Raw genomic sequence first — 144,179 nt, forward strand, 5'->3', positions numbered from 1 at the left:
CTCCAAGAAAGCCCTGCTATTGTGTGCTTTCCATCACTTTATTGCTTTGAAATGGTGTGTATCGTGGAGGAAGAAAAAAATGAAAAAATATGGAGGAAGAGAAGAGACGTTGACGCTAAAAGTGTGAGCATGCTTTGTGCTGTGACAGTCTATGTATTAAAAAGACAGCGTAAGGAAAATTCATTTCTATTAAGAGTGGAAGAATTGAATGTGGAGAGACCTGAATGAGATGCATAAAATTACAAGAGATGGAGGAAATAGTGAATGTCAAAAAAATGAATCAGGCTGCAAAACAATGCATTGTAAAGGATACTAAAACTTTGAAGAAAAATTGATGTAACAACGGCTGCAGTTAAATATTGAGGGAAAAAAAGTTCTTTCTACACAGCACCGCAACTCTTGACTTTAAATCAGTTTTAAATGAGAGGAATACATCAAGATGTGTAGGGGAAAAAAAGACACTGGATTTGTGTAAGGATAATTAAGAGAATCTTTTTTTTTTTTTTTGTCAGTTTTGATCACTGAAAACTTTGTTATAGGAGAAAATTTGGAATTATTTTTGCAATTTTGCGCTTACAGTCTGTGGGACCCAGAATTCCTCAAGGAAGATATAACAAGGCAATCTCATACACTGATATCTTGCCAGTTGCATCAAACAGCTCCCTCAGCATCCCACCTCCGTAGCTACCAAAAGTAAAAGGAGACTAATGCTATCAGAAAGAAAAAAGAAAATTCCTGCATCAAAAAGACATCTTGTCAGCAAAGACAGAAATGGGTAAAAGGCTGCAAAGTCCATTTAGAATTTAGCTATTAGTGACAATTTTTTTAAATTGATGGTCCAGTGCTGTCCAATACTGTGTGGAACTAAGGAATGCTAAAATAGTGAAGTGGACCTAGTCAGGCTTTAAAGAAGGGTCAGTTTTTTATGAGGTTAACAGAAATACCCACTGTTAATATATCAAACACTGCAAACATCCTTTTTTTTTTTCTTTTTTTTTCTTTTTTTTCTCCTTTTTTTTTTCTTTTGCTTTGCTTGTCAGGGTCCCAATTCATTTTTCCTAACTGAGAAATCCAGAAACTCTTCCATGAGAGTTAATTTCTGTCGGTGAACAAGACACTGAAGGGACTGTATTCTGGATGAGACAGACATCTCTCCAGGGCTGCTCATGACCAGCAGAAACAAAAACTGCTGGAAATGCCCATTTCTCTCAATTGACAATATCTGACATTGATGCCTGAGGTAAGGGTATTGGAGGAAATGAGATAAATGCCAACATCAGCCTTCATAATTAATGGTAGCCATCACAGTACAGATTTCAGGCTATAGTTTATGCTCCTTTCTGAGGACTTCATGCAAGCAAGGTTCATTTTTACAAGGACAATAGCTAGGTTTGAGTAACTTAGTGAACTTTGCCATTCATCCCTACAGCTTTTCTGATACCTTTCTGTTTCCTTTTTACGTGCTTGGATGCTACAGTACTGCTGTGCTGGTGGTGGGGGACCTCCTTCCAAAGATGCATTTGATTTGTGGGAGAGATATGCCTTGCAGGAAATGGACATGCTAGCCACCCTGCAGCCAAGCTAGCCAAAGACGGATCCTGGTTTAGAAAAGGTTGAAAAGGTGGAAGTAGCCAGGCAAATAGACTAAACGCAAACACATGAATCTAGGCACACACTGACAAGTGTGTCTTCAGTGTCCAGAAGCAAGCATACAAAAGAATGAGAGATTACAGCATGGTCCTAATGAAAACAAAAGCCTGATTCTTTCATAAAGCTTTTTGCCAAAAAAGAAGGTTCAGTATTGTCAGCAGGAAAACCCACTTTTGGATTGTATTCCAGGTTATAAGCTTCCAATTATGTTTCAGGGAAAAAAAAAAAGTGAATAAGCAGATTTACATCAGGGAAATATCTGACTGTCATCCAACAAAACTTCAAAGATTGTCTAAGCAGTTGGATCAAAAAGAAGTTTTAATTTGTTTGGTTTTGACTTCAAAATTTCCATACTTGCTTTTTGATGTTTTTGCTAGTTCTTTTCTAAATTTCAGTCTTCAATATTACTGTCTTTTGTTTCTCAGTGTTGTTGAACTTGTAAATCATGTGATAACTCCTAGTGTAACAACAACATTTATTTCGTGCACCAATCACTGTGTTACTTGAAAAACAGTTTATGCTTTTTTGCATTATCTAAACAAAGCTGTTTCCAGGTGCATTCACCTACAGCATCAAGAATTTATTCCTTACACCTCTTTTGCTAATTAATCAGTGTATGTGTGCATATTTGAAATATTTGCTGCTCCATTCAGGAAAATTTGTCTCTAGTAATTTTGTGCATCTCAAAGTTGTGTCCTCAGTATAACCTGTCTATCTTACAGTGATGGAGTGGAGCCATATCAGAATTTTTATATTTGATAGCATTTGGTCAGAATCCATGCAGATTCAGGAGCTTTACCTATTTGCGGAACAATAACATGCAGCGTTACCCTGTTAATTCATTTTTCAGGCAGTAGGATATACAAATATCATATGATTTTTCATGGATATCCTATTGATTATTCTTCTCTCTGTGGAGCAGTGATAGGACAAGAGGTAATGGCTTTAAACTAAAAGAGGGTAGGTTTAGATTAGAAATTAGAAAGAAATTCTTCACTCAGAGGGCGGTGAGGCCCTGGCCCAGTCTGCCCAGAGGAGCTGTGGCTGCCCCATCCCTGGCAGTGCCCAAGGCCAGGCTGGATGGGGCTGGGGGCAGCCTGGGCTGGTGGGAGGGGTCCCAGCTCATGGCAGGGGAGGTGGAACTAGGTCCTTAAGATCCCTTCCAACTCAAACAATTCTTTGATTCTATGTTTTGTTAGAGCACTTTTGTAGTACCAGAATTTGAATTCCTCCATGATTGCTTTTGGATTTTTTTTGGCATCGCTAGTGTCACAACACTGTAGCCAAACTAATCTAAATTAATTTAGGTCTACTGATTTTATGGGCAATTTGCAGTAACTGGTGATCTGTCCTTTATGGTTAATGTTTTTTACATGTGCTTATTTTTACCTGCTGCATTAGCCTGGCACCCAAATTGAAATTTGTCAAACTTTGCCTCATATACTCTGGGCATTTGACGAAATAATAGATTTCAACTCATCATCTTCTCATTTGCCTTGTTAATGCATAAATACAGTCTATTTTAGTATTTTCTAGACTGACTACACCTAAATAATTTTCTCTCCTTTTCAAGTGTTGTTACTACTTCTAAGAAAGTGGTGTTATCCCCAAAATCTACATAGAAATTACCAAAGCCCTCTGCTTATCTTTACCATGTTGAAACCTGCCATGTATTCTTAGTGTTTTATTTTTAATCAGCTTCTAACCCATGACATTTCTTTCTCAGCCTATGAGCCTGGAGATCCTAACACAAATCCACTGAAGCTGGTGTGAGTCTCTTTTGATTGTCTTCAAAGGGCTTTAGATTAAAATCGTTTTCCCCATAGTGTCTTCTGAGGGATTTTCCAATAAAATAAGATTGCTGTAATATCATTGTCAATCTTACCGATTCTGTTACCAGAGCACTGTATGACTACAGAGGTCTCACTTCATCCCTCCAAAAGGTCTGATGAATTGAGGGTGTCTATGCTAGGCAACTGAACACGGCCAGGCCAGAGCCTGACAACTGCATGTGGTTGTCCGTGCTGTTAGGTTGTTAACACAGTTGTTGGCACAATTTTCATCTGTCACTGTCCCCAGAAGTGTTCAGGCACAGCTCCAGCTGTAGCAGAGGCTAAAGACCTTCCCAGTGGGCTGTCAGCATATGCTCCCTGTTTCAGAGAAGCGAGGGACTTCAGCTGGATGGATGCAACCATGCTACTTGGCCTCAGGAGGGGAGATCATCCAGTGGGTTATTTTGTCTCTTTGCATAGATATAGCCATTCAAACTAGTAATAAACCAAATTTTCCTAAGCTGTATATTTGCCATAGCTTTGTGCACCACTGCGTTTTGATGCAGAAGACAAGGTTGCACTTGATGTGTGAACTGGAAGCCAGGGCATTGAGTGCCCAAGGAGAGGTTGACAGGATTGGGACTAGCTATTGGTCTCTAAGAGGCCCAGAAGGGGATGGGAATGAGTTTTGATGTCCTGTCCTTCAGTCTTTTCTTCCAGACCACTTTCCTAGTTATAGTTTGGTAGGTGCAGAATGTCCTGGTCTGAGATTGTGACGTCATTGTCCTCCGAATGATCCATGCAGGATGTTCAATGGTGCTTTTAAAACTGACGTGTTTTTTTTTCGTTAGTTGGATATTTTGTGTAAGCAGTTGGCTGAGAGAAAGATGATATCCTTCACATGCATAGTTTAAGGGAAGAACCTGCTATTTTGCACTTTAACTGGAAACAATGAAGTTCGCTGTCAAGTGATCTACATCCAAAATAATCTGTGTAAAAACATTAGAGAACACAATGTTGCAGGGATTTTTCAATTACATGATTTCATCTTTCAAAGACAAAATGACATACCAGAGTGACTCTTGGACAAAAGACCATCCTTGCCCCAGATTAACCTTGTGTTTATCGAGTGCAATTGTCTTCTGCTCTTAAATGCCACGAAGCCATGTCTATTGAAATAATTTTATTTTTTTTTTGTATTCCCTTGAAACACACAAGGTACTTTTTCAAGTCCCTCTGAAAGGGACTTGACTTAAACAAAACAAAACAAAAGACAATACCAACACAATCTGAAATGAGACAGGCTGTGCCCTTAGGGAAGGACTGTGCTGGGCATTTTTGAGCAAGTGAAAGAACAGAGTTTTTCTTTCCAGCATGTGTCAGCAGACCTGCCTGACATTTAAAATGCTTTGGGTTGGAAAGCAGACTAGGAAATGAGACATTTCAGTTCATCAGGCTTATATTTTTTAAAGTAGTATTTCAATTGACCAAAGTATGCTTCTGTTCCTTAAAATAGAAAATGTATAATAAAATCTATTAACAGGTGGGATAAGAAGTTCATGGAATAGATGTAGTACTCTTCTACGTACCTCTCTACAAAGCATCAATGCTCATCAAGGCAGATACCAGTGCAGCCAGTGGTATGACTGGGCACCAACGGAAGAAGATCCCACCAAAGTGAGAAGCAGGAGGAGATCTGCCTCCTCAGCTAGCTGCAAGTGATGAGCAGCCAGAAATTAGTAATCAAGAACACCTCCTGTCCTCCAGAGTGCCACTTATCTCCATCTCCTTCACTCAGAAATTTATGAACCACCTTCCTTCACAAGTTTCCATAAATCTCATCCACTCATATCTCAGTGTATAAAAAGTATGAAATAAGAAGGAAATGTAGAGATTAAGAGTGGAAAATGTCATGGTTTTCATCCCTCGGTAAAGGCCATGTGCTTTCACAGGGGTGGTGCTCTTGTCTGTGCTTATCTTTGTCTTTCACCTCCATTTCATTTACTCTAAGCATCTGAGCACCACACCACTCTCTGCCAATGTTGTGTGTGTCTTAAAATGTAACTCCCCCATACAAAGACTTTTTCTTGGTGTTTGGAATGTAATATGCATTTCAGTGTCAATGTTTAATGGAATCACTCAGAAGAAAAATCATTCTGGGTTTAAAAATCATCATGATAAACCATTCAATAAGACATTGAATCAACACTTCAAATTACGTAGAAACATGAATCCGTACAGGACATTTGGGTTTGAGGCCATCCCTCTGCCATGGCCAGTCTCTGTCAGATAAATCCTTTCATAAACTAATTAACTGATCCCTCATAGAATAAATTAGGTCATTTGCTACCATTACTCCCACTGGAAAATTGTTTAAGAGCCTCACTTCTCTATTGCTTTGAAACGTTCTTCTAATTTTCAGCCTCAATTTATTAATGGCCAGTTTATCTCCATTTGTTCTTGTGCCAGTGTTGTCCTTTAGAGCTTAAATAGCTCTCCTTCCTCTCTTGTTTGATTCCTTGATGTATTTATAGGCAACAGTCATATTCCCTCTGAGCTTTTGTTTTACTAGGCTTAAAAAGCCAAGCTTGTCTCTTCCCATAACACAGGCTCCATGTTAGTGTGATTTTCTTCATCCTTCTGCTCAGCACCTGGTTTTGTCTGAACTTTTTTCACGTATAAGTGTATGGTAACCCTACAAATATCTGAAAATAATAGCAGCCACCTATGTTCAAGGTTCAATAAAGGAGAAATAATGGGAAATGATACTTGAAGTAGATGAGCTGGCAATTTTTCATATGTTTGGTAGTATTTAGAAAAAGCTGAGCTTATTTCAAGCACAAAAGCAAACCCACTCCATGCTGTAAAATGTTTACACTTTGCTTTCCCCCACTATCTGCATCTAGCAGCATGTTACTTTTGCTGTTTGGAGATGGTGTTTTGTTCTCCCAGGATCTTTTTCAGGCCATTGTTTTTGTTTTAGTGTGTCTGGGATAGATGGAAAGGGGAGAGTGGGGGAGGCTGTGCATTCGTGAGACCACACATCTCTTTAGCAGGTTATTTCCCTTTTTTACCCCATCTTCATGTGCAATTGTGCCTTGCAGGAGCTGCTGTGTAGGTTTGCAGCACACTGTCTCATTTTTGCTAACACCACAAGTTTCCTCTAGCTCTAGTTCACACATGGTGGCCTGAGCACTGCCCTTTGCTTGACAGGGTTGAGAAGCTGGGACATGTGATGTGCCAGCAACGGGTCAAGCAGCTCATTGGGGTCACTTTCATACCTTGAGCAAATCCAAGCCTGGAAACTGGTCTCGTTCTCTTTCATGCTTTCCCAGGCTCCCCAAAACATGTAGCAAAAGCTTCATTATTTATTATTGTAGTCATCACATTGTGTTTGTTTTAGGGCAAGAACCAAAGATGTTGGCAGCAGCTTTTGAGTGGTATATGAAACCAGTTTCAAGGAGTTTGTATTCTTACGCTTCAGTACTGCATAGATTTAGGCATCTATTTAACTTTTAAACAAAAATGTCTTTTAAAAATACATGTAACTTTTAGAAATGTATGTTCATCTGCTTCAGGTTAAGCAACTGTGAAAGCCTTTGAAGAGTCAGAGCCTATAAAGATGCACTCAGCTAAGACGAGATGCTTTGGGAAATGCAGAAGAGGTGTTAACACACTTATTAATTCAGTTTCTCTCTTGTATACACAAATTCTCATGTGCTCTTCTCTTTAGAATAAGAAATGTGACATTTATGGGCCTCAATGGTGGAGTAAGTCTGTAGAAGAGAGGTAAAACCTGGTGCTTCAGGTGTGTGCTTCATTTTATGTGTCAAAGTCAGTTTAGAAGGCATATACAATATTTATTTTCCCCCACAAAAATTCCTGAAATCATCAGTTATTCCTTTCTCTCTTCATATTCCTGACACATGCTATCATCAAATGGCCACTTCACATACTTAGCTTCTATTCACATCTCTGTTTCTCATCTAAAATACTTCCCTTCGGTTTCAACCAGTTTCTAGGCTTTAGGAGGGCTCTTAATTAGAGATGATCAAAAACATTTTAAATTTAACAACTATCAGGAAATGCAGCTTAATCAAAGTAGACACATTTTGAAGGGACAAATTGGTTTCAGTTTTGATACAGTTTTAAATAGAGAATAAATATAAATGAATTATGTCAGCTGTTTCATTTAAATGTATGAAATATTTCATTTTTACTTTCCTGGTTTGATTAGTTTTGTTTTACCTGTCATAGTATCAGTCAAAACATTGTTCACATTGCCATTCATTGTGTATATTTTTTGTATTTAATATTTAATTAAAATGCTTTGGCATTATTGAAACTTTTCTATATTGTGATGGGATTTTTTTTTCCTTCAGAGTTTTGCGTTAGTGAGAAATTTGGATTGTCAGTTTTGCTTTCTGATTCAGGATTTCCTAATTCCAACAATAAACTTGTGGTGAGCCTCTCCTCTGTAATTTTTTAAAAAATTAATTAATTAATTAATTAATTTTTATGCTTCATGGGGAGTAGTGCTTCCCCAGACTTTCATTTTATTACAAAATCCAGATAAGTCCTGCTCAGACAACCTTTGGCATCAGAGGGTTCATCCAGATGTCCCTGAGTACCAAAAGCTGGCTTGGCAGATGCAGCTCTACGTTTCTCCAGAAGATGCAGAGAATGTCAGAGGTTTCAGGAAAGGTGGCTTGAAGTCTGCCTCTAAGAGGCACACTGAAGGAATGTGTGCTGGAAGAGTTTATATGAGTCACAGACTTACAGTGCCTTTAACAAACAAACAAATAAACAAACAAATAAATAAATTATTGTGACACACAAGTTTTGTAGCTGAGACCACAGCATGGAAGGCTGGGAAGGCACTATTCAGGTCTGGGTATTTATAATGTGGATTTAGCTTTCTTTGCCAACCAGTGCCCCGTGGGCAGTTTATTGTCTGTAAAGTTTGAGAGCCCTGTATTTCATTGATAGTTATGCATCAAGTGTTTCCTTGGTTCCCAGGCTGTGCTCAGGCATCTTTCCAAATTATGGTAAATATTGATTTAGTGCCCTGCTTAAACATGCATCTCTGGCACAAACTCTTCAGTGAGTGTGACTGAGTCAAGCAAGAATTAAATTCACAGCCAGAGTTCACTATAATAGCTGTCTTATTCTTGCCTTCTTGCAAAGCATCATGCTGTCATGTGTGGCTCTGAGGTACATAGATGAAACAAATGTATTAAAATGCTAAGATCCTTGACAGAGAAATATCCCCAGTCCCTTAATTCTGCAAAAGCCACCTCTGAAGAGTGACTGTAAAAATGGTGTGTTAGGGCTGTGCCTTGGGCTCCTAAGAGAGGCTCCCATCAACCCTTCCTCCATCCTCAAGCTGAACCTTCCTTGGTTGCTACTGTAGCACTTTGAGCTTGAGCAGTTGGCGTTGTGATGACCATTTCATTTCACACAACATCAGAAGTAAAACAAACATCCCTAGGACAAACAGTATTCTTGGGTTTGTGAGTGAAATCGTAGCATCTAGAGGGGATATGGTGGAACATTTGGATGTTCTTTGGTGCGTGGTGCATGATGTGGAGTTGTCTTCCCCATTGATGGGCCAGTTTAGCATCTGTGGGTAGGTAAGCTTTTCTGACAAGATTTATGTGATTGGTGATCTTCACAGAGAGCTTTCACACTCCCTGAGGAGTTCTCTGATATTACTAAATTGGGGTCTTCGCTAACTGGGGCTAATGAGTTCCTCACTCCTCAGGATTAGCTCCTTTGACCAGAGTTTTTACAAGAACACCAATTACATATATATTTAAAATAATGCAGCAAAATAGAAAATGGTTGAAATGGTTGTCTCGAATGGTTTGAGGGATGGGGAGGGTTAGGTAAGCTCAATTGAAAGGAAAAAAAAAAAAAAAAGCTAACTTCTGTTCCGTAAGAAACTATTTTAAACTCTGCAAGTTCCATCTAAGATTTTTTTTTTTTTAGTGCTTATATGAAACCAAAAATATTATTCTCTTTGATGTTGTATAAAGTCTAGCCACTAGCACTATTTAATAGCTTGTGTCTCTAAGAATCCACATTTCTAGCAGAATCTAGTTTTCTTCAAGAGAAACATACTGTTGGCTGTACTGGATAAGACTGTATTGGATAAGAGGATTTTTACTTCTTACCAGTGTTGCCTCTACTCTTAACTGAAAAGTTTCAGCCCTATCCTGCAGGAATGACACAGCCCTCAGCAGACCTGGGAGGATGTTTGCCTAACAGGGTCCACTGCTTGCACAAGACCTTTTCTTGGTCCTTTCCTTTTCTGATGCCACCTGGGACCTGCATTCACTGGTGGCTTAGTACCCAATGCTGCATTTCTCCTACAGCCATATCTTTTGCAATCTGCCTACAAGCAGTGAAACATGAGTGAAGCATTATTTCTTTTTATTTCTACATCTAAAACCTGTAACCTGAAACACAAGTTTTTGAGAGCTCTCTTACACAGAAAACTTACCCATGGTAAAGGGAGGCACTTGGAAGAGGGAGGCAAGGCATCAGAGGCCATAACTGAGTTTTATTATTATTATTAACGTTACTATTATTATTATTAATATTAATTATATTTTATTGTTTTTTATTATTATTGAGGAAAAGCAGATTTCAGCCTTAACTTGTATATCAACAGAGGTTTCAAGAGGTGATAAAAAAGGGAAAAATAGACCCAGGTTACCACAATATGTGTGACACATTTCTTTGTGTCTTTTTTTCCCTTGTGGCCTCTTTTCTTTCTTTAATGCCCATACTAGCCGTTGTCAGAAGGAAGTGTGTGTTTTGTGGTAGACATGAGGCAGGGCGCTGTGTGCAGGCAGCTGATAATGACTCTGTGGAAGGAACAGGACATAACTCTTAGTGGTGTCAGTTTAAGGTGCTGATGGATTGAATGGCAGATTCAGAGAGACAGGTTGGTGTCCCTGACAAGATCAATGATGTGAGAGGTTAATTAATGGCGCATGGCTCATTTAGTGTTAGGAGGGGCACCAGCTGGACAGACCATGAGATAGATTTGCTGAAAGAGCGTTACAGCTGCAACTAGATGTGTTGGATTTGTTCTCACAGAAATGGGCTCTTTGGGTGTACTTTCCTACACTAGCTTCATTAATGGTGCTCTAGGGGGATTTGCCCAAATATAAACAGTGTATTTGCCCAAATACAACCACTGTGTTTGTGCATGTTTGTATATATGCTATACATATGTGTGTTCATCCCATCTTTGGCTCCCTAAAGGTCTTAAATAAACTAAGGGTCTTGAGAGAGAGCATTGATGGTTCCTAAAGAGTCATCGTAAAGTTGGGTTCTACTGAGCACACTGACTCCAGTCCAGGTATTTATTTAATAATGTGCTCAACTTCTAGCACGGGAATAGTCCCAGTAGGTCAAAGCATACACATAAATACTTTGGGCTGAGTCATGTTGCTCAGCTTTTTGCAAGGTGGAGACTGTAATGATCAAGGCTATTCAGGGTAATTGTCATATTTCCCAGTATTCAGACACGATGGTGCTTTTCATTTAATCACTTAAAAAAGGCCATGGTTTTGCCTAATTTTAGCAATGGAAAAGGCCTTTTGCACAGGCCAATGGCAGATTTGTAAGCAAAATTCAAATCTCTTGAGCCATGGCCCTGCTTCTGGAGTAAGTTCAGCTAAGCCTCCCTGAGGATCCACTGTCACACAAGTACGGTGCCTGCTGCAGTGCAGCTCTGGTTCTTTTGGCTCTACCATCATAGAAATTCACTGTGTAAGGACTAGTTGTCACTTGGCTTCCATATCTAGTTCAGGTAAGTGTATTGGGTGATGGGCAGAGTGAGCAGGACCCCTTCTTCCTCCAGTCACTGAGGGTGACAATTAGCATCGGTCAGCGGGTGGTGAGCAATTGCATTGTGCATCACTTGTTTCGTACACATTATTATTATTATTATTATTATTATTATTATTTATTTTCCTGTCTTAATAAACTGTCTTTATCTCAACTCACAGGCTTCACTTTCCCGTTTCTCTCCCCCATCCCAGAGAGGGAGGGGGGAGGGTGAGTGAATGGCTGTGTGGTGTTTAGCTGCCAGCCGGGTTAAACCACAACAGCTCCACAGAGCCCTCAGTTCTGTGAGAGGAGCAGGACACATAAGCGAAACATTATTTTAAAAGCAAAAAATGGCCTATTCAATTCATCTGGCCAGGATCATGTAAGTCATTGCTGGAAAAGTTGTGCACGCTCTGCATGGCCGTTAACAGCAATATGATTTTGTAGAGGCTTTTTTATACTAGATAAAAACATTTTTATACTATTTTATACTAGATTTTATACTAGAAGCGAGAGGGTCTTTCAGAAAACATTCTCAAAAAAACCTTTGCATTCCTTAATACATCCCAGAACCCAATGTTTCAAGCAGATGCTTCATTTCTAGACAGCGGCTGAAAAAACACTCCTTGAAGCAGGTGTACTGATGTGTATTTAGTAAGAGTAGGAAGGCATGTTTTTCATTTCTTTGTTATAGAAGCAGCTGATCTCCAGAAAATAGGTGGGTAATTGCTGATTAATCAAGTATTGGAATTAATGGTATAAAACAGTGCAGTAATGGAAAATATTCAAAAATGTATATTGTCCTTCATTGGTTTGTTGATTTTGTAATAAATACTGATTCAGCTGAAGACACACTGAATGATAGGTACAATTGATGCTATTTCATCTTATAAATTCTGGTGCTTTTGGTTGCTACGCGTCTGTATAGATTATCAAAAGAAAGATAAACATGTCTGAACACCTGCCGCTGACTGTCTTAGGAGCATTTTGAGAAAATACAGACTAAGTTTGCCCTCTACTGGATTGCAAAATTACATCACTGACTTTATGACCAGCTAGAGATAATATATGCTTGTTATTCCCATGGATGTTTTCCATTATGTGATATAACACATACACATTTCTACCTCAAGAGTGTATAATTTTCTATGTCATCTTTCCAGGCAGTCACCTTTGTGTGAACAGTTCCCTGAATTATTTTGTTAAGAGTAGTTCCTCTTCAAAATGACATCATACAGTGCTACCTTTGAATACTGTTTCTTTTTCTGGGGAATAATTCTATGGGAATAATTCTGAACATCAGGAATAAACTAACAACTGATTGACAGAAGCCATCTGCTTGAACAGGTTCTTCACTTTTCCCTCTAACATCTTGTTTCCAGCTAGGGCTGGGGTCTCCAGCAAGCTGTACTTGCAGCCAGGGAATGGCACCAGAGGGACTGCAGCTCCTGCTCTTTCTCTGCCAGTCCGGCTGCCTGCCATGTATTTACCACACGCTTTTAGTGTGGATGGAGCCACTTTGCAGTCAAGGCATGAAACTGCACTGCATTCTATTTCTAATTGCGTAGTGGGACTTTGGGTCCCATTTGGCTTTTAGCTTTTAAAAATAGTGGCACACATATATCTGTGATGGACTGTATTTTGACATCAGCTCCACAAGGATGGCCCCAGAGTTATGAGGTCATACCCATGAAAGCTGATTCTGCCTATAACAAATCACAAGGTATATGAGGCCAGATGCTCATCTAATGTAAATCAGCATAAGTTCTCTGACCTGAACGTAGTTGTGCTGGCTTGTGCTGACTAAGGATTTGTTTCATTTTTAGTGACATTTCTCATTTGTTGTTTTCTTATTTTGTATGAGCTTGTAATGAAGGTTTTTGGCCTCATCGTGCCATTTCAAATTTCTGTCCTTGTTCACCATTTTTTGGTCTGCTGGGTTCTGTTTTACTACCAAAAATGTTATGTCAAACATATATTAGTACCAAAAAGAAAATCAATAACTGACTGGACAGTGCTCAGTAGATCTTTGTTCTGACCCTTTGTCCAGATTTGTTCTGAACTGCCGGTAATGTGTTACAAGCAGTTCGTGACAATTTGTAGGGCTCTTTTCACAGCCCTCCTGTGGTCCGTGGAGCACCCAGGAGTGTGAACCAGAAAGCCATGCTGAGAACTATTGTGCTGGCAAAGCTCTAGTATTTTAGTATAAATTGTGTGTCCACACCCTGGTGAAAAGTTATGGTGAAAAGTCCTGAAACCAAGATCAAGCCAGAGCACCCAGTGGTTTCCTTGATTTCCCCACAGCCCCCAGAAAGTCAGGAATTGTCTTTTCTGTGAGGTAGAAAGACTACAACCTGACAAGATGATGAGGCACAGAATTTGCTTTTCTGAGAGCTCTCCTTAATACTTACTGATGAATTGATGAGCAACAGCCTCCTGGGCTCCTGAGTGCAGCTGTGCAAAGCTCAAGAGAGCCATACAAATCCACGGCAAATAACCCCAAAGTAACTGCTTCTGCTTCACCACTATGCCACACTAAAAGTAGAGTATCTCAGGCTCCCCACAAGTAGGGAAATTTAACTTTTCCAGACATATAAAGCTCTTTCCAGTAGCATGATAGTTTTCCAGAGCCACCAGGTTGCTCCCCCCCCCCCCCCCCCCCCTTATAGTGTTATGTATGACTAACCTGAAAGAGGCATGGAGATTGAATATTATCTATGCTGCCCACCAGTCAAGACTAAATTCGGAGGGCAGGAGAGAACCAACATATCTTACAGCATCAGGTAATAGAAGGGGAGATATTTCTGGCTGGCTGATTTATTGGTCTATTTATTTCACCATCAATTTTGGAGCTAAAGTCCCTAGGAAAATGGGGTAAGCAACAAATGATCAGTGGTGAAAGGTGCATGATAAATTAACATGCCCGTGGCTCTACGGTTTGTCTCAGAGGCAAGCACCTATGCGGCAGGCAGAAGAGAGTGCAGCTGCTTATGTTTGGGAAGAAATCTCTTAATATTTGAATGCTGGATAGGTGGAAAAGGAGGCCCACTGCGCTAGTGGAGAGCCCACTGATTGCTCTGACGAGGGAAGCTTCTCTCAAAGTACGTAGGTGGGCAACTTCATCTGCCTTTGGTTTCTGAATTACCTTAGATGTCAAAGCTTGGTATTTGTCCCAGAAGTTCATGTCTCACAGGTCCCAGACACTCTCTCAGTCCCTGTGGTAACAACTAGGTGCTGTGGTTTCTTACGCTGGACAAATTTTGTTTGCACTCGGGAATGTGTTTGATGGCAGAAACCAGCCCAAAATCCTCAAATCAGGAGGTGTCACTTGATAGAGAATAGCTCTGCTGAGTAAGGAGTTTCTGTGGTTTAGGGGTGGTTGTGCATTTTGTTTTGTTTTGTTTTGTCTTGTTTTGTTTTTAATAGTTCCCAACTAGCCCTTCTGTGCTAAAGTAGCACTGCAAGGAGATCCCATGCTAAATGTCCTGAATCCCATGTTTTCTGAAATGTGACATTCTTTGGGATCTCAGAGATTTGGGGACTGTCTGGGTCAGAGCAAGGAAGGTGATACAGCTCTGTGTTGTGAACAGGGCTGGAGATGGAAGCAGCACACAGGGTATTCATCCTCCTGCATACACCCTGCCCAGTGCCAGAAGGAGCTGGAAGCAGTCTGCTGGCTGCAAGTTTCCTATCATTCCTGTAAGTTCTCTCATTCAATGTGATTTATTTTCTCTCTCTCAGTGAGCATTCAAGAACAGAGTATGTCAGTAACAGCTGAACAGTTGCATTTTTGTGGTGCAAATTCATTTCTTGACAATAGGGTAATGACTTTACTTTTGTCCTGTAACTGATATTATTGGAATAAATCCCGAACACTAGTATGTTTGATTGTGCATGGCCTGAAAGGTAGTGGCATCAATGTGGCTTCATTGCTGGGACAGGGAAAGAAGTCCTCTGAACTTGCAGTGTGGCTACTGCATGGGTTTCTGCCCTCAGGCTGGCAGACCGTGGGCTAGGAGTAGTGCTGATGCTGTGTAGCAGAGAGGAGAGCAGGTCACAGGGGGAGCTTTCAAGCTTTTATGTTAACACCTCTGATTTATATCTTTCCACCTGTGAGCCCAAGCTGTTCTAGCACCATCAGACCAGCTGTCTTTCTAAGGTAGTCAGAAGGTCTGGTATCATGGTGTCATATAAATTTTTATGATATTTTTCTAAGGATAATCCTGGAATAGAACTAATAGTGCCCTATTTTTCCATGGAGTGACATTCAGAGAAGCTAAGATCTGGGTCCTCAAAGTTTTTTGGCCTTATTAGGCTATATTAGGGTTGTCAGTATGCTAATGAGCCTTGGCTGCCCTGAACAGCCTCCTCTTGGAACTCTGCCCACACCTTCTGCCCATGGCCCAGGAGCTCCATTTAAGGTTGAGCTCAGAAATCCAGGGCTCACCTGAGCTATGCTGTAGCTCAGCCCTGAGCCCAGTCCTGTCTCCTGCTGTCCTGGCACTGACTGCACTCCCTGGATGCACCCTTGCATCTACAGTGTCAGTAGCATATCTCCAGACCAGTCTTCTGCTGGAGCTCTTGGAATGGCCCTGGCCCTGACCCACCATTTCACCTTGTGGGTGTCGCCTGTCACCACCCTGGCCCTGCTCAGGCACCCCGTCACTCTCAGCTCCTGGCTTATTCTCCCTTGTAGAGCAGCCCTGTTTTTCCTGCTCCCTGGCACTCAGCCCTGTTGAAGTCATTGGGCCATTTATAGATGTTTCAAAAACTAGCTTGTGTCTTGCCTGAGGCTGTGGAGTGATAGCATAGACAAGAGAAGTCTTCATTGAACCATCGGTTTTTATGCTGCATTAATCCCCAGTAATTAATAAGATTTACAAACTTACATCCATTACTTAATTGCTTCCGTATTCATAAAAATGTCACAGCATTTTAGTTCCTTTTGCTTGAGAGGCTGGAACTATGCAATCTGTGGGGCAACATGCAGATGTTGCCTTTGTTATAACTTCCCTTTGTTATAATATTTACTTGGTAGATAAATACATGTAGGTCTCTATTGTTAGCTCTGGCCTGACAGCTGCCCAATAAACAAATTTTTAATAGAGAAAACAGAGAAAAGTGATGGAAAAGAATTTGGGAAAATGAAAGAAAATCTAAAGGGTAGCTTGATAATTTTTGAAGATAAGCCATTTTAAACATCTTGGGAGTAGATGGGCAGAGAAGAGAGAAAGGGACCTGGATTGAGAAGACATTGCATGGAAATGGTCAGGGGGTTGTGTAGAGCAACTCATTTAGGATATAGAAACACTCCTTTTTCTGTAACACACATGAAAGGAGAATAAACACCTGTGTCCATTTTCCTTGCATGGGAGCCTGGCTCAGAATTCAGTTCTCTAGGTATTACAGAGCTAGTGTGTTACCTCATTTGGTAGTCTTCCATTTTTATCTTCACAAACAATAGCCATGGCATTAGAATGCAGCTGTGGGATTTATAAAGGAAAGGAAATAATTTAAATAATTTCTCTTGTGTTCCATCATATCAGCTCACATCTAATTTATTCACTTCATAGATGCATAAATCCACGCAGAAGTCAGATTCAGCTGAAAACAGAGTAGATGGAGTATTTATTGTAGAGGCAAGAGCAACCCATGGGATGCCAGGAAAAAAAAAAAAAGAACACCAAAGTACATATTCTGATCCCATACTTAAAAGAACCTCTATCTCATAAACAACTCCGATTTCACATTCTTTACAGAAAGGAAAATAGTATCAGAGCAACTTCTTAAACAGGCTTGATATTACAGCTGACTGGGGAGTAGTTTTATCTCTTCTACCAAAATGTGCTTTCTTTTTATTTAATTATGAAAATGGCAATGATTTTAATAAGTAGTATGGCATAACAGCTGTAATTGCCAGTCTCATCCAGCATTGGAGTTACATCAAATCATTCTCCTTTGACTTTGGCCCAGATTTGTAAGACCTGTTTTCATTTCAGAACTTTTCTCTGCATTTTGTAAAAACAGTGAACACTTGAATTTCAAAGAGGTAGCAAGCATTTGTGTGGAAGTGAATGGGAGACAGAAGAGAGAGTGGCTGCCTAAGGTTAGGATTTCAAACCACTTCTAACTGCAACAACAGATGTAGGAGGATGTATTTTGTGCCTTAGTAAAGTGATGAGAAAATAAGGTAATTTTCTTCCTATAAACTGTTTCCAAGCTCTTCTTCTCCTTGCCTCTTCAGGATATCTGCATGTGTCTGGTAACTCTTGACGCCAGAAGACTTTGGGGCCCTGCTTTTCTGGGTTGGAAGGGCTAAGGAGAGGACACCTTGCTCCAAAGCTGAAGGGTGGTTGCTGGATGTTGGTTAGTAGGGAACCCAAACACACAGGCAAGCTTTGGAACACCATGGCTATGCATGTATGAGAATGAGCATGTATGAATATTCATGTGTGTATATGAGCCCAGGGCAACCTGGCATATCACAAAACCCAATGCTGATGGAGCTGAAGAGATGTCACGGTAAGGTGAGGGCTGAGCAGCAATTTTCATGGTTTTGGCTTTAGATTCAAACATGAAGAGAGCCATGGACATATTGGAAAGAGTCCAATGTGAGTTCATAAATGGAGGACAGGAGCCACCTCTTCTATGAGGTGAGGCTGAGAGATCTTGCACTGTTCGGCCTGGAGAAGAGGAGGCTCAGGGGGACCTTAACAATGTCTATGAATACCTGAAGGGGGAGGGTATAATGAGGATGGAGCCAGGCTCTTCTGGTGGTGCCCAGTGCCAGGACAGGAGGCAGTGGGCATAGCCTGGAGCCCAGGAGGTTCCCCTGACCCCCAGGCAGCTCAGCGGTGCTGGGCGGGTGGTGGAGCCCTGGCCCAGGCTACCCAGAGGCTGTGGGGTCTCCTCCTTGGAGAGCTCCAAAAGCCGCCTGGCCATGGGCATGGGCACCCTGCTCTGGGTGGCCCTGCTGGGGCAGGGGCTGGGTCCGAGGGACCCTGAGGTGCTGCCAACCCAATCCAGTCTGTGATTCCGTGATTCTATGTCTATTCCACTCATGTCCTGCTTTAGGCTTCCAAGTCTTCCTCTGGCCTTAATACCTTTTGTCCCTTGTGTTTCCACTGAAGAAGTACTGTGGTAATGCTTCCTCTGTCCATTCTGCCATGTGTTTGATCTTTGTGTCCTTTCATAGTGTGGATTTATTAATATGTGCTATTTACATTTTGAATTTGCCATTAATTCATCCTTGGAACAAGCAATTGCACTTCTATAATACATTTTGTTTGACTTTAAAAAAGATAATTGAGATAGGTTCACTTTGTATAACATCTTGCAGGTAGCTATCACGGGAGTTAAAAGCCCTTCTTACATAAAATATGCAAGTGCTCTTCAGAGAAGTCTTTCTTTTAAAATATATTTTTAGCTTATTTTGTGAGAAATGGTAGCCTCATTTTTTCAGCAACCTATACCATTGCACTTGAAGCAACAGTGATTGGGGGCTTACAGGTCTTGGATTCACTGGAAATTAGGGACTTAATAAATAGGTAATCAAATATTTTTAAATGGAACAATTTTGAGATGCAATTTGTGGGATTTGGTAAGTAAGTGTTTTCATGGCCAGAATTTCCATTCCACATAACCTTTCATGTTTTCTTTTGAGGATTTGTTTTGTTCTCTTGCTTGTGTATTTGCTTGTATTTGGAGGGGGATGAAGGGAAAAGTTTTTGCCACCTTGTAACTATGCTTCAGCTTTTCATGTCCTTATTTTTTCTGGTTAAGATTTTTTTCACTAGTCATGTTGTCCATGTTCAGGATGTGTATAATGCACCTGATGGAGAATATGGTAGTTGAAAGCAAATGCCATTTAACCGAGGAGCCAGGTCCATAGGAAAGATTTAATGGGATATGAGTTCCCCTGATACAAAATGGCTGCATTTCAAAACCAGAATTTTTGCTTACTGAAAATTTTATCATAAAAAATATTCTTGTCTGTAAGGGAAGGTATTAATCAGGTCTACTTCAAAAATTTTTCCATAGCAAGACTTCATAGTGTCACTTATACTGTATGCTGATATTTAATAAATTGCTTTTGTTTTTCAGCCATGACAAGGCAAGATGAATTTTGTGGAAAAGGACTGCCTAATGGAGATGTGCTGTATAATTTGGATGATGAATTACTGGAAAGCCAGAGTAGTCTGTGTTGTGGTCTTTTTATTGTTCAGTGCACTAATGGAGTTAAGTTATATTTACATTTTCTAATTATATTGTGTTACACAAAAAAATTGTACGTAAATATCCTCTTGCCAAACCAACCACTGAGCTCTACTCCTCTCTTAGAGAGGGGGAAAAAAAAAAAAAGAGAACAACTAAGCCTGAAATAGAAAACAAAATAGATAATGAAAGCCCACTGCAATCACAAAGAGCCTCCACATGGCATGCCAGGAAAGCCTCCTGCTTTTCGTCACAGCCATGCCATGGCGTTTGCTTGTCTGTCGAGCCCACAGCTTGAAGTCTTCTACTGCCAACAGCCTTGGCCAAGATCCCTTGCTCAACGATGCTTTGGGAAACTGTCTTTACAGCCCTCTTGATTTTGGGTTCAGCCAGGGAATGTGCTAGCTAGAAGATGTAGTGCACAAAAGGGTGCTTGAAATTATGCTCTCCTGTGCAAGATGCAAAAGAGCTATAAGGGCAAGGGTGAGTGATTAGATCCCAGCACATGCCACTTTTTCCCACCAGAGCCCAGGCATAGTCTTTTACTCTGAAGGGATGGTTCAAACTTTGGTGCTCCTCTGTGAGAGTGGCCTGAAAGGCAGGTGAGCTGCCTGAATCATTAGTCCCCTGGGGTAATTACAGAAAGAGAGGGACAAACCATTCAATGAGGCACATTTTTTCTCATATCTTTTTCTAGAATACCAAAGCAAGTTACAGACTGCATCACTGTATTGGATCAAAACATTATCATTTTAAAGTTGGTTATTTCTTTAAACATGCTCTATCTGCCTCAGTCAACTGAGAGAGCCTACAGAACTCCCACTTACCTCCTCTAAATGAGTTGCTAATAGCTGAATTTCCTGAGACTTGTTAGAGTCAGTGGATTTGGTTTATTGCTTCATATCTATGTATCTTTGTAAGAGAAGAATGGTATAATTCTTATTCTTTTTGATGAGACTTCCAGGGCTTGTTCTTCGCTGCTTTTCAGGCATTTATTTCAATTATCTCCATTTTCTTACTTAGCTGTTTCCCCACATTTAAATGACTGTGTCTAGATTATACACTACAGGATGCATTAGAACACAAATTGAGAAAATGTATTCATTTATGATGCCCAATAAAGTAGAGCTTACAACCATATCTTTTAATGAAAAAGATGTCCAAGGCAGGTTTAAACTTTGATGCTACTTCCCCAAAGCTAGGAATCTAATCTGATGTCTAGAAAAAAACAAAGCAATCAGATCCTTTGCTGTCTTCCTAAACAGTTTGGGTATTCAGAGACAAACTGACATTATTCTATATTAATATTATGTTCTATATATTAATATAATATATATTCTTTATTATTATTATATTCTATAATAATATTTTATGTTATTGGAAAGAAGTCAGGGCCCTGTTTGCTCTAGCATTTTAGAAACATTATAAAAAGTAGGCCCTGCCCTAAAAAAGTCACACCTTTATAAACTCAAATAATGCAAGTTAAGTGATTGGCCCAACAGACTAAGTAAATCCTTGATTTTGGTCACTTCCATAACACCAGCCCGGCAACTGGTGCACACCAATACACAATACAGATTACTCGTAGGAATGATATCCACTGTTCAAAAGGATTTATATACCTCATCTCAAAGAAATGAGAATTTGAGCCTTGCTCACCACTTGCACCTAGGAAGAATAAATAGTATATTACAATGCCTATGTTGCAAGATTTGGTCATCCACTGTACTGAAAATCATTGGAAGTCCATTGAAAAGTGAAGTAAAATTTATCTGCAGGTGTTGTAGGAACACCATCTGACAGTAAGAAGCATTAACATCACCTTCAAAGTGAGAATTCAAAGTGAATTGACAGGCTTATATCAACCTCTCATCATATAAAAGGAGTAATGCAATTAAATGTAGTCTTATTTTGTTGAAATATTTTTGTCAGGCACAGGGTGTTCTGAGGTGATAGAGATAATTAGCAAAGAAATTTAATCATCCGTATCACAATGAAAGAAAAAAAATTGGCTCTTTAATCAAAACATAGACCCACATGATCTGAAATTAGAATGTTTCAGTATGTCTTCCAGGCTAGAAAGTCTAGCTCAAAATTAATGGGAGTTGGCAAGCATTAAATTATCTGCCTAAAAGAACCCATACAGTTTCATGAAAGAAACAGAAATATACTGATACTCGCAAAATAAAAGTTATCTACAGGACTACAATATTGAAGTAGTGTCTTTCCTAACATATAGCAGAGGCAGAATGCCTTCTGAGCAATATACTGTCACTGGGGCATTTATTAAAAAGAATGTTCATTCTTGGGTAGAGTGGGAACTGTACTATTTTTTACCAATAGTGACCTTGACTTACAGTGTTGTTGCACATTGAAGGAAACTTTATGGATAGACCCTAGCCATAGTTGTGGGATTCAACAGCAGGCCTTCAGTTTGTTTGAACGGGATAAGCTGGCTTGGGTCTTAATGCTTTGCATTTTCTTGGCAATATATGTGAGATTCTACATGGTTCCAACCAGACTTGTGGTTTTGATATCTTTCCAGTTTGGCTGGAATCACTGTCAGGAGTGAACATCTGAGTGAAGGGGGCTTTGATGCTTTTTGCCTCCTCAAAGTACCTGTCATTAAAAAAGTAACTGTCAGAATGGTATTGAATTAAAAATATTTTAGAGGGTGAAAGCCATTTCATAACAAAATTTCAATGTTTAACACAAGTCTGTCAATATTTTCAATTTGGTGTTAATGAAAAAACTTAATGCATATGTTGCTTTTAGCATACCATATTTTAGTTATACTTTTATGAAACTTAGTATGTGCTTGGATTCTAAAACTCTGAAGCACCCACTTCAGCTAGAAGAACCAAGTAGCACAAGATACTCTTAATTTAGCAAAGACACTGTGATCTGTTGTTTATGCACTGGATTTGGTGAAGTCCAGATGGAAATCCAAAGTACATTAAATAGTGGGAATACCTGCTTAAACATATTAACTTTGTCATTGTCATAACAAATGTCATGTATGTCATTTCTACTACAGAACGTGTAATTTTTAAATTTAAAAAATACTAGCTCCGTTTAACCAAAAGTGGTACCTCACTGAAAAGCAAGGTCTCAGAATGCTTGATATGTTTTCCTGTTGTCACGAGTGTGCCTAATGGTTTTGCCCAGATTTTCACAGAATCACAGAATCATCTAGGTTGGAAGAGACCTCCAAGATCATCTAGTCCAACCTCTGACATAACACTAGCAAATCCTCCACTAAACCATATCACTAAGGGCTACATCTAAACATCTTTTAAAGACCTTCAGGGATGGTGACTCAACCACTTTCCTGGGCAGCCTACTCCAATGCCTAACAACCCTTTCAGTAACGAAGTTCTTCGTAACATCCAACCTAAACCTCCCCTGGCGCAACTTTAGCCCATTCCCCCTCGTCCTGTCACCAGGCACGTGGGAGAATAGACCAACCCCACCTCGCTACAGCCTCCTTTAAGGTACCTGTAGAGTGCGATAAGGTCACCCCTGAGCCTTCTCTTTTCCAGGCTGAACAATCCCAGCTCCCTTAGCCGCTCCTCATCAGACTTGTTCTCCAGTCCTACCATTCCCATATATTTAAATTTCATAGGCTATTCTGTTTTGCAGAAATTATATTCTGAATGCATTTCCTCTGACTCTGAATCCCTTGGCAACTTCAACAATCAATTTCATTCATGAAAAAATAATTATTTGAATTCTGCATATTTTTAGCTTTTATTCATGGGGTTTAGAAGCTGGAAGTGTGAAGAAACAGAAGATTCAAAGGGGAATCTGTAGTTTTTTTGAGCAGTCCTCTGGATCCTACTGTCCTAGCCTGCAGTTGTCTATGTTGCCTCACACCCAGGCTGTGTAATGGAGTATATACACCACCTGTCTTAGCAAGTAACCTCACATGTTCCATATGGGCACGTATGTCCATAAGGGCTCATCTGAGCCTCACTTCCTATATGCTGTATGAATGCTGTAAGTGTACTTCAAGTGTCTGAGGCATTTAGAGGTTAGACAGCACCAGAGCATAGCATTTGGTTCAAAATTTGAAAAATAGACACAAGTGCTTCTATCTAATAGAGTAGAAATGCAGGACATGTGGGCCGGGAGCTCTATACACCCATTAGTGCTGTGGATCTCAGTACGAGATCTCTCATCAGGTATGTTTTTATGAAGCATACTGTGAGTTTCTGTCTAGGCTAGTTGAGATGGCAGCATAACGTGAAGGCAGTGCCCTTCGTGAGCCTGTAAGTTCTGTGGTTTGTCATGGACTACATGAAAACAAGCTGTACCAATGTTATGGTCTATTTGCAGCTGAATAATTCACTTGCAGATAATGGGGAGTTGACTGCATTCCAGGTAGCTGTCTAGAGGTGATGTGTCTCAAGACAAGTCCCTGGTGAATCTAATAAATTACCATGTTTTCTAAGAGATGGATATTCAAGCACATACATGGTCATTTAGTGTCTGAATAGTGTCAGAAGAAATCAGCTGTGTTGAATCCCCCACAGTTTCGTCCAGGATGGAGTAGGTACATGACAAATAAACTGTCCAGTTGCACCTTAGGGAAAACACATTCCTATTGCTGTAACAGAAACATGCTGGTAAGTCTTTTCTCAAAGGTAACAGTTTTCAGCTATGGGGTTGCGAATTCCCTGGGCATGTAACGTGGCTTAGTCCTGCGTCTCGCTGAGTGAAGTTGTGCCTTTGCAGGGGGGTGAGAAATAAATGGCCAGGCTAGCAGAGAAATAAGGTGGAGAACATGAAGAGATGGGGAGAATGTCCTTAAATGGTGACAATGTTGGCAGTACCCCTGCCAAAATGTAGGTGTGGGTTTTAAAAATAAATAAATAAATAAACAAATCATTAATGGCCCAAAGACAAATCATTCTGAAATTCAGTGGTTCCTATCATACTTCTTATCCTCAGCATATCTGAGATAACATTACTTCCCTCCTTTCAGCCTCTTCTCTCCTATTTGGGTTAACAAAGATGTTTTAAGTACCCTCATGCAGTAAGAGCTAGCAAATGTTAACTTTTTAACAGCAGCTGCTCTGTCATTACTCTAATTTCTTGAAGAATTGGGGATTCTCAGAAGTCAATTTTTAATTTATTTAACAGTTCATTTACTTTATCTGTCTCTCCAATGTCTTCTCTTTACTAGAATGAATTATCACTACAGTTGTCTCCATGTTTTTGTTTAAATACATGGGCAAGGTTCCAGCATAGTTTGAGTAAGGGTTTTTCAGAATAGACATGTAGCATGGCTTGACTAACAAAATTCTCAAAATTGGTCCTCTTAGGAAGAAAAAAATTGCTTGTTTGTAACTCTTTTTTTTTTCTTCTCTTTTTTGTGTTGTACTACTAAATACCATTATGGAATTTATTTACTACTACTAAAGTTCTTTTCTTGGCCTCCATTAAGTTTGCACAATGTAACACTCAACCATTCTATTTGGGATGTCACCAATCCTATCCCTCTTACATGCTATAACTTAATAGCAAAGCAAGTACTACAGGTGATCTTTCCCTCGGTGATTATCTACTTTTCTTGGCACTTGTTAGACCACATATTAGAACAGGTTGCCGTATGAGGCTGTGCGGTCACCATTCCTGGAGGATTTCAAGACATGACTTCATAAAGCCCAGAGTAACCTGGGCTAATGTCAGAGATGACCCTACTTGGGAAGGAAGTTGATGTAGGGATCTCATGAGGTCCTTCCAGCCTGAATGATCTTCTGATCCTGAGTTTTTGAGTGGGGTTCCTCCTCAGGGTTTCTACAACAAAACACTAACACATAGGTAGTAAATATCAATAGGAGAGGAAATGTTGGTTTTTTTTTGTTTTTTTTTTTTTGTTTTTTTTTTTTTTTGAAACTTTAGGTTTATTTTAGATTTAAGGCTGAGTAAGTATTTTCAAGTTCTGCAAAAATATGTTCCCATGGCAAACTGGTGTGTGACAGAAAGTGCAAACCAGCCCCCCCTCAGTGCTCAGTTCAACCCACTTGCCCCACGAAAGGTAGAAGATGTGGGTCTCACCACAACACACTGTGCTGTGAACATGGGTCTGCCAGGAAGTAAGGGAGAGGGAGTACTGGTGGGGAGGTGTATTATCATGGAATCATAGAATATCCCGAGTTGGAAGGGACCTATAAGGATCATCAATATTATGACTTGGTCTTAGAGAGCACAGTCTTGAAATTAGGGTGGAGAGAAGCCTGGTTGCAGGACTGAGGGATGAGGCTGACAGGAGAGAGATGGGATTCTCACAGAAAGGTTTGACTTAGAAGAAAATGCTGTTTGAAATATTTAGAAATTACACAAATTCTTTTACTGGGGAGAATAAAAAATGACCTTAAATTAAGGAGAGGAAGTAAAATGCTGATACTCTCAGAACTGACTTTTAGTTCAACAGTTGTTGTATTTGTCTGTAGTCTTACATACTTAAAACATTTTTCTTTAAAAATACTGAATAAATGAAAGTCAGTGCTATGCAGCCAGCTAATACTGCATGAGATTAATTCTTTCTTTCTATTCAGGACTATTCCCAGGCTTGTTTTGGCTAGTGAGAAGGAGAGCCAGCATCAAATGCAGTGAATGGGTTTTATTTGATAAAATAAATTCTCCCACTCTCTTATCATCATAGCTTTAAATAAAGTATTGTGAATAGGATGTAAGCATTGTAGCCTGTGTTCCCTTTCAGATAAAGAAAGTCTGCATCAGAGTACTGAAACCCACAAAGAATAAAATTTCTATAAGGCAGTTTTTTTCTCCTTTTTTCCCATGTATTGCATACTGTGATAGAAGTGAGAAAAACACATTTCTTCAAAATGGCCTATAAAAATATTGGCAGATAAAGATGCCATATTGTTTTTGTCATAATACCTGAGATATAGAGAAAATCTCCGGATCAGGTATAAAAAGAAGCCCAAGTTCCCAGGGTTTTTCTCCTGGTATGTACCTTAGATACAAATGGATGGATATGTATATATAATTATATTATGCATATATGTATATATAAAGAGGTTTCACTTAAAACCTTGCTGTTGAGAGTCAGCTGAGTCTAGGCTGAACTTTCCCATGTTTATAGTCCAGTGACTCTGCTGACAAAGGATGTACATTTGGACTAAAATGGCAAATGCAAGAAGTCATGAATTCTATCAATTTTTCCCTAATAAAAAGCCTGACATGGTTAAGAAATATTTTCATTTTTTATTGAAGTTTTCTGGACTTTCTTTAGTCTTAAGTTCAGAATAGCCACCAGCAAGCTTTTTAACATCTTAAGTCTTGTTACTGTCTTGGGTCGTAGGGTGATTGGTTATCTTTCCACATCATTCAAAGTCAAAAATGTTCCCTACAGAAATGTGGAAGAAATTTCAGGTCATTTCTGCATTCACCATTTCACTTACTAGGTGTGAAAAGTTGATCCTTGTTCAGTGAGAATAAGTATTTGTTGCAACTCTAGTGTATTTCCATTAAAATTACCTGGGGAAAATCCATGAAGAAAAGCTCAATAGTAGATTGAATGCCAGATGAAAAGAAGTCCAATGGGGTTAACATACTTGAGAGATTAATGTGGTAATATCATCTGTAGCTGCCTAAAATTTACCAAACTGCTCCATTGACCATTTATAGTGGAATCACCTGGCCACAGCTCAAGGTACAAGTCTGGAGCATGACTTAGTCTCACACATCAACATCCCAGAGCAAGTCCTAGCTGTTTCATCAGCGAAACAGAAGTGATTCAGATATGGAAAACTGCAGCCAAAGTCATGATAGGCAGAAGCCAAAGTCCTTGTGACCATGAGGGTTGCAGTTTTGGAATCATCTTAGAAAGTGACGCAAGTCCTTTCCTTAAGAGACATTCTGTTTTCTTATATAGATCAAGTATCCTGCTGGCTGGATGGCAACCGAGTACAGCCAGTAACAAAAAAGGTCATTCAGTTTGGAGTTTTCTGATCTTATGGGTCACAGGATAATTTAGGCTTGTCTCTAACCCAACCTCCAGCTCAGAGCCAGGCTGCTCAGGGCTTTATCCAGTAGGATCTTGGAAACCTCCAAGGGTGGACACTGGCCATAAAGCTTTCAGAGATAAAGTGATTACTGCTTCTTTTCTCAAAGTGTTAAATAGTTCAAAAACCTGAGAACTAAAAGTGGTAAATCAAGAATTTGTCACATAATAGATTTTGGTTTTGCTCCAACATCAGCAGTGTTATCATCTTGCACTGTGTTGCAGTCACTGACTGTTGGTTCCTATTTCTTTTGAAATCTCTGTATTATGAAGAAGTGAGCATAGTTTGTGGTAGGTGTAGAAGCACACTAATGTACAAATGCTGGCCAAATGAGCCCTGGTTGGTGTCAAAGAATAAAAAAAATCGCAAGAACTGGATAATGTCAAAGGTGAAACTAAGCATTTTGCCTGTAGTTCAACTTTAAACAAAGCTGTTTTAATCAAGGCAATTGCTATGGTTATTCCAATTGCATGTAAATTAAAAATTAAATGAAAATAGACAGGCAAACCCAGTAGCTGCATTATGCCAAAGCTGAGGGAAAAATATCCAAAAACCACTATTTCCAGAGTGCAATATACAGTAACTAATTCTATTGGTATATAAAGTAAAGCAAGAGGCAAATGGGACTACTAACTGTGAAGTAGATAACAAATATTCTGCATTCATACATAATTAAAACACCTGAGGGTAAAATACTGAGATGCAACAGGAACTGTTTGATAAAACATAAAAATTGAAGTAAAGAAAACAAGAGACAAAAATTCGAGAAACATTATGAAGAACTTCCTGCTCAAGAGGCACCATGTATCAGGTGTATGCGGTTACCAAACAAAGACAAGGGATAAGATAACCAAGACCTGGAAGCGAAGTTTCAAATGCAAGTGAGTGGCATTTTTGCAGTATGACAGCTCACACAGGCAGACCTCAGGTGCACCAGCATCACCTGCCATCGGCATTTCCCGTGAGTGGCTTTGGATCTCAGCCTGGGCAGAAATGAGGCTACAATTAACCATAGCTAAAGCACTTTGTGTGTGTTCACTTCCTCATTACCATTGCTTTCAAGACATGCTTAACATCATAAGTGAGAGATTTTATATTTGAGTATCTTCCAAGAGTTGGATCATGGCTGAAAGAAAAACGGTGTGAGCACCACTATGGGATTGCACACTTTGTCTCCTGTTCCTAATGAATGGCCATTGCCTATGAGAAGAAGATGCTACAAGCTGTGAAGGACTGGAGTTTGAGGTGCTACAGATGAGCACAGCAAAAGGACTCGTGGAAGGGTCTGCAATTCCCCCAGTGAAAAACCAGGGAGCTTCTACTTTAGCCATCGCCTTGGTTAAACCTTGGGTGACAAGAAGAGAGTTTCTGCCTACACCTTTTTCTTCTTGGTTTTCCTGCTCAGCTATTAAGCAAATCACTTCCTCACTTCTCAGAGTATCTTTTTTTCTTTGGAGTGGGCAAGACCGTCCCAAATGAAATCGATGGGCACCTAATCCTGGAGATGGCTGTGATTACTCCTGGTGCATCACTGGACAAGTGACACACATGCAATCTGGGAAGAGAGAAAAAGATGCAGCTCTTCTGGAAGGAGTTTTTCACGTGGGCAGGCTGAGGTGTAAGCCTTTGGGATGTGTGGCAGGGCTGTTTCTGGAAATCCACCTATCTGCAAGGGCAGCTGGAGAGAAGCATCTCCCAAAGGCCACTGGAGGAGCGGCTTGGCTGGGGGTAGAGAGGTTCCTTGGGGCTCACAGCGGTGAAAAACCCCAGGAAAAGTGGGGATGCTGCTGGAAGGGAGCAAAAGGGTTGCCCGGGCGCTGGCTGCAGGCACAAGCGTTCATTTCCCCACTGTGGGGCTGAGCTCCGGCTGCACCGGATGGGGACACCCCGTACCCCTTACCCCACACTGGGGGCGCCCCCCCGGGACTAAGCTGGGTTTTTCCTGGGGGCTCCTGGCGGGCAGGGGGCGGCGAGGATGGGGGACAGCCATGGAAACGGCGGCGCGCATCCCCCGCTAACCCCCGCCGGTGGGATTCCTCATCCCCATCCTCCTTGCAGCAGCCGTGGCCTGGCAGGGGCCGCGCAGGCTCTAGCCGGTGAACAGTTAACGCCGGGAGAGGCGGCTCCTCTCCCCCCCCCTCCTTTTCCTCTGTTCCTGTTTGGAAAAAAAAAAAAAAAAAAAACCAACACATGTGCATCCCCCCCCCCGGGAGAGCAGCGAGTCGGGCACGGCCAGGGGAGGGGGCCATCGCCCCGCCACCCCTCTCCATCTCTCTTTTATTTATTATCCACCCCCCCAATTTGCAAACGGTCTCCCGGGGTGGCTTCGGCTCGCCGAGACCTCCCGGGCCCGGGGCGGTGGCCGGGGATGGCCGGGGCGGGGGCGGGCGGGCGGCTCCCTCCCGCTCCCCCCGGCGGCTCCCCAGGGCAAAAGCTGCAGCTGGGAGGGGACTGAGCCCAGCTGCACCCCCCTTCTGCAAGCTCCTGCCTCCCCTCCGGCAGGGCTTGCTTTATTTTGCTTGCTTTATTTTATTTATTTATTTTTTTTGGCAAAAGGGAAAATATATGTCGAAAGGGTGGGGAAGAAAAAAAAAAGAAAATCAGGCAGGCAGCCTCCCCCTCTGCTGCTCGTAGTCCCCTCCACTCCACACCAAAAAGCCATCGCAAGTGCACGCCAGTTCTTCACTAAAGTGCTCCAGCCGCTGGATTAAGTAACTCCCGGAGAGCAGCACACGCACGCACGCACAGAGCAAAAAAATGAAGGAAAAGGCAATGTTTCAAACCGCTAAAATGCAAGGAAACATGATGGTAAGTGGCTGCGGCTGGCGCCTCCAGTGCTTGTAAGTAAGTGTCGGGGCTCCCTGCTCGGGCTCGGCACTGCTCGGAGCCCTGACACCCCCCCACGGGCCACCCTCGGGTGCGGGGGTACCCAGGGAGGATGCTCCTGGAGGAGCAGAGGCTGCGGCGCTGCCCCCCGTTAGGAGGGGACCGGGGGGGCAGCGAGGGGTGGGGGGCGCCCGGCTGGGGGGTCGGCAGAGCCGGGCTCTCTCTGGGCATCGCTCTCCGGTGCGGGCAACTTCGCCAAGTTGATGTTGGGGTGCTGGTGGGGGGGATATCTGGCGTGCCGTTGAGTATTACTAGTGCAAGCATTTGTCTCGATGCCTTTAAAAAAAAAAAAATCCTACTCGGGATGCCTTTTCAGTCAGCTCCCCCCTCCATTAAGGAAAAAGGAAAAAAAAAATAAAGAAAAAGCCAGCTGCTCTCCCGGAAGAAGCGCTGGTTGCCATCTTGTGCTGATGGAAATATATTGGTGTGTTTTGCCCGCTGGCTTGACCCGCTGGGGATGCACGGTGCCCCGGGGGCTGCTGATGGGATGGAGAGGTGGTGATGGGGCAATGGGATGTCTGCAGGGCGCTTCGCTGGGAGAATAACTTCCTGCACCTGACCTGGAGATCGCAAAAGGTACCTGTTGGTCTCCTGTCCCCTCCCTGCTCCCCAGCAAAGCGCTCGCAGCTGGCTTTTGTCCACGCTTGGAGGGGAGATGTCGGGGCGTAATACAAATGGTACCATGTGTCTCTCTCGTGCCTTATGTCAGCGTGTTCAAGAGGCAGGCAAAGTGTTCTTCATCCTTTAATTAAGTTCTGTAGTAAAAGGCTTTGCTGGCTTTTGAAGGGAATGCCTCCTTCTCCAAGTCCGATAATGTTGATTTTTTCCAGCAGTAGTTTTTAAGAGGAAGGTGCAATGCTATGTGACCTGTGAATTCAACTAAGGGAACTGAACAGGAACTTCTGCAAACAATTCCCCAGCAGAATTGCACAGCCAGTGTGACTGCATCGTACTCCTTTCGTTCTGCCTTTTAAATGCCTGGGAAATATCTGGTGTTGGAACTTTTTAATATTGGGAAATGTAGATTATTATTTGCTCAAGCTCCTGATCCTAGAGGTCGTTATAATCTATGATGAGGATGTGCTCTACCACTAAGAAAAAATGATTAAGCACCTGAGATGACATTGTTCGATTAAAGTGCAGGATTAACCTAATTTACATAGGCAATGTCACAAAATTAATAAAAAGCCTCACACACGTTTTCCTCGCTGGTGTATGAAGTCAGGAACCGAGGAGCGGGCAGGGATTCCCTGACTGCCGCTCAGCTGAGGGCTGGGGCTTCTGCTGGGATTTTTGGCTGGCACTTCTGAGCGTGGCAAAATGGATCCGCATCCGCACACCTCTGCGAGATGAGCAAAGCCTGGAGTGATCGATCTGCACAGAGAGCTTTGTAGCCAGGGCTGTCCACAATTCAAACCCTGCCAGAGACAATAGTGCTTGCCTTTGATTCAGACGGGAGGGGAGCAGGATCTGGCCCCCAGGCTGCTAAGTCACAGTTATTGCTTTCTTACTGTCACTCAGGGCGGTCCCCCCTGACTCGATGCCAGGTTTCCCTTTGACAGCATCTCAGAAAAGAGTTCTTCAATGAAATTCAGGGACAAGGAAACTGTTCCACTGACACAGCTGATTTCTTTAATTAATGCTTGTGTTTTTATGGGCCACCTAAAACACACAGCTGGTTTCTGTGCTAAGCTGGTCTGTGGTTGCAACTGGATCTGCAGTTTATTTAAGCAAGAATTAAATTTAGGTAAATATTCGAGCTTTAAGATCTTTGGAGGGATTTCACATTTTTTCAAGATAATAACTAGTGGACCTAATCCTGAAATCTCAGCTACACTTTCAGTAGAAGGTCTAGCAAGTTTAGACTGGTACTTCCATTACCCCTTTTTCTTAAGCTGGTTTTTTTTTTTTTTAAGTATTTTTTCTTTTTATCTATTTACTGCTTTTGTTACAACTAGTATCAGAGTCCTGAACTAGTCATGTCAAACCCTCCTGCTCTGAGTGTCCTCTCTCACACACCTGGCAGTCACTGAGATGAGGGGAGGGCTGTGTGTGGAGTCACAGGGGAGTACATTAAACCCTGCACTGCTTTAATTGCCTTAAAGAATTTGAAAAGTCATTGAAAATTCAAAGTCTGCAGTGTTTTCTTGTTTGTTTGTTTTCTAGCACTTTTGCTGTTGCTTAGAATCTGGACAAGCTTCTAACTATATATTGATTTTCTTTTTTAAAAAATCTTTCTTAAACTGAGCTATTTCATTCTTAAAATGATGTGGCAGCAAGTGATAATACTGGCATGCTGGCCATGCAGTGGGCCTTTTTTAAGTATGGTGATAGCTCACAGAGTTACTACACCTGTGATTTCTTTATTACCTAATTAGACCAGCAAAAACGAAGCCATTCTTGTGACACCAAGATAAATGTTTTTATCCTTGTGATAGTATTTCACCAGAGCTTTCTTTTGGCTTTTTTAAACAACAACATTTACCTGGAAAGGTGCCTATTTTTATTTTACTGCACTATTTCCCATTAATCATTTGAGCCAGGGGAATGTAACTTTGAGAAATAGTTCATGCTCTTACAATGGGATTTCTCTTAATTCTACATAAATACCATAGGGAGTGATTAACACACAGTGGTTTCCTCTAGTAACAACTGACATATCCCACAAGTTTTTCACAGTCTCTTTCAAGATAATATGCAACAATAGGGCTTGGAGATAAATGTACATCACTTCTGGAGATTAATTTAATGCACCTACATTTGATCCTAACTGTAGGTGCAGCTATATGGTTTATTTCATTGAAGGATTTATTTATTTATTTATTTATTTATTCCCCTACATATTCAGTTGTCAGGTCAAGGACGATAATACCAACTGCAATTGCAGTTGTTTTATTCTGCCCATGCCTTCATTTCCCCCAGGACTGATCTATCAAGCACATACAGGCTTGCTTTTTTCATCTTCCTTTTTTTCTTTTTTCTTTCAAACATGATTGCAAGCAAATACAAAAAAAAAAAAAGTTGTTTTAAAGAGGACCTTTAGTGCAGTGTCAGGTTCTCATTTTACGTACACCCATGTACATTTTGAGAACCAAAATGGGTAGGGGTGCAACTGCAATGAAGATAAAGAGGAGCTGCTACTTTTGGAAGTAGACACTTAGGCAAGTGGAGAAAATGGGCTTAATGAAAGCATATAGGGGTCTGTGAGGCAAAATTCAATCTGCTGTACAAGAGCATGCCTTATTTAGGCGTGTTCAGTTGTCAGTGACAGCAGTGAGCACTCTGCTGTAGCCAGCACTCCCTGTTAGAAGGATGTGTTCTGAGTTAGAACTCTTGTTCTGAGTTCCAGCCTAGCCAGAATCTGCCCTAATGTTTGGAAACTACCAAGAGAAACTCTGATGAATGTGCTGCTTTTCTGCTTTACTCTCTTGAAAAAGAATTATGACTGGGGCAGAAGAGGCTGTCCTGGTTCGCTGGGAGGACTTATAGAAGAGTCTGGAGATTTAGATGTTTTCTTTGACTGTTTGAATCCTGACTCTGGTAGCTGCAGCTTGGATGCATATATAAAAACAAATAAAAATAAGCCCAGTGGCAAGTGTTATCCTCAGAAACTCTGCTGGCATCTCTGAGGCCTTGTAGACCTCAAGGATACAAGTGACGTGAGGATGAAGCTACCCTGTCAGTCTTGGTGAGCTCTTTCTGTGTCTTCCTAGAGAGGCACTGGTGCAGCCAAACAGAAAGCCCAGCTTTGCTCCTGCCCATTTTGTTTTTCTAGTGCCTCTCAGGAGCAGTAAATTCATATTAAAACCCATAAATAACAGGCATTGAAGTTCCATTGTAATTTCCCTTATTTGCTGTATTTTATCTACAGGTTTATTGCTTGCAGTGATCAATCACAGCACACTGAACGTGGTGTAATGTTCCTCAGCCAAGAATGCAGCTGGCCTACCATGGGGTAAAGAAGCTGCATAGAGATTAATCTTTCTTAAAACTTCCACACTGGAGTAGGTGGTGGTGTTTCTGTTCCAGCTCAGTCTCCTTGCTACTTTGTCCTTCCTTCTGCCTCAGCTCCCACTTAATTTAGAAGCTTAACACAGTCCATATTTTGTGTACTACCCATCAGCTGTCTGATACCTCAGCGGAAACACAGGGGCTCCAGAGCTGCAAGCAGGGGAGCTATGGCAGCAGTTACCAGGTGAGCTATCATGGCTCCAACTGAAGTTTTAAGTCAGGCAGAAATGAAATTGCCAAACAGCAAGAACTGCAGCAGCAGATCTTTGGCTCTACTGCTGCTTATTGAGAGGTGGGTTGTGTTTGGAGGACTGTAGCAGTCTGGTATCCTTTCTGGGTCAAGCGTAACAGAGAGCAAGTTTTTCCTTTTGTCGGGATAATACATGCAGCAGAGGGTACAATCCATAGGAGGTACTGGGATTGCTGTGTTGTGCCCAGTGGAAGAGCTGTGAGATGTGCTGGGCCTGTTCTGATGTTGTGTCAGTAGTTGATGGGAAATTAAGGGTGTTTGCATGTTTAAGGTGGGATGGTTGAGAGCTCCATGAGGAAATATCCAGTTGGATCACAATGTTGCCTACTTTGTCTAAAGGGACAGCTTTATCCTTATTTATGGCATAGAGGGGCTGAGTCTACACACGGTGTGTTGGGAAGTGGTAAGGGATCTGCTGGAGCTGCAAATCCCGTGAGAAATATGTGGGGCCAGACTGTGTCTCAGAACAGCTTTGGGATTCATGTAGTAGTCTGTTCTGCTGGTCAGTATTTAGCAATGAGAAAGAAAAACAGGGAACTTGTGGTGAAACTAATTTTCATAATTGGGAAGGTTCAACATCTTGAATCTTGATGCAGGAATCACTCCTGCATCACTCTGTCTTGGGTATTAAGCAGCAGCTCCTCTGCTTCCTCCTGCTTGCAAGGAGAAAGGAACATTTTCATGTTCTTTTTTCTGTCCCTCCTCTGGGTCTTGACTGTTCACAGGATAGTCTATGCCCACTCTTTCTGAACCTTTTCGCTGCTTTCCTGAATGGTAAGAGAGGAGAAATTGAGGGGCCTGTTGTGGTTTTACTGCTACTCACTCAGCTGTCGTTCACTAGCACCCTGAACAGTAACTGAGGCTGCAGAGCTGGCTGTGCAGTCAGGACAGCAGCATTGTACTCATCCATACCCGAGGGGTTACTTTCGTTCAGTAATAAAGTCTGGATTTTCATTGTCTTTCCAAAGATCACAACCTAAAATGAAAATTTTGGAGAGGTTGATGGCCTGAGATGATGAGGAAAGTCCCCCCCTACATTGTACAATGTGTCTTTTAATTGCTAGAAAATAATTCATAGGATGCTCCCTTGCACCACGTGTCACTCCTGTGCATCCCACAGGTTGCATTTCTTGGCAGAACCTTGTGCTCGCTTAGTATTCGTCTAACTGTCTATATAAAGGGGAAGTCAGTAACAAGTCATGCACAAGTATACGTCTGGTTGATACGGAACTTCTAATAGGAACAGGATCTTTAATGTAGCTGACAAAGGCGGAGCAAGATTCAAAAGCTAGAAGTTGAAGTTGGAACATTTTGGACTAGAAAAATAAGATGCTCAGTTTTTACAGAGAAATTGTTTATCTACTGGAATAGTCCCTGAGGGAAGTGCTATAGATTCTCTGGCTCTTATAGTTCTTCATTAGAACAAGGTAGGAATAGGATTCCTCTGACCAAACATTGGCTTCTTCAATGGAGACATCTATATCTAATACCGTCAGCCTTGGCTTTCTTTACAATCATTTTAGTTGATGGAGTCTGGGGCATGATTCATCCCAACTTCATGTAGGTGTACAAAATGGACTAGAGGAACTGCACTCTTAAGTGCCAATTTCCTTTCATTGACTTAAAGAAATAGGGAGTACTGGCTGAGCCATTAACATCTACACTGCAGATATCTGTGGTTTGAGTCCGTTGCTTAAACATAGCCATAGATATTCCAGAGCATCTCAGATGACACTAAACACCCCACTAGGTCTTTGCCATTATCAGGACAAGTACTGCTCTGCACATCTTTCCAGGTCTTGCCAACCATCTGCAGTGGGATGTGGGGATACACGAGCTGCATGGTTAGGATTTTACTCTGGCCAGGTCCCAACACACACATGCAGAAGCAGGTTGAGTTTCCCACTGCTACAGTCTACCTGTAGCAAGAGAGGAGCTGCATCTCAGCCAGATGCCAACTTGCTGCAGAAATCGCTTGGTCCATGGTTTGCACGTATACGGAGCTGCCCTAGAACATTATAAAGCACCTCTAGCTATAAAAGGACTTAATCTAAGTGGTTTTATGTCATCACAAACTCAGTGCGTGCATTTATTCTTCTAGGTCTGTGTGTTTGCATGTGTGTTGTCTGTACAGTGTTGTACTAAACAGCGACTCACGTGAGATTAACAAGCAAAACCTATTTATTAGATTGTTTTATGTCCTGTAAATCCTGTGTAATCCACTAATGCATAATGCTGTCCCTTAGGAAGCCGGGCATTCCTTCCCAATGGAGCATCACATTTAGCAGATTCCCTTGGTGTTCATTTTAGAAAGGCTTCAGTTAGGAATAAAATTTTAAAAATAAAACTAATCTACAGAATAAATATAAACAATTAGGGCCCAAATGTTGACAATACATTAGAATTGGGTCCCAGATGTAGCCTGCATACACATGTAGATGTTGTGGATTTGCTACCATCTTAAGGAAATATTATTATTGTAGAAAGGAAAGCTTGCATTTGCCATGTCCTCATTGCCCTTGAAGTGGATTATCAAGGTTATGTTAAATTCTGCTTTTGCAGTAACTGTTTTGTGGTGGTATCAATAAAATCCTGGGAATTTGTGGAGCACCTGTGTTGTAATGCTTATGCTGTGCATTGGGAAGAAAAGTGTGTCTTGCAGGTGGTTTCCAAGCACAAAATGCTGTGATATCGGTATGTCGGATGACATCCTCTCCATCACTATCAAATTAAAGGCTGAGAACAACAACAATGGAATCACCTGTGGTATTTTGACCAGGGGAGAGAATTACTATTTGTGTAGCTGAGTCTGAGTTCAGCTCTGAATCATACAAAGAAAGGTGTGTACAATTTGTACGTACCAGTCTGAACGCTTACAAAGCACAAGGTAGGAGAATTGAAAACTCACGGAATGGCCAGCAACCAGGCTAGGATTTTGTTTGTGATGAGGTCTCTTTGATGGTGTGACTCAATATTTATTGTCTTTATTAAAAAATATGAACTATTTCCACCATCTCATCCCAAATGACTCTAGAGATTACCCTGAGATGCACCCAAAAGCCCAGCCAAAGCACACATGAGACAACTGACCACTCAAGACAGTGGGATTAGCTGCACTGGTGACTGTTGCGTGCCCAAGTGAAGCACTAGTCAGTAAGCAGACTGCTGAACCCTGTGAAAAATCACTCTCAAGTTACTGAGAACACTGGCCAGAAGATTTCATCAACTCAGGTGTGTGTGGAGACGGTTAGACTTGGCAGGAATTCCAGTCACACATTAGATGGCCTCATTCTGTAGTCATTATTCAGCACTTACTCAAGCAAAACTTTTGCTGAACTTAATGGGTTTACTACCTCTGCTGAGCTGAATAAGGAATTTGTCTGAGACTCAGGTGCCTTCAGACCTGAATCTCAACACAAAACCCCACCACGTGCTGTGTCACTAAGGATTTTCAATTATTATCTTTTTAAGATTGCAAACAGAAATATAATGGAGATAAAATAAATAAATAAAAAACAACAAAGGTAAGGGACATGATAAAGAAGTAAAGTAAGTAGAAAGGGAGAGTAAGGTGGTTATCCCAGAGGATGCTGCAGGTTGAGGAAAGCACTCTGAAGTTTTTACTTTATCCCATTTTGTGTGTTGTCCCCCATAAAGAACCTCAAAAGCTCCATCAGATGCTCCATAGAGTATGCTGTATGCCTGCACTTTTGTTTGGATTTTCACTGATAATGATGAACTGGGAAACATGCTGGAAATGAAACATTTTTATTAGTTTATGATTTTGGACTGATGTTATTAAAACCATGGAGAAAAATTGGAATGATAGCTTGGCATGTTTTCTGTAAATACTGAGTATTTCTTCTGTAGTGTATGACATAACCAAAACAACCTAGAAATAAGCTTGTATTGCTCTTTTCTTGTGTCTAATTATGAGGATGTGAAAAATATGTTCATATGAATGCCTTCTCATGCTGCTGTGAGGGGGCTGAAAGTACCTTTTATGAAGATCTCGTTTGTAAAGCAAATGATTGTAATGCAGGAATATTATTATTCATGAGCTCTGAGTTTATTGACTCCATTAAAAAACAGATCTATGGTCCGCACGAAGGATATGTGAATTGCTGTGGGAAGAGCAGAAATTAATTGTACTTCATATCAGTATGACAGTACCTTTCCTGATCTTGCTATTTGAGAATTTGTTGTTACTGGTTTTATTTTTCAGGAAAGGAAAGCTTATGCTATGGTCCCTGATGTTTTTATATTATTCTCCATGCATTTTATTTTATTAACATTAATCATGAACATTTAGATTTATAATTTGTCAAAAACTTTGTTAAGGAAGGTACTATTAATTTGGATTTGGACATTCCTGGAGGAATCAAAATCTACCAAAGATTACAGAAAATTTAAAAATAAAAGTTAGTTACTTCTTCTTTTGGTTCCTTGGCTTCTATGGATAGGCTTTCATAATACGAAGAGAGCGTCTCCACAACTTACTTATTCATTTTCTAACAGAGCTGGGGTCCTACTGGAGAAAGGAGGCTGTTGGTAATATCTAAGGGCAACCAAATAAATTAAAACTGTATGTATGCAATTGCAATTAAAGCAAAACTCACATACTCCAGAGGCATGCTCCTTGTTATGTTCCCTGTTCAGCAGTGTGCTTAAGCACCTGTTTAACATTAATGGTAAGCATGCATATGCTTAAATGTTTCTGCTGACTGGGGAGTTATGAGAAGTCTGCTTTGCACACACAATAGTTAAACAGCCCATTTTCCATCTGTGTGCAAGACTAGAGCACGGTGCTAGCTGAGCATTTTCCAGGTTAATTAGATTGGCATAACAAGATCCCCAGTGGACTCGGTGCAGTCATCAGCTCTTCTGCACTCTCCAGTTATCAGGAGGTCTGCTGGAAGTAGTGTATCTTTTGCTAGTAACTGAAACAGAATATTGCACTGTATTTCACCAGCGTGTTCAAATGGAAACAGAATCGAATGGATTGTGAGTACACCATAAATATCAATTTGGCTCCATATTGCTAGCATGAATATGGTGCATCCTTCAAATGCACAGTGCCTACCAAGGACTATTTATTCTATGGAGCTACCAGTAATGGCTGTGCTTTCATGAATTATGCATGTATTTGTCCCTAAACTTCACCTAACCGTGATTTGGAGTGTTTAAATTTGATGCTGGCTGTAAGTACAAATTGCAGATATATTTCATAAAATATAATATCTTTTCAGATTTCTCTGCAGTACTAGTAAGAGTCTGTCATGCCTGCATCAGCAACAACAACAAAAAAAAAAGAATCAAAACATTTCTAATTCAGTATAGGCAAAAAAAAAAAAATCTTGATGTTCCAAAGCCTTGGAAGAAAAGACAAAATTATGTGAAGTCAAGGGTACTCTGTTCATCTTTTCACTAAAGCTAGTGAAATAGGATGTAATCCCATTGTAGATATAAGGCAGTTATTATTTATCAAATGAAGAAAATGATCCCACCGTATGCCTAGAAGCAGCTTGCCACGGTGTAACAGTGTAGCAGTGAGAATCATATTAGCCCTTGAGGCCTCTTGATGGGTTAAAATGAGGGAGAAAAAGCACATGCTTTTAGGGAGAGATTAAATACATGAGAAGGAATGTGACCATTTTAGCTGAATTCAGTGGCACAAAATTTGGCTTTCCAGTATTTTCAGGGAGTAGCTGCTTTGGTTGCCTCTGAAGAGTCCCCGTTTTCTGTGTTTATACAGTTCTATCTGTACATTTGAATATCTGTTTCCTGGAGATTTCTCTAGAATTGCGTTGTTGTTGTTTCTTAACCTATCCCCTTAAATTTTTAAGGAGTTATATTCTTGTGAAGCATTGCATATTAACAGTGACATGATGGAAAACATTGAGACAAAGCGGGCTAATCCGCAGAACGATGACAAATGGCTGTAGTGCTGTCCTGAGCTCTGCGTTTCCTGCTATATTGAAGAAGACCCATCATGAATAGCTGCAACTAAAGAAAGGCAGAACAATGAAAAGACCGGAAGACTTTGGGCAATTTGCATTTGGATATGGGGAAGATTTCAATCTTCAGTCACAGTTTGAATCTATCCTGAATTGATAGTTATTGATGCTTGCTAACGTCCACTGCCTGCTTGCTAATCTTGGTGTGCTGTAAGAGGAAGAGAGCCAAAGCTGCATGAGGAATTGCTGTGAACCAGCTCGTGACCACACCGCTCAGGTGCTCTCTGGAGGTGACTGATGGAGCCCACGTTGCACATCGCGTAGCAGGAACCCCCTGGTGCCCAAGTGGCCTTGTTACTGGAATTAAAATAGTTTGTGTGTGGTTTATTTATTTTATATATATATTTATATATATATTTTTTTTTTCAGCTCAAAAATACCAGTGGGCAGAATTCACTCTTTCTGAATGATGTTTTAGTTGTTTGACATAGATGTGTGTGTGTGTGTTGCATGCAGGAGTTGAAAGTGCAAGGCCAGCTGAGATAGGGCTGGGGGAAGAGATGGGGCCTAAGAGCTCGTCGTTTCTATGGGGCAGGCTCTGGAATGGACTCTTTGTACACTGTGCCTGTTGCAGGGAGCTAGCAGCATTGCTTGGAAAGCAGCTTGAAGGTAAATTGCCATATATGAAACACAGACGCTCAAGTCGCTGTTCCTGGAGTGAAATAAAGAGCGAGCTAAATTTGTAGTCAGGACACATGCAGTCTCCACTTATGGGCAGAGTCCATATGTCAAAGAATGCTGCAGTTGGTGAATTCATGCACAGGCACATCAAGAACTTGCAACACATAGGAAATGTTGGATTGGAGGATACTGAGCCTAGTTCCCAGCTATCTGAAGCAGTCACAGCGTAGCAGTTTTGTCATCGGCGTATGCAGGAGAATTTTTTGCTTGAGGCAAGTAGAGTCCATCGGATCACAGAAACTGAGCCCAATAAACGCTTTTATTGTCTGAAAAGTGAATGCAATTATTTCTCTTGTGCCTTGTAAATGTGTCAGACTGGTACATCCACTGTGCTAGTTTCTATCTTCTGTTTTCTCCTTTTGGAGATTCTCATAGGAAGACACTTTCATCTCATGTAACTAAACATACAGAGATTCATAACAGAAATATTAAGATTGGTATTAATGAAATACAAATTGTCTTGGCCAGGCCGCTTCAACACACAGGTCTTGGTGCACAGGGCAGTGTGATGAATGAGCTCTGTGAGAGAACGAGTGGGATGAGGTATTTATTAACAAAATCTGAGCATGCTGGCTTTACAATTTTCTTCCATAACGTCTTGCCTTGGGGCTTGTGACACTAATTTCCTGTATAATTAGGAGTTCATAGAACCATAGAGTGGCTCGTGTTGGAAGGGACCTTAAAGATCACCCAGTTCCAACCTCCGTGCCATGGGCAGAGATGCCATCCACTAGGTCAGGCTGCCCAGGGCCTCGTTCCACCTGGCCTTGAGCACCTCCGGGGATGGGACATTCACAGCTTATCTGGGCAACCTGTGCCACTGCTTCATCACCCTCTGAGTGAAGAATTTCCTCCTAACTTCTCGTCTAAATTTCCCCTCTTTTTAGTTTAAAACCATTTCCACTTGTCCTGTCATTGTCTGCTTGAGCAAAAAGTTGCTCTCCATCTTTTTTGTAAGTCCCCTTTAAGCACTGAAAGGCTGCAATGAGGTCTCCCCAGAGCCTTCTCTTCTTCAGGCTGAACATCCCCATCTCTTTCAGCCTTTCTTCATAGGAAAACATCTTCATAGGAGTTGATATCTTTCATTCTCTGCATGTTACAAGCAAGGATCTGTATTTTGGGGTAGGCTGTGCTTGATTTGAGGATGGGGGAAGATCAAGTGTCCTGACCTCCCCAGCTATGTGATGGCAACTAAGCCTGTGAAAGACGTGGCTGAAAAAGATGGTAGCAGGGGCATTGGAGACTGTCAGAGTCCAGTCATGGAGTGTCTTAAAATAACAAAGATTCATACATTTGCGGATGTCTAAGTCTATTACACCCACAGCATTACCTTTATCAATCAAATCTAATCTCATCAAGAAATGAAATCAGGTTTATTTGACAAGACCTATTTTCCAGAAACCCATATAATCTAACCTTAATTATACTCCTATCCTTTAGTTCTTAATTAATTGACTCCCATGTCAGCTTTACTACTTTTCCATTCTTAGAAGGAGTCCTTCTGAAGGGACACCAGTAAACTATCAGTTCCATGGGTAGATAGGGCATTAGTTTTGGAGAGTCTGGCTGTAAATTCTGTAAGTCATGAGAGTAAAGTCAGCAAGGGTGACGAGGAAATGCAGGGAGCTGCTTTGTGATACGAGGTAAGACAAAGCACTGTCAGCAAGAATGTCCATTCAGGATCCTATGGCGTCAGTGAAATGATGGAGTGTGTGTGTCCATGAGAGGAAAGGACAGCATGAGGCAGAGCAAATTGATGTTAGTGAAAGTCCTAAGGTGGTGGTATTGTTTGTTATAAATTTTGTTTGCAAGCAGTAGGAATGTATGCTGAAGGTATGAGGAGAGGCAAAAATGATATTGATGATTCAGTAGAGAAACAACTTTATGATGAGAAGAAAGGCACTAACAATTCTCAGCTATAATGAGGACAGACTGGGGTGAGAAGCAAAAGAATACTGATGCAGGTCTGTGTGTGCTGTGCTGGAGTGGAAGGATGTGTCGCACAATCTAACTGAAAAGCCTACGCCACATTGCTATGATGTGGAGCAACTTAAGAAGTTGTTAATGCAAATGTGTCCTGCCATGGGGAGAAAAGCAAGTCTAGAGATTTGACTATAAACGAGAGGAAGGACTAACCTATGGTAATGAAATGCAAAGTGTCTGATCAAAATTCAGCATGTTAATCTGAATAGTAAATCTTTTATATGAATGCGTCACTTGAGCCCCATAGTCTACAAGGTTTTCTTCTTTCAGTATATGTTGCCCTTGATGTCCATTTTGATCGCAGAGTGTGGTAACGTTTCACTGTTGTCACTTCGTTTGGCTGCCAGGGCTGCTTGAAATCAAACAGCTTTAAAGATTTCCAGCTACTGGAGGCTACAGTGCGTGTAAGACAACTGTGATGTGTTGAAATGGAAAGTGTAGGGCCTTTGCCTGTGATTGAGAGAGTGTGATATTTAACCAGCAGGCACTCCATCTGATCTAGTCATATACAAATGAAAATTAAAAGAAAAAACTGTATTTAAGTACCAATGAGGGTAATGCTCCCAGGAAACCATGCTGAGCAGTGGCTGTTGTGGTGTCCTCAGCTTCACGGAGGCTTTGACGTGTCGTGCTTTCTGAGAAGAAACACTGTCCAGCAGTGAAGACACCTGGCTTGGCATGCAGCAAATTTGAATTTGTGGGGAATACAACCTTGATTTCTTGTGTGACCTTGGGTAAATCTCTCAGTGTGGCTTTGTCATCAGGGGGCAGCTGTTCACCTCCTGCTGAGGTTGCTGCAGCCTGCGTGGAGCTTCCCATTGGTCTTTTCCTCCATTCCGCAGGTGTGAAATAGAGACAATAATTTCCTCCTTTGCCTTTGTATGTTTTGACTAGTATTTTAAGTTCCCATAATATTCATGTATATTGTTACAGTACATAAACTGAGGTTTTACTCTTCTAAGTTGGAGTATTGTCTATACTTAAGATTGTATTAAATGTCATGGATCTACTGAAGGTGTGTTATGCAGTAGGAGATTATAGGGACATGTAAATCTCTGCAGTTGAGCTACACTTGTAGAGCAGGTTTATTCTAAATTACAAAGAAAACAAGATAGTTTCTTCCATTCTTGTCTGTGTTTTTGTCTGAATCAAGGTTTTATTATGAATCTAAGCAGTATTTGTTACTATAAGTGCACTGTAATTTTTTTTCAGTAGTATTCTATGTATTAATAAATAGATGAATAAATAATAAAAAATATGATGAGAATAAATTGATGAGAAAATTCTGACTGACAGTGGAATCTAGTAAAAAGTTTGAGATCAGGTATTTCTCTATTTTTAAGCTTTCTGAATTTGTGCCATTAATCTCATACAAGAATTGCATGATTTTGATAATACTTTGTCTAGAAAAAGAGGAATTAAACCACCCTGCCAAAGTCAGACATATGGAAAAAGAAAACAAACAAACAAAAAAACAACTTTAGCATATAATCTTTGATTGTTGTTTGCTTTTATGCAATATAAATATGTAGAAAATTAATTTCAGTTTTAATAAGATGAGGCAATTTGATTGATGGGAACTGAAATTTTGTTTACTGGGAAGTTTCAACGGTCCTTGTTTTCATCCTGCTTGGGAAGAAAAACAAATACTGAAATATTTTTTTATGCTAAATTGAGATTTAATTTCCTTTCCTCATCTTAGTTTTACTTTTTAACACACAACTTTCTCAACAATCTAAAACCTACCAGTGCCATTAGAACTATGCTGTAAATTGGACTGAAAAAAGTAAGTATATTCAGACACAAGCTATTAGTGCTTCATTCATCCTTTGCTGTTGTAGCCATCATGTTATGCAAAACCACACTCTCCATACACAACTCCTTTAATATCCAGTGTGGTATTTCAAGCATGAATTGACTTCTGTTTGCATAAATGAAGGGTGGAATTGGAACTGTCTACAGGATAGAAACATTTTATGTTGAGGAGTATTTTTTTTCTCTGTCTTCAGAAAGAAAGACAACTGCTGTCTGAGTATGCAATGGGTATGCATAAATTGTTTTGTCTCGATGCCCTGTTGGATATGAGATAATTCCAGAGGAGTATTTACAGCTTTCCCAGTTATGAAGCAATAGTTCCTTTGCAGCTGTGAATATCCACGTAAAAATGTGCTTTCAAAGTCATTCATTATTTAGAGTGCAGTTACAAGTACTGAGGGCTTCCTTAAAGTCCTTGGCATACACTATGGGATGGTTTCAAGCAGACAGTTGTAGAACTTCCATATGGACAAAATTTTAAAACATGCCTAGCTGAATGCGGCATCCAAATCCCACACTGGACATTGAAATTCACTCCAGTTTTGGTGCCACCCATTTAGATCTTGATTCTCCATGCACCTCATGCAGTTGTGTCATTCAAGAGGAACACAAAGAAGAAAATGATGCCCAGGGAGAAACTGCAGCACATATAGACACTATTCATCCTATTTTCCTGTAGGCAGCCACTGACAGTGAATCTGGGTCAGGCAGCTGCTCTGAGTGCCACATTCCCATGACTAGTCTAATATCATCCCAAACCTGCTTGTGTGAAAATATCAGAGCTGCTGTCATATTCGACTGCATTTAAACTTGCCCTTGATCACAGTCCCACCTCTGTTCCTTTGTTCTAAGTACAGGGTATTCTGCTCTTGTTAGCTTTGCCAAATTTGCTGAGATTTGTGTGTTGACTTTAGACAAACAGCTCCCAGGGAAATATTATCACTTAAGGTAATCCTTATTACATAGCAGGTTTACATGGCTAGCGGAGCGTGGGGTGTGTTCTCAATAGGGTGACTTTGTAGTGTGAGGTCCCAGTATCCCACGGTAGCTGGCAGCTATCTACAAGAATGGTCCCAACTGACTCTGAAAAGAGCTATGCTCAGAAGCTGGCCCAGAGGTTTGCTGTTTTTTTTCCCCAAAATAGACACCTCAAAGTTTACACTGTATGTCCTATGAGCTTTTTTAGAGCGTAACAAAAGAAAAAGCAAGCTAAAGCACAGCATTCAATGAGTTGTTTGGAGCTAATTTGCAGAAGACTATTCATTTAAATAGTTGCTCAGTGTTGTTACTCCTTGTATGGACTGCATGCTTCTGTATTGTTGTCTAAAATAACTGTGCGAAAGCATCAATAGCAAAGTTAGCTGTGGTCCTAACCTGGTTGATTTTCTTCCTGCGTGGAAGATGTAGCTTCCAGCTTCTCCTTCCTTTAGGTCTTTCCTGTGATTGCAAGTGTACTATGGGATGAAAATCATCTGCTCCTTGTGGTTTGTCTCCCTCTACCTTTGCAGTGTTATGGCATATATCTAGGTCATAATGTTACTCTGCTGTGATGAACAGGAGAGGCAGACAGTCTTTTAGCTTCCCCAGTAGAGAATTCAGATGTTACATTGAAGCGTTCCTACTTCCTACTGTTTTTTTTCACTCAGCAATGTTGCAAGGAGTGTTTCATTATATATCGTTGTAAAACATAATTGATAAATAATGAATCCAAGGCACTGGATTTAGCAGCTAGTGAGATAGTTGCATATTTCTGTAGACAAAAGCTGTCACGGAGTTTGGGTGCCAAGTTTAATTCCAAATGATGTGCTAAGGCTTTTTTAAAGCAAAAGCAATATTTCATCTCAAAGCTGCAGTGCATAAGGGCCATGTCATGCTAGCTGTGCTAACTGCAGTCTTTTGTGTTGTAGTGGCAAAAATTCAGGGCTATTAGCAAACTGATCCAGACAGAGAGAGGGATGTTTTTGATGCAAAGGAACTGTTTCCTTTCCACCTCAGCTGCTCCACCGCTGCACAGCAGAGACTTGTGGAGCTGCAAGTAGGATGGAGTGATCCTATAAATGACCCTGATTATCACTCTCATAAATGACTCTGCGTTTTCTAACCAAATGACCAATGAAGCAAGAGACATTGAACAAGATTTTTAATTATAACAAATGGAATCTGTGCTCTCTAATCAGATTGCTATATAGGTGGCTATTATTCATTGCTAAAAGTTAAAGCAATTAAGCTTCAAGCAGTCATTGGGCAGCTTATACCAAAGAATTACTTCATTTGAGGCTTTGGGTGTTGGTTGTGTCTTTTTTGTTGTTGTTGTTGTTGTTTGGTACTAATGCTGCTGCCAAAATAGCAGCTGCAGGTGTTAGGTGTTACTGTTACAGACTTGCAAATGTGAACAAACTTAATATTTGGATTCCATTTTCTGAGACAGTACAGGGAGTAGAACATAACTTGGAGTTTTCTGTTTCTTTTTTTCTTCTTAGCGTGTCTTTATCTGCGTTTTCTATCTATCTCTGAGCAGATTCAACAATGTTCTTTCTCCTTTACTTTTCACCTGCATCACAGCTGTCTGCTTGCCTGTCAGCCAAGCATGAAGGGGTATCTGTTTCAGCTGTTTTAGGGCAACACCAAGAGTAGACGTGATGTCTTAGTTCAGAACGCAGTTTGTTGCTGATACAGCATGATGATGGTTTGAAGAATAAGGCGCACTTCTCCTTTGTAACATATTTGTGCCAGGGATTTGCACTGATATAGCTACTCTGGTGAAAAAAAAAAAAATATATATATATATATATATATATATATAAAGATCTGTTTCAGAAAGCTCTAATTCACCTCATTGTATCTGTGTTCACCCGTTTGTTAAGTGGGCAACTTAACATCTGTCTGTCATGTTGGGGTGCTGTAAGGCTTGCTTGAGAGCTGATTTTAAAACATTTGGAGGTCCTTAGATGACAGACACTATAGAAAACCACTGATTCTGTGCCCTGCTTTATTGCTCCCTTTTACCATATTAAGTCCAGCTCAGCAGTTACACAAAAATATCAGCACACTGCTGTTACACAAAAACAAGTTTGCTCATTGTTTTTATTGATAAGTGATGTTTGTATTCCCCATGCATGCACACACAAAACCTTTAGAAATTAGAGCAAAGACACCTAATTCCAAGTAGATTTAATTCACAGCAGGTCACACCAGGAAGGTCCAGGACAAATATTGCCAGAACTCCTCAGACAGCATAAATAGCAGAAACAAGAAATCAAACAAAGTCTGTAGTTGGATTGCTCTTCTCCTACTGTATGGTCACCTGGAAGCAGAAGCAACTGGTTACTTAAGGGAGCTTTGAACAATAATCTGAGCGTTCCTCTAAAAGGATAAAAATTGCTGCTTATTCAGATGTTTTCCAAAGCTTTCATGGGATTTGAATGCCTGGTTCTTGGGAAATAGAATAATCCTCCGAGTGGCCTGGAGGAGCCCAGCCTGAATGTTCAGCCATCAGAAAGGCATGTGTGTCGGTACCCTACTGTTTGGATGTCGATGTGAAGGCATCTTTTTGGACCTCTTCGTGCCACTCAGCACGCAGGGATTCATTTGGAACTATGTAGTGATTGTAACAGAAACCTGTGTGCAAAGTACTGCACGGAGGCTTGCTCCAGAGGTACCGGAAGAATGGTGTCTTCTTAAAATGTGGCCAGGATTAGCCATTCAGGAGCCAGACTGAAAATACATTATTAATACTTGCTGCCTTCCCCCTTACTCGTGTGTTACAGAGTGGGGCAGAATTTATACCCACAGCCCCCCACTTATTTCTGTTTGGACATTGTCAGAGCTCATCTGTCTGGGGGTGCTCAACAAGACCTATTTGAATTAATTAAATAAGTGTCAGTTGGCTATTTACACCACACTGAACTCTCATTCAGAATTAAAGTATCCTTCATTTCCTTTTATTTATTTTACTTGTGAAGTGGATTAAGCTAAATTAAATTAGAGTTATTTTAATTCCATGTGGGACTATCCTCCCAGGAATTTAATGTGGCATAACTCATCCATCTGCAAAGTAAATTTATATATATCTTCCCTGAGAATCTCAATATAAATAGATCCTTAGGCCATATCAAGGAAACTGCTGTTAGGCAATGCACTTGGGAAGTGTGGAAAGTTATCCTGCAAAGGGCACCAAAGGCACACCTGGGCAATTGGTGTGGAACAGTAATGGAGTATATATTCACATCCTGGATTAATTTCTAGTACTCTAACCCCTTTTTAGGCAAAACAGGTTCTGCTGAGGTCTGTAAGAATTTTCCTGGGAACTTATGACCCTAAATTCTGTTTAGAAACATGATAATCACAGATTCATAAAATGAAGTTGGGATCTGAGACCTGATTCAGGAGGGAACACCATGAAAATTCTTAGCTTTAAATACAGAGATAGTTTGATTGACTGGTTAAGAATTGTTCTGAATCAGAGCCAAAGTGCTGTGGCTTTTTGTGACATTTATATGGCCCCAGGATATGGATGTTCAGAGAAAACTTCAATGACAGTCTTCCTTAATAATTCAGAAGTCCTGATTTTTCTTCAGAATTAATATCAGTCGGGATGATACAATCATTCTGTTCACTTGAGGCCAGACTATATGAGGACCTGTTTGCAGAAAGTAGCTTACTGATTACAGCTTTCTAACAGGCAGCGGGAGCACTGGCCTGTAACCCCTTCTTTTAATTAAAGTTGTTTGTCACTTATTAAGGCTATTTTTAAACTTTTTTTTTTTTTTTTTAGTTTCCTGGGGAAAACAGTGTGTCATGCTTTGCAGCAACTTTAATTTTGCTAGATTTTTATATGTGCGGCTCTTGCTACAGGAGGTCTCTCTTCATCATTAAGAGGTGAAAAACATTAATAGCAACACTATTGTGAAGTAACACCGAGCTGTTGATGTACTTTACTGCAGTTAAAGATTAATATTTCCTGAGGAAGTAATGATAGGAAAGGGATCAGTAGGGAAACCTATGGGAAATCATGCGGCACCTTACAATTGCTATGAAATTTACACATTTCTACCATTGTAAGTTAACCCTCCATTGCATATGATGAATGGGATTGGAGATGGGCCACAAAAGCTTTTTAAAAATAAAAGCACAGTAAACAAAAAATTAAAAAAAGAACATTTTTAAATTAAAAAGATCATCTGTAAAGATGAAATATAGCTAAATTAATAACTGTAAGAATTTAATTTACCTAGGCACTTGAAAATTTCTTTCATGAATGACCTTTTTTTTTTTTTTTCTACAGTCATCTTCAGTATCATTGGAACAGCACAGAAAACACCTGTTTTGTATCACTAGCTTTCTCACAAAATACTGCAAAGCTGTGTGAGCAATATTTGTGTAAAGTTCGGTTACCTGAGATATGAATGATCTGTCAGTGGTGCTTTAGGAAACGTGAAGAATATTTCGAGAAGGAACAGTTTTGTTTATTGCATATCTATTATTCACTGCTGAGTATATGCATTCTTTTTTTTTTTCCAAGTGTATAGACTGATATTACAGATACATTTGAATATGCCAAGAAATCTTAAAAACCTAAAAGTTAATAACCTAAAATAAACTTATTTTAGTATCTCAGTAAGCAGGGGGAAGAAAAATCACAGAACCAAATGTATTCTCCCAAGAGCTTGAAAGGAATAAAATCTCTTTCATTTAAAAAGTCATCACTTGATTGTAATTGCAAACTTGCAATGAATTTCTTCACAAATGTATAAAGAACATTTTAGAAAGGAGTAATGCATTGAAAAAAAATAATCTATTCTGTAAGAAACTATTAAATATGAAATTCAGTTGGGCCCTGCCCAGACAATTTTCCTCATCTAAGGCCTACGCCAAAGCCAAGGCTTTGGATCTGTAAATGCTCAATTGCCTGGGCATCCTGCTTCTGGAACCCACGGGAAGACCTAACATGCATGGGTGAGCATCTGCAGGGCACCAGAGTGGGTCTTACCCAACCCTGATGCAGTTCATGTGAGGAGCTGCACTGGCCAACCCTCCCCTTTTCACACCTTCAGGGATTGTGGCTCTGCCACAAGTGCTTGTTGATAACTCTCATTGATAAGAGTAGATAACTCTTATCCCAAAGCTTGTATCGAATAATTGCCAATTGCTTGCAGTCTGGTGAAATAGGAGCTAATGTCTTCACATATGTGAAAGTGGAGCACAGGCAAATTTGGGAATCACGTAGATCTGTGTCTCTAAATCTTATTCAAGACCCTGTATTGTGTAAGGTCAACCCTACCCTACAAATTGGTCCCATATTTCATTGTTAAGCAAATTAATGCCACAGTCATGTCCTTCCTGTAAAGAAAATTCTATCATGGGAACTATTAAAGCTTTCCCCTTAAACTACTTTATTTTGTGTTTTAGTACAGGACCATTTTAAATTAATTATCCTCTAATTTGTAGTTGAGGCACTCAGTGGCTGTAAGTGATAACATCTCCACAGTGCAGTTAATGTTATGCTTCTTTGTGTATATAAATACTTCACAAAAGCATTTTTCTCTGATGTAAATTGGATTCTAATACGTTAGACAGGATCATTTCTGTATAGTGCTTAGCAATGCATTCCAGGTGCTTGAAAGCAATTTTAGAGAGGGTGAAAAATTCTCTACAAATTGTTCAGATCTTAGAATTTCTGTCTGTATTCTACTAGAATACAGTAAGCCTAATATTCAGTTAATAAGAAACATTTTTTTTTTTGTATGAATTTAGCTACTTGACTGCAAAGACAGTGAAGTAATTTGGATTTTCAGGATTTTGGATTTTTTTTTTTTTAATGTAGGTTCAGTTGTGAATTTCTGATGAAAAATATATTAAAAGGTAAAAAAAAATGAGAGAGTTCCTTTTATGTTCTGATATGCATTTTTGTTTGTTTGTTTGTTTTACAATAGTGAGGTTGAGAGCAGGCATTCCAGAAGTGATTTTTGTAGGAGGCTTTGTTTTTTCCAGTGTTCAAGGTGACATTTTAAAGACTCTTGGCAAAGGATCTCTCCACTTTTGGGACATAAGGCCCAGTTAGGGATTAGTTGATGTGGAGGAAAAAAAGAAAAAAAAAAAAAAAAAGCTGTCTTCAAATTTTTGGTCTATGGATTTAAAATCTTTGATGAAAAAAAAAGCAAAAGATCTAGCATTCAATTGGGTTTCAAAAAGCTGAGTGACAAATGAATACTAGAGAGTAAACTTTTTATTTGTGCTGTTAATATATTGTTGATCGTATTAACTCATCCACAAGGGGGAAAAATAGACATGGTTACTGGATGGATTTTTGCTCTTTTAGATAAAGCCCTAAACTTTGAAAGCACTGAGACATTTTTATGCATGTCTTGATTGTTATCCCTCCGTCATTTATGCTGTAATGCATTACTGGAAGATCTTGAGTAAATTTAATTTCCTTACCAGCTGCAGCCTTTTCCTTTTGGCAAAGAGTGATTATGTTTGGCTGTGTTTAGAATGAGAATAGAAAAAGCTTTTCACAGGGCTTCTCAGATCTGTGGTGCTGTGTGAAGTACTGAAGTAGGAACTGGTAATGGCAGAGACACTGTGAGATGGGAGATGAGACATTCTGCTACAGCAGCAGAGTCCCTGCTCTCCAGTGGCATTGCAGGAACTCTGAAGGCAATAACTTCGTTCTGCCAATGGTTAGAACACAAAGCATACTAGTACTGCAGACAACATCACAGACTCTCTTAATGGTGCGAGAACAATCTGGGATACTTTTTTTTTTTTTTTCATCAAGTCCCATCCAGTGTGATGTAGTTAAGACACCAAAGAGCTTAATCAGCAGCTCAGCATTACAGATGTAATTTCCAAAGTGCTCTAGCGGTGCTCTCATTGAAGTCAGTGGGCATTTTCTCAGTGACATTATGGGTATGGGGAGCTTGCGTGTTTTAAAAAAGCAGTTTGTAAATGCATGTCTCATGGGTGCATTTCAAACAGTCTCAATACAAGAGCTTTATCATTTTGCCTTGATCACAATTTCATTTGATTGTACCACATTAACACTAGCTGTTCAGATATGTGGGGTAGATACACTCTAGCATTGCTACTAAATTCGTTTTGTTACTAGTAGGTGTTTTTCTATGCGCCCAATAAGACTGCATTTTCAGGTGTGGCTTTGCACCAGAATGTTTGTTTCCCTGACCTTTATGTACTGTAAAAGAGCAAACAAATAAAAACCTTAGAAGACAGAGCAAAAGAGAAGCACAGCATGATAACAGCAACAACTCAGCAAGCTTCAGTCTTACCTCAATGCAAATCAGCACAAACTTACACTAATTAAGTTCTGCAGTTAATGACAGACTATACAAGCCTGATTTAGCAGATCCTCTAATGAGACCCTTGGGACTTGGAAAGCAGAAGCACAGTGCCCTCTGAGGTTATTAAGGCATTGCATCCTCACTAAAGATTACAGAGCTGCTACTGTGAATGGGAGGCCAGGGCACTCAAGATAGTCAATCCAGGTTTCCTAGAGCAAATAAGAGCCAAAGAAAGAGCAGGAAGGAAACACATCACCCTGACATTGCTCTCCTAGTTATTGTTTGTGTACTCAGTCTGAGAGAAAGAAGATTCTCCAGGGAAGAAAAAGAAGGGAGTTTGGGTCTCTTCCAATATGTTATGCAGCAAAAGATCTGTTTATTTGTTTCATTGTTTATTTATTGTTTTGTTTGTAATCACAGGATTAATAACAAATATGATTTTATTTGTGTTTTCAGGCTTGCTTTGGATGTTACTCGTGTGCTGCAGAGAGAAAAATGCGTTTCATTTGTTTTATTTCACCATCACAGTATTTGCTGTGATTTACCAGAGATCTGCAACTAGTGCCATTTGTTGGCACTGTACTTCAAAGCGTGTCACCAAAGAATGCCAAGGAAGTTAAATGTGGGGAAAGAACTTTTTTTATTTATTTTATTTTTACTTTTATTTTGTGTGTGTGTGTGTGTGTTAGAAATAGTTCAACACACATGAGCAAAGGCCTTGAACGTTCACTCTGAAGTCAGAGTACTGACACTAAATATCTGCAGGCTGTGAAATAGATATGACATCAAAAAGCATTCTAAGGATTAATATGCAAATAAGGGCACAAGTCTGGTGGTTTGTTTTCAAATTCCCACATTCAGTACTGCTCCAATAGCCTTTTCAAAGTGGAGTAGAGTTTGCCCACAGGTTAGGTTTATAGGATCACAGTGGAAGCCTGTTCACTGCTGGTAGGTCTCACCACTCTGATGTGTAGATTTGGCTTCCATGCTAGGATCCAAATTCTTGTTCAGCACAACTCCAATTTCACAGCAAAGATATGTCAGAGGTCTGTGGAATGCGGTGCGGTCTGGGCAAAATAAGTTGCAGTTTTTCTCAAGGCAACCTGTGTGCACTTAGAAAAACAGCAACAACAACAACAACAAAATCCTCAAAGTTAACGATTGGTAGATTTGTTTCTCAGCAAAAAAAAAAAAAAAAATCTGAACACACAGGTACGCCTTATGGTGGACTACCACGTTATATGATCCTTTCATGAATCTGCACTGGTAGCCTAAAATAAGCATTTGCTGTGACATTCCATTGCTTGATTTGTGCTAAGTGGCCCCGAAGGCTCAAAGGGAGTACTTGCTCCTACAGACAGTAGTTTGTAGAGCATCTAGCACAGTAGGGCCCAGACCCAAGTGAGGTCCTTGTCTCAGCGTGGCTGTGGCTGCCATAACCTTCTTCCTGCTGCCACGTCTTCTGAGAGACGCCTGGAAACACGCATTCACAGTGGTTCAAAAATACACTTCATTTTCAAAGAGCTGCAAGCAAAGGAAAAAAACATTGAGGGTGGAAGACAAAGCAGATGTTTCAGTGTTACTCAACATTATACATTTTCACGGAACTATTTAAGTTGAAAACTAGCTTTGCAGGAAAGGAAATGAAATTGGTGTAAATTTATATAGTGGCAGCTTCTCTTCAGTTGCAGATTTTACCAGAAGAAAGGAGTAGAAATAAGGAGAGGCACTCAAAGATGTTTAAGGATAAATATCAGGAAAGAGCTCCTTGTTGATGAAGAATTAACCTGTCCTTGTCTGACTTTTCTCAAGAACTACATACTATTTCTGTTAAAACAGCAGGAAACATGTCTCTGGTTGTTGTCTGGGAAAAGGCATGTGACTGGATGGTACAAATGCATTTCTCCTTGTTCTCAAGCCCACTTTCTTGTAAATCTTAATTCCCTTGATGGCTGCCCACTGGAATTCCTTGGGCTGTTTCCTCCTCTCTCTCCTCTGTCCCCAGTGCTATGGATAAAGGTCTTGAGGCCAGATACTTTCCCCACTTGTCTCTGGTGTGTTTTCTTTGTGGGATTTGGTCTTCTACCACAAGTCCTTACTCATATTCCCTGCTTATTCTTGAGGGACTGGCTGCTCTGTTCTCGAGAGTGGTCGTGAAAGATGTGCATCACCACACAGCACAAGGTGCCAGAGGCTACAGGGTCCTGGGGAGCTGCCACGCTCTTGTTTTGAACCTGGTAAAGTTCTCTTAGCTGGTGAGCCTGGCTGAACAGCTAAAGAAAGGATGCTTTAATTCCAAATGACTGTGTGTGACTTCAGTGTCTGGGAAGTCAAGGTTACAGACTGGGATTCCCTGTGGCTCTTAGAGCAGAAGAAAACCATGGTAACTGCCCCAAAGAACTCATAACTTAAGATTTACAATCCAACTGGTAGCAAAAATAAGTCTCCAAAATGACTGTGGTGTCACAAAAAAAGATTCACAAAGAAATGGGAAATCATCACTCTAAAGGCAGATGAGAGCTGAGCAAAATCAAGTCTAACAGGAAATCTACCAGTTTCAGAGTAGTCACTTCGAGATATATTGTTTTTAAAAGTGTGTTTCATTAATGCAGAGGTTGATTAAATATTTCCTGTGTCTGGTCCTAATTTGTTAAAAATACTTCTTTTTTTTCCTTTAAAGAAGTTCTTTTCCAAAGTTAAAATTTATCAAAATCTGTGTAAATTTAAAAAATAATTGTTATTGCAAACATTATCAAAATTAGTAAGAATAATTACTTATATCCAGTGTGTTAGTATCTAGATCTGCTTTCATAAATGCAAAATATTGAGAATGACTTTCTCAAATATTGGTTGCTAAGTGTGAGTATACATATATATATAAACGTGTGAGCATATATACACATATTTTTTGGGTCCATAGCAAACATCTCAAAATGAAGCCATTTAAGTATTTCAAAAACATCTTTTCATTTTTCAGCCAACTGACTGATAATAACATCTGATGTACATACAATGCTAAAGAAATACATCATTTCTCTAACACAGCATCAATGTCTAATTTTCTGTATTTTCAAGTGACAGTTGAACATTTTTCAGCATAATCTGTTTTACAAGGTTGGACCTCCTGCTGGGGAGTAGAGTGCTGTATCAGTGAAGCTAGATGTCAAAGCAAAGTGCTTTTTTTTTTTTTTTTCTTTTCTCCCCACTTCCTTCCTGATAAGGTATAAAGCAGCCTTAAGGGCCTAGCTTGCACTGGAAAATCTAAAAGTGTACCACTCGTTCATCTACAGATGATGAGCTATCAGCTGGCAATAGTGTTTTGATCCACAATCTTGAGTAACCCTGCTGAGAGCAGGTCTAATCGGCACAGCAGTGATGGCCCAGAGGTGATGGAATTTCCCAGGTGTAGTCAAAACTAAAGGTTAAGTGCTGTTCTCTCATTGTTTTTTATTTATTTATATATATTTTTAGGACTATCAGAGCTTTATCTTTTCTTTCTTTGGGCTCAAGGGCTTTGTTTATAGCTTCAGCATTAGCTTTATTCAATGCTGCAATCTTGGTCCTCTAAAAATGCTTGCAGCCTTACATTGTAAAAAGAAGTGGGGGGATGAGGATTGGATTGCTCCAGCTTAATATGTTTAGCAAACCATCGCTAGCTTTGAAGATGTCTCTGCTAACTGGGAAATGTCAGTTGTACTGTTTCCTGGCTTACTGAAATTATAAATTGATGTGGAGTAATTTGTCAAACAGTTTGATGGAAAAGAGACACCTGAAACAAAATAAACAATTCTAAAGCCCTGAACGACAAATTTCTCAGGCCCAGTCCTAGCACACAATAGCTGCTTAGGCAACGTTGAGAACTGGTAATGAAGGAGAAAACACAATTCTTATTTATAAAGAGAAGTTACTGCAGAGTTGCTACAGGATAAATATAAAGCTTACTTGTTATTCTGCAGTAATACTGTATGGAGAAAATTCTATTACGTAATCAAAATGCCATTGTGTGGCTTTTAGAAATTATTGCTATGATCCTCTCGACCGAGGAAGAAAGGGTGTTTCAGTGTAGTAATAGACAGGCTGGGACAGACTTGTGTGAACAAATTCATAAGAATGATGTTCAGAGGGCATGTTGGAAGCAGGACAGTCTGCTTCTTCAAGCTGCAATTAGTCAAACAAAGAGGAACATTTAAAAAAACAACAACAACACACTAAACGGAGAATAAAGGTGAGTAAGGCTCAGGAATTTTTTACTACTTCCCTCGTTTGCTCTATGCACTTTGTTCCTTTCAGAGGTCTGATTAAAGAATGCTTTGTGCTGACAATGCTGTCCTAGAGTCATTTTAATCAGCTCGCTGTTCAGATATCCCTTGAGTGAAAGAGCTTAGAGATGTCAAATGCACTTCCTCTTGTTGCATTAAGAGTGCTGGAAGACAGAGGAGCAGAGAGAGATCCTGTCTGATCCAAACATGGTTGAAGCAGGTGGTTCTGCTCAGTGTGGTGCAGAAATCCCAGCCTGTCATCTCAAATATGAATTAGAGAAAGATTCCTGGGGTACTTTGGCACAGGTCTCCTGGGGGCATGACACCGTCTTTGTCTAATAAAAGCCTGACCCCAGCAGGGTGAGTGACAACTTATTTCAATATTTTTATTGAACTAGACTCCTCAAACCTTGTACCCATGTTCATTAAAAGCTGCAGAATTTAGGGGAGAAACATAAATCCGGACTTCCATTTTACATCAGAAGTGACTAAAAGGTCATCAGACTTCCCTTTGTGATTTCAGCAATGTAGATTTCTCTTTGAACTCTGTTCCTTTTCAATATGAGTTACTCAGTTCTTACAGTATGCTGATTACGTGTTGGAAGCAACTTTGAAATGTGCTGTGGGCAAAAGGTCACCAGACTAACAATTTATCAAAATCATTTAAATCCTTTCTGTGAGGAATTTGGTTTAGATTTTGAGAAATGAATTTCTTTTAACTGATTACAATTTTTTGCCCATTTAGTAAAAGAGAAAGGACGATTTCTTAGAGGCACTTAACTTCTGTGATATTTCTTGTCCATGGAGATAAAACTGCTTTTAAAATGAGAATAAATAACTTCATCCTGATTATTCAACAGGGAAGCTAAAGCCACTAAACAAAGAGGTGACCTGAGCATGATACAAATCAAGTATCTGATAAAACTGTTTTTTTTTTTAATCCAGGGCCTTAACTCCAGGATTGTGCTCTTTTGGACTTAATGTTACAAACACTGATGTATGCTCAGTTTGAAGTCTGTGGATGATCTGAAATGAGTTCAGTAGGATTATGAGGCTTGAAGCAAAGCTCATGGGCAGATCTTCTAGTCTATGCAAAGTCACCACAGTCAGACTCCAGATAGGAGCAATTTGCTTGAAAGGGGATCTGTCAAGTAAAGTAGCATAGAGGGTCTGTAGAGGGTACAAAACAGGCTATTGGCTGTCAAGGGAGCTGAGGATGGCCAGCTCAGAAGTTTACAGTATCTACATTTGATCAGATAAATCCCATCCTTAATAAGTATTTCATTCTCTAGAGTTGTTTGTTGCAGTGTCTTAGTTTTCCTTTATGGATAGTGAGCACTTAGGCAAGAGCCATTGAAATCTTGTGAGGAGGAAAGCTAAAAATAAAATGAGGTAAGCAGATATCTACCAAGTATCCCTTAAGTTAGGGAATGGCTCCCTTGTCTTTCTTTGCAACCCTCCAGTTTTCAAGGCCCAGAGGAGAAAGTGTGATTTATTACAAGCTATATGCAGAACTGATCACAGTATAAACCTCAGGGTGCCTCTTCACCAGGAGGTCTGTACTAAGAATGTTAAACAGTAGCTGGTTTATTGATTATCTTTCTTACATGTCATCACCATTTTCGATACTCTTTTAAAAGGTTCCCACTCCCTGCAGAAGAACCCGACAACCTTTGTTTCAGATTGCTGCTTGAAGGTTTGACTCAGTGTTCACCACAACACAGGGAACGGGGACAGGAATGGGGGGGGTGGAAGTGACTGATTCAAGTGATCCGCTGCATTCTTCGTTAGTGGCCTATCTAAGTGTTTTCCTGTCCTTGTTGCATCTTCCGTCCTCCATCCCACATGTGGATTCTCCCACCCACAAGGAGCAGTTTGAATAGCTGCACTCTCAGTGGAGTTTTGCAGTCCAAGTCAGCATAAAACTATCTCCCATGCTCGCCCTCTCTGCTCCTGCAGATGCATGTGGTTTTCCCTTCCTTTGCATATCAGTAGCACTCGTGCCCTGTGTGATCTGCTCACTGATGAGCAGAAACTGAATCTTACTTTCTTTTGCTGGGTTTGGCTGGTTGAATGAGCTGAAGTGATTCACCAAGATCGTGACATCTAAGTCAACAAGGAGCACATGGCAAAAAGGCTGGAGAAAGAACCTCTCCGTTTAGTGTTGGCATGGTGTTAGATGAGCTTAATCAGAGCTCAATGGGGAGGAGAACCTTCTGGATTAAAAGATAATCTAATTTGGTTTTAAGTGGACTTGTTTAATGGACTTAGTTGTTGTGCTTGCGAGGCAAAATTAGCAGTGGTGATATAAACAGGCTGAACTGGCTCAATTCACTCTGTATATATGATGAAAAGTGAGTGTGGCAACAGCCTGAAGAGTTGTGTGTGATACCTGTGCATACATCGTAATTTCCTGAGCATATCACAGCTAAAGGGGGTTCAAAAGAAGAAGGAAAAAAGCAGGAGCTGCATGATTTGTGAGCAGTAGGAGTACCTTGTAACCAGCTAGGGTGAATGCTGAGATGCATCAGTCGTTAACTGGTCACTGTAGCAATACTGTAATAGAGCTACAAGAACTTTGATTTTCTGCAAATGAACAGTGATATAAATATAAAAGATTAATTATACTTCTGTTGCTATGTGGGTCTCCATTTCAGAATAAATATTTTTTTTCTGGAATAAAAATAATTTTATTCCAGATTAGAGTGTATGCACTGGGAGGGTATTAACTTATCTATAGCCATGTATTTTTTTCTGCTTTGTAGCCACACCAGTTAATTTCCACATGTAGCTGAATACAGAACTGGGTGGGCTTTGAAGCCCAAATGCAGTTATAAGTGAGATGTGATACAGTGGGAAAATTGATCTGAATGTCACAGCTTGAAATGTAGAGGACACAGGTACCTGTTAGTACCTGTAATGCCATACTCCTCAGCCTCAGGCGTGATGGAGTAATCACTTTGAAAATTATCCAGAGTAGAGGGCCATCTCAAACAATTTGCTGAAAATCAGTTTCTGTGTAGGTGTTCCTGCTAAGCGAGTACCTCATTTAAGCTTCATGCTGATTAAGAAGGTCTTTCTATACACAGGGAGATATTAAAAAGAGGTTGCTCATTTTTTTCCTAGTAGATTTAACAGATATTTTTTCTCTGGGGAAGAACATAATTATTATCAGTTTCATTTGTTAGCAAGTAATAAAGTTGCATTTATTACCAAGTAACCAAGGAGGGAGCCTTGGTTTCTTAGATGCTGTAGACAGAGAGAACAAACAGCTCTTCCCCCAAAACTACATGGTCTGTGCAAGACAGATTTGTAGGGAATAGGTCAGGAATCTACGGTTTATACTTAAGACAGTCTTAATGTTTGTATTATGTGCACAGAGCAGGGCAGTGCACTTTTGCAATAGCTTCTGGGACATTTTACAGTGGTTCTGCTTGTTCAGCTGGGAATTAGCTAAAAGGAAAGCAATAGAGCAGGTGTGAAGTGAAGCCTAGGGCAGAAATGTGAGAGACAGGGGTGGAGAGAGCTGAAGTGCAGAGAATGTCAGCACTCAATGGAGGATGTCTGGGCAGCACTGCAAATGTTCCTGTGAACAAAGCCTCCCGATGTATTTGCTTCCACAATTGTTTCTGTTTTCTGGGATGTCTGGAAGACTATCTTTTCCTGGTGTCATTTACTGTGGAAGAGACACTGTGAGCGCTGTACAGTGGATAAACCATCCTCTGATAAACTTTTGGATCAGAGGAAAGAGAAGCCATTCTTACTGGAGGTTACGTTACTGATCCTCTCTTTCTCTGATCCAGATTCTCATCTGATTATAATAAGAAAATCTCTACTAGGATTACTACTGGTTTACTAGTAAAACAGTGGTTTGCTTCTTTTTCCCTACAACAGTATTTCTAACATTTCAACTTTCATCAGTTCTTGCAGGGATTTAATGGAAGCTGAAGATGTTGGTAATGTTGACAGTGTTAGTTTTTTGTAGTATGGTAGCATTCTCTTTACAGGGACAGCAGACAAAAGAGGAACCTGGGAAAATAAACCTGTAGGTAAGTTAATCAAGGCAATCACTGTGGTGTCCCAATCAAAAATGACAACATTCTTCTTTTTTAATTCAGACCAACACATGACACCTGCAGTCCTGCTGACAACACGTGCCGCAGCATATGCAGCAAGATCAGAGCTGATGCTAGACTGACTTAAAATCAAGAAATGTAGAGCCTGAATCCCAGTTCTGACAGCTACTCCCAGTAACCTTCAGGATAATGTCTGGCCTTCCACATTTGCTTCATTTTAGGGCAGTGAGTGAATCCCAAAAGCCAAACACTGCCCCATGCCCCTGCATGGATCATAGCACTTACTGCTGATAGCTCTAAATAATAAACTCATGTACTATAAGGTAGGGGTCTTAAACTTGACATTTGGTCATCAGCCCTGGAAAGGTTGGTCCACCCCAACTTAATTTACCCCTTCAGGGGAAAGAAAAAAAAAAAGACATCATCATTAACCTCTATATCTCTGTTCCCACACAGTGGTAGAGGAATAAAAATGGAGGTTATTACATAAGTCTGTTGCAATAATATTTATTGCCTCAGGACTTCACATCAATGCAGATAATAAAATGCATATCGATATTGGCCCACATATAGCTGTGCATGAGAAAATTCTAGTCTGGAAGAAGGGGCAGTTTCTCATTCTTTTCTATAAAACGTCAATGAAATCATCAGCTTGGTGAGAGCTCATAGGCATGGCAGTGGTAAAGATTATAAATGCTAACAATTATGGCTGTGTTTAATTGAGCACGGATTCTCTGACAGCTTAAATGCAAAGTTGTTTCATGCCAATGACTGTCAGCACAAGGGATCAATCACATTTGGGGATACAGTTTTGAAATGATGGGTCCCTTAGCAAGAAGAAAAACTACAAGGTTCACTTCAAATCTCTGAAACATTAAGGCAAACCTTAGCTGATGTAAGCTTTCATTCCCCCCTCTATTGCAATCCAGGCAGCAAGCTGATAATCGTGGTACTTATGTGTCAACTTATTGTTTAAAGCAGCTTCTGATAGGTATGTAGCAGAAGCCTTTTTTATTCTCTAGAGTATATGATACAGAAGAGATGTTCAGTGTTAATCTGTACAGATGATTTTCTGAAATGTGTTGGTCTGGGGTTGGATTTCAGCATCTCTATGTGAGAAAAAATATCTAAAAAAATGCAGTGGTCATATGTTTAGTCTTTCAGTGGAATGGATCTCTCAGTGATAAACCTCTTTGCTATTATGAAGGGTATCTTCTAGAAGAGTATATTAAGAAAGAAGCAAACATTTGATTTGCACAGTCTTACACCAGCATCTTAAAATCTCTTCTTAAACCATATAATTTTTCTATTCAAATTCAGGGACAATATACATGTAAATGTATTTTTAATTATGGAAGTTTGGGGTTTGGATAATCATTAGGATGTAATCGCAAGGGATTGTAACTGAATATGAAAATGACTTTTACAGCTATATTTTACTCCAAGAGCATGCTTAAGCAAAGCCTATCCTGAGAAGGCTGCACAAAGAGTAATTATTCAGTTTTATTGGCGATCTCTTATAGTGCAGATTGGCCAAATTATGTTTGTCTTGGTTTTACCCCTACAACTATAAAATAATTGTGCTAATAAAAAACAAGTTGTGACTCTTGACTCCATGACTTTTTTAGGCAAGCTGGGAAAAAAGGCTATCCACTTTCTCCCAAATTAGGACTATTATAAAGGTCTATTAATTCATCTGCTTCACTCATTCATCAGCTATAACTAATAGGGTAAAACTGAGCAAAGGTTCCTGTAACAGAGTGCAGGGCTTATTAACACACAGATACCCTGGTCCAGCATGCCTGGGGTGTTATAACAAAAACACTCTGAACTTGGTTTACTGAATAGTTGTATGAGATTATCCTATCCTTTGCATTACATGTGCTGAATGGAATAATGAGGTCAGTAATCAAGAACTGAAGCTTTGCTGATGGATAATAATCCACTTTCTGGTAATGGTTGACCCCTGTGAACAGTCAGCATGCGTTGCATTGATTAATAAGATGAGAGACTGCAGCTTGATAGGAACAACCCACTTATTAGTGTAAAACAATAGACTTATTGTAAATTGCACAGACTGACAAATTAGACAGCAGGAATAAATTGATGCTTGGGCATTTTGAGATTTCTTGGTGGAAAATTCCTCTATAGCATGAATGTTAAGCTATGCTGCTGCACTTTAAACTGCCCTTAAGAGAAAGCAATACAGACCAGTATGGCAGAGAAAAGGCAATGGATGTTCACAAAATGTTTGTCCATGGTACATGTTGATACCTAAATTATTAGTGTACACAAATAATCTATGGTAAAGATCAGGACTGTGACACCAGATATAAATAATGCACATGGTAAGCAGTTCTCCTAGAAGTAGAAAATTAACAAACTGTAGCCAATAAAATCATATATATGCTTAGCTTATGAAAGTTGCATCCAAGACCTCCTTTGAGTAAGGTGAGAAGCTCCATGACAGGCTTTATGCTCCCACTGTTCTCAGAAGTATGTAATGTATGTGTTACTATGTAATGTAACTATTAGCAAAAAACAACCAGAAAGTTTGAGAGAGACTCAGCTTTTCCTAGGTAAGAGTGGGATGACATCTCTGTGTAGGTTAAATGCTAGAGGAGGCACAACACCTTGATAATCTGTTGCAGAGAGTTCTTTGGTGCGACATGTTGGGTAGGAACCTCATGTTTGTAATGATTTTTTGAAAGGAAAAAAAAAAAAGAAAACGAGATTTGGTGAAGTTTTTTTCAGGCTCCATTTCTTGACTATCATCATCTAAGGTAAAAAAATAATTAAATATTGATTATAGGGGAAAAAAAAGTACATTACCCCATTACCCAAACATGTTCTGTTGTAACTGGGACAAACCAATTCCAGAAAGGAAAACTGCATTATAAAAGTAAAACAACAGCACCAATTATAAGTGAAGGCAAATAGGAATTAAAAATTATAGCAGAAAAATCCCTAGCAAAGCAAAATGTTTCTAGTTGTGATATTAATTTCCTGCTGACTTCAGGGAAAGAGGGCTAGCAACAAAGGTGCAAAGTTAGACAAAAGATGCTACTTAACCTGTCAAGACATTTCCAACAAACCCGTTGACATTGTGCAGATACCTAATCTCACAGGTGATGCCATAAAGTTGAGCTAATTTATTCGTGAAGAGTTAATCTGCCAGTGACAAATGTTTAGGCTGAAAGCTTATTTACTGATATATGGCCTTAGCGCAAAACACAGAAATTTACTCAGTGAAAATATTCTTAACACAATTTGGCAGGAAATGCCTACGTTCAGTCATATCCCTAAAAATATCCTCTTGGTGCTGTTGTGAATGCTTACTATTTATCAGCAATGCTTCTTCAGAGGTATGAAATTCAGGTTCACTGGAGGTGAGCGTTCTTGTTGCTTAACATGTCTTGTGTAAGTCTGTTGCTGGAAGGTTCTTGTTACTCTGTGATCCTGTGCACAGTAAGCTGCTGCTGGCAGTTAGGGCAACATGAAGGTTGAAGGACTTCTACTCTACATACCATGCTATTATACATTGCATTTTAGACAAGATGAAGGCACTCAAGTGGTGAGCAACTGTGTATTTTCAGGTCAGCGAAAAGTTGTTCATAAATTTGTCTGGATTTGTTGAATCAGTTTGAACACCAAAAGGAAAAAGGAAGATTTGTAAGTCAAAATGCTCTGCTTTAGAATTTTCCAGCTGAGGTATTTTGTCTTTTTCTCTTATAGCAGTGCTTTGCTTTTTTATTAGACCACATCTACTTACTTTCTCCAAAGGACAGAGATGATGCATGTTTAGTGAAAACAAAATTAATGTTTTGTTTGTTGTTAAATTATTGATTAATTGGAAGATACCATATCCAACTTTTTACTTAAAATCTTACCCATATTCCCTTTACTTTTCTAATCAGTCACTAACAAAAAATTAGTCATTCAGGTTTTATTTCTCATGACCCCTTCTGTTCCCACTGAAGTCAATGGAAAACATTTCAGGACAAGAGTAAACCATAGTATGATACTGGTTCTGCCTGCCTTCATTTTGCCTGAGCTTCTGGTTCCTTTCAAAGATGACTGGCCTAACCTCAATTTTAAATTAAAATTTACCTTCATAGTAGATGAGGAAAATATAATAGCAACAAACTGTCCCTTTTAATAGGTTTATGAGTTTATGGTTGTGGTTCCTGAAACTTGAAAGACTCATGGATCTCAGTGGGTAGGTTCAAGAGATGAGTTTCATTCAGAACAGGATGATGAAAACTTGTATCCATTAAAAGACTTTTAGAGATGTAAGTGAGAAGAATTTAAGATGGTGAAGTGGCTAAATGCATTTCCTGAACACTCAGAGCATGATTCTTCTTGTCATTAATGACGTTGCTCACATTGCTTAAACAAGATATCATGGTCCACTTCAAATATTGAGTACAGAACAGAATCTAAACAAAACAAAACAAAATTGCTTCTGCTTTTAAGAAGGTGAAGGAAAAAAAAAAACATTTTTAGTATTAGGTCTTTCATTTCTCTGACTTTGGGTGTACTTTTCTTTGTCCACATTCATTTTGTATGTTCTTACCCAATCTATAATGATTTGTGTTCTAGCATCACTCCTCCTTTGACGAGTCTGCAGAGAGTATGTGTATTTTTAATGCACTTTTTTTTATGTTTTGGGAGATGCATGTTTTTATGCTTTTGTTTGTTTGTTTGTTTGTTTTGGCCTTTAATTTGGATATCACTTTCACCAGCAGTCTATCATTAAAAATATCAGTAATATTTCTTTAATCAGATAATGGGCAGTGTGTTCAGATGATTTTTTTTTTTTTTTTTCCACTTCATGAGCATATTTTCCTCCTGTTTCTCCAAATTTCTATTTTGGGAGAAAAGCCCAAAAAGACTTTTTCAATTCTCCCTCCCTCTCTATCCTCTGTATAGCATTGATTTGTTGTCTCATTTAAATACAGAGCTCAATATTGAGGTGTATAAGTGTGACATAAATAAAACAGCATACTCTGCTGAGCCAAAGGGGCTATTTTGCTTGGAGTTGGGATAATTTATGGTAGGCTTGGCACCAGCACCAATATGTAGTTGGTTTGTTATCCCAACCACTTTGGATTTGTGGGAGACAGGTGGTCTTGGACAACGGAGTGGAGAATAGGAAAGCTGAGGGCTGCTGCCACACTTGTTGGGATAATGTTTTGAGGCAGCTGTACCTTGGCATGGCTGTGGCTGGACCAGCCCTGCCTACTGCCACATGCAGCTGCAGGGGGGAGGATGGTCGCCCTGAATAGGGGAAATGGTGATTTTTATTTAGGTGATTGATTAAACCGTGATGAGGGTGATGAGAAGAGCAATGAGAAGATCCAGGATGTGGGGGGCAGATTGTTTGGAAATTTGAGCTGGGGAAGGGCCTGGAGCCTTGACCTGACTGGGGAGCGGGATTTTCCTTCCCTCTGTCACTGTTTTTACTACAATGTTGGTGGTGATTTTGGCTCAGCAGAAGGTGACCACCTGCTCTTCCATCTCCTCAGCTTCCACACCTCTCAGCCAGCTGGTGGTCATCCTACCCTTGAGTACTCCCACTCAGCCACGAGCCTCCTTGGCTGTGCATCTGCCCACTTTGCAGCCCTCCCAGGACAAGAGACTGCTGAGGTTCCCTCCTGTTTGCCCACCCAGGAGAAAAACCTCCCTGTGCTTTTCCTATGGAGAAGCTTTTCCCCTTGTCCCACTGCCCAGGGCAGCCGGGGATGCTGTGCTGTGAGGCAGCACCTCAGGCGAGGTGTGGGGACCGGGTGAATGCTGCCAGGTGGTGTTGATTTAAATAAAGCTGCCAAGAGAGTGCATTGTAGAAAGGAGGGATAAATGAATCTCCAGGATGCATCTTCACCATTTCAGCGACCCACAAATTACTATGGAAATTGCACTGCTCGTCACCCCCCTCCACTTCTCCTCAGGCAGGAAAGCAGAGTCAGCAGAAAGTGTTGTCATCCAGAGCCCAGCCCCACTGCCCATTAAAAGCAGCCTGAGGAGGGACGGGAAGAGTGCAAACAGGGAGGAAAAAGCCTTTTGAGGAGGGTTTGGCCTTGGGGAGCTGCCATGTGTTCGCATGTGCTGAAGGAGATGGGCTTGGGCCGGAGCCTGTCATGGCCGCAGCGTGGCGGGAAGTGGGCTCAGGGCTGAGGTGTCCTGGGGGCCTTCGTCTCACCTGTCTGGCAGCATGTGGGGCTGAGCTTATCTCTGAGGAGAAAAAGGCTTAAATCACAAGCCAGCATGTTGCTCTAAGACTCTAGCGGGGGGGGAAGGTGGGTTTATTCCCAGACCATTATTTGGAGCCGTGCATGGTGCTGAACTGGGTGACGTGAAGTTGGCAGGTCATTTATTTGCTTGATGGATACTCTGCTTGGATCCCCCTCCCCTTCACCCTTCCGATACTCTCACCAGATACTGGCTTAATGCATTGCAATTAGTGTATGTGCACGGTTTTTCAGTATTAACAGAAGGAATGCTGTGCAGCATTCCTCATATTTCTTGCTGATGTTTTTCTGTGAGAGATCTGAGGACCACTGAATCAGAAGTCTGAAGATTTAATCTATCACCTGCACATCTATAAGATCGATCACCTGAATACCCTTAGGAGAAAGGCAAATCCTTTCCTAGGATTAAGCTGAAAGTGGGGGGAAGCCATTCCCCAGGATAATGTCTCAATAATGCCTCACTCCGGTTAAAATGCTGGTGTTTTTCATCCCTTTAAGCACTTGGCTAATAGAAGGTAATAATTGGGTTGATTATAATGTTTAGTTTTTGTTGTTGGTTTATGCTATTTCCTACTGTGAGGAATATATGTAAGATGGCTTTAAACTGTTTCATTTTGTGGCTTGAAATCAAAATTAATCATGAGGCTCTCTTTTCTTTTTAATATAATGAAGTGTTTCAAGTTGTAAGATTCAGCTTGCGCTGTACACCACCTCATATAAGCTGCATGCTTCACGGAGTTAAATAACGGAGTCAGGGCTTTTAATCATAAGTAATGGCAAAGGCAGAAACAAATTAAGAGCTGCAGGCAAGAGAAGAATAATATGTCCTGGTGAGCTTTGAGAACTGATGGTTTATGTGATTATTCATACTCCAGGAGCACTGGTGGGCTTTGTCCTAGGAAGAAGGGCTCAGTGCAGTACACATGTGTTGCACAGGAGATTCCTGACTGACAGTGAAAGGCAAAAGGTGAATGAAATACACAGATGGAGCAGAGAATGATGGAACAGGAACACGTCCATTTAGGTTTTCAGTAGAGTAGCTGCTGGCACAATAAAGTCCCATGGATGTTATAGACATTTGGCAGCAGCGGGGGGCAAGGGGCCCAGCCATGGCTCTTTGGGGGAATTTAGTTAGTGTGTATAAGCACAAAGAGGTAATGATGCTCAAAAAAATGGTTCCAGGGCACAAGAACTGCAGAAAAAGGCATTTAAACTTGCAACATCCAGGTGATATGAAGAGATAGCAAATAATTTCCAGGGAAGAAAAACTCGGGGTGAATGTGATGTCATACTTGCAGTTGTATATTTTAAAAAGTAACTTTTAATAATATTGCAGAAAATGCAAGTTCTTGGCTGGAAACCAAGCATACAGTTCCGAAGTCCAGAGAAGAGTGTTGCCAACTGAACCTTGCTGATATCTTCAGATTTCTAGAAAATTCAATGCATGCAACCAAACTGATAGAACTTCAAGAATTAAGAGCTTATGTTAATATTTAATAATGTACATGTCTGTCAAAATATGTTATTCCATTGCAACTGGATCATGTTAGCATTGAATATGTTCAGCTGATCGCTTAACTCATTATCGTTTCCAGCCTGCCTCTCCAATGCCTTGTGCTTGAGGCAGTCATTAACACCCTGGGCAAAGAGGAGTAACCCTCTGCCTCAACAGAATGGTTGTGATTTAGTCTCACTTTGCATGAGTGAAAATCATTTTACATGCTGGGAAATAATGTGAGAGGACTTGGGAGTCCTGCAAGCAAAGCAGCCATAGGTTAAGGGAGTTTTTGTTTAGTTTTTTACCCTGATGGAACAGTTTCAGCTGATACTCAGTCCATGGATGAACAGACAAAATTTGTGCTGCCCCTTAAGCATTTCCTACTGCTGCCTGTGCACCATGCTGCAATCCCATGCAGTGACCTGTGCAGTTCTTGTGGCTCCCATGGCAGCATTTGCTGACTTACTGGGGCTAGTGGTTACCAGTTTGTAGCACAGTTTTCAGACATGGCAGTTAGAAACAAACCATCTGGATGTTCTGTGCCTTGTTCTCTAGTAAATGATGAATAGTAATTTCCTGTTATTATTGGTGTTGTAGAGGACTTTTTTGCTGTTGTTGTCTGACACTTAAGTGATCCTTAAGCTTGAATTCTGCCCCTTCAACATGTAATCAGCAGAAAACTCTCTTCTGTCCTGATCACTCTTTGTCCAATTCTCTGGATTTACTCTACAGTTACCTTCTCAACCACATTTCCTGTCTGCCTTCACACCACACCCTGAGTACAACTGTCTAGTTTCGTGCATTTTCTACTGCAGCTTAATGTGTTTCCTCAATGTGTCTGTTTCAGAGCTGGAAGCAGTCCAGGTCATCTGTTTGCAATGGCTTTTAGGTTTTTCTTGGATTCTTTGCTTCAATAGGGTGCCGCCCTGGTTTGGACTTCTTATCTGGGTGTTTTTGTGGTGTGTTTGTTTGTTTGTTTGTTTGTTGTTTCCTTTTTTATTTTATTTTTTATTTTTGGCTTAGTGGTCACTTCTCTGTTAGGATGCAGTTGTCTATTCTAAAGAAACCAAAGAGACTCCTGACTCTCTGTCAGTGGAAGGGATGATTGCTTCTGCCTTCCTTCATGGCTAAACAGGGAAAAATTGGCATCACAACACTTGTATGTTTCACCACAGTTTGGATGGTATCTTCTTTAGTTCCCTATCTGAACCCAGTACAACAGATGTGCCACCTGTGGCAAACTTTCTTTTTGTTTCAACAGTCCATGGTTGAACATTTTCAGATCTCTCACATTAGAGAAACAGGAGCAAGAACCTGTGAGTAGACACTTCCCCATTCAGTGCTGTAGAAAGGGGATTCAAGTCAAAGACAGTCCTCAGTGCTCATAATATTTATTTATTTATTGCTGTTTCTCATCAGCTTTGTGCTCATTTCCAGGATGCAGAAAAACTCTTAATTTCCCTGATCTTTTTCAATGACTCTCATGAATGCTGTGTTTCACTGGCCTCCTGGACTGTATGGGATGGTCTGTTTCTAGCTCTAGTTTACCACGTTTTAGTCTCTTATCTTGAAATATGTTGTTTGATTGTGATACAATGCTGCATAAAGCCTCTGGTGACCATTCTCCCTCCTGTGTCACCTTAGGATTTCCTGGTGTTGTACTTTGATTAATCCATAGCTTGTGTTTCCCTGCAGTAGCTGGTCCTCTTACATGCTAGCTACTGTGAGCTTTATGTGGTACTTGCTCTTGTTTTTGTGGACCTCTTATTGACATCCTGCATTTGCCCGCTGGCTTTAAAATGGCTTTATTGTCTTTCATCAGCTCTTGCTCACAAGTATTATGGTCTACTGTTACTGCCTCGTCAGTGTTGTAGGGATAACATTGCAGCTGGCTACTCAGTCCTGCTGGAACAGAATTGGTCATTGACCTAATGGTGTACCTGCCAACACGGTGATTGAATTCTTGGCAGTTTTTTCCTATAGTGTGTACACATTGATAGCCTTTGAATTTGCTGAAGTCACATTGTGGAGCTCTGTTTAATTGGAAATCACTGCATCTTCAATCACTGCATGCATTGCCTTCTTTCTTCTGAGAATGGTTGTGGCTTTTAAAATTAAAAGAATGGTGATTTCCAACACATTACATGCCAAAGACTGCTTGTCTTTTTTTTCTTTTTCCTACCATATATATTCCAGTCTCGAATGTCTGTGTATGTGTTCTGCTTCATGTTTTCTTTTTACCTTGGCTTTCAGTACTTCTTCTTTTTTAACCTTTTCCCTGTCAGATCACTTGCCTTTGCTGTTTGCAACCATTTCTCTAAGATCAGCTGCAATTCAAAAATTTCTCCTGTACGATAGAATCAAATGTCCCAAACAGTTATTCTCTGATTGGGTATCTCTAATGACTACCATGTTACATGCTGATTGCAGTAAGGTCCTGCTTACTATGAGACATGACCCCTCAGCACTGTGTTGCTCAGCAATGGCTGTTCAGCAGCAGCCAAAAATTCTGCTCCATTTCTTGATTCTTGCTACGTGAAGAAAGGTATTTCTCTACAGGCTGTTTCTTTTCCTTGAATGTCAATACCTACCAGAAAGTCTTATTAGATGTTATGGGGTTTGAAGCAGTATTATTCCTGACAAGTCTTTCCCAGGAGGATTTCATTTTTTCTGCAGCGAGATAGTAAAAGTTCTCATTTTTGTTCCTTGTAGTTGGCTGTTAATACCAATTGCTCTTTCTTTTACTCTTTCCATATTTTCACAAAGGTTTTGTGTAGAAAACTTCTTTCTTCCAGGTGTCGATCAGAAATCTGAATCCCCATCTGCCTGTCTTATTTTCTAGTAAATTGTCTTCTGTTCTGTTTCTCCCTTTGCTACATTTCTGTATTTTTGTATCAATTGTAAGGGCATAAAAATCCCCATTTTTAAAACCAAACTCACTTTTTATTAAGAGAATTACTTACAAAAATGCTGTATGCAATATGGAAGTACAAACCTGATGATTGTCTTGTATCTTCACAAAACTTTTTTCAAGATCTCCTTTGTTCCCTCCAAGTTTCATGGTGTTTGCCCAACATTGTGTACAAATGATTCAGCAATATGTGAGGCAATGAAAAACTTTATTTAATTTCTAGAGTGAAAACAAATTCATTAAGATTGTTATGCACTATTGCACATCTGTTTTCTGGGTGTTCATCTTTCTAGTCTTCTGTGATTGGCCATTTCACAAGTTTTCACAATGTCTGTATGTTTTTCTTTTCACTCATGGCTCTTGGCTAATAATTGTGTAGTAACCTGCATCTCTGGTCCTTCTCAATCCACATCAGTCCTGTTTTTTGCACAGACTATGGGATAAAGTGTGATACTGACATATTTATTCTGGAGAGTGAGAGCTGACTCCAGAACCAGGATTCAGCTGATTAAAGCTGAAACTGTCAAGAATTCAGGCATGTAAGTCTAGAATTACAGTCCTGGCAACCTTGGCTCAGCTACAGCCTAAAACTCAGGATGCCTACATGTAATATCTTACTTTTTAATCTTAGTCTGCCAAATGTCTTGGACAGCCTCTCTTTGCATTCTGAGGTTTGTGTCTGTTTTTTCAAGGTGTCACAGTCTCCTGCCTGTGCCCTGTCAGGAGAAAGAGTGTTCAACTCCCAGCAATGTTGTTCTAGTAGGTGCTGCCATTGTGTGCTAACCAAGCATCCATCAAGTTTACTGAAAAAAAAATGTCTGCTGCTTCAGATAAATGGTAGAGGAGTATAGAAGAGGGATGCTTATTTATTTATTTATTTATCTATTTATTTATTTATTTTCCATAGGACATTTTGGGGGCTGAGTTTTCACCTACATAAAGCATGAGACTCTTCCTCCGCCTGAGGGAGATTCAAACCCATGTGACCTTTCCCAGATGTAGCAAAGCATTTTCCCTTTATCCTTTAAAATGCTAGTGTGTAAGCAATTTGGGATTCACGGGCCAAGGGACACCATGTGACCAACTCACTAGCTTATTAAAGTACTTATCTTTGAATGAGAAGTCTTGGGTTCACATTCTTGCTTCTAGGCCTTTTTATGTATTTTGAATTAAACAGTTATTGGTTATAGCTCTGAGTCCTTCAAACTGACATTGGATGGCTTGTTTCATTATATAGAGCCAGGTGATAAACTGTGTCTGTCAGATCAAAAACTAAATAAATATAAATATCCCTTAGGCCAGGGAAATTCTCAGTTTACCTTGCAATTTTTTGTGGTAATGAAAACGCTCGGAAAAATCAGCACCTCAACTTCAAGAGGAGTTTTTTACAGGAGAAAAATGAACACAGGAGAAAAGTGCGCAAAAGCAATTTACTCTTTTCAGCAGCTCTCTAAAATCCATCGTCTTTCAGTCCTTATCCACAACATATATTTAAAAAGCATTCTCTTCACACCTGATCTCACTAAGAATCCTTAATCAGATCTTTGTCACTTTAGCTTGTTGCAAGTAGAAATTGAAGAGAAATCACAAATTCAGCATTTTTTAAACACAGTAAATAACCTCTGGTGAGGTATCTTGGTTTGTCTGTGTTGCCACCGGTCTCTGGGACCTTGGACAAAAGCTGGAAGCTTTGTTTGTCTCTCCCTCCTAGTAAAGTAGAAGGAACCTCCTTTCTAAAGAAGGGTAAAGGGTGTTGAGAGGTATGGAGTAACATACACAAATACTTTGCTTTTCTGCTATTATAACGTTGTTGTTGTTATTTAATTATTATTATTGTGTAGTCTTATATATTTCTGAAAGGCTATCCAGTACCAAACCTAAGCCAGAAACAGGTGATACATTTGAGTAGCAGCAGATCTGGTCCCTCCTCATACTTCTTAGGAGCCCCAGGAAGTTCTCATACAGCTGCACCAAACAGCTGTCATCTCCTACGCATAGTCATTGTTAACTCTTCTCTGTCAGGGATCCTCTGTATCTACAGTAAAAATCCAATGAATAACTTTTGAAGCCCTTAGGGTAGGCATCAGCTGGGGATTACTGGGACTTCCTCTAGGAGTATATATGAACTGTAACCAGACCTAAGAAGGACATTCACAAGAGCAGCTGAATTAAGTTTGGACTTTGGCAGTTCAGCTTAGCTTTGGAGTGTGGACATGCTTTCTCCCCTGTGTTTAGATAACAATCTCCTATCCTTAAAATAAAGGAGAAACATCCATTGTTACCAAACATTAAAAAACTCTTGAGTGCTGCTTGTTTGTCTGTTATCTGTACACATGCAGGTACAAGCAGCAGCAGAGAGAAGAAATATAATGGGGGGGGGCGGGGGGGGGGGGCAGAGCCTAATACTGATGGAATGGATGCTCCATCACTGCATGCTTACTGCCCCAGTCAGTTTGGACAGAATGACTTCGACTGCCTTCCAGCAGACTTCTGATTAAATTAAATTTATTGGGAAGTGGGAAGAGTTCTATGCTCTTACTGATATTTTATATTAATATGTTGCAAAAACACTAGACTAAGCTACTTTTGTGGTTTATGCATAGCTGTCTGGACTGAACTAATATTCACTTAAACACAAATGTATTTTTTTGTTTACACTATGTCTGTTTTGTAATTGCATTATGTTCCTCTCCTGTCTTTGTTGTATTTGGCTATTGGACTCATATTAAGGCAGTAATAACCTTTGTATTTTATATTTTGGGGAGCCTGTCAGTGCTGCTTAATATTTTATGGTGAACTTTCTCCCATTTACAATCTTGGAGTCATGCTCATGGGAAAATCTTATATTCAGTAACAATATTCTTAAAGGCAGTTTCTGACCATGGTGCTTATGAAGGAACTTTCAAATAGAAAGTGAAGAGAAAATAAAAGCAGTATAAGTAAATTTTTTTTAAACCTCGTGATTTTTAGGCTAGTTGCAGTATTTGGAGAAGTATAGCACTAGACTTATTCATACCTTTTCAAAACTTGCATTGCTGACTTTTTGGTATATTTTTTTATTACATGTTCAATGATGCTTCTGTGTACTACTTGGAAACAAAATGAATAATAATAACTTAGTAAATTGGACAGAGTAAAGTATAAAGAAAATATAAGCATGCATAGATAGAGAGAAGGAAACCTTCTACTTTATAATATTTTCAAAGTTCTTCTCCAGTACGAAAATCCCCATATGAAAACTACACTTTATAGAAACATAATAAACATTCAGTAGAGTTCTAAAACAATTTCTGCAGGCACTACCAAAAAGATAATAGATCCTCAAATATCTTCTCATGAATTCCAGGTTATTATATACCTTACGAGACATAAGGCACAGCATTAGCAGAATTTTAAAAAGTACAGTTAGGAAGCATAGTGATATTTTCTCTACCTTTTCCTTTATTTGCAAGGAAATGTTCACTCAGATTAAACAGATATTAATTCAGGTTGAGTAGTACTTAACAGGTCCGTTCACAAACCAGAAATGTGACTGTGTCTGGTGCTATATAAATGCTGCAAAAAAATTCTAATGCAGGCACTTAGAAGTATGCATATCGATTTTCTTCTTTGCTAGGATAGCCACCTGTAAAGGAGATTCCATACAATGATTTTATTTATTTATTTATTTTTATCTGGAAACAAGCTTTGATGGAGATACTGAAAATATTTAGCAATATACTTGTATGTCGCATCTTTACCCAGTATTTTTTTTTTCTCCCATGTCTCCCTGGTAGTCAGGTGCCAATGGATGTTTGACTTCAACCTCTTAAAATCTATTTTCAACAGCTGTCCATTTTAAAAACTAACAGTGTGGTAATGAATAGTGTTTCAAAAGTACTTCTCAAGTACTTTGTAACGGATGGAGTACTTGGCCCTCTGATCATGTTAGTGAGATGTAGTGTTTGTTCCAATACTCTGCTCAATATAAGACTGAGGATCAATTTTAGTTTTAGCTAATTGCCAAGGCCCAAATAGTGTACAAGTTGCATTTTATGTCAATTCAGACATCACAAACCCTTAACACAGAGTAAAGAGCTACAATCGCTCCTCTGTTTCCTGCTTGTGAAAGTAATACTGGAAAAATACAATCCTGCTAACAAGTCATGTCAGATTAAGGACATTTCTATTTCAACACATCAGTCTAATGTGACTAGTACATTGCGTGTCTTCTGATGATGATCAAGTTATTAAATAGTTTATTATGTGGTGTGCTTTCTTCAACGTTTTATTTCCTCTCAAAATAAATAAAATAAAAATAAAATAAAATAAAATAAATTGTGCAGCCAGACAGCATTTAGTGCTGTGCATCACCGACTAGGTAAAAATGTTTCGGGTGTTACTGGTAAAGTTCTGATCTGCGTCAGGCTGTGGAGAACTTGGTTCAAGTCTGTATTTAATCTCAGTGAGTTTTTTAAAAAACTCTGTCTCATGCACTTTCAGAACATCTTGCAGGAGTGAACAGAAGTGTCCCAAGCCAATCTCACTAGCATCTTGGTAAAGGAGTTCTGTTCCTTCCAGAAGAGGCCTGCTATTAGACTGCTTGTAGCAATATGTGTCTTGTGCTAGAATTTAATGTATGCACCGCCAAGAAGCAATATGATTTTTCAATTGCAAAACTCATTATTCTTGTGAAGTTTGCATGTGGAAAGAGAGAACTTTCCTGTTTTTTGGCCTTATTAGAAAATCAGACTCCAAGACTTTTCATGAATAGAACCCTTGCCAGAAACAGTGGTTTCCTGTTTGTACTCTTTTACACTTTGTAGACCCTCAGCACTTATTGAACTATACAAGAACTCAGCCATTTGAAAGCTGAAATAGCAGGTTGATAATATTCCTTCTTTTTCTCTTTTGATTTTTTTTTGAGTTTCTGTTAGAATTGGTGAATTGCCCAGAATTACTGAAACGTTGCAAACAAAGTTATTTTTGCTATTTTGTTCTCTGCTGTGGTCCAGTCTTCCTCGTGTCCTGCTCTCTTTGCTGTCCAAGCTTTTCAAACTGTATTAGAGCTTGAGGGTGGCACAGCTCTGTGGGAACAGACAGGCCTATTTGTGTTCCCTGGAGAAGAAAGAAGCTATGGCTCCAAAATAATTTGTGCTCATCTATGGACAACCAGATCACCCAGCAAGACAAATTGGATCTAATTTGGGTTTTGGCACATGCCCACATTTCTGTCAGCTTCCCTTGCACATATGCAGGCTTTCAGGGCTGCTGTGGAAGACCAACAACAAGACCTGATCTCACCGAGGAAATTGTCAGCACTTCTGTACTGAATTCACACCAGCTGAATGAGTTGCCATTGGGACACATTTTGTGTCATTTAGCTAGGAGGTTTTTGTTCTGGTTTTGTAAGCCTTCAAGCCAGATTTACTGTATTACTGAGCAATGGTCTGAGCAAGGAAATGTGAGGTTCTTACCTGTGCTTGTTAAAAGTTAGAGGGCAAAGACACACTTGTGCAGTGGATTTTAATAAAACAGGCTTTGTTTAAAAGTTTACATGAAAATGGATTTGCATTAAAATATATCTAGTTTATACTCCTTGTAAAAGAAGTTACATATAACACATTTATAGCTTGCTACAGAGGCCAACGGCAAAACGCTCCATGGAAGCAATCCACTCCCTGGAAGCAGTCTATTCCCTAATCCCACTACTCAGGCTGTCAGTATTGTCTTCACACATGGAAGATAGTAAGACTTTAACTTGTTTAATTTATTTGTTTTTTCCTAGATGTTGACCACAAAGACTCTTTGCAGAAGTTAAACAGTTACTTTCTTGAGGCTTTGACGTCTATGGACTTTGTTGGACATGCACAAAACATTTTCTTTGATTGTAATAATTCAGGTCAAACCTCTTACTAAACTTTCTAAGTTTTTTGGTTTTTTTTTGATGACAACTATGAATGATGGTTTGACACTGCTTGTCAGAGTAGCTGAGACTAATATATGCTAAAGACAATGCAACTTGACTAGACTTTTGAAGCTAAGTGGTTGAATGAGTAGTAAATGTTTTAATTCTGCTGGTCTGCATTTGAGTAATGGATTCATGTAGTAGATGTCAGATTGCTGAGAATCTGCTTTATCATTAGACAAGTTTTAATGATAAAAGAAAAGAACTAGTATGTACTAAAGAAATAAAGAAGTAAGAGATACAATGTCAAAACACGTCCCCAGTATTATGCTTAGATATAGGGATTTTCCTTATCTGTTCCAAGTAAGTCAGCTACTTAACTTCTACAGCCCATCACAATTGACGTGTCCTGGAGACGTCTCAAAGTTGCATCTTCTCCTTTCCTTTTATTTAAAAAAAAACAACTTTTTTTTTTTTTCCAATGTAAGACAGAATGATCTAGCCTTGATCAGTCACTCCTTCCAAGACCTCATTTTGTTACTTGTGATCTACCACTGGAATATCACAGGTGCTATGACAGTATTAAAAATATATTTTTCCCCTGTCCTTCCCAAAGTTTATTAATTAACACTCCTATGACATATTATGGTGGATTAAGAACCTGACTTTAGGCTTTAAATTGCCTTCCCTATTTGTAAAATTAGCTTGTTTAAAAGATGGTGATATAGCTGCTAATATATTAAGAGAAGCATTATCAGCATACAGTCCTTTTGAAATTTTTGTTATGTTGCTCACCACATGCTCTTCTCAAGAATATGTGAGTATATGTATATATGAAGATAAAAATCAGTCTTTCAGTAAATGTGTAAGGATGGAAAATGAAAACTGCTTAGCCCTTCATTTCCTTTCACTAACACTGTTAGGTTTGAAGGGATTTGGCCAACTTTACATTGCAAGGGTTTAGTTTTACACTGTGTGCTCCGTAAAGTATTTTAGGAAGCACTGAGACTATTTTCTTATACAATACCCAACTTCAAATGTAATAGTTGTACATCTGTTGCCTTCTGTTGGCTGTATCCATCATCTAATACCACTTGCTATTGCCCAGAAGAGATACAATTTTTATGAGATACTCCTGGTTTGTCTCCCAAGTTGCCTTAGAACTGACATCTCTGTCAGATTGGGTCAAAAAAAAAAAAAGTATTCTATAGTCCATCAGTGAAAAAAGAAAACATAAATATACACATCTTAAAAGAACTCTATAAATTTTGGAAACTGTGCTTGAGGGCTAAAAGAAGACTCCTAATGTTCTCTCTCTCTTTCATTTGTTTTCTAGACACCAAAAGAACTAATCATGCCTTTCCAGGACATTGATTTATCTTATGTGTACATGTTTCCAGCAGTTGGGATGGACTTCCAAAGAATAAAAGAAAGTACGTAGAAGTACTGATGTGGTGCAGAAAGAAAGTGGGGATCCTTGATGTGGCTGTTTCTCGTTATTCTTTTCCATAGAAAGTCCCTTCCCTCCTTTCCCCCCCCCCCCAAAAAAAAAAAAAACACAAAAAAAACAAGGAAACAACAACAACAACAATAACAACAACAAAAACTCAGTCGAACCATTTTAAATGCAGTAATTTTTTTGCAGACAATTTTTCTCTAATGTCAACATCAGCGAGAGTTAATCATGGAGGTTGAGAAGAAGTGATCTGAGTTTTTTTCGCCCCAGTGCTGAGTTGCTGTGGAGCTACAGATGCTAGTTCAGAATTCAGACCTGATTCTGCCCTAATCTCACGTTTCAGCTTATATAGTTTCAGACAATATGCTCAAGAGAATGTGTGGAAATTTGTTCTTTTTCCGAAAATTGTCAGAAGGGATCCAGAATGTTTGCTATTTTGTAAATTGAGGTTGGTTTTACTGTCTCCATGACATGGACTCCACCCTCTGAGTGAAGAATTTCCTCCTAACTTCTAATCTAAATCTCCCCTCTTTTGGTTTTAACCATTCCTCCTTGTTCTGTCATTATCTGCCTGAGCAAAAAGTTGCTCTCTATACTTTTCGTAAGCCCCCTTTAAGTATGGAAAAGTTGCAGTAAGGTCACCCTGGAACCTTCTCTTCCTCAGGATGAACAACCCCAGCTCTCTCAGGCTTTCTTCATAGGAGTGGTGCTCCAGACCTCTGACCAGCTTCTTGGCTCTCCTCTGGACCCTCTCTAACAGCCCCACATCCATCTTGTGCTGGGGACCCAGACCTGGATGCAGCACTCCAAGTGGGGCCTCAGAAGGGCAGGGCAGAGCAGAGGGGGAAAATCCCCTCCCTCCCCTGCTGGCCACCCCTCTGGTGATGCAGCCCAGGATTCAGTTGAACTTCTGGGCTGCAAGTGCACACTACTGGCTCATATTGAGCTTTTGATACACCAGAATCCCCAGGTCCTTCTCTGCAGGGCTGCTCTAAATGAGTTCTCCCAGTCTGTCCACCTGTCTGGGATTGCCCCGTCCCAGGTGCAGCACCCTGCACTTGGACTTGTTGAACCTCATTAGGTTCACATGGGCCCACTTGTCAAGCTCATCCAGGTAACGACTCTTCCATTTTTCTCTTGTGTATATTAGTTCTGCAGTCAGTAGCTTGTCTCTCCTAACTTTTCTTGCTTTCACCGGAGACAGCACTATGCAATGCCTCACCTGCGTTTCACTTTCAAGTCTGGTGTGATGTGGTGAGTCAAATGAGATTATCTGAGCTGCTTGTCCATAGTAAGAATCCTCATAAATGAATGTCTACAGCTAGGATCTTTAAACTGAGAACAGAGGTGAGCATTAAAATATACTATTGAATTATCTCATTATGAATGGAATTAGGAATGTGTCAGGAAAACTGGTGTCTTGCCAACTGCAGTGTCTACTTTACATGTCATAATGCCAGTCGTTTCCAAACGACTTTCTAGTTCTTTGAAGAGTTATTGAAAAATCTACTCCTATACAGGAAGAGGTTAAGGAAGGTTGGTCCTGAGGTTTTTCCTTGGATTCATTTACAAAAGCAGTAAGATTTTTAAATGCAACTGTTAGCTAACCTCAATTAGGCCAGAGAAACTTATCAGGAATTCAGAGGAGTCTTGTTGTTTGATGAAGCAAATAGACTTGATACTTTCCCTCAGTTTTGCAAATACTACAGTCTGTTACTGATGCAGTAGATACACACAAGGACTCTTAGGAATTTGTTTTAATGCTGAGAGTATTGATCGAACAGTAATCTGAGTTTCTGAAATGTCAACATCAGTTTACAAAATTATCTCTGATAATGTGCTGGTTCAGATTATGGAAAGAACTGTAGATTTTGTGGCCTGAAATGGGTAATTTTGATAACTTAATCAGAGCTTTTCTGTAACACAGCTCCGTAGGAGACCAGGTAGAGCTTCTGTGCTAGTTTGGCTGGAAGGCTTTACCTGCAGGGTATATTGTCTCTTACTTTACATAAGACTGGGACACTTTCTGGGAAAAGATCAATTTTCTGCTATCTGTCCCCATTATATGACAGATTTTTGGTCCCTACCAATGGCTCAATGAATCTACTGAGGAAGAAGAAATCTGGAAGGATTCTTTATTTATTTATTTGTTTTTGTATGAGCTTGTTCCTGTTTGTTGGTTATACTGGAAAGTTCTTTTGGCCACCTAGAGAAACCAAGTTAATAACCCTTGAGAACCCTGAGATAGGTAAGCAACACAAACAAGATCTTAAAGTTTTATCCTGGTACTGATTAGACACAACTTCAGCCAAAGTCTCAGAGTCAGGACTGAGGTTTCTTAGTCAGGAAATTTTAAAGAGGTAATTTGGAAAGGATAGAAAGAACAGTCTTGATGAGGAGGAAAGAGGAAGAAACTTCAGAAAAACAGGTGGAAACCTTGGCTCTTGTAATTGGGACACATAGAAGAAAACGTTGGGTTCATTTAAAACCTCTTGGTAAGAGAGAGTGCATATAATCCTTGTGTGATAGTCCATAGCTCCCTTAGGTAAGTGCTTTGTTCCAGAGAAACTGCCTGGAGTCACTGTGTCTTTCTGGGGATAGATCTCAAAGAAACATACTTGCCCAGCACTGACTGAAGTAAGGCCTGATGAGGAAGCACAGTTACTCTCAGAGTAACTGTCACAGTTAGGATTATGTGAGAGCAATACCCAGTTAAAAGGATGCACAGACTAATATTTTGTCTTAAAATGGTAACCCATTCTGGGTCTGCTGGTTGGAAAGGTTTGTGCATATCCTGAACGCTGTATTCAGAATGCAATTTTAGTAATGTTAGTAATTGGTGAACTCCTACCTAAAGCAAAGGATACAGTGATATTAAGGGGAAGTCTAGTTCCCACACCTAGCCAATGGGAAATTTTAATTATTCAGTTGATTTGTCCGTGGTTTTGCTCTCCTAATTTTAATTTTGTACAGTTTTTTTTCCCAGTTTTTCATGCACTGGAAGGAATATGAACTTCTGATCGATGCCACTAAACCTGCTTCTTTACTTTCTTTTGTGAATAGCTTCTCGCACCTCTGACTTTGAAATAGTTTCAAAGATGTAGTTTTGCTGTACACACAGATCCAGTTATGCTGCTTAAGGCAATGTACTGCTCTTGCATACCCAAACAGCTTTACCCCATGACCATGTGTCAACAGCATTCTCTTGCTTCAGGCTACTTTGTGTAGGATCTGTCACTCAAAAACAGGTCATTCTAGCTATGTGATTATGTGAATATCTTTAGTCATGCTTGCACAACACCTCCCCATTAATTAGGTACTTGTTCCTCCAAGGTAATTAACAAACTGATTTATTCTGCTAATTGCCAGAGGATTTGACACCTGACCTCGAGAATTAGATTTGAGACAGGATAATGCTCAAGATTTCTTCTTTGACTAGCTGATTCAATGTCCTCTCAGTTGTTGACAGCCTGCACAATCAGCAGAAGAGTTCTCTTGAAATGGCTTCCCATCAGTGGTGCACGAGGTGAGGAACAGCAGGAGTGCTTTTACAGGGAAGAGAGTCAAAGCATTTCCGTTAGAGTTACCTTGATTGATGATCCCCAGAAGTGTCCATGGCATCCTCAGTTAACCTCAGGTCTGGAGCTGAGATTGGTTTCCAACCGCAAGGTTTTATGGGTTTACCTTTGTTTTAGGCACTTCCTTTTTACCTCTCATCTAGGAATCTAGAGTCTTTTGCTAATATCTTGGGCAGAAATCAGATTTATTTTTTTTAATATTATTTTTTATGAAGAGTCACAGTAACGACTTCTGTTATGATTGAGTCATTAGAGATGTAGTTAGGCAGGTAGACTTCCTTTGCAGTGAATGCAGTAAAACTCCTTTCCACCTTAAAAACATTTCTACCACATCTATTTATGCATGCAAGGGAGGATGATGTTAGTGACAATCTGCGTTGTGGATTTCATCAGTTTCAACCTTCATGAAAAAGTTTAACAATCAAAAGGGAAAAAAAAAAAAAAGACATGACATAACTTGATATCTCACTGCTCCCTAAAAGCATACAGTTTGCCAGTGTCAGTCAGTTATCTTCTGTGGCAAAGCAATACTTTTGTAGGGGACCTAAATTAACTTTTACTTGATTGAGAATTAGACACTTTACCCTTTCTGAATCCATTCTTTAAAAGACAAATAGGGGAAATAACTTACAAATGAGTTTGGAGGAAAACAGTGAAACAAAAATTTATCTGCTATGACTTTTCTCGAGCCTTTTGAGGTGAAGTATCCTGTTTGTTACAGGACTATTTCACTTTTGGAGGGGTTCCAGGAAAAATATTCTCAGCAATGCTGTCTCTTTGGAGTCCAATATTCTTGGTATTGAATAGATATGTCCCTGTTTTGGTTGTAGGCTTCTTCAGGGAGTTGTCTGAGATATAGAGAGGCCAGTTCTCATTCTTGAATTTTCTGTTCAAATCTTACAAGTCCTGGTTTAACGTCTGGAAGGTGGAAAAGCTTTATGTCTGCAAAAATGAAGCCTGGCAGTTGGAGATGCCACTTGAGTGACGATGTGACAGTGCTGGGGATCTCTCGTATTTTAATACTAAATGTAATTTTAGTAGAATGCAGTTTTGGCGCATTTACATTTTAGTTTAATTTGTACATTGTTAGAATAATTGGTGGGGTAATACTCCTATGGGTATTTCCTCAGATCCAGCCCATCTGTAAAGTACTGAAAGTCACTCAAGCTTTTGTATAGAGGTGGAATGAGGTCTAAAAAGAGCACCAGACTTTCCAATATTCCTTAGTTTTTTGCTGCTACATGCATGAGCTCACTAGTGCAACTCGCCAGGGGGTGCAATCACAGCAACTAATTGGTAAACCTGGCCTTTTGAGGGAGCTTGTCTCATTCTGTGAGAATTTTCTTATGAGATTAACCTACTCAGTCGCTTCTATTGTTTTTAAGCAGACGGCTGTATTCAGTAGCTTGCTGAAGAGATTTTCACGTTACCTGTATTTAAGAACTTCTGGACTGAGTTACTGATAAATCTAGCCCCAGCTGTAGGGTTCTGCAGGGGGTTCATCTGTCTTTCTGTGCTTGTGCAAGCAAGTAGTCTTAAACAAATATACTCATGCCACTGCCATGAAAGGAAAACCTGGAGGACAGAAGCAAATTGCAAAAGAAGCTCCAGAACATTGAGATCTTGTAATCCCAAATCCATTTTACTACTTCAGGGCTGGGTCTATTCCCATTTAACATAGTGGCAAAATGGGAGGATTAATGCCATTGAAGTCAGCAGGAGTGATGCCTGCTAAAGTGAGAGTAGAATCAGAGTATAATCAAGTGACAAAATGCGTAGTGTAATTATGAACATCTTAAAGATACCTGCTATGGTCCATGGTGGTGTTAATGCTCAGCTTATTATTATTGCAGAACTGTATCATTGTAAATGTGCACAGTTTCCATGGAATAGAGAGACGTTTCGGTACATTTCAGCCCTGCAGTTTCCCAAGAAAACTTGGAAGCCAGACCATGGACATTCTTTCCTGTTCATTCACAAGATAACCAAACCAAACCAGAGCTATCTGCTCTGCCCACCACAGACAATACCACAGATAGGTATACAGTTCTCTATAACTGGCTGTTAAAAAGTGGTTGGTCTTTTTTTTTTTTCTTTTTTTTTTTAAATCCCTCTCAATTTAACAGTTACTTTTTCTTCTGTATGTTTCTCCTTGTTCTTCTCCGTGCTCTCTCCAAAATTATTTACATTTTGTCTCTTCAAATGGGCACAGAATCCCAAATGTAGTCAAGTAAATATCTTACTGGAATTGCATTGAAAGTTCTTTTCTCCTTCACCAGTCCCAGCATAGTATTTGCACTTCTCAAAAGCATGATGTAGTTTTCTCATACTTGGTTTAAGATTCACTTTAATATCAGATCCTTCCCTGCAGAGCTTCCATTTATGCAAAAATTCCCCAACCCATGTTTGTGTACTTCCTTATTTTCACTGAACTGTAGTTTCTATTCTTTATTGCATTTTTCTATTTCTCCAGTTTAAGTTCTGTCTGAATTCTAATATACAACAGTGTGTTGGTCAGCTTACTCTAAAATCAGGCATACCTGTGAACTGTAATGAGCCAGAGAGAATGATGTTACAGATGATACCCTCACATTTGTTGACTTTGGAGGAGTGGAGGAGTAAAGCTATACTTTTGCCATGACGAAGTAGGTGCTGATTGCATAATGAGCATAGTTCTGTCTGGTCTGTGATGTTTACATCACTTTTCTAAGCCAAAACTTAGAGGTGCATTTATATAAACTGCAGGGTAAGGCAAGGAATCAGCTCAGCTCCTGACATAGAGATATTCATCTCTTTGCAGAATTATACCCTGTTATATTTTATAAATAATGAGATACTACAACATTTTCCAAATATCTATTAATATCCAGGAGATACAAGTGCTAGTGATAAAAATCACTGTAGCATTACCAGTTTCTTCACAGGGAGAATGTTACTGTCATTCTCAGGCTGAAGGCAAAGCAGAGGAAATGTATTATTTTTTTTCTGTAATGCTTTTACCCTCTAAAGAAATCAAGGTGAAATTAAACCCATCATAGCTGTGCTGAAAAATAAAATTTACACGAGGAGAATATGAATGCAGTTTGTGGGCAGGCTGTTTTCTGCCTCTAGGAAATACAATGAAAATTCAAACCGGCTGGCTGAGTATTGGTTTGTGAGTGTTTTTGTAAGGCTGTAGACAGGCCTGACAAGTCTCACACACAAAGTAGAACATCACGCATTTGGCTTCCACCTCACACTCCCTGGCCCCTTGGCTTGTGCATCTTGCATTTGAAGTATGCATGGTTTTTCTCCTGCTCTGTGACCCCTTAGGGTGTGTGCTCTCCAACCACAGCTTGGCTTCGTGTCCCTCGTTTTTCATCAGGGCATGATGTACAGGGACACATCCACATCTGATGGAAGAGAGAATCCAGATCTGAATATCTCTGTAGATTTAATCTTGGCTTCTCCTCTTACTTGATTTGGAGAATAGCAGACACTGTCAGTGTTTTTTAGTGGCCTGCCAGAGGGAGTTCAAGTATGTTGATGCTTGCCTATGCATGGACCTGTTTTAGGCTGGGTATGCAGACACTCTTCATTGCTTTTTCCATATTAGTTTAATCCTCTGTGAAAAAGGATTAAACTAGAAAACAGTACTCTTCCTGTGAAAGAAGTTGATTGTGGTATTACCCTGTCCTCTCCATCACCTTTGTGGTTGGGGACAGCTCTGTTCGCTTTTCCTTTTGCGTTCATTGATGAGTGACTTCACACATACATAAAATCATAGGTATTCTTTAAGGATCCATGCAATTTTCAGAACCCTCAAGTCAATAGGCCTGTGCATCCCAGTTTCAAAAGTGAGTTAATGGGAGAAGATCAAAGGCATTTATGCTCTCAAGTCAGATATGGGACTGAGACTAGACATCCTAGGTAACTTGGGGATATGCAGACATTTAAAATTAATTATTTCTTCACATTCTTATTGTGTTTGTGGTGCCTTTAGATCTCATCTCTGTATGAAATAGGTTCTGAAATAGATTGAATGCCTCCTAAACTAAAGGGGTTATTCATTATACAGGGAGCATATGTAACTAGAGCTTAGCTATAAATATGTACATTGTAGGTTCTTAAAGGTATAAAAAAAACCCTCACCTTCATAAAGCGAGGGCATATCATGGCTAACAGTTCAGGTGATAAGAAAACAGTGAGTTATCTGTGACTGTAGCTGGTTTCTAGGGAAAGTCTGGTATACACTGTTGGCTTGAGATCCCTTTCTGCTATGTGTGTTTTTTTGTGTGTGTGTGTGTATGACATTGCAGAAATCACTGAGGCTGCAGGTTGCAAATGGGCAACTGTGGTGCATTGGAGCTTTATAACTGTGCATTCATCTAAATATCACAAAAGAGGAGTTTCATTGTGCAGAAGCAAATCCATAGATAGATAACATACTTTATAATGGCCTATCCATCCTGTTTCCACAGTAGAAGACAATCTGGAAGGGGGAAATCTGTGCTGTTGTATTGAAATACAGGATTTTTGTGCCTGTCGAGTGTTTTATTGCATGCTGTTAGTGAAGTTATATGAAGAAGGAAGACTTACCGTGTTGCTATCTGGAAACTCTGAGGCTGGTGCTCAGTATTGATTTAGTCATTGTCCACAAGAACACTGAAAATTATGCCTTCTGTGGTTGTTATGCTTTCATCGTAAGGCCTTTATTGAACAGCCTTGGCCAGTAATACTAATGGATGGAGCACTATTAAGCTCACTCCTTTTGTGGGTCAAATAAAGTCTTCTCAAAATGTAGAAGTTCAGTGTGTCCTTTCTTTGTCAGTGATTCTGTTATCAGTTTTCCTGGCCAGGTGGAATGCACATTGCAATAACTGTATTGTGTGAAAAATTTGGTTCCTCAAATAATGTGGCTCCAAAGTCTCTAGACAAATGAGGAACCTGAAGTGTCAGTTACTGAAGGCATTAGGGAGCTTTGTTTGTGTTGTCTGACTAGTTTTCTACTGTGTCTGCATCAGTTGACAAGGAAAACTGACCGATGTCATCTACTTTGACTTCTGCAAGGTTTTTGACATAGTCCCACACGACATAATCTCTAAATTGGAAAGATATGGATTTGAAGGGTGGACTATCCAGTGGATAAGGAATTGGCTTGATGGCTCTACCCAGAGAGTGGTGGTCAATGATTCTATGTCTAGGTGGAGGCTTGTGACAAGTGGTGTCCCTCAGGGGTCTGTCCTGGGACTGGTGCTTTTCAATATTTTCATCAATGACACAGATGATGGGAATAAGCGTACCTTCAGCAAGTTTGCACATGAAACTAAGCTGAGTGGTGTGGCTGATACCAAAGAAGTAAGAGATGCCATCCAAAGAGACCTAGACAGGCTGGAGAAGTGGACCTATGTGAACCTAATGAGGTTCAACAAGTCCAAGTGCAAGGTGCTGCACCTGGCTCAGGGCAATTCCAGACACGAGTACAGACTGGGAGAAGAACTCACAGAGAGCACTCCTGAAGAGAAGGACTTGGGGGTTTTGGTGGACAAAAAACTCAACATGAGCCAGCAGTGTGCACTTGCAGCCCAGAAGGCCAACCGCCTCCTGGGCTTCATCAACAGAGGAGTGACCAGCAGGGCGAGGGAGGTGATTGTCCCCCTCTGCTCTGCCCTTCTGAGGCACCACTTGGAGTGCTGCATCCAGGTCTGGGGCCCCCAGCACAAGGAGGATGTGGGATCGTTAGAGTGGGTCCAGAGGAAAGCCATAATGATGATGAGAGGGCTGGAGCACCTCTCCTATAAAGAAAGGCTGAGAGAGCTGGAGATCTTCACCCTGGAGAAGAGAAGGCTCCGGGGTGACCTCATTGCACCCTTTCAATACTTAAAGGGGGCTTATAAAAAGGATGGAGAAGGACTTTTTACTCGGGTAGATAATGATAGGACAAGGGGGAATGGTCTTAAACTAAAAGAGGGCAAACTTAGTTTAGACTTTAAGAAGAAATTCTTCATTCAGAGGGTGGTGAGGCACTGGCAGAGGTTGCCCAGAGAAGCTGTGGATGCCCCATGCCTGGATGTGTTGAAGGCCAGGTTGGACAAGGCCTTGGGACTGATCTAGTGGGTGACATCCCTGCCCATGGGAGGGGTGTTGGAACTAGAAGGTCTTTAAGATCCCTTCCAACCCAAGCCATGCTATGATTCTATGACAGTATGACAGTGTAGATGTCTGCAGGTGGAGGTGGAAAGCCTGGGCTCCCTTGATAGCGGAAAGATCAAGGTGCTTTTAGGGAGCGATTTATCCAGCCTTTTTAGATCTCTGCTTAGGAGATGGTGTTAACATCATTGTGATAACATCCTTGATGTTATTAACTATATTCAGTTGCTCTCCACTGACTGTGAAGGGACTTTGTTATGACTTGCTCAGATGTAGATATTTATATTTAGCCAGACTAATCCCGTCTGGAATCTTAACATCTTCTCTTTATCCTGAGAAGAGAACTCTGTTCTAGTCCTTGTTATAATCTCAGTAGGGACTTGAACAGGATTTCTGGTATCAGGACTGTGTTATCAACTACTGTATTGTAAACAGTGTTTTTCATCAAAGTTTTCAGAGTGGTTGTAAACTTGCTAGTGGTTGTAAACTGCCAAACTAATGGATCAGATAATTACACTTGCACGTCTGTTTCATCTGGCATTATTCACAAAAATTTTTAAGAGTGTAACTTTTCTTGAGGATCTAATGAAAGCTCCAGGCCAACAGACCCCACACCAGTATAGTGGCTGTTACTGTTTGCCTTTGTCTTCACTGGAGTCAGACCTCAGTTTAGCTAGTTACTTAACTCATCTTTCAGACGTCATTGATTTATTATCTCATGAAAGCTTTCTTGCCATGAATGTTTAGTTCTCTGCTTTATCAAAAGTAAGGAAGCATTGATACAGAATGCCCTGAAAACAGGACTGGTTTTGGTAGAAAAATGTATCCACCTGAAAGAGTGGGTAGACGAAGAGGAATGTAGAAGGTATTTCTGGTGATGCCATTGTCCATGGGCTTGCAGTTAAATCCTAGGAAAGGTATTGGGTCCTAACAATTCTTGACCCTTACATTAGGGAAAGTAGTAGGCTTTTACTGTTAGTGAAAATTTCAATTAGGAATATCTTAAAACATATGGATTCTTAATGTGTTTGTTTTCTGCTTTAACTTTTTAAGGAAATCTTCATATTTCACAGCATTTTATTTCTTATTTAGGAAACTACTCTTATTATGACTATTTTGTCAGAGAATTCTAGAATGTGGAATTATAGGATTAATTTCTTAAGGACATAGATTACTAGTCTATTGTCAGAAACAACTTGCATAACATTTCAACACGAATATTACACTCTATATTTATATAAAGGGCCCCTTGAGAATTAAGGTCCTTTGTGACTCTGTTGAGCAAGCACTCAGTGTTTATCTGCATATGTGAGCATGTGTGTGCTGTCTGATACATTCACAAATAATCCTGGGATTATAGCATCAGCATCCATCTCTTGATAAAATATCTATGAGCTTTTCTTTCACTTAAAATGTTATGTAGACACTCTGAATGCAAGAAACCCTGCCTTACTCTGTGAGGTTCTTTAATCTTGCCCTGTATTACATGGAGAAATTTACAAACAAACGTCTATTTCTATAAATTTACATCAAACATCTATTTTGAATAACATCATTTTTGGTGGTGTGAACTGAGACCTATGTAATTAGTACAAAGAGAAACAAGAAGAAGAAGAAGAATAAAAAATGAACTTGGTTTTATTCTGCAAAGACTGTGTTTTAGGAATGTGCAGGGTTCAAATTTCTGTCAGCCTCACTTGTTGGGAATTTTGTTTTCTCAGGAACAACTTCTTGTAATGTAATTAAACATCATATGTGAATAATTGTTGTGATTAAGAGCCTTTTAAGAGGTTAGCAAAGGGCAGTCTATCGTGATGCTTATGAATCACAAACTTAATATAAATATGTATCTAAGAGCAGGGAGAGGTAAGAGATGGGGAAAAAGAATAAACATTGATGTCCTGATGTTAAGTCTAGTGAATTAAAATTCTCAAGTGAGATTAATCTCTAACCTTTCACCACCTTTTCATCAGGCTCAAGTGTTTTAGTGGACAATTTAATGACAAGAGTTCTTTTGTGTCTGTTGTGGGTTTCATCCTGCCCGGGTCTGAGATATGCCACGGAAGCATAACAAAGGCATTTGTCTATTCTTGGAAGTTGATGATGAGCCTTGTAGTCATTCCCATACTTCTTTCAGTGGAGAGGATCATGCACACAGAGAGAAATAAATCTCCTTTATGCTTTCATAGTCTTATGGCTTCATACTTCAGGAGATGAGGTGACCTACTTAGGGAAAAAAAAGGCGGTTAAAGAGAAGTAAAGGACAAAGGAGCAATGGAGATTCATGAAGAATCATAGCAGAATAAATTGGTCATTTTGGTTTCTGGAGAAATGATTTGGCTTGCTTTCTGCTTGAGGCTCCTCAGTTTAGCTTGCAGAGATCCTATGGAAACTGTAACATGTTCAAAGTATCAGGCTGCTTTGGGTAACAGGTAATATGACAAACTGGACAGAGGACTTTCGGCATCTGGAGGGAGACAGTTTTACCTTTGTGACTGATTTTGCTGCAAACATGTTAGTTCTCTCTGTTGCTTTCTCACCTTCTGCCTTGCCTCTGAAAACTATAAGCTCTTCAGAGAACTAGTTGGCTTGCACTGTACATTTATATGTAGGCTGGCACACTGAGACTGACCACACTGATCATGGCTGGGGTTCCCATGCACTGCTGGAGGAAAAACAAAAAACAAACAAACAAAAAAAATCCTTTTTTCTTTCATTAGTTCTAATTCCACATATATCTGATGATATTTCCCTAGTTATGCTCAGATATTTGAGATTTTTGAGGCATTTCAGGAAATGCCTGCAATCCTTGCTTACCAGTTATCCTACTGCCTGTCCTGTCTGTTATTCAGACAGAACTCCACTGACTGCAGCTGAGTCTGGAATGACACATTACCAGAAATAAAGTTGAAGGTATGATCCCAAATGGCCTTCCAGTAGTGACAGGTGCAAGAATGGTATTGACTTTTCTGTACATATGGTTCCATTTGTTTTATGTATGTTGAAATGATGTGAGGAACAAATGCTTTGTCCAAATTTATCATCCTTCTTTTGCTGAAACAGTACCCACATCACAGCACATCTTAATATTCTCATATATCCCAGAGGGTGTGTCAGACCTATGCCAGAAAATTCCCACAAAAGCTCTGTGCCTTTGAAATCTTGCCACTTCTCAGTTTTGTGCCAGCTCTGCTTCAATAGTCCAGTTGGTTTTCTTCCTAGAAGTCCTTCAGAAATTGCTTCGCCTCACAGTTCTTGTGGGGCAAGTCACAGAATGTCTCAGACCCAGAGAGCATCAAAACTTTGAAATCATTCTTCAAAGGAAACTCACTGGCTCTGTGGAGGGGAGTGTTTGGAGGGAAGGGGAAGCACTAGATCCACAGAGTTTTTTCTCTCTGAATGTGTCAACTTAAAGGATATTCAGATCACCTCATTCTAGGTATTCAGTTCAGGTGGATTAGGGAGGAATCCGGGCTTGCTGTAGTCAGTGGAAAGAAGGATGCCCTTCGAGTGTTATTTGAGAGTCCATAAGTTTTAAGCATGCTTACTTCCACTGACTGAAAACCCCAGCTGTAGATAGTAAGTATATTTTCTAATGCATTCTCTTGTGGTTATTGTTGTTATTTTTCTTCCCAGATTTCCAAAGAAAGTGACACATTTGCAGTCATGCTTGTGTGTCTCTTACTTCCCCTATCAAAGTAATTTTAAAATCAACTGACCTTCACCAGAGCTATCTGAGGGTAGAAGTCTGTGTTGTCACAATTTTCTTTGGAAATAGGTAGTCTGAAAAGAAAAGACAATTCCTAGCCCCTTGAAGAGAGACTGCAGTGTAGTTTTTTGTCTTATCAAGCACTAGAAACCTTATACAGGAGGAATTGTTATGAAATGCCCCACCTGCAGGACAAACTTCAGGTCAGAGCTAATACCTCATTAGACACTAGAGAATCTTACTGTTAGACATTTCTCAATAGAAAACTGTGCTTTCCTAGTTCTGCTACTCCACAAAACTGCATGATCTTCCTCCCCTACTCCCCTGCCTTTACTGTCTGTTTTTAGGCCAGTGGTTTGTTATGTGATGCCAAATCCAAGTGCCACTGTCTGGGAGCAGCAGTGCAAAATACCCTCTGCTGTGAATAACTCTCCTTGCTGTACACCTGTTAGAACATCACCAAAGATGGATGTCAAGATGCAGTGGGAGGCTTCAGGAGACAGAACTGCAGCTGAAACTACATTTTGCCCCATACATGATCCAACTGACGCCAGTAGGATTGTCTGAAGTTTAAATTAGCACATAGCCTGACCTGCTGTTTTAGATTAAGTAAAGGGGACAAATCTGTTTCCATTAATCATGGCAATGGTGGATGTAAAAAGCTGTATTAAGTCATTGTGTTAATCTAAGAAAGCAAAGGTTGCTACTCTGTTTTGAGACAGTAAGAAATAGGAAGGAAATCTGAAGTAAGGAAATGAGCAAAGTGAGTGGTATCAAAAGTTACTTCCATGCAACCCTTTCTGTGTCACTTTAGTTTTGCTCATTGCTTTGCTACAAGGAAACCAGTGTAATTCCAGCTGGAAAAGAACAATGCTCACTTAATACAAGTTTGTGGTATTGATAATGTATGAATAGGCCACTGACCTTAAGGATCCTTCTGCCCTTTTGGTGTATGCAGAAGGCTATTGCTTTTCATGTGCATATTTGTTTTTCAAATATTAGGAAGAAACTTGTCTATTGCAGATGATCAGTTCATTTGGACTCATTTCTCCACTTTTAACATATGAGGCTTGGGCAGGGAAGCTAAGTAATGAAATAGCTTAGCCAAGCTTCTCCCTTCTGTGGGTCATCAACAGGATGCAGGTTTCTGAAAGATTAAAATGTATTTTGTAGCTGCAATATGTTGTATATTTTATTGCATTGTGGTACACTAGTGGTGGTGCTTTGAAATGTCTGTGGTACCCATTTGTGCTGGAATCATGAAAGACATGTACAGACAAGAGTGTCAGGTAAAATTCAGAGTGCCTGAGGAAAGTAAAATACTGCCCTATTGTATAAAGAGCAAAGCTTACTGAAATATCGACTGCTTATTTAAACAGCATGATGTGGCTTTTTTTCTTTTTTTTTTTTTTTTCTGTACAAATAAACTGGAAATCTGATTTCTCACATATAAATAATGACATGAATAAATGTAGTGTCTCATAAATGTTCTACTCCTCTATCTAGCACCTATCTGGGGTTAATTTTCCGGTTTAGGGAGAATTCACTTATTTTTTCATTACCTGGAGGCCTAATACCCTGTGAAGACTTTCCTTCCTGTGGAAAGACATCCTTCATCTTTAGCAGATTTTGGATCAAGACTCAGTTCCAGCTTTAGATTGTCACAGATGAGAGTTTGGAAGCCTTGTATTTCTGCTGTCTGGATAGAGATTCCAATCTTCGCCATGCCATGTCATGCCAGAGTTTTGTGTATGTTTGTGTACGTGTGTACAAGTACATAAGCACTGACATACTTGCTGGCATTTTCAAAAGCGAATCTGGAGTGCTGGCAGTCAGCTTCACTCTCCGCTCAAGTTTGGATACGGATGAAATTGAGCAGCTGAACTTCATCTTTGGCAATACTGAGACCATGAAGGTAGGATGAGGAAATAGATGAATAAGATCGTGCCTTAGAAAGGAGGAAATTACATTTAATTGTGACTTGGAAAGGAGGAAATTACATTCATTGCCCTTTGGACAATGCCTACGGACATTTCTTTTCAGTTGCCTTGTCCATGCCTCGTCATCCGTGGGCAGATTATTGTCACACTCTCACAAGGCAGCTAGGGACATGCACAGTTTTTCTTTCTGAGGGAAACATTTTGCTTGGCATGGCCAACCCAGGATCTCTGCTGGCCATTTGTAGGTCACGGGTGGTACATTAGATGCCAGTTATGGTCTACATGCCTGGAGCTGGTTTAGCACAAGAATCATGCTTGCATCACGGAGCTGAGATCATAAGGGTGTCTGACCTGTATGCTGATTCAAAGCTAAGTCAGTTAGCAGACTGTTCTCCAGGACTCTGGAATGTGTTCCTAATCACAGATCTGAAACAGCCCATATTTAAAGAATTTGAGTATGCTGCAAAAAGCAGTGAGGACTTAAGGTTTTCTTCTCCCACCACTGAAGCAAGTGTTGGCTGTGAAAGTGGCTGGCTGACTGTGTTTCTGTAAAACTGATTACTTTAAAGCTGTTGAAATTTGTTTGAGTGGTTAATGATGTTAGGGCACTGAGAACCGTGGAGAGGCAAATTTGTTAATCATTTTGTATCTAAATAAACATAAATTGTCACAGCACATGCAGTGTTTCTATTCTCATCTATAAATAACCCTTTCTTCCGCTACTTCTCTTTGCTCAGTGCTGCAGACACAAAGCATCTCATTGATTTGGCTTGATGATTTTAAGAAATGGATGCGAATCATTCCATACTTCCTCAGCTCACCAGTGAACCTAGAAACAGGAAAGTAGCCAGGCACAGAAACACTGCTTCTGTACTGCTGCCTTCCCGTGCTGCTCCTGCCCTCTGGCCACTGTTGTGTGGATAGGCAGTCTGTATGCAGGAGCACGTGGTGCTTCTTGTAGGATGGAAGTGAGAGAGGCGTGTAGTATTCCATCAGCTCCACAACCTCCTCATCTGCTGCCTAAAAACCCAGGGTCCCAGGGGGAAGAAAGGGGAAACCTACCTCTTCTCTGTCCTTGTCCAGATAAATGGTAAGTCAGAATTGCTGTGTTGGGTGAAATACATACATCATGGTCTTAGGAAGCAAGGAACCTTGTGTAGTGACAAGCTTGAGAAGAACTGCCTGTGTTCCAGGGAAGAGGAGCATGGAGAACATCCCCACAGAGCATGGAAAGATGCCTTCTACAGAGAAATGAGGTAGAGCACCTTGTTATCTGAGGCAGCAAGAAAGGAAGGATGAGTTAGTTTCAGCTGCTTTTTCTAGGTGTTCTGATTTAAAACCCAGGGCTGCTGATGAGCCTTAATTCTCCTTTGCATGTTTCTCACTGCTCTTGAGGAGCAAAAGAAATTCCTATATAGTAAGAAGCAGTCAAGCATTATCCTTTCTGGAAAGAGGCTGATGAAAAAGCTGGAAAATGCAATGGGTGAAAGAGGCAGGACTGTACTTTTTCATAAAGCAGAGAGTGCTGGTTGGTGACGTGAGCATCCAGGGTGTTCTCACCATAGTATAAAGCTGAAGTCCTGATCTCACAAAGACTCCTGTGCCAACTGAACACTGCAACATTTCTTATGGCTCTAGGCCGTATGGTCATCATCCATTTATGTGGATGAGCATTTCCAACTTCAGGTGTAATCCTGCTGTCACTGAATTCAGCAGAGAACTTTGTAGGGGCTTTGCTCATGCAGGACAGATGCTTGAATAATGAATATCATGTGCAAACACACATTTTCTTGGAAAAACTGGATAGCTGGCTGCAGTTCTGGATTGTGTGCCTTCTGGCTTCTTGCTTCCCCTCCAGCTGTTAATTATTCTTCTGGTTTAGATCTTAAGGGAGGAATTATTCTCTTTTGCTATTTGTGTTTCAGTGAAACATTAACAATCTCCTACTAATTGCCTCTGCTAATTAGCTCAACAGTAGCAGTATTCCTGCTCATCTAGTGAAGCCATGGAGGGAGAATGTGGAACGGGAATAACTAAATCTCTTTGCTGTCCCCTTTTTTATGAAAACTGCACAAAAGTAGAGTAAAAGCATGGTAGATCCTGTTATGCAGCAAGTGCACTGCTCAGGACCTGCCTGTAGGAGTGCAGATGTTTTGAAATGATTCTGTTATCCTATGAAGAATTTTGGGGGTTTTGCAGGAGGCTGTAATTCAATGTTTACACAGCTGTCACTCTCTCCTGTGTACATTGACACAAAGCAACCACAGACTCCTTTGAGTGAAATATTTCAGCCCTAAGATTTGAATGTTTTAAAAACATTTGTGCATAGCTAACCACATTGGTTTAATATGTGACAAGCATTCCTCATTTGAAATGAGTGCTTACAGGCATCTGCTATGATACCAGTTATTTACAGAAGGAAAATTAGAAATGTTATCCAGCAAGTTACAGTATAATTAAACTGAATGAAATATAAGGTTGGAGTGTACAATAAATAACAAACTTATTTATCGAAAAAATTAGGTGCTGCTACCACTTATCTAATACAAAAGATTCTGCAATGGCAGACTTAATAAATATGCCTTTTCTGTGGTGCTATTTTCCACACAACATAAATCCTTCTTACTAAATAAGATGACTGAAAGAAAGCAGAGTTATGGAAATACATGACTGATGAGAAAATGGTACGAGTTATTCTAACGTAAAAAGATGTCTCACACTTCTAATGTTGACCTTTTTCCTAAGGAAAAATATTTACAGTGTTATATGTTACTTGTTAATAATTTCAACTATTCTGATCTTTGGGTTCTCAACTCTTAATCTTGAATATGTATATTAAAGTAACTGTGACCATTTTCTGGGATTCAGAAGAGCCTGATCATTCTTCATGTGTAGACATAACTAGGACAAATGCCTGTCCTTGGCATCCAGGTGCCTTCCTACCATTAATCTTCACAGCCCACCTGGGGTAAGTGAAGATTATTCTGCACACATTTTATTCATGGGGTAACTTAAACAGAATCAAAGCAGCTTGCCCAAAATTTAATCTTGGTCTGACTGAAGTTAATAGGAGGTAAATGCATCATTATGCTAGAGGCATAATTTCACACGTCATGAAGATGTGAGTCAGTAATCAGGAGTTTCTGTCTTTGCATCCGACAGCCAAATCACTTCGCTGTGGCCTGTTTGCTGACTCTTCCTATACGTGTTGGCCAGGCTGGAGCTCCATATAAAGCAGTGTGAGAATGACCCTTCTTCTAAATGAAGCCAAGATAGTATTCTACCTTCTTCTGCTATTTTTGTCTTTAAAATGTCCCCACAGCAGTTCTCTAACTTGTAAAAAAAAAAAAAAAAAAAAAAAAAAAAAATAATAATAATAAAAAGTTTTCTTTTACTCATTGGAAATGTTCATCTGGTATTTGTGACCTTGGTATAGGCAAGGAGGTAAGCCTTGTGCTAATGTTAATTATGTGTAAAGGCATTTATAGAGATATTTAAAAGGTTACCCTTCTCAGAGGAATAATCAGGGCACTGTCTGCAAAATAATGATCATTTAAAAATAACTAGTTGAACAATGCCTTGTAGAAATGAATAGGCTATACAAAAACCCACATGTCAAATTGCCTGCCTATTTCTAACACACTTCTTATAAAGAAGGGGAATATTGACATATTGGCTCTAATTTTAGATGCCCTATAACAATGTGTTGCTATATAGGTTCAGGACTTACTTCCGTCCCTGTAAAGATTATGCTGTAGCTTTTGGTCTTTTTTCTGATGCTGACTATAACAATATAGGGGCCAAATGACTCCAGTCTATTAGAGGAGTAAGGCCAACAAAGTGTGTAGCTAAGCATGTCATTTGCAGAATGAAATTCTGGCTCTGGCTCTCCTTGACTCACTCACTTGCATCCCATTGCTTTTTTTTTTTTTTTTCTTTTTTAATATGAGAAGAAAACACAACTAGTTATTGAGCTTTACACATGCTATGTGTAAAAGTGTTAATTGGGGTTAAATTATAATTAAATAATAATTCTTCTTTTAAAATGGAGACAGGTCCATTTCTATGTGGGTACAGCTCTGGGAGAGGCATGCTGTGGATCAGGGAGGCAGAGGGTATTGACTTCAGCAGCAACTTGTTGAACCTAAGGGAAGGGACATGGGAGGCTGAGACCCCCTACCTCTCATTGCACAGGACTATTCCTAGTACTTACCTGTTCACAGATTATCTTCACTCTTGCACCAAGGCAGTCTTACTTTTTTAGTTAATTGTAATGCTTTAATTTCAAGACCAAAGTCCGGGTAATCATCATCTTTTCTCTTTCAACCTAACATGTAATTGCTGGCATCCAGTAAAGAGAATAGAGTTGAACAGAATTCAGGTTTCAAGGGTTCAAAACTTTGCTGCTCTGTATTGGGATGGGTAATCAGTCTCGGAAATACCTGCTCTGTGGCAAGCCAAAGAATAAAATTAGTTGGAGACAATTCACTTATTTATTTTTCCAATTTAGATTTTTTATTTTACCATTCTTCATTGGTATTTCAAAATCACTTAATTTCTGGAAATAAATCTTAGTTATTTTCAGTTTGAAAGCAGTGCGTGTATATCTTCTATCCCTAAGCAATAAATCCCCCTCCACAAGTGTCTTTGAACTGGGCATTTTGTTTTAAACCAACCTTTTTTCTACCAGCAGTTTTAACTTCAATGGGTCAGCATTTTTCAAGGGTATCATCAAATACTTCCTTACCAGCTCTCTGGAGTGTCTAATAAGACTCAGATGAAGGAACATGCTTTCCAAACCAGAGCACGTTTCATGTGCAGTCACTATGCTTTCAGATATTTCACGAATATAGGGATTTCATAAGTTTCTTTTAACTTCATTATCATCTGTTCTTTTTTATGTTTGTATATCCTTGTGAACAAATAATGTCCATTATGATAAAAGGGAAGTGATACAAAATAGGAGAATCCTAAATAGTGTTTGACTCATTCTCCATTTAGGTTGCTGTGGCTTCTTTTGAATCATTATCTATTGTATTTTGGTATTGCTTTGTGTTTTACTGACTATTCAATATATTTCCCACAGAGACTAGTTCTATGTGTTTCCTGTAGTGAAGACTATTCAAATGGCCTATAATCCTATAATAGTTTATAACAAAATCAATTTGGTATGCATTGGAAAACATTCTCTTCTACTACGTTCAAAGGGAATGTGTGCAAAGAGCAGAGAATTCATATTTGTAATGATTTTTTTTTTTTGAAGTAGGAAATACGTGTGCTTGCGTAACTGAGGGTTCTCTTTTGTTCTATTTTGCTTTTCCTATCTCTTTTTAAGGAGAATCCCATTTTATCACCTTAATTAGCTGGAAAAGTTTTAGGATTTAAATCTTTATTGCAGAGTAAGATCTCCTGTTCAGACCTTGTATTTTGTGTGAATTTAGCTCCAAATTTTCTAAGTACCTCCATGGAAATAATTAAGTGAATTATTGTGCGTCGCTCTGTGTACTATACCTGCCTGGCAGCACATCTTTGAGTTAAAATTTAAGAACTACTGCAGCACCCTCAAGTGGTGATGTGGATCCGTATTTACAATGTTTTTCAAATGTTTATTTCTAGGGCTATGAATAACTTTAATGTTTTGGGCTGACCTGCTCAGATATTGTCAGATCCTGCACTCCCTCCTCAAGTAAAGCTCCCGCTGAATCCTATTAATCACTTTTTTGAATCTGAGCAAGAAACTCAGGAAAGTTTTTTTTTTGTTTGTTTTTGTTTTTTTTTGGATTGTCAAATGATTTTGTATAGAACATAAAGCATTCACTCTGACTCCAGTAACTCTGGCGTTTCTGTCAATTGTGCAGGAATAAATAATGTGAGGACCCTACAGGAAGAGAAACCAGCACATTAGAGTTTTTCTCAGGACTATAGTTGCAGGCATGCTGCACCTGTGGCATGAGCAACAGTAGGATTGCGAACCACCCGAATTGCTTGAGCACCCCTTCTTCCCCCCCATCAGTGACATCTCTTGTAATGACTGAGGAGGAATGCTCTCTCTCCGGCAAGATTTACTAGTTTTGTCATGAGGGTCTCTGATTAAGGTTTATTATTATTATTTATTTATTTATTTATTTATTTCTGTTAGCTGCCAATTTTAAACAGCCAGCTGAGAACTGGGACAGATGAATGGCCCTGGGTTGGAGCCTCTTGCTCCCAAAGTTCACAAGTGGCATCTCCGCTGATGCTCCAGCTCCTTTTCATTCTGCTGAGCTCTCTCAATGCTCGCAGAAAGAGAGTCATTACCCCACCAAATAAATGGCCCTAGCATGATGTCTGTGAGCAATTCTGCCCCCAGTACAGAGTTATGAGAGCAAATCACTTACCTATGCTGGTCCTCATCTGTAAAACACCAACGAGGGGTTTTATTTCAGAAGTTTACTGTAAGTCTTAATGGATGTTGTCTCCACTTTAAGGGTCTTAAGTGAAAACAGATATCAAAATGCCTTCTCTCTTGTCACTTGTAATAGTGTGTGCTGGGCAGAGGGCACAGGCTGACAGGAGTGGAAGAGCTCCCTCCACACTGGTGCTGCGTTGTGCGGTCCCTGCTAATGCTGCAGGTTAGCAGAATAGCACAGCTGCTTGTTTGCCACTGCAACTTCTGCCGGGTCTGGCATGTTTTCTGCATCAAACTCAGAGAACATGCTTGACAGACTCTGTAAACAAAACAATTTTATTTCTTAAGGTCACAAAGTGATCCAGACTCTTATTTATAAAATTATATTGAGCCCAATTAATTCTCTTCTGATAATTATTAAGGAAAATGGAATTTAAATGTTAAATATCATTATTATTTTTCTTTTTTTCCCCTTTTTCCCTGTGATTCGATATAGGAAATAGACCTTGCTAGCATTTTAGCTCTAATCTGTCCTCACTTCGTTCTTTTTTTGTCCTCTCTTCTCATAAAAGACTCATCTCATTTAAAGTGTACCATCTAGGCTGTCATGTACATAACAGACTGCATTGTGTTCACAAGAGAAACATGTCAGCAGAGGGCAGGGTCTAAGAGTAGTGAGTTTCCAAAGGGATCTGATAAAGAAATAACAGCTATTTCTAATACAAAGTAGATAACAGACAAAAATTATGTGTGATGGAGCATATTTGATATAATGTCTGTGCTTTCGCCTTAAAGGCCCACTGTCAGCTTAGAAATCACATTGTGAGCATTGTGATCCTTCTTATTTTATTATTTTCTATATAAAGGCACTACCAGTGACACAAAGGAGCATGAGAGAGATTACTTTGTAAACTTGCCTTAGGCTGCTCCTAAAATAAGCAGAAAGGTGCAATCAGAACTCTCCCACCCTGGCTGCAGTACTAAGCTGGGATGTGCCAGCAGCCCGCATTGCAGCTGACCCACAAACCTACTTTGAAACATTTCGGGGCACATGTGGGGCTTGCAAGGTGGAAGGACATGTGGCTCCTGCTGCCTCTTAAACTAGGAAGCCTGGCTAGAGAATTGTCAAAGTGCTTGTGGCAGAGCGGGGAGCTGGAGCTCAGAGCCAGCATCCCAGTTAAGTCAGCCACAAGAACAAGGAATTCCTCAGCACTGGATCATAAACCCAAAACACAGGTGCATTAAAGAAAAAGCTGTGCTTCTTTACAGCTCCCTGGAAAAAAGCAGGCCAAAGATGAAATCACAGTTTGTTTATTTAGAAATAGGTCTTGCTGAGTGTTCTGAAAGAAACACTATTTTGGGCTTAATAGACCAGCAAAATCCAAAGATTTGAGCTCAATGTGACTATTTTCTTTCATTTTAAATACAAAGAAAGCTCTGAGGGTTTCAAGATGAGGGAAATGCCTTTGATGGGAAAATCTTAGGTCATATAAATTCATACAAATGCAATGTGACATCTCAAATTCTAGCCAAAACGCAGGTTTACCCCTCTTTGGGGTGACTGTCCTACTTTCTGGTTGCATCGTCTCTGTTATCCAGCAAATATTTCCACCTCTGACAAGTTGTTGCCCGCATTTGTCATAACGTGTCGCAACTGTCAGGGCCACATGTGCTTTATGTTGAAGGACCCGTATGTGTGCAGATCACAGAAGAAGGCCATGCTAATTGTTGTGAGGTGTCATCCACTTCCAAAAACACCAAGCAATACCAATACAAGAACGTGTTCCTTTGGATGAGGATGCTTTCTTCTCGGTAAAAGATATCGTCAAGGAATTTATTATCCCCAGAATCAGTGCTGAATTCTGTTTTACTGAGTTACTAGATAGGAAAAATATATTTAAAATGGTGAATAATGTCTAGAATAAACAATTCACAGAAAAATTGTAAACTTTGCCCAGTCTCGTGAAATGGAAGAAGGTTTTAGTGTAGTTATTTATATGAGATCATTGAAGATGCAGTGTTGAGAAACAATTTCATGATTATCAAGAACCTTAAATTTCAGATAAACAGTGCTGTTGTTTCTGTCTGCTTGTTGCTGGTAGCGGTTCCTGGAGGGGACGCATCAGCTAGTGTAACAAGTGGAGTTTCAACAGAAATTGTTACTGCCTTAAGTCATGGTGCCTTCGTTTTCTCAGCCATTGCTTTCAATGTTGATGCGTTCACAAAATGCAGCACTGTCTGTGCTGCTGAAGTCTTGTTGATGTCATTGCTGCGGAAACTGTGATGGACTCAATGGCTGTTTCTTGGAGCTCTGTTGTGACATTTTTAGCTGCCTAGTTGCTGCTTGTCTGCTTTGTGGAGAGGAACAAGAGGATCTGAATGCTGCTGGGTGCTTGCATAACTTGGAGGGAATTAGATTTTTTTTCCACTGGAAAAGAAAATCAGACGTCTTTCAGAGTTTTGAAATTATCACTAGCAGTCAAAATTTCACAGGATTGCCTTTGTCACAGTCCCATTCAGATCATTATGAAGCAGCTTGTATTTTCTTGATTAGCAGAGTCCTGGGTTACTTTTGTCTTTGCATTGAAATTATTGAATATCCTTGAAGTTAGTTTTCACATTTGCTTTAATTTGGTTCACTTGGCATATTTTTATGATTCCTTGGCATATGCAAATAAATATACATGTAGATTTACCTCTAAGTCAGAAGGGACTAGACATATGCGTGCCTTGATTCACAAAGCTTAGGTTTTACCTATTTTTTAAAGATATTATTTAGCAAGACAATAAGATCTACATTCACTAACCTGGCAGCCAAAAATCAAATACCCCTAAACACAGGTACAAGCAGAATATATGCAAAGGATATGGGTACATCCACTGGAATTTTCCAAAGCAGTGGCTCATATTGATTACACCATCACTGATATGATTTTGATAATTCCACTCTATTCCAGTGCCTTGCATTACTGAACACCTTTGCAATTCTGACCTCGGTGTCTCTGACATACTCTAAAAGACAGCATTAAAGTTAGAAGGAAGCACTTATATTGATGAGTTAAATCAAAGCACATCCTAAGAGGTATTTAAAATGAAAATCTCTCTTTGGCTGGCTTGTCTGTTGATACTAGATAAGTGTGTTCATAAACCTGTGTTAAATCTGTAAGGATGTAATTTATTGATCTCCTAGCAGTATTCCATTCTTGTCCTTGTGTCTCCCACCTCTTGAAAAATGAATACACTGTTTGGACAGCCATTGATAATCCAGTATATTTGCAGTTACACAATGGCAGTTGACTGAAAGCATTAATAAACGTTTAAAATAGACTCTGAGAGCCTCAGCTGTTTTATACTTTATATTACTTAGACAGATGAATTGGACGAATGGAGTACTTTGTACTTAGAAAACTATAAGTGAACTAGTAAGCTTTTTTTTTTTCTTTTTTTCTTTTTTTTCCTAGTCAATATATGAAGACAAATGGGCAGGAAAGAACATACACCAGCACTAAGAGTAAACTATCACAAACATCTATAATGCAAATGGCAAATGAGTGCAAAATACAAAAAGGAATTATTTACTTTTAAGGCAATTTCACTTCAGACAGTTAATCTAAAACTGTGTTCCAGAAAGTCCCTGCTTACAGACCACTTAGTTCCAAATGACCCAAACTCATCAGATGCTTTCCTGCTCAGTTTGAAAACTTTCTAAAATTCCTGCAGTGGAGGTTCTGTACATGGAAAACTGCCCTGAGAAGACAGGCTCATCATCTCTGTCTGCAGTGCTGATGGGAAACAGAAACAGGACAGAATTGTACCTAAAGCTTTCAAGGTGCACTATCCAGGATTTATTCATAGAGACAACCCAACAAGTGCTCACAGGATGGGGTTTTCATTGTTCCATCAGGGTTTTCATTGCTCCATGATTGCTCCTTTCTTTGTAAAAAGCTGCAAGAGGAGAATATTTGAACCTGTTGAAGCTGTGTCAAACAGGAGGAAGAAATTTTGTGCCTGATGGGGCCAGAATGAGAACAAAGAAATGGAAGATTATTTTGTTAGGCTGGTGGTAGATAGCCTTTTGAGGTGTCTGTCTCTCTCCATATGCTTGTTTCTTTGCATATTCATATTTCTATTTAGGTTCTCCTTTTAGTTCTGTGAGTCCAAATCCTAAAATTGTGTCATTACATCCCCTGGGTCCTTTATTCAGTCTAGGTTTTAGTTCTTTTCCAACCAAAAAGAAAGCTGTCAGTTTAGTGACAGCTAGTCCGAAGAGTCACAGATCTGTTTAAAGGAAATCTCTATGTTGTAAAGAAGAGGTCTTTAAATGAAGAGGTCTTTAAATGAAACCATTTTGTCTTGTCTATTCCCTTAGAAGTCTCTGGCATGCATCTGAAATGCTGACTGGTTAAATCCCTTCTGCTTCTCTATGATTTTTCATGCACGAATTCTTTTTGGCAAGTGGAAATTCAGAATTTCCGCTACCATTTTTATAGTGCTGAATTAGAGAGGAATGGCATCATCTCCTCCCAGCATGGGCAATTAAGGATGTGCATATGTGGCTCACAGACATAAGAGGGAGCAGGAACCTTGTGTATCTACTTCATGTACAGAGCTGAACATAATCTCTGTCCTTGAGACAGAGCCCGTCCGAAGAAGCTAACTGAAGTGCCAGTGGATACTTATGCAAAATGGTTACTGTTTTGATAGGTTTCAACAGTTTTCTTTGCCTTTCAGAAGCTAAACTTATTTCCTTTTCTTGCTGGTGAACTCCTCTGAGAGACTGTTTTAATCAAACAAACTGGTTGTAGTCATGGCATATCTAACTCAAGCATCAAATAGTGACATGTTGCGAAGCAGAGAAGAATATGCGTAGAGACCAGTTCAGCAACATTAGCTGGGTCTTGCATGGCTGCCAACAGCTCTTGGCATGCAAAGAAAAATGTATTGTTCTGTAACTTTAATGCTCAACTTCCTGGCTTGTCTTGAAGACATGGCATTGGGATCTCATCCTAGCTTTTCCCAGACAAAGCTTCCAAAGACAGAATATTAATTAAGGCAAGAAAGACAGACTTCAATGCAAATTACTATTTGTATGTATTACAATACTTGGTCCAGTGGTAGACCAGGACCCCATTGTGCTGTGTATCTGCACAAGCACATTTACATCGGTACCTTATTTTACTTAGGCTTTGCTGTTACCTTTTCTGGCAGCGATCTGGTGCAACCATTGTTCTAGGCACTGCCTTCTGTCTTTTTTCTGTCTTTTATCTCTTCTGCACCACTTGCAAAATCATAAAAACTAGGGATGGGAAAGACCCTCCCAGTCATGTGGTCTATCGTTTCGCCAACTGGCAAAATTATTCCTTACAGCACATTTTCTAGTGCCTCATACAGGCTATTTATAAATGTCCTCGGCATTAAGACTTTCACCCATTTCCTCTAGAAACAGTCATGCACATACTACCAGGAAGAGCTTGCTGATACTAAGCGACATGTTCTTAGTTTCATTCAATGAGACCTAGCTGTGTATCAAGACTTCTGGTGGATAAAATTTCCATTCTACTGAGCACAGAGCAAACAGTTTTCCATCAGGTATTGGCAGCACCCTCTGGAGTGGCCAATCCCTCTCTTTGAAAAACCTCTCATTGTGTGACTCCAATTAACCTTGTAGCACTCCAGCTCATCTCCCAGCTCTCCAGAGGTGTTGGTGTTTTCCATCTCTGCCAGCTTTGGTCCATCTCTTCTTTGCATCTTTGACCCCAATTGCCTTCATCTCCTCTCTCTCTGAGCCCTCCTGATACTTCACTGCACACTTGCCTCTTCTATGTGCTTCCATTTTTCTTTCTTCACTGCTCACCCTAGGTCCGTCTCTTCCCTTGAACAGCCTTTTCTTCCGGCCTACTTTGGTTTCTTCCCCCAGACTTGTATCCTGTAAGGCCATCTTGACTACTGTTCTCAGTACGAGAGTATCAGTGTTTCCTTTTCCCTGGAAAGAGCCTCCACCCACTCATTGAATTATTCTTAATGTGACCAGAACACTAGTTTTTCCAATGCTGCTCTTATTCCACCCTTGCCTGTGGAAAGCTTGCCTTTTTGTTTGTTTGTTTTGGTGTTTTGCTTGTTAATTAATTAATTAATAGTTTTAAGGCCTGGAGGATTATTTTTTAGAATAATCTCTGTGATGACAGAAAGAAATGTGCCTTTTTATGTACCAGGTTCACTCACTGTCCAATGCTGCGTTTCTACAGAATTTGCTTTGAGATGCTACTTGCACAAATAATGATACAAGAAAGTGAACGTAGTAAGTCGGGATACTTGCTCCACAGTATATAATGCCCCTCAGTATTCAGCAGCCCTACTGTCACTTATCTTGACAAAGTTTTATGTTCCCCCCAGCACATGCATTAGATCAAAATAAGCGATCAATTGTATCTTCAGAGCCTGCTGTATCGGTACATCTGACATAGGAAAAAGACTTTCTGTTCTCATTTGGTTTGGTTTTTAGATGACAGCAGACCTATAGATGGCATAAGCCTGAGGGCAGTAGACATTCACGAGTTAGAAGTGTTTATCTTGTCTAACAATAGTAATAGGAGTTAAACTAGTGTATCTTTGTTTCTGAAGTGCCTGGAAAATTGCTATTATAAGAACTCAGAAGAATATTACACTTGTGTTAATAAATACCTGTCAACTGTATTCATAAATGCAGTAATTTTAAGAACAAATATTCATTTTGGGTTTTCTGGGATGATGTGAAAAGTTAACCAGGATATTCTAAAATTCCTTTAGAAGTTCAGTCAAAAAGGAAAATCTCATATTTTAAATTAAAAAAAAAACCAAAACACTATACATGAACAATTGAAAACATAATTTTCGTTAATATTTTCCCACTAAGCAGCTGCTCATAACTATCATCACATATAAACTAGAAATATGCTTAGCTCCATCTGCAACAATTTCGCTATTATTTAGATGACAAGTTCAAAGTTTAAGCAAACATAAATTGCTTAGTCAAAACAAAAGAATGGAACATGAATAACTACTCACAAGGCTTGAATTCCCTGTCAGACACAAGTAATATATATTTTAAAAATATATCCAAGAGAAGTATTGTTGGATTGATTCTTTGCCAGTGTCATTCCAAGAAGTCTTGTCCAAAAATAAGTCTTTTATGTCTGGTTTTAAAGGCAGGAGGGCTTGGGCTTGACCTGCTTTTGAAAGTGTTACATTAACACTGCTCAAACGTGGGGATGCTGTTTATTTATACAACATGGAAAAACAAAGTGCCATTTTTATCTGTGTGCTTTAAAAATGCCAGTAAAACTTAGTTACTTGGTAGCTGCAGGGAAAATATCTTAAGCTAACACTTTATTTTGATGGAAATGTCACTAGTTGGGAGTCAAACCTCCTTGCAGAACTTCAGATACTGAATTAAATATACAACTAAGAGGCACTTGAGAACACTGTTGGTTTTGAAATGCTTTGATTTGTACCTTGGGGTCTGTTTTTAGGAGTTAAGGGAAGAATTCTTTCTTACATATAAGATGTGTGTTTAAAGACGTTAATCTTACCGTTGCATTTCTGAAATATTTTGCCTCTTTAAATGTGCTGCACTATACAAGTTACTTTCTTCTCAAATCTCACCGTAGGCTGAGCAGGTCTTTTGCTGTAAGAAAGGCACAGTTGTTAATACACTGAGCATTTATTGCCATTTACTGTCTTATCTCAATGCTTCCTGTGCTCTTTTTTTGGCTCCATCCTATTTGCCATGCCCTGTTGCTGTGCACACTGTATGACAGAATCCGGTCACATAACCAGGACATTGTAAAGGACTCTGGGCTCCAAGTCATGCACAGGTGAACAGCAAATTAACCGCGGAATTGCAAGCAGAGTAGATGACTTCCAGGCTGAGCTGCAACTCAGGAGTGCTGGGTTGTGTCCCTCCCGGAGAGGTGGACAAGACTCCCATAATGCGTGCTTGTGGGGGACAAGTTACATCCTGAGACAACTTGTGCACAGGCAGAGTGAAGTGCTCTCCAGAGTCCCTAATGAAATCATCTGGGTCCCCTATGACTCAGAGAAATCTTTCTGCTTTCAGTAATGGCCCTGACAGACTTGATTCTGGTTGAATCCTGTTGCGGGGGGGGGTTATTCAAGAGATTTCTGCTTCCACCTGCCCACTCGGCCCTTCTGCACAAGGTCACTCATTGCAGCAGGGCTACAGAAGTGCGTGGTGCAGTTCCCAGCAGTGCAAACTATCTTCCTTCACCCACTGCAACACTTGGCTCATGACAGGACTTTGTTTCTGCTGCCTGTGGTCTGTCATGGAGTAGTGAGCTGGAATCAGGAAGGCCTTTAAATAGCTGTAATTATTTATTTCAGGGCAAATGAATCACAGCCCAAAGCTGCATGATCAGGAGTTTTGGTGGATGAGGACCATTTGGCTGGTTGTTTTTCACTGAGCTTTTAAAGGATTTGACGTTGCAATTTTGTGTTCTCTTAATATAATTTTTCCATGAATTGTGTACACACATACATGCACAATATGTACATGCATGACTAGACAAACTTGATTATGTGAAATCTTGATTCTTAAGAATTAAAAGCACAAGCTGAATGTATTTGGAGCTAAATTGATCCTTAGTGGCTCTTTCAGTTTTGAACTGTGCTGTGAGGCAGATGTTTTCTTTTTTTTTTCTGTGCTTTCTTTGAGACTTTCTAATTCAGACGTTTAATCTTTGGTGCTTTTTCTGCTTGGTGGTTTAGTCTTGCCTTTTTGTGGCTTTCTTTGATTATTCCTTTGTGTCCTAGTTTTCTTTAGAAGTTAAAAATGTATTATTGCTTTTAATTTGTTTCTCTTGTTCCTTTTTTTTTTTTTTTTTTTCCTTTTCCCCCTCTGTTTTGGCTGTTGCCAGTTCCAAATAGTCATAAAATCACCGTTAATGCAGTTCAAGATGGAATTTAGTGGAGCTAACTGTACAGACTTCTGGTAATGTGCAGTCAATTCGTGGCAGAAACATAATTTAAGATGGGGGCAAGCGGCTTCTGGAGTTACCTCTGGTGAAATGTGTGTCGCTATGACTTAGAAGCTAGACCTTCACTTCAGAGCTATGTGCGTTCATCTCATTTTTTAATTAAATGTCAGGATCTCAGTTCTGAAGATCAAAATGATTCCTTCTTTCAAGTTCCATCAGGAAGGAGGCAGAGCGTTTGTTTGTTTTCTCTCTCCATGAGATAAGGTTCCCTTTTCATCTAAATGTTAAGACTTTTCATCCCTGACTTTGAAGACACAAATAAAAAGCAGCGGATGAAACTGTTTAGATGTAAAGAGATTTTTGATCAGGCAGTTGTTGAAATCATTGGGGGGGGGGGGGGTGTCAGGGACAGCTGCATGTTAGAGTATTGTATGTATATGATCGACTCAGTTGTGGGTTTTGTTTTCAGACTGAGGCAATTAGATATTTCAAAGGTGGTATTTTCTTAACGGCTAAAACTTTAAGAATAGCGTTTAGAAACATTTCAGCCTTTCAAGCCCACTTACTGAAGTGTAACCAAGTTTGTGAGCTGTCCAGCAGCGAGTCTCTGGCTGGGAACAGCCAAGATCTGGCTCCTGCTCTGTGTGCTTCCCATCAGAGGATGGCAATAGCGCTGGCCATCTTGGAGGTCAAGGAGGCGGCTTTTGCCATGGGAGGATAAGAGGGGACAGCAACTCTGGCACTTCCCTCTCTCCTTTCAACCTGAGCATCTGTTGCCATGGAAACCCCGGCGGCTGATGCTGGAGCAACAGGACCTGTCACCCCGCGTCCCGGTGCGGCCGTGCCGGGAGCGGCTGGACACCCCCGGGCAGCTCCCCCGCTGCCCACCGGAGCCCCCTTTACTCCTCCGGGAGCCTTCATTCGCGGCCGCCGTTAATTCTCCGCGCCGAGCGTGCGGGGACCGGGGCCGCCGCGCAAGGACCGCTGCTGAGGGCGGACCCCGGCCCCCACCCGGTCCCGGTCCCATTCCCCGTCCCATTCCCGACCCATCCCGGCTGCCCCCGGTGTCGACACCACGCTTGTTTATTCCCGGGCGCTCCTGCCGGGAGCCACTTTGGGTGGATTTCCACTGAGGGGCGCTGAAGCACGTTTTAATGCAGCAAAAAAAAAATGAATTAATATAAAAATAGTAAGAGAGGCGATTTACCGGATCTTTTTAAAAAGCGACAAACAACAACGTCCAAAAACCCGCAACCTCCTTCTCCCCTTCGTCCCCAGCCGGGGAGAGGAGGGGGAACAAGAAGGACGGGACGCAGGGGATGGGGACCGGGCAGTTGCGGGTGCCAAAAACCTCGGAGCGGACTCGGGGCTGGGCTGGGCTGGCAGCGGAGCGGCTTCGCCCTCCTTTCCGCTGCCCCTTTCCTGCGAACCGCTCCGAGCACCCCGGCCTCCGGTGCCGGTCCCGCCTCCCTCCTCCCCGCCTCGCCTTTCCCCTCCCCACCTCGCCTTCTCCCTCACGAGCAGGTGTCTGTTGTTGCTCTCTCTCTCTCTCTCTTTTTTTTTTTTTTAAGTTGTTTCCCCGGGGAAAAAAAAAAAAAATTGAAGAAGAAAAAGAAGATGCTGAAAAAGAGATGATTGTAGAAAAGCCCTCCCTCCCCAGAAGAGCAACGTGCTTTGAATGAGGCTTCCCAGCCTCTTCCACTCCGTCTCACACACGCTGTCACTCTGCCTCTCGCTTGTGCACACTGTTGGTATGCGACCTCGGAGGCGACTGCTCCGCCACCTCAGCCTGGGGAGCCGCTGACAGCCAGCGATTGAGCCAGCCCCCCTTCCATTTTTTCCCCCCTCTTTTTGCAAACACACACGCACACCCCCAAAGCACATTTAATGCTGATCCACTCAGGCGCCATTATCGGGGGTACGTCTTCTTGGAGTGTTTTGGTTCTTTCTTTCTTTTTTTTTTTCCTTCTCCTTTTTTTTTTTTTTTTCTTTTTTCTTTTTCTTCCCAACACTGGATGGTGCAGCATTCCCGGGGCCTGTGGTGTTTCGGCTCGATTGCGTTCTATTATTTATTTATCTCCTTTCGCCCCATCACTCCCCCCCTCCCTGCTCTCTCGATCCCCCCGCTGCTCTCCGGGTGCCGAGGACTTGGGAGCAGGAGCCCCTCGCTCTCCCTGCCGCTAATGTGGGACCGAGCCTTCCCCGCGTGTAGCATGCTGTAGCCAAAAAAGAAGAGAGGAGGGGGAAAAGAAGAGACAGAGAGGGGGAGAAGAGGATCTTTTTCCCTCCCTCCCCCTCGTTTCCCGCGGATTGACTTCATGGCTTCACTGTACCAGCGGTTCAGCGGGAAGATCAACACCTCCCGCTCTTTCCCCGTCCCCCCCGAAGCCAGTCACCTCCTGGGCGCCCAGTGCAGCGAGGAGGACGGAGCTGCCGGCAAGACCCCGCGTCCATTGCAACAGGAAAGCAGCCGGCCCCGCTTCCAGTACCAGCCGCGAAGTGACTGCGAGGAGGAGGATGTAAGCGCCGGGCTCGCTCGCGTTTGGGTTGGCTCGGTTTCGGGTGCCCCCCGGGGTGTGCGTGTGTGCTCCCCTCCAGGGTTGCGGCGGTGTTACGAGCCGTCGTGGCAGCTTCTCTCTCTCCTGACCGTGTGTTTGAGCTCCTCTTCTTCCCCCGAAGTGCTGGGGACGGTACGGGACTGAGTCCGAGCCCAGCCCAGCCGAGCCGAGCCGGGCTTGCCCTCCCCGGTGTTTCCCCGGACCTCTCACCTCGCTCCTTGCGCGGCTCCCCGCTGCCGCGGAGCAGTGCTGGGGGGCACGGGGTCAGCACGTTTGGGAACAGCGAGTGCAAGCTCCGAGCATCTCCCTCCGAGCGAGTCGACACGGCTTTTTTTTTAATTTTTTTTTTTTCCTTCTTTCTTAATCATTCCATTTTTTACCTTTTATCACTCTCCCGGGGCACAAGTCTTCACCTTGTTCCTCACTCCTTCCTTTCCCGTCAGCCTCCCCCAGCCTGGCCGAGGAGAAACTTTTTAACCCCTGCGGAGCCGTTGCTGGGGCTCTCTCCCTTCCCTCCCCGCCCGCCCCCAGGCGAGCCCCCGCGGGAAAGGGGCTAACTCGGCCGCGCACCTTCCGCTCCCGCGCTGCCTCTGGGAGTAGCGACTTCAAAGGGTGCATCTGCATATCGCCTTAGTAACGAGTGACTCATCCAGGCCGCTGCTGTGCCTGATGGAGTTAAACTGGCTTGGGTCGATAGCGCTTAGTTCTTTCGGGGGGAGGAAAGAGGGGATTTAGGAAGCGGGGAAGCGCTCGGCGGTTGGTCCTCACCGCTGGTGTAGCCTGCGTGGTGTTTGGTTTACAGAGAGGTCCGGGCTGTTTTGGAAGCATGCATAAAGGGGAGCGAAGGGCTGCAGTTGAGAATGATGTTTGTGTGGGTTAAAAATACTTCTTGCCTGAGTGGGACGTGCTGTTGGCTTTGCGGCAGGGTCCAGCCCTGGCTCTCCTTCCCAGGAAAGGCACGGCTTCAAGCTGAGGTAGCACATCTGGCTCACTCCGAGGAGAGAGTTGTGCTTGCAAGGAAACTTCCACGGTTTGTCCTTTAATTCTCCATCCCTTTCCCCACCCCTTGATTAAAAACTTTTGCAGTCGGTAGAGCAGGTGCACTTTTGCCAGTGAAAAGGCAAATTGTTCTGAACCACCCCGAGGTGCTTTCCACGCTGATAGTGCCAGGAGCCTGAATTTACGTTTCCTTGTAAGCCACTGAGCAGCGACGATCTTGGCGATGCTGCTCCTTGGTATTGCTGTGGGGGATCCTTCCCAGTGCCAGGGCCCACGCACCCACCCGTGGCCCTTGCCGGCGTGGCTGGGGACACGGGGCCCTCCTGGCGACGAGCTGGGCTCTAGGTGTCGCTGCGAGCCAGCGGAGTGCCGCCGCCGGGGCTGGGCTCAGGCACATTTTCCTCATTATTTGACCGTTTTAATTTCGTTTTCCTGGGCTTGGAGACAACAGATGTCTGGAGCCGCTTCTCTGATCACCAGAAGCGCTGAGCCGAGAAGCAAAAGGACGCGGTTTTGCATTTGCGAGTGATTTGTGCTGACAGGCTCCGAAATAATATTAATAACAATAATATTAAGCTGCTAAAAGAAGAGTTGCTTTTTTTTTTTTCCATTGCCCCCTCCGGGCTTGTGTGTTGGTGGGGGCAATGTTGTGCAGTGTGATCTGTAGAGGGAAAGGTGCCTTCCTAGAGGTCTCCCGCGATGAACTGCAAAAAATCCATAACCAGAAATAGAGGGTTGGAGAGACTTGTAAACACACGTGGGAACCTCGTGTGGACTATTTTTTAAAGGGGGCAACATATCTGAGAAAGTTCAATGCACCGGGTCAGGTGGTTCAAAGGTACTCCTGTCCGGCAGAGCCTGGGCTGGCGAGTCGTTCAGGTCGGAAGGGTGCTGAGGCGATGAAACCGGTGAACATGTCCTTCAGTTGGCCTGCAGGTAGGGGGCTGCCCGCAGCGGGAGAGGAGGCAGGGGCAGGCAAGGGCAGAAGGGGATGGTGCTGGGCCAGCCGGATAGGACCCGGCGGATCTGTCCGTGGTGCTGAACGCGGGCGGTCCGGGAGGAGCTGTCCGTGGTGCTGAAGCGAACCCATCAGGGTCTGGGGAGCTGTCCGTGGTGCCGAACGTGTTCGTCCCGTGTCTATGGGGCTGTCCGTGGTGCTAAAGCCTCCGGTCCGTCTCCGAGTAGAGCCAGCGGCGGGCTCCTGCCCTTGACCCTGGTGAGGTCACGGAGGAGAGAACGAGTTTCTCACCCTCCCCGGCGGCTGCAGGCAGGACGAGCTAATGTGACTCCGGGCATGAAATCCCTGTGGATTTGTGTGAAATCTAAAAGGAAATGTGAGGCAAGCAACAGGGAAGGACAGTGGGAGAAGTGCAAATAGAGCGGTCTGTTTGCGCAGGGTGCCAGGAGCATGTGCTGTTGTTTATTGTGAGGGAGGGCTTAACAAGACATCATTGGAAACTTCTGATATCAGTTTTACACAAAAACTATAGTGGCACATTCACATCGTCTTTCATCCTTCAGGACTGATCTAGTGGAAAAAGCCAGAGCTTAAAAATACAGGGGAAAAAAAAATAAAAAATTTTGTTGTGTGGCCACACTTGAAAATATCAAAACAAACCTGAGAACTAGAGTGTTCTCTTCCTAACTTTGTCATATGATTAATACTCAGAGGAGGACTGAGATTATTTTATGGGTTACTAATGATGGCTTTCCACATTGAAATGTGCACGCTGCATTCAGTACTATATTTTTAAGCACCGATACAGACTTCAGTGCTGTAAAAAACAGGGAAAGAGAGGATCATGCCTTTGAAGGTCACAGTATTGCTAGTAAATGTTTTGTCTACTGAAAGTAGTACTGGTTGGAAACTACTAAATGAAACCTATATGTAGTTAAAGAGGAAGCAGTATTTTTATATTAAACAAAAAATTTAAATAAAGACAATCATGATATAACAGCTACTCAATTCACTTTACAGCCACTATTAAGATGGACATGAGAACACAGCTTTTGTAGTATGAAGGTATAGAGAAGCAGAAGTCACAGCATTCTTTAGTATTTTAACAGTGTTTTACAGTATTTTAAATCATGGTAGGTATAGGAGAAAATATACATAGTGTACTTCATAAACAAAACCTGTATTAAATATTGCACTTTTAAAGTGTTAAATATTAGTCTGATAAGACAAATTTTTATTTATTTATTTTTTTTTGGGGGGGGGGGGGTTGGGAGAGGGGGGAAGGGATGGGGAGTGATGATCCATACAGGCCCGGTATGAATAACCCCAGAAAAAACACTTCCACGTTGGCTTTGTGGCAGTATTGATACTGAAGTTAATTATCACAACAGCTGTAAACAGAATTATGACTTTTTTGTTGTGTTTTGTTTTTCTGTAGGATTACCTTTTCACTACATTCATTAAGGTATGAGAAATATCTGTGAAGACTAAGTAAAATCTAGTCTGGTGGTATCTTCTTTTTAGATTGATTAGATTAATACTTTCCATACTGTACTGTGGAAGGGATTTTATCCTAGATGTTGACTTGAGATTATATAATTTTTTTCTCCATAAAATAGAGCTTTTTATTTTTTCCAAGCTTATTCTTCTTTGGCATTACAGTGATTAATGAGTTTAATTTTTGCAGGCAACTGCCAGGAGGTGCTGAGTAAGATGTATCATGCTGATTGTGTATAACCCTGCTCCTTTTAATTACTGGGATGATAACAATGCATTAATCAAGAGCATAAGAAATTCAGCACTTTTCTGTAACACAGAATATTGATCTATTTTATAGGTCATTGACTATAAAGTGATGATCACAGAACTCCTTTTTGTATTAAATTCTTTATGATAAGTTATGTGTTAAAAATATTGAACCCTTCACTGGAACATCATAAAACTTTTCTATATAAAGACCCCTACGCTGCATTCTTGTAGGTTCTGTTACTTGGCCAAAACTCCTACTGTCTTTAACAGGAGAATTAACCATATAAAAACAACTAAACCCAAAGAACAAAAGCTACCATTAGTGTGAATATTTTTTCATTTACTGAATTCTTAATAATTCTGTATTTCTTGCATTGCTTAAAACTGCATTTGGTCATATATTATACTTTAAATATTTTATGATTGGTTACTCAGACTGATTTACATTTTTTTTCCTCTCAGATATAAATAGTAATAATCTTGAAATGCCTCAATAAAACTGTATTTCATTCTTGCATAAATTTAGGATTACGTAATTAAAATATCAGCTGTTAATAGAGGGAGTTTGAGAAAGTGTGTATCAAAGCATTCGTGTAAAAAAATTGTAACTTGGTATGTCAGACTTGCTGTTGCATGTAATTGTAAATGTTAATTTTCAGTTCATTATTTGTCTAATGGAAAGAGGTATTGCTTTCTGAAAATGTATGTCAAGGACAGTGTTCCAGAAAGATTGAGGGCTGAGCTGCAATGGACATTTCAGAAATGATGTGGTCTTTTTCCCAAGAGATGAGAGATATAGTTTGATAGAAGGTATGGCTGGACTGCAGGAATCATAACAGGAAGATTGAGTGGTTTGAATGATAACCAGAAATCTTGTCTGCAGACCTGAGCTACCATGTTTATTTACAGAAACTACTGTTGTTTAAGTCTGTAAGAGTCTCTTCTTCTGCTTTTTCTGGTGGGTTTTTGGATGCTGAACTCAGTTATCCAGCAGCCACTAAGATTTAAAGAGCTGGGACTAGTATTTTCAAGAGAAATAGAGTTAGGCCCTACTAAAATTCTGTAAACCCACCTTTTGAAATTAATAAAAATTACAACTTATCTCCCCAGAGGCAAACCTTTATTGTTGTTGTTGTTGTTGTTGTTATTATTATTATTATTTGCATGGAACTTAATCATATATTTTCAGTAATTAATAATGGACACTGATCTGGAGGTCATACATTTTTTATACTTTGTATAAAAATTCTAAAAGAATTTAATTCTAAGAATTAAACCACCTTATGATGTTTGTTGCCAGTTCAAAATGAGCTGTTGTTTCTGCAAACTTTACTAGCCATGGTGATGATGCATGCACTAAAAAAAGTCTGCCAGATAGAATGTATTTTTAAGTATTCATGAATAACTGTGTGAACAGGCTGAATCATCTCTCTAATAGTAGTGAACAGTGAAATAAATTGGAATACCTTATTTAGAGTCTTTAGCTCACATTATTTCTCTTGAGTTAGTAGAAGTTGGGACAAGTGCAGAATGAAGACACTGAGACCAGAGTCAGAGAAGTTTGTGTGGTTTTCCAAAGGACTTTCCAAGATATGGGGGAAAAAAAGACATGAAGCTGTGATGCTTTCCATTCCTCTGTATATTTTGGTTTTAGGAAAGGCCAGAAAGATGGTAGTTCTCAGGATGTCCATCCCATCATCCCAGCTTTGAAAATGCTCTTTGGGTCAGAAGAATTTGTCCCTTGAAAAAAAAAATTAAACTCTTGTGGGCTAATAATTTTATGCTTGTGGTGATTCAGATAAATCTTTCTTTAAAATTCAGTAACTTTAAATTGATTTTACTAGGATTTTTGCCTAATGTGCTGGACGATTCCCAGCACGTTGCCGTGATGTACGTGCATTTTCATTCCGTGACCAAGGGGTGGCAGTGTCTCTTGCTTACTCTCTGTTAACGCTGAGCTCTTGGCATTTCATTGATTTTGTAGTAAAGCACCAACCAACCATTTGTTTACATACCCATTCGTACACGTGAGGGTTATTTTCAGTTCCTTATTGCTTTCTCTAGACTTGATTGACTTGCTGAAAATTTAGTAACTCTCTCTTTTGCCATCAGGGAGCAATGCTTGTTTTCAAAGCTCATCAAAAAATGGTTTAACAGCAGTTTTGAATGGTCCCATATTCAAGCATGGAGGAAGGAAGGGAGAAACAAATCTTTTTTCTAAGGAAATTTTTGTCTCTTTTCTCCCAAAGGAAAATAAAATACAGCCTTCTCCAAAACTCCCTTGTGTTCATATTCAGGTTTGATACAGTGTAAATTTTCCAAAGTACATACAGAGAATATAGGTTAATAAATCCCATTTCTTTTAAAAATGGTTCTTGTTGAAATCCAGATATATATATATTGGAATCTGATTCCTAAGTAGGTGCCTAAATGCTTATTTTGGATCAGGTTCTTACTTACTTATTCACCTTTGAAAATATTATCTATATTTTTTTAAATTCTGTGTGTTTGTATTCATGTATTTGGTAATGATGAAATTCAGTGAATATGAATTCACTGAGTTAAACTATGTTTTGAATCTGTGTGTAAGACTATATGAAGAGATCTCGTCTCCTGTAGCATTTTCTGTCAATATGTACCTAAAAATGAGAGTAAAAACAGGTCTGACATGGGTACTGTGCACATGCATGTTTTTCAGCACAGAGCAGTGTAGAAGGGGACAGAGGAAGGGTGGAGTGGTACAATCTGGAGAGCGTGGGAGATAGCTTCCTGACGCAGCTGGTCAGTGAACCTACCAGGGGTGGTGCCCCGCTAGACCTTCTCTTCACAAACAGAGAAGGACTGGTGGGAGATGTGGTGGTCGGAAGCTGTCTGGGGCAGAGTGACCACGAAATGGTAGAGTTCTCTATTCTTGGCGAGGCCAGGAAGGGGACCAGTAAAACTGCTGTCTTGGACTTCCGGAGGGCTGACTTTGAGCTGCTCAGGACGCTGGTTGGCCGAGTCCCTTGGGAGGCGGTTCTGAAGGGCAGAGGAGTCCAGGAAGGCTGGGCGCTCCTCAAGAAGGAAATCGTGATGGCACAGGAGCGGTCCGTCCCCACGTGCCCAAAGATGAGCCGGCGTGGAAGAAGACCGGCCTGGCTCAACAGAGAGTTGCGGCTGGAGCTTAGCAGAAAAAAGAGGGTTTATAATCTTTGGAAAAAAGGGCGGGCCACTGAGGAGGACTACAAGGATGTAGCGAGGCTGTGCAGGGAGAAAATTAGAAAGGCCAAAGCTCATCTGGAGCTCAATCTGGCTACTGCCGTTAAAGACAACAAAAAATCCTTTTACAAATACATCAACGCGAAACGGAGGACTAGGGAGAATCTCCATCCTTTACTGGATGCGAGGGGAAACCTAGTTACTAAGGATGAGGAAAAGGCTGAGGTGCTTAATGCCGCCTTTGCCTCAGTCTTTAGCGGCAATACCGATTGTTCTCCGGACACCCAGTGCCCTGAGCTGGTGGAAGGGGATGGGGAGCAGGATGTGGCCTTCGCTATCCATGAGGAAATGGTTGGCGACCTACTACGGAGCTTGGATGTGCGCAAGTCGATGGGGCCGGATGGGATCCACCCGAGGGTACTGAGAGAACTGGCGGAGGAGCTGGCCGAGCCGCTTTCCATCATTTATCGGCAGTCCTGGCTATCGGGGGAGGTCCCGGTTGACTGGCGGCTAGCCAATGTGACGCCCATCTATAAGAAGGGCCGGAGGGCAGACCCGGGGAACTATAGGCCTGTCAGTTTGACCTCAGTGCCGGGGAAGCTCATGGAGCAGATTATCTTGAGGGTCATCACGCGGCACTTGCAGGGCAAGCAGGCGATCAGGCCCAGTCAGCATGGGTTTGTGAAAGGCAGGTCCTGCTTGACGAACCTGATCTCCTTCTATGACCAAGTGACGCGCTTGGTGGATGAGGGAAAGGCTGTGGACGTGGTCTACCTTGACCTCAGTAAGGCTTTTGACACCGTTCCCCACAACATTCTCCTCAAGAAACTGGCTGCTCGGGGCTTGGACTGGCGTACGCTTCGCTGGGTTAGAAACTGGCTGGATGGCCGGGCCCAGAGAGTTGTGGTGAATGGAGTCAAATCTGGTTGGAGGCCGGTCACTAGTGGAGTCCCCCAGGGCTCGGTACTGGGGCCAGTCCTCTTTAATATCTTTATTGATGATCTGGATGAGGGCGTCCAGTGCACCCTCAGTAAGTTTGCAGATGACACCAAGCTAAGTGCGTGTGTCGATCTGCTTGAGGGCAGGAAGGCTCTGCAGGAGGATCTGGATAGGCTGGAGCGATGGGCTGAGGTCAACTGCATGAAGTTCAACAAGGCCAAGTGCCGGGTCCTGCACCTGGGCTGCAACAACCCCAAGCAGAGCTACAGGCTGGGAGATGAGTGGCTGGAAAGCTGCCTGGCCGAGAAGGACCTGGGAGTATTGGTGGATAGTCGGCTGAATATGAGCCAGCAGTGTGCTCAGGTGGCCAAGAAGGCCAACGGCATCCTGGCCTGTATAAGAAGCATTCTGGCCAGCAGGTCGAGGGAAGTGATTGTGCCCCTGTACTCGGCTCTGGTGAGGCCGCACCTCGAGTACTGTGTTCAGTTTTGGGCCCCTCGCTACAGGAAGGACATGGACGTGCTCGAGCGAGTCCAGAGAAGGGCGACCAAGCTGGTGAGGGGTCTGGAGAACAAGTCTTACGAGGAGCGGCTGAGGGAGCTGGGCTTGTTCAGCCTGGAGAAGAGGAGGCTCAGGGGCGACCTCATCGCTCTCTACAGTTACCTGAAAGGAGGCTGTAGAGAGGTGGGGGTTGGTCTATTCTCCCACGTGCCTAGTGACAGGACGAGGGGGAATGGGCTAAAGTTGCGACAGGGGAGTTTTAGGTTGGATGTTAGGAAGTACTTCTTTACCGAAAGGGTTATTAAGCATTGGAACGGGCTGCCCAGGGAGGTGGTGGAGTCACCATCCCTGGAGGTCTTTAAAAGACGTTTAGATGTAGAGCTTAGGGATATGGTTTAGTGGAGTACTTAGTGTTAGGTCGGAGGTTGGACTCGATGATCTTGAGGTCTCTTCCAACCTAGAGAAATCTGTGAATCTGTGAATCCCATAAGGCGTTTTGAAGAATGAGTGGGTTGTGGTTTTTGCATAGTGGAAACATTTGCTCTTCACAACTTTTCCACCTGTAGAGTGTTTAGGAAGGTTCATTACACTCGTTCAACCAATGTTTTAGTTATTTCTTGACTTCTAAGCACTTCAGGTTAGAGATCTTTCATACTTTGTTCTGTTAAAATAGCCTTTAAAAGTTCTACCAAGATTACAGAAAAGATTAACACAGTTTTTAAGCTCCAGGGAATTGGCAATGTGGATCTGGGGAGAGAGGGCAGATATTCATCCATGTTGCAAGTAGCAAGTTTAACTAAAGCAAATGGAGTGTGTGGGGTAATGTGGAAAAGGCCAGTATTGTGAATCTCTGTTGATGAGATCTTAATAGATTTCTGTTGAGCATATTTTCTAATTGCGTATCACTTGCATAGCGTAAATTATTTTCCTCTAAACAGAGTACTTGACAATAGAGCTCTGCTATTACGTATACTCTTCTACCAGTTGTTGTCTCTGTGACTTTTAAAACTGGATTTAAAATTATTATCTTCACTTTGCAGATGGAAAATCAGAGGCTGAGTTGACACTGCCTCAGAGACGGTGTGTCTCAGTTCTACAGCAGTGACAGCTTGCTGTGGCTCAGCCCTGTGAGCTATTGCAGTTTCTGGTTCTGGCCTACGGAGTCTTTAAGACCAGAAATATTTCCAGTTATCAGCGAGGATGTTCTTACAGATGTAACACTAGTTGTTAAGTCCGGCACATCTAAGTCTTTGATGTATCTAGCACTCATTAGGGGAGATTTCACATGGCGTTTCAGATCTCTGATGTTTTCCTCTGGCTGTTCTAGGTATTGGAGCTTTCTTTTGCAGAAGGAGATTTAAAGCATCCAAAAGGAAGGATAGGAGTGTCTTAATATTTTCATTATATAATATTTGGGCATGGGGGTGGGGGTGTTCCTTCTGTATTTGTCAAAATCATCTGCTCCAGAATTTCATGTAGATTTCACTCTAGGCAGAGTGAAACCTCAAAAGCAAATGCAAATTTCTTCCCTAGCTTGCTATCTTAGACATACAGAGCCACATGAAATGGAAAAGCTGCAATGGGAAATGCCTGGTAACCTTAGCTCTGGTTATACCACAGTCATTAATTTTAAAGTGTTTATGACAAGGATATGTATGTGTTCCTTCTTTTCCATTAAAATGAGCTCCAACTCTCTATAAAAGAAAATAGCAGTGGCATTTTGGTCAGAGGAGAAATGAAACCCACGGAGACTGAGCAATTGCAGATGTTACAGCAGTCTCCAAGCTGTAGATCTGAAGACACTTGGTGAGTGGAGCCAGCAGTTGCTTTATACAGGATCCCTGTGCCTGCTGCTTTCCTCCCATGCTGGCAGAGGAATAATGATGTCCAGCATCTGGGCAGCAGCAGGAGGCCTGTTACTGCCTGGTTGTCCTTCTCAAGGGTATAAGCAGTGGTTTGCAGAACACAGTCATGTAAAGTTGGTGTCTGGAGATGAGCTCAAGTGTTCTGCAGTGCCTCTTGCTACTGCAGAGTGGAGGAAAAACAAAAAACAAAAAAAAAGCCTGTGTCTGCAAGGTCAGCTTTGGGAAAAAGAAATAGTATGTACTGGTGACAGTAGCAAAACAGACATTGATGTCTGTGCCAGGGTAGAAAAGCAATCTGGTGGCGGCTGCTGCTATTGCTGAAAAGGTAGGATGGTATGAGAGGTGGTTCTAGGATAGATTGCTCTTCCCACTTGTTCCTGAGCCTCACCAGTGCCTTAACAGCAAAAGAAGTTGTAAGCACAGCTCAGTTTTTCCTCTCTCCTCTTCCCCAGTCATCCCTCAGCCCTTCATCATCACAGGAGTGAAACTCAGTTTTGTTTGCAATGCCAGGAAGCCATGAGTCAGTTCTTCCTCCCTATCTAACAGGTGGCTGCTGGCAACCTGTTAGATAGTCTTATCTCTCTCTGCCCTGGCGCCTATAGATAGATCTCCCAGCAAAAACTCAGATGGCTCCTCTCCAGATGCTTCACAGTGACCTGCCCTCTGGCACTGTAAAATGCAAGTCGCAGCTGCTGCCTGCCTCCCCTGCCCTCCTGCTGGGGCAGGTGGGTCAGGGTATGTTGTATTCCACAGCAACATGAGGAACCTTGAGCGGAGAGGTTATTGGGAATCTGCTTTAAATAGTGCTTGACCCCTTGCATAAGAGACTGATTGTCCCAAGATAAGTTTATTGCATATACAGTTCTTAGATTTGCACAGATTGCTCATGGAATTATGTTTCATGTGACTGTAGAATCCTGTCTTTATTTGTCATTTATTGCTAAATCCTTCCTCATGTTTCTGGATAATCTGTATAAACTATGGCTTGTCTTTGTTTTTGTTTTTCTATTTTCTTTAAATGCCAGTAAAAGAAAAGTAATACTTAAAAGACCAAATATCTATCACATTGTTGATAGCAATGCTGTAGGAATCAACAATGATGTTGCCATAGAGACATAAATGGTTTATAGTGAACTAAAGATTTCCCAAAGATTTCCACTTTTACTGGTCTTGCTGCCGCTAGGCATAGTGAATGCAAGTATTTTATTGACACAAATCACCTATCGGCTTTATATATATATATATATATATTATTTTTTATTTTTTGTTTTTAATTTGAGTATTTGTAATCCCAGATACAAGAGGAGGCACCTGGAGAAAACACTGAATGAAGGTATTACAGTGTTTTGCAATGGTGTCTCTAATAAAGTGGGCGCTGTTGAAGCAGCTGCTTCATTGTACTGTGAACTGCTGCACAAACAGCACTTGTCAAAACAGTTACAGTGATTCATTGCAAACAAGAGTAATTAATAAGGACTGACATAACTAAGGTTTAGGATCACAGTAACCCAATCTATTTTACTTGCCTTGTTTACACTCTCTGTGTTTGGGCTCTGTGCACTTGGAAATAGATTGTTTAAGAAGTAGATTTCACTGATTTCTGGGCACATTTCTATACCTGCTGTTTGAGGTGGCATGGATCTGTGGTAGCACATTGGAATGGCTATTAGAGACGTCTTGCTCTTCTTGGGTTTGCCAGTGACCTGCTGCATGAACTTCAGCTAGTTATTTATCCCTGTGGGGCAGGATCTGCATCTGTTGGATACCATAAAGGAATCAAGGCCGTGACTTCATGCATGGCTTCACTGCAGTGGTACAGAATTAAACTATTTCTGCTTCTGGCCTAAAGTTTTGGCCTGAAAAGAATCCACAGAAACAAAAGATTATTAATAATTAGCAGTGTGGTCATTAATTCTGACAGTGGCAACATTTGTCGGAGCATTCCTAATAACCAAAACAGACCTGATTGTGCTTGTTTATGGTGGGCTAAAGGTCTCTCTCATTACAGTGTTTCACAGGCAGTGCCAGGAGCTGATAATCACTATAATGCACATTTTTCTTTTAGCTAAGAAAAGCTAATAAGCATCTGTAGTTTTGAAAATGTCAGATTGAGCCAAAGTGCATGCAATTAGATAAGGATAATGTAGCAGATAATAAGAAGATACATGATACTGGATGAGCAGTTATCAGACTATTGTGCTTTGGCTGCTAAACTGTTATATGTCATATAAAAGAGAGTGGTTGTTAGTTGAGGGAAAACATGCCACAAGTTGTCAGAGAAGGAAACATGAGCTAATGTGATGAAGTGACAAGGTTACCCCTGGGGGAATATCAACATGCATGTCAGTCTCTTGGAAGATGGAAGAGTTGTCTGGGTTAAAAGTCACATACTTGGGAAGGTGGAAAGGCCACTTAGGAAAAAAAAACGAAACAAATATGGAAAGCAAAGTGGGCAGAATGAAATTATTTATTGTCATCATCTCTAGGGCTTCTTTCTCCTGTTGTCAAAGACTCTCTGTCTTACATGGGTGATATCTAGGCTATTCTGGGTACTTTAGCAGGTTAAAATATTTCTGAGACATCTTCATTGCCAAAAAGTAGATGCAGCCGTGATACACTGGATGTGAATTTTCAAGCAATGTCCTTGGTCTAATTTTGCCACTGGGGGAAACAATGAGGCAGACTCCAAATGCAAGAGAAAACAGCAAGAGGATGAAAGACAGACAAGGGACAACGGAGGGAAAGAAGAAAAAGGAAAGCTGTGATACACAGGACTGGATGCTAGTTCTGAGATCCTGGAAGCATCTTGGTGGGAAACAAAGGGTTTTTTTTTAATTATTTTTATTTTTAATTAGGGCAGCTTTATATAATATTTTAATAAAAATATCTGGCAAAAAATTTGGTTATGTGTAGTTCTCATCCTATTTTCTTTTTTCTTTTTCTTTCTTTCTCTCTTTCTTTTTTTTTTTTTTTTTTTTTTTATCCTGTAAGTATTTAATTAGTGACCAATTATGTAATATTATAACTGCAATCTTGGAAGAAAAACTTATTTTCATTATGAAGTATTTGCATTGTGGATAACAAACTCAAGGCATATTGTAGCACTTACAAAACACTGCCTCTTACCACTTCTATTCTACACCAGAATATATCCCTTTTTGGTGTAACTACTACCTAAATTAACAGTGTTTGTAGTACAGTGTTTTGAGAAATGTTGTTTAAGCATGTGTTTGATACATACATTAAGGGAGTACATCTCCCTATATCCTCAGGCCTTCACATAAGTATGGGAGTTTCCTATGCTATCACCATTCAGTGCAGTCTGAATTCCTACATTGTATGACATGATTGCATATATGTGGCTTTTGAAACTGTTTTCATCTTTCCTGGCCCTTCACCATTATGTGTGGCTGCTTAGAAGTAACTGAAAAGCATGTTTTCTATACCCCTTTCATCTTACATTCAGTCATTCTCATAGACTCTGTCCAGGTCTAACAGTATGGGTTTGCAAGAGTGGAATTCACAGTGTAAGCTTGGATCAGGTTTCTGGTAAGAAAGTTTACAGAAAGCATCAGTAAAACATTCACTGTCTATAAGCATTTGAGCTCAATGTGGGTTGAAATTCTCTTCCTGTGAATACTCAAGGAAGATCATTCAGTGCATACTCTATACACAAATTCAGTGTAATTGTGTTCAGAATGATTATTTTGGTTTTGTTTTGTGTTAACAGTTCACTCAATAGCAAATTATATGTCTGTCATTAAGCTGTCCCTCTCCAGGCATAGGGGCAAGCTTGGTATTTGAGAAGGAGGAGAGGGGAGGAAAGCTCTCTTCTCTCACGCTGAGTCATGAGAGACTACAGTCTTTCACAGATACAAGGATGTTTGTAGCAACTCTGCAACTCCATAGTGGCTCTCCTCTTTGGAGGAGCAAGAAAGAAATTCCTCATGGCACTGGAGAGAGAAGGTGAAGGTTAAGAGCAAGGTTAAAGCCAGTTTAATCTCACCCTGTAAATCTACATGTGAAATCCCTTGAGTTACAACCACGTCCCTTCACTGTTTCTTCTTGTCTGTGTTAAGCTGAAGCTGTTCTGGATCTGAACTTTTGGCAGATAGTACAGTGCTAGTGGACTGGAAAGATACGTCAGAATGCCATAGTCAGCTTTTTAACTGTGCAATTTAGTATAAAATGCAGGGAGCAGCAGTGTGAATCAGAGGAATGAATTTGCTCTGAAAGTTCCACAGAAGGCACTTCTTTTGCTAAAGACAGATTGTGCCAGTCCAACCCAAAAAACTGTAATTTAATTTGAAAGTACTCTTCTGCATTCCTTTCACCTGATTTCAATTGTTGATGAGCCATAAAATTTTTCTGTGGTCCACTGGAGTTCAACAGATGAGAATTTCCTAACTTCATAAAATGATTAAAAGCACTCCAAATGTATATTATTAGAAAGGCTTCTGTGAGACAAGTCAATCAGCAGGCTTCAGGTGCCTTTATGAAAGGTTTGGTAAGCATTGTTTGAATGAGAGCTTGCTGAGATGTACAAGAACTGGGCAGGATGCACAATAAAATAAAAGACTTAATGTTTAAAGTAACTTAAAGAACAAATGGTAACACACGTGTGTGACAGAGGTTTTCCCAGTTTGCCACAATGCCATGGAGATGAATTGTACAAGGATCAACGTCTCTAGCAGTGATAAGTGAGATCTGTGTGACTGATTTTGGCAGTAGCCTGCTCCTGTGTTTTTCTTTAACCCAATGCCTTGGACACAGCACTAGAAAACAAGTAGATAGGTTTTATGTGTAATGCCTGTATCTCATCTAGAAAACTCATCTCCTCCAGCATGATGTATCATAAACCGAAAACCGAATCCACTTTCATCAAACGTTTGTGAGTGATGAACCGTTACAAGACCATTCTGTTCTGTTCAAGGCATTTCTACAAAAAGAAGAGGAATGATTGATGGACTTACTGCAAAATGAATGTTGAACATTAGGGGCTGCCTTTCCTCTCCCCTTCTCCCCCCTTTCATACAAGCTGGCTGTGACTTTCCAAACAGACATGACAATGTTGCTACTTCTATTTTATTTTTCTGTTACAGTTGTTTTCATGAATAACCAGCAGAGGCTTATTAAGGTGTAAATAGGCAACAAGACTTCTGAAAACTCAGCCTTTTAACATTGGTTTGGATACCCCAAATTTTTAAGATAAGGTGAAGAAACCTGGCTGCTACTTTTAGCTGAATGAGTTATTCATGGCTGACAGTTTGACTATTGACATTGTTGAACCTTCTGATGAAAACTTAAATATCTACCATAGTTAGTCCTTACTTCTCTTGTTCCCAAGGAGATCAGAGCACTTCAGCAAGGTACAGCACCAACACCTGTTCCTTACAGTGACATAACCTTCAGAGCTCCTAAGTGGAAAAGTTTATGCTTGCTAAGAGGCAAAGAAAAGGATCCTCTTGTCAAAGCAGGGGATTAGAATTTTCTGTGACTTGATCTCTCCCCTTTGCTGTTAATGGTGGAAATGAAGAACCTGCCCATCCTTGGGATATCTATCTAGGAGAAAGTGGAAAGTTTAATTGTCAGACCCAAGCATTCCCAGCATTTTTCTTGTTCAGCTTCAATAATCACTGCTTCTCATTTGTTCAGGTCAATGGGCCCTTTGCCAGGGGGAGAGTACAGTTTTTTAAGATGAAAGATAGTGTTGGAATAAGAACAGATGGCTGTAATCTGGCCATAAATTGGTTTAGGCTAGAAATTATGAGATTTCTAAGATCTTGAGCATTGAAGTATTGGAAGAGCCTTCCAGTAAGAGTACGTAAAGATAAGTCATATCTGGCTTTAAGATGGATCTCAATAACTCTATTTTTTATGGGATTATATATTTGGCCTTGGAAGCAGAGAAACCACAGTGTCCCTGTTTACAACTAAATTCACTGAAGTTTTGCTTGGAATCAGTGAGGAGACCTCTTCCACCAGATGGGTGACAGGGATTTCTGTTTTAATTATGCAGGCTAAATGTCTTTTAGAAGAATCTTCTAAAGGGTTAAAGGTTATTATTATACTCAATATTTATGAAAAAAATATTGCAGTAAAATGGGTTAAACAGGGCTGAATCCATCCTTTGCATACATGTATAAGGTTACTTGGTCTAGTTCGTTCAAGAGTTCCTGGATTCCTGCATTTTAAACAAATTGCATGAGGTGTACCAGTTATATTTGCCTATGAATTTCTTGCTACCGTCCCCTGTAGGCCTAACACTTTTCCATTTCAAGAGACAACATGTTTAAAGGTCTGTCACTATAAAGGCAGCATCATCTACATAGATTTTAGTTGCTGATGATCTGTGTGGGCAAATTAATTCAGAGTTGTGATATTCCTCTTATTATTGTAGATTTGTATGTTTTTTTTTTGTTTGTTTGTTTTTGTTTTTTTTGCCAAAGTGCTTTGCTCTAGCTTTTCTACACAGAGTACCAGAATCCTTTTCTACATGCAGTAACTTTGCCTATCTCAGTAATTAGGACAGAAGCCTCGAAAGGGCTTTCCTCTGTCTTGTCCTTCATGAACACAGTTGAGTTGGAAGGGAAACTGAGGGAAAGCGAGCATGTCCATGTGGCTCAGTAGGAAGAGCTCTCAGATGTAGGGTTCTGCTCCTGATGTAAAAAATGTCCAGGAAGTGGTACCACACATGTCAGGCAATTCCTGTTAGCTTCTTCCCCTAATGTTGCTTTTCCAAGCTTACAGTGGGCTTAAAATGTCGACAATATAGGAATGGCTGTGCCTGACTTGTAAGCAGCTGTGCCATTCATTGGATCTGGCCCTGAGCACTTTTTAAACTTGACCTGTGACACAGACTTGTTTAAAACTAATGCAGCCACTTCTTCAAATAAAGTGATGAGAGGCATACGTGTGAAGATATTTACTGTAGCAAGACTACTCTAACACAGTAGCTTTCTAGCCAATTATTCCAGCACTGAGAGAGGAGAAGAGCTCCCTCCCTTTTTGGACCATACAGGAGGGAAATAGCAGAAGCACAGTTTTCTGAAATGGGTGGTGATGGAGAGGTGGGGGTGCTGTATAGGTGTTGTTAGAGGCTGGGGATGCAGATGACGGCTTCTCATAGAGTGAAGAAGTGGTTTGGGTATGTAGGACAGTGTGTGTGTTGATGTGGAAATGGGTAAAGTAATCTCCAGTTATCTTATCCCAGCAGCAGAGGGAAAGCATGGTGCATGTGAGCAGTAAGTCAGCAAACACCAGGGCTGTAGCACCTGACCGGGATTTAGACATCTGGCTTCTATTGCTGTGCCATGTAGTTTTTCAGGAGCTTTTAAATCTCTGTGTGGTATTAGACAGATTTTCCAGAAGATTTTGGTTATGCAATAAAAGTCATCTAATATTGTTTCTACTCCGCTGTGAAGATGAAACATTCTTATTATATCCTGTAATCTCACTTGTACTCTCTATTCTTGATGTTTTTTCTAAGCCCTGGGCTAAAAGGCGTTGTGATAGAAATGATTAACCCAACAAAATACACAAACTGTGAAACCCTAAAAACTCCTGTCTTTTTGTACTTTTCAAGACAGTAAACAAAGATGAAGCAGTGCAGCTTACATTGCTTGAAAGTGCTAATATGTGTTGAATGCTCAGGATTTCCATGCTTGTATGGGCTGGAATTTCACATGCCACAAAACAGTGGATCTGAACCAGGGCCTCCCCAGGGCCATGTGCTCTCAAGAGATGAGCTTGCCTTGCATCAATGGTACATGTACATGGCCCAGTGAGGTACTTTTTTGGGAGAATTGATGGCACTGTGAGTGCTGTGTTATGCCAGTGCAGTGCCAGCTTTTATCTGCTGCTCATTTGCATTAATCAGAACTCATTTATCTACTGATTACTCACATGGCTGTGAACTCTCAGTCCCTTTTATAGGTGGTTCAGAGCTCCTTTAGATATTTCTGCATGGTATTACAATGTACATTGGAGAAATCCTCACCATGTCAGGCACTCAAAAAACGTAGGCAATACGAGCCTTAAAGTTTCCAGTGAATCCCTTCATTCAACCCTTTCTTGTATTCATTACTCTAGCTTTCCTGCTTATGTCTTTAACTAAATAATTGCATGCCATTGTGTTTTTGTTTTGTTTAGTTTTGTTTCTGCACAGGACTCCCTCTTCCCATGCTCACAGTGATTTAATGAGAAGCTCTTCAACCTTTTATTTCCACCCCCTCCCACCACCCCATTGTTTAATGTGTGGCCTTAGGCATTAATCTGTGTGCTTTCTTAAGATGATGTTTAATTTCCTCATGGGCTCTTCTCTAGCATTTACTGACACAGTTTTTGAATGTGCCTCACAACCCATTGAATTTGTCTTCACAGGACAGGTGCCGAGTGTGAGGAGGGAATTATTGCTGTTCTATAGATAGAAAACCGAGGAAGAAATGATAATGAATAGAGAATATCTTGATGTGGGGACTATTTTAATGGGAGACCATAGCACAAGTCTTTGACCTCAGTGACAATGCTGACCCTCAGCATTTCTACAAATAATATCAGAAGTCCCCAAGGTGGCCATTTGTAAAGCAAGAAATACTGGAATGCTCACTTAGCAGATCTCAAATGTTTTGCCCAGCATCAGAGAATCTGGCTATATGAGAGACAGGGGAATCACTGTCTTCAGGGTGTCAGTCAACTTGCTTAGTCATGAAACTGTCCTTGCTCTTTCTTTCCAGCTCAGTGCTTCATTTACTGCATGCTGTTTCTTTTGGGCCATACATGTCAGTGTGGGGCCTACAGATGGCTTTATTTGCCTTTCTAATTCCCTCATGAGGTAATGGCCTTTGTAGTTGGAAGTCCCTGTGTGCTTAAAGACGAGAAGGCTAGGTTAAGTTTACCTTAGGCCATATGAGTTCTATATAGATCGCTGATATTTTGCTATACTTGGTTTTAAAGTAAGACTCACAGGGAGAATTAGTGTCTTTTATTACACTAACTAATAGATCCTGTGGGTAGACAAACTTAAGTGCATGAGTCCTTCAGATTTGAAGCCTTCACTCACATCAGTTAATTTTATGTTGCTTGTTCCTACACAACCCATCTCTGTTATGTCCCCAGATCACCGAGTCTACAAAAGCAGCCTCATCTTAAAAAAGTAAGCAGGAAAACGAGAGATGACATTATGTGACAGCAAATGAAATCCCCAGATTGGAAGTAGGAGAATGTTACCACAACCCATTGAGTTAATGGGTAAACTGAGAATAGTTTGTTTTAATCCTCTCTAAGAATCAGCTACTGTGAGTAAAGAGGTCTACCTCTTGTCTGTAGTTTCATAGCTGTCAGGGCACCTTGGAAACACAGAGTGACTTGGGAATTCTGAATTCTTCTCTGATAGAAAAGGACATAGTGTCGTAATTTCTACCTGACTCATTAAGAAATTAGGTCAACTGTTTCTGACACATTTCCATTATCTGTTCCCTGTTTGTATGTGTTTGCCTGTCTTTGTATTGTGTTTTCACAACAAATTGTCTTTGACAGAACCTAACTTTCTATGATATTCATACAGGGCCTGGCACAGAGAGAACATGGTTCTCTCTGTGGGGTAGTTAGGTAAACTTAGCTGAGTTATTTCGCAAACAAACTTTTTTTTTTTTTAAAGCAATATAATTATTTAATTTAAGTGTTTATGAAACTGGCAAGGTTGTCCTGACTTTATGATCAGGTTTGACAACAACAAATAATAAAAAAATAAAAAATAATAAACAAATAATAATAATAAAAAAGAGTTATCTAGGATAAATTCAAGAAATGGAAGAAGGAAGTTGTAATAATCATTCAGATGGAGTAAATCACCTTCCAGAAAGTTTTCTAATCACTAGGACATGGGATTTTATGTGGCTGTCTTATAGGGTCTTGTAGAGATAATTAAACATTACCAGTAACAAAGTTTTAAACACAGGTATCCAGTTTCCCAAGGAGTGTCTTAGACACCGTTGTAGAGAATTATCGTTGCCCTCTAGCCTACATAATATTTTAAGTATTCCACTGAAAGTGGATCAGTTTCTGTAGTAAAAAATGTGAGTGTCTTCTCCCAGAATATTTGCAAAATCTGTAGCTGGAGATAATCAAGGATGAAATTCCAGGAGGTCCAGCAGTAAAATGAAAACAACTGAGCTGAAAAGCAGTGTCCCCAAAACCATGAAGTGCAACTATTTTTTTCATAATCCTTCTTGTTCTCATGCATGCTCTGCCAGAATTTTATATTATTTTAGTTATTGCAGAGAGTTTATTTCTACCATAGCATTATGATAAATGTTTATCTTTTGTATTTTCAGTGCTTTTATTCTTGAGAAAGACTAATTGAAATCTGTCTTCGATTCATCTTGCTGCTCTGTAGGATATCAAATTTGAGTTAAGTATAAACAGAATTTTAGAGCTGATGTAAACCTAGAGGATTTTCTGACTTCTAATATAACAGAGAATCCTTAGGGTTTTAGAATAGCTCCTGGTGGAGGCAATAGGAAGAAATGTTCATCAGTGCTTAATGGAAAACTGTAGTCCTCCTGCTAAGAGAGAAATGCAGAACCACAGGATTTTTTTATTGCTCTCTATGACAAAAGATCTGCTTCCAAATTCTCAGAGGCAGATGAAACTTAATGTACCTGGAAAGTAGAGATTTTCCTGTGTCTTGAGTGACTCAAAGGACTGGATTTGAGGAGGAAAATTAAAAGAAACAAATGCAGGTTTATGGATGAATGCAGAAGAAATTATTCCTTTGTGTATTCAGAGACATAAATGTCTTTTGGGAAAAATATTTGAATAGAGATGGCTACAAAGAGGAAAACAAGTTTGAAATGTGGTCTATTTAGAAGAAAGCTCCCTAAGGGTGATATTCCTGAGGCTGTCATGAAGTCTTTCTGGAAAGAAATTTCAATTTCAGTTTTTGGCCTGTAGATATTTAGTAGTAGTCAATCAGGAACAATAAGTTAAAGAATTGAGGTCAAATAGCAAAATTTGGTGCTCTATTGTATATTAAAATGAGTAGTTCTGGGCTACTATAAAGTAGATCTGTTTGCCGATTTCTATAATTACTTCCAGTGTATCTGATCCTCTGGTCACAATATTTTGTTGCATTTAAACTGGGGTTTAGGGTGTGGATTCTGAAGCAGCAAAGAACTTGCTCTGAAAGCACCAGGCAATGTTCAGCATTCGCCAAACACCCTTAGCTTCTGTGTCAGAGGAACAGGAGTTTGCCGCATTAGCTGAGAAGTGCTGACATATTTAATGTAGACAACAGCAGCTTGCGTGCCTGATGTATCCAATGAGCTTACAACTACCTGTTAAACCATAAATCACAGAGTTATGTCACATGAGCTTCTCACAAGTGGCAGCTCGCAGGCAGTAAGTGCCTTCTAAAGGCTAAGCTAATCCAAATCGCCTCCTGGTTCCCATGGACTAAGAGCATGCACAAAGAAAGTTACTCCAAATCAGCTGCCAAGTGATAGTTATATTGCTTGCTGTAGCTTGCCTCTTTGTACCTAAGCCTGAAGAAACAATCCATCCTTTTGAGACAGCCTGTTTTTGCCTTGTCCAGCGGAGTCCTGATCTGTGAGTGGCACGGTGACAATACAGTGATGGACTGACCAGTATGGGTGAGAGCCATCTACAGTGCAGCTTCACATCTCAGATTAAATTTGTGATCTTCTCCTGAACTTTTAGTGCATAATGTATCGGTATACCTGTCCTTTCCTATCCATCTCATTCTGTGCTTCCTAACTATTGATGAGGAATTACTTTAATAATATGCTAATTTGGGAACCATATTTCTCATTTTTATACAATCATAGAATCATAAAATGCTTTGGGTTGGAAGGGACCTTTACAGATCATCTAGTCCAACCCCTCTGCTATGGGCAGGGACATCTTAAACTAGATCAGGGTTTCTCTGAGACTTGTAGGGATCTCTCATCTCTTCTGCCAGATAACCAGATCGTATTCTTTCCACATTTTCTCAGAAAAAAATGTCTGGGTATCCATGTGAAAATTATTTCTGCAAGATTTCTTCTTCACCCCAAACTCATACAGATACTTTACTGGTGTGGCAATTCAGTGAGTCAGTCTACACTGGACTGCAATAAGTTAAGACATGGTGCACTTAAATACAGGTGTCTCTGTATAGAGGAAAGTTAAATTTCTTGCAATCATCATCAGTTGAGTTCCTTCTGGTGGCTCACATGCCAGATATGTTCCATGGAATGTCTCCTTCCTTCCTTCCTTCCTTCCTTCCTTCCTTCCTTCCTTCCTTCCTTCCTTCCTTCCTTCCTTCCTTCCTTCCTTCCTTCCTTCCTTCCTTCCTTCCTTCCTTCCTTCCTTCCTTCCTTCCTTCCTTCCTTCCTTCCTTCCTTCCTTCCTTCCTTCCTTCCTTCCTTCCTTCCTTCCTTCCTTCCTTCCTTCCTTCCTTCCTTCCTTCCTTCCTTCCTTCCTTCCTTCCATTTCTTTTAGCCTAACGAAGATAAGAGGAGATGCTTGCTCACAAAATGCTGCACTTGTTTTGCCTGTGGAAAAAGTGGAGCTGTTGCTACCAGGATGGTGTAACAGGTGGGGAAGGAGCCAGAGCCCTGTCTCATCCTGTCCAGACATGGACAAACAAGGCATGGAGTAGTGGTGTTGGTTTTGGCTAAAGGCAACTTCAACACTGCAGTGTTGTACTGAGCTTCCATGAATTGCCACTGCTTTGAGCTGAGTAACTGTGTGAGATAAAGTGCAATCCTAGAAGAATATCCAGTCTTGATCAGGGTATGTCCCAGTGACAGAGAATCCATCACGTTGTTTAAGTCTTACCATAAGTCAGCAGAGTTAATCGCTCTGCTCCTAGATGAATGCCTCATTTTTCACGTGAATTTGTCTGTATTTTTTTGGCTTCAGATTTCAAGCATTGATCTCTGCTGGGAGGCTGAAAAACTTTCTGTCATTCAAAATGTATGGTAGGGGAAGAAACCTGTGCTTGATAAATACAGCTCTGTGCTAACGTCACTTCCATTTTTTCACTCTTTTCCTACCTTTGCCATTTAATGTCACAAAAAACAAACAAACAACAACAACAAAAACCTGTCTTACTTCTGCAAAGGTTCATCATGGAATTACTACAACTATGAAGGTTGAATTGCAACTCCTGTAGGTGTAGTCATGTCTAGTAAAGGCTATTTTGACCAGCTGTCTATTAGGAGTTTAGGCCTGGCAGCACAAACCTCACTGTGGTTCCTTACAGCTGCACGATGAAGGAAGTTTGTGTTTGCATGGCTGAACTTGCTGCTGGGACTTCACTGCTCCGGGGACCAGAACTTGCTAGAACAGAGTGTGCTGCTGTCTCCTATCACCGGGTATGGAAATATACTGAGGTTCTTAATTTATTTCTCCCTGATCTATATCTCTTGTCATGGAATTCAGATTAATTCTTACCACCTAGGAGTCAGCAAATTGCCTGTTTATTGTCTATGGGAATGATCAGAATGGAAACTCTGTGGAATGATATTACTGAAGTATGAATAAACAAGCTCCCTGCTGGCAGTGTCTGTCTGTCACAGTTTTAACTGAAAACAAAAGTTTTAGAATGGATTGCTCTTTAAAATCACTATAAAACATGTTACAAATAATAAGAATGTTTTGCTTAAACTTAGAGTCTGGTTACGTGAGAGAACTTTGATTTGCAGGGCTTTGACATCCTGCACTTTGGGCACCAAAATAATGAACTCATGGCTTCTGTGTGCAAATCCCAAATGAAATTCAAGGATAAAAGAAAGAAAAAGGGAGAGAAGAATGAGTAAGGAGGGGAACAGCTTGTTCTCTTGCCCAAAATATACTCGGTGTATGATGAAACTCAACAGCCTGTTGAGAGAAAAGAAAGCAGAGGCAAAATACAATCCTGGTGGCAAAGGGACTAAGAGAATAGGCTGGGAATATGTGCAGATAAAATGTTACCAGGAGCCACTGCTGAAGCAGATGGAGAAATTAATTTAACCTCTGTTTAGAGAATATGAGGGTAGATGAGAATATAGCCTGGATAACTTTGGGTTTGGTTAAACTGAAATTTGTGGATTCTTGACAGTAGCTTCTTGAGAAGCTAATTTGCAGAGAACTGACACTTCACTAGAGACACCTGAAGGTCCTCTGCACTGCAGCTGTATAGGGTTTTTTTGGATTGCTTAGATGCTTTTTAAATGGGTGTGCTTATGTCTTCAACAGGATGGCCCTAGGATTGCTCCACCGAGCACAATGGTTTACAGCTTAAGTTCTTAACACAGCTGGAGTGCTGAGGAGAGAAATGAGACCAAGGAGGTTATCTCCTAGCCTCTGAGAGCAGGCTTTTCTCCACAACACATTCTTGCATTTGTCCAGTTTGACTTAAATTATTCAAAAAATTGACATCCCTGAATTAGCTCGTTTCATAACTAGAATCTCAGTGAGCCCCCCTGTTCACAGAGCAAACCCTGCCGCATGCCACCAAGAGCTGTGTGTGCTGATTTGGGATGGGCTATGGACCATGAAATATGAATTGCTCATGACCAGCCACACAGGTTGAGCATGACCCGGTGATTAAAACTGTGGATTGGAGCTTAAAACAAACCAGCTGACCACGTGTGCATTAATCTCTCTCTGTAGGCATTTTAAAGTCCCATTCTGTGAGGCCACAGGGGAGATTGGTTTCAGTGGAGCCTAGACTGAGGCTGGTGTATTAGGCACCATTAATGGCATTATGCACAATCTGTGTTTTGATTTTATTCTGCTGTTCTCAACTGCTGGCTTCCAGACCAATTTACACATTAGTGAAATCCTTCCTTTTAAGGAGTTAAGTCAGTGGAAATCCCCAAAGAAGGAGCTCAGCATCGATCAGTTGGTGGTAGCAGGGCAGCAGAACTTGTTTTGCAGCTTCAACGGTGCATGTCAGTTTTGTCATTTGGAGAAGTCCTGCACAGCTTCCTTCCTCTCCTGGGAGCGGGCATTAAACATGGCTGAGCTTTGCCAATACTTTACTTTTCTGCTTGCGTGTTGCTGCTGGAGACATGCACAAGCTATGGAGGCACTTGGAAGAGTCACATCATGACCCCTATTGCATCACAAGACCAGGCAGTATGTCACATGGCAGGACACACACGTGCTGTCCTATTGCACATATCTCAAACACACAGGCTGAAAGGAGGGACCAGAGCAAAGCATATCCCCTCTCCTCTATTGCTGCTGCTTTCAAATTTCTTCCTGGCATGGGACTGCTGGAGAAAACATCTTTATGAGTAGAACAATGCACTACCATGGAGAAATGCAGCAGGTAAACACTGAAATGGAAGATGTACAGCATCAATACTGATGATGTCCAGCACCTGTAAACTTAAGCCTCTATAATTTGAGATTTCCTGAAGAAAACCAGGAGATCAAATAATTATAAGTCTTCTTAAGACCTTTTATGGTTTGCTGTTGTAATTTCAAACATTGTGCTTCTAAAATAAAACCACTGTCACCAAATAAATGCCAGCACTAAAACATAACAGAGTGCTTAAGAACAGACGTACTGGATCAGACCAAAGGTCAAAATAGTTTAGTTTTCCATCTCTTTGACAATTGTCAATAGTGGTTGCCTAGTGAAGGGATATTAGACTAGAGCAATCTCACTCTAACTCCCCTGGTGTGTCCTTCTGTCAGCCTGTGGCTGGGCTTGTTTCTGTGCCGTTACCATTGTTTCCGTGCCGTTGTGTCACCAGGTTTTTCATATAAACACATATAAACTTCTGGCATACATAACATCCTGGGGCAATGAGCTTCACAGTTTAGCTATCTGCTGTTGGAAGGGAAGAGAAAGAAAAAGAGGCTTTTTGGAAGAAGAGGAGAAAATGATAATTTCCTTGCTGTTCCTGCACACCCAAGCCTTGACATTCCCCTTCACTGCCCATCCTGCAATGAAGCCATCAGTCCTGTGTCTCCAGATATGACCTAGTCAGCCCCTGTCCGCTTCCTTCCTGAGACATCACTAGGGTAATCCTTATTTTTGGGACACAGTGGGGTGATTTCTTTACGTGCTATCTCAGAATGTCTAGGAACATTACAGTTTCAGTTCTTGCCTAACAAACTGAAAAAAGCTGTGAGTGGCAGAGGCTGACCTTGTGTCCAGTCAGAGCAATGCACTGGCACAATGCAATAAATTTGCCAAATTATTCTAAACAAGAAGTGTATTATTTTTCACCACTGAAGCAAAGAGGTCTGCTTTTTTTCCTAATGAGTTTAAGCAGCAAAATCTGGATTTTCTGGAAATCTCTGGATTGTGTTAGCAGTGTGTTTGAAATACATGGCATGGAGAGCAGAGATGGGGTGGGCAGATGATATTGCTGTGAAGTTAGCATGCTGCTTCCTGAGCAGGTGTGCGTGAGCCTAGCTTTGCTGTCTAGCTTTCTCTCATGCTGTGAGTTTGTGCTGGAGTGAAGAAAGAAAACCCCAGTCTCTCCTAAGCAGCGTGATGCAGACCAGACTTTGATTTTGGGCTCCCAGGTGAGAATTGTATAAAATTCTCGTGGATTTCAAACTGATACTGAAGTTCTCCACATTTCTGGGAAAAGTGGGGAAGATGAAAGACATGGAAGACAAACCGAGAAAGAAAGAGTAAGGGACAGTGCACAGAAAAAGGAGAAATGAATAGATGTGTGTCATTGCTTTGTATCCAACTGGCTTTGCCACCAGGCTGGCATGTTTATGCATTGTAATGCATTTTTCAAGCTATATGGTGATTTAAAGCCATGACTGGTATCAGAGACTGCAAGGAAAGTAGAAAGCTGTCTGCTTTCTGCCCTGAAATTCCCTCCTTGCCTTGGCTGTATGCCACTAAAGCACAATTAAACTAGCACGAACAGGATGTGTCACTGGATAGAAGATCAGAGTTCCACCAAACTCTCTGGTTGTGCCCCCTGGAGACCCTGCAACAGAAGGTAAGCCCTGCGTACTGCTTACATCCCCCGGGCACTGATGTACAGGTAAAAGGCTTCACAAGCACAGCCAGAAATTTATGGCAGGAGCCGATGATGAGACAAAAACAAGAATATAAAACAAGTGACAGAACAGGAGACAAGAGAGTTGCAAGTAAACTCTTAATTTTTCCTCCTGCTTTCCTGGTATTGTAGAACAAAGAACAAGACTCTACATTGCCAGCAGTATAGAACCGTGCTCTGGGTCTCCAAGCCATTCAGCATGCCTTCAGTAAATCAGCAATTTGATGATCCTTGCAGCAACAGAAAGTCTGCTTCGAGTTGACACCGCTGTCCCCGATAGCAGATTACAGGGACGGATGAGGCCACGCTGCCTCTGATGGTTGCAAACTCGGGGCCTAAGCTTCTGTCCACATTAGTTCTTTTGGCCCTTTTGCTGTACAGTTTGGGCCCTAAAAGAAGACTGGTGCCACACATAAAATATTTTAGAAAATAATTTTTGAATTGCTTCCTGATGTTTCCTTATTGACAAGGCATTTGACAGTGACAGAGCCCATCTCCTGAGCTAGATTAGGTGATTCATGCTCTTGCTGTGGCATTTTTATGTAGAAAACTACACTAAACTCAATTGCCCAAGCTTGTATGAAAGGCTACAGTGTGTTCTGGCTGCTCCCACTGCTACGTATTATTTATAATGCTTACCCCACATTTGCTAATTCTCTGGCACCTGTTACTTGATGACACCTCTTCAGCTCCATAGCAGAACCAAGCACCTTCAGTGTCACATTGACTTATTTTGAAACCATGGGTGCCCACATCTACCTCAAGCATGTATCAATTGTATCCCTTACCCTAGAAAATTACATGACCCTTGTGTGATCTTGGTGCTGCTGGAAGGGGCATAGAGTGACCCTTTGAGCATGCACGGCCTCCCAAGCTCAGGGAAAGAGCTCTGGTCATACTCCATGGGGGATGTGGTGGGAAAACAACCCTTCTTTTCTAGCTCTTCCCTCCAAAAATTTATCCATCCGCTGGATAGGAAGCTATTTGATTCCTGCAATTTCTACAATGGCTGTTGTGTCCCCAGAGCTGGAAAGAGAGGAAGAAACCAACCAGGTCTAATATAATACCTAAACTTCTGGCATACAGGTCAAAACCACTTTGTTTCTGAGAGCTACTGGTAATGGTCCTTATTTGGAGGAGCACCTAAGGGCACGATTAAGCTTTGAGTCTGACATTGCACGCTCTTGGCCCAGCAGAAAACTCATGTTCTCACAACATGCTGGTTTAAGCATGTGCTTGGAACAGCACGTGTAAGAGCTTTGCTGAGTCAGGGTAAGTGAGAGCGAACTGCCATACCATGAATAGCAATGAGAGCCAGAAAAGCTTTCTTAAGGACACCATCAACTTGGAAATTACACACTGCCTGAAAATTGTATCTGTTCTAATTAGCAGCAGCCCCGTGACTGCGAGAAAGTAGCAAGGCATAAAACGTCTCTCCTCTTGGGTTGATAATTATTCTCCTGATTGTGCTTCAAGCTCTGTTGTTCTTGCTGCTTTATTTGTTTTTCCTGCCTGCTTTGCGTTCGCCTCGTGCATTAGCACGATGGCCTTGCTCTGGCATGTTGCACGCTCTTTGCCTTAGGCTTTGCAGACGGGCACATCCCCAGAACAGCAGCAGGAGGTCTCACGCTGCTGTGGTGGAGCTGGGTCTCCACAGGTGTCCCCATTTCTCAGTGAATCCCCCATGGGCAGAGGAGCAGCCTTGCTGACTTGCATGGTGGAGCTGGGGAGTGAGGAGGCAGCTTTCTGTGTTGAGCAATAGCACCCTTTTCTCCCTAGCCCACTTTCTGGGGTGGGGGGATGAGGGTTAAGAGTCCTTCATTTTGGGGGTCTGTCATGGTGATGAGGGGGAGACAAAATGAAGAGTAAACTTTCAGCCCTAGTGCTGAGCTAGGAGCAGAGGGGATTTGTGGGGCAGGGTAAAATTTGTCTTTCTTCCTTTTCCTGGGTGAGTTTTAGTATTGCAGCTGTGTGGCATCATGTGGCCATATGGGGATTTGTGCCCATGTCAGAGGAGGGTGATGGCAGGACTTTGGCCATTACACCAGTTTAACACCTTCTCAAGCCATCCTTGTAGCTCCACTATTTGTGCTATGGGACAAATGGGTCCTGCTGAAATGTGAGCAATAGAAATACATTTAACCGTTATTCCCAGCTGTTTCCAGGCTTTCAGCCACCTCCCCATCCCAGCTCCGTGCTCTTTGGTCACCTGGAGCCTGTACTCAGAAATTCTCCACAAGCTGGCAGCCACCTCCTTCTCTACATGTGCGGCTCCCAACCAGTTGCCAGCAGGACATGGAGAGAAGCTGGGATTTATGTGCCTCTCCTCAACCTTTCTACTTGCCCATCCAGATGTGTCCCAGCATGACAAGCCCTGTGCCAGGCCTTGCTGCTTCATAGCAATCTGCAGGAAAAATAAAATAAAATAATTAAAATTAAATAAAATATATATATAAATAAATAAATAAATAAAATAATAACAACAGTGGAAATTCTGGCAGCTCCTCGGTTTTCAAAGAAAAATGCAGCACATTCACCAGCTGTTAGCAGCTCAGCAGTAAACTCTGGCCACCTCTCTAAAAATCCAATGACCTGCTGATCTCTGCCCCTCAAGTGCTATTTAGGTTCTGGTGACTGCTCACATGCTGGAATTTCTATTTCTGGTAATCATAAAGGTATATTTGTTACAACTAGGTACATTTTTACATGATGGGAGGGAGGCATGTATTGTTTATATGGTTCAGAGAGAAACATATTTTTATGCTAACCTGGTGCTTGCTTGGAAAAGTAATTTAGAAAATAGCTTTAAATATAGCTGTCAAATATGAAGTCTGAAAAAGGGCTTTTGCCAAGTATCATGTACATACCCTAATTTCACAATTTCCCCCTTGTCTGGGAATGGCTTAGATTTCTGATTGTACCAACATGGCAAATTTAAGAGCATGATGATGCCAATCATTTATTGCAGTTTAATTCACTGAGACTTTTGCTCTTTCAGTGGCAGAAGGATGAGGCTGGAAGCTAATTTGGTAGTGTTGTGTGACCTTGTGACCAGTCTGGAAAAAAGTGGTTGTTTGTTTTCATAGAGGAGAAAAGGGGTGAATATGATCCGAATTGTTAAGGTACATAATGCACAGTGCTCCTTAGGGTGGCTAACTTGAACATTTCTCTGAAACAGAACTTTAAAAATACATACTATTGATGGAGCGCTTTAAGAGAGAATGAATAAAATCCAAAGCATGCTACTGAATGGATTATTTTTCCCTCACATTTTTCATTGCAATCTATGTACAAACAGAAAAAAAAAAAAAAGTGCACATACGTGACAGTACTGGCATTTAGTCAGCAGAGGGCAGGGTTTGCTGAGTAGAAATTCTTTCTACTGAGAGGAATAAGGCTCAAGAAAGAGTTACAGAACCCAGGATGGAGAAATTTTGAAGATGGTGCACCAATTCCTATTGCCTTCCCCCCACCCCGTTCAGCTGTTCTCAGCTGCAGCTTTGGTTTTGTTACTTATATCTCTGATTTATTTTTTTTTAATTTTTTAATTCTTTCTTGGTTTTAACCCATAACATACAACAAATGCTTCAGTTTAGTTAAGCTATTTAGGATACATTTATGAACTCTGCAGGTTCAGGGACCATGTTTTAATTTTCATAAATGTATTTTTTTGAAAATCATTTTTGGCTGTATTTTCTCTTTCTGGAAACATTAAAACTGTAGCAGAGTTCAACAAAGTAAAATTGAAATGCAGAAAGAGTCGTGGGGAATTTTTTCTAACCTGAGGTCAGAAAAAAGTGAAAAACTCTTGCAGGAATGAGTTTCAATTACAGAGAACAGGAATAAATTCTGGACTTCTTTGTGCTAACGCGGT

At 40.7% G+C, this 144,179-nt stretch overlaps 1 protein-coding gene and 2 long non-coding RNA genes across 3 annotated transcripts in view; 2 read left to right on the forward strand and 1 right to left on the reverse strand.

The window, feature by feature from the left end:
- The first annotated feature begins 13,913 nt into the window (after nt 1–13,913).
- LOC308188972 lies at nt 13,914–40,096 on the forward strand. Its single transcript, XR_013945913.1, has 4 exons — nt 13,914–14,050; nt 14,858–14,966; nt 19,371–30,325; nt 34,275–40,096. It is a non-coding gene; the product is annotated as an uncharacterized lncRNA (long non-coding RNA).
- A 4,365-nt stretch (nt 40,097–44,461) lies between these two features.
- On the reverse strand, nt 44,462–78,905 carry LOC308188975. Its single transcript, XR_013945916.1, has 2 exons — nt 78,830–78,905; nt 44,462–55,702 (listed from the first exon to the last, which is right to left on the reverse strand). It is a non-coding gene; the product is annotated as an uncharacterized lncRNA (long non-coding RNA).
- A 31,989-nt stretch (nt 78,906–110,894) lies between these two features.
- DPP6 (dipeptidyl peptidase like 6) overlaps nt 110,895–144,179 on the forward strand; it is a 414,546-nt gene continuing 381,261 nt past the window's right edge. Inside the window, exon 1 of the mRNA XM_080578557.1 lies at nt 110,895–113,030. Within this exon, the coding sequence (XP_080434683.1) occupies nt 112,830–113,030 (201 nt within the window). The 5' untranslated portion in view covers nt 110,895–112,829. The remainder of the gene's footprint in view (nt 113,031–144,179) is intronic.

The sequence above is a fragment of the Anser brachyrhynchus genome (assembly GCF_964034855.1).
Source record: "Anser brachyrhynchus genome assembly, chromosome: 2".
Lineage (NCBI taxonomy): Eukaryota > Metazoa > Chordata > Aves > Anseriformes > Anatidae > Anser > Anser brachyrhynchus.